At 32.3% G+C, this 144,179-nt stretch overlaps 14 protein-coding genes and 1 long non-coding RNA gene across 23 annotated transcripts; 5 read left to right on the forward strand and 10 right to left on the reverse strand.

Moving 5' to 3' along the window:
* Nucleotides 1-14,612: 14,612 nt before the first annotated feature.
* On the reverse strand, nt 14,613-14,999 carry LOC110636052 (protein PELPK1-like). Its single transcript, XM_021785578.2, has one exon. It carries the CDS (start codon nt 14,997-14,999, stop codon nt 14,613-14,615), a length of 387 nt encoding a protein of 128 aa, XP_021641270.2.
* Nucleotides 15,000-15,479: 480 nt separating this feature from the next.
* On the forward strand, nt 15,480-15,788 carry LOC110636453 (protein PELPK1-like). Its single transcript, XM_021786169.2, has one exon. The coding sequence runs from the start codon at nt 15,480-15,482 to the stop codon at nt 15,786-15,788; it is 309 nt and encodes a 102-aa protein (XP_021641861.2).
* Nucleotides 15,789-23,230: 7,442 nt separating this feature from the next.
* LOC110636444 (agamous-like MADS-box protein AGL62) lies at nt 23,231-24,906 on the reverse strand. The gene is made up of 2 exons (XM_021786157.2): nt 24,576-24,906; nt 23,231-23,613 (listed from the first exon to the last, which is right to left on the reverse strand). Exons 1-2 carry the CDS (start codon nt 24,891-24,893, stop codon nt 23,275-23,277), a joined length of 657 nt encoding a protein of 218 aa, XP_021641849.2. The 5' UTR covers nt 24,894-24,906; the 3' UTR covers nt 23,231-23,274.
* Nucleotides 24,907-41,122: 16,216 nt separating this feature from the next.
* Nucleotides 41,123-41,467, reverse strand: LOC131172805 (uncharacterized). Its single transcript, XM_058134334.1, has one exon. It carries the CDS (start codon nt 41,465-41,467, stop codon nt 41,123-41,125), a length of 345 nt encoding a protein of 114 aa, XP_057990317.1.
* Nucleotides 41,468-42,361: 894 nt separating this feature from the next.
* On the forward strand, nt 42,362-43,008 carry LOC110636436 (protein PELPK1). The gene has a single exon (XM_021786145.2). The coding sequence runs from the start codon at nt 42,427-42,429 to the stop codon at nt 42,778-42,780; it is 354 nt and encodes a 117-aa protein (XP_021641837.1). The 5' UTR covers nt 42,362-42,426; the 3' UTR covers nt 42,781-43,008.
* Nucleotides 43,009-47,681: 4,673 nt separating this feature from the next.
* Nucleotides 47,682-48,035, forward strand: LOC131172806 (protein PELPK1-like). Its single transcript, XM_058134335.1, has one exon. It carries the CDS (start codon nt 47,682-47,684, stop codon nt 48,033-48,035), a length of 354 nt encoding a protein of 117 aa, XP_057990318.1.
* Nucleotides 48,036-54,919: 6,884 nt separating this feature from the next.
* On the reverse strand, nt 54,920-55,261 carry LOC110652577 (protein PELPK1-like). The gene has a single exon (XM_021804446.2). It carries the CDS (start codon nt 55,259-55,261, stop codon nt 54,920-54,922), a length of 342 nt encoding a protein of 113 aa, XP_021660138.2.
* Nucleotides 55,262-59,538: 4,277 nt separating this feature from the next.
* On the reverse strand, nt 59,539-59,916 carry LOC110649742 (protein PELPK1). The gene has a single exon (XM_021804442.2). The coding sequence runs from the start codon at nt 59,914-59,916 to the stop codon at nt 59,539-59,541; it is 378 nt and encodes a 125-aa protein (XP_021660134.2).
* Nucleotides 59,917-62,989: 3,073 nt separating this feature from the next.
* LOC110649741 (protein PELPK1) lies at nt 62,990-63,636 on the reverse strand. Its single transcript, XM_021804441.2, has one exon. The coding sequence runs from the start codon at nt 63,551-63,553 to the stop codon at nt 63,176-63,178; it is 378 nt and encodes a 125-aa protein (XP_021660133.2). The 5' UTR covers nt 63,554-63,636; the 3' UTR covers nt 62,990-63,175.
* Nucleotides 63,637-65,775: 2,139 nt separating this feature from the next.
* Nucleotides 65,776-66,453, reverse strand: LOC110649743 (protein PELPK1-like). Its single transcript, XM_021804444.2, has one exon. The coding sequence runs from the start codon at nt 66,364-66,366 to the stop codon at nt 65,989-65,991; it is 378 nt and encodes a 125-aa protein (XP_021660136.2). The 5' UTR covers nt 66,367-66,453; the 3' UTR covers nt 65,776-65,988.
* Nucleotides 66,454-79,872: 13,419 nt separating this feature from the next.
* On the reverse strand, nt 79,873-87,135 carry LOC110649744 (beta carbonic anhydrase 5, chloroplastic). Of its 5 annotated transcripts, none has more exons than XR_009143369.1 (11): nt 86,786-87,129; nt 86,626-86,693; nt 85,562-85,741; nt 85,425-85,473; nt 85,157-85,270; nt 84,979-85,032; nt 84,410-84,492; nt 84,207-84,312; nt 83,196-83,392; nt 81,222-81,278; nt 79,873-81,058 (listed from the first exon to the last, which is right to left on the reverse strand). XR_009143369.1 is itself a non-coding variant. In XM_058134897.1 (11 exons), exons 1-10 carry the CDS (start codon nt 86,888-86,890, stop codon nt 81,256-81,258), a joined length of 975 nt encoding a protein of 324 aa, XP_057990880.1. In that variant the 5' UTR covers nt 86,891-87,130; the 3' UTR covers nt 79,873-81,058; nt 81,222-81,255. The 5 variants fall into 5 exon arrangements, 3 of the variants coding, with proteins under 3 accessions (XP_057990880.1, XP_057990879.1, XP_021660137.2); XR_009143368.1 differs by having other exon boundaries at nt 81,217-81,278; XM_058134897.1 differs by having other exon boundaries at nt 81,222-81,274; nt 86,786-87,130.
* Nucleotides 80,121-80,447, reverse strand: LOC110649746 (protein PELPK2-like). The gene has a single exon (XM_021804447.2). It carries the CDS (start codon nt 80,445-80,447, stop codon nt 80,121-80,123), a length of 327 nt encoding a protein of 108 aa, XP_021660139.2.
* A 2,440-nt stretch (nt 87,136-89,575) lies between the features above and the next one.
* Nucleotides 89,576-90,751, reverse strand: LOC131173167 (uncharacterized). The gene is made up of 2 exons (XR_009143394.1): nt 90,418-90,751; nt 89,576-89,841 (listed from the first exon to the last, which is right to left on the reverse strand). It is a non-coding gene; the product is annotated as an uncharacterized LOC131173167 (long non-coding RNA).
* An 18,626-nt stretch (nt 90,752-109,377) lies between these two features.
* On the forward strand, nt 109,378-115,850 carry LOC110672307 (uncharacterized). Its single transcript, XM_021835043.2, has 2 exons — nt 109,378-111,491; nt 115,389-115,850. Exon 1 carries the CDS (start codon nt 109,700-109,702, stop codon nt 111,485-111,487), a length of 1,788 nt encoding a protein of 595 aa, XP_021690735.2. The 5' UTR covers nt 109,378-109,699; the 3' UTR covers nt 111,488-111,491; nt 115,389-115,850.
* An 8,452-nt stretch (nt 115,851-124,302) lies between these two features.
* On the forward strand, nt 124,303-142,351 carry LOC110666123 (MADS-box protein JOINTLESS). 5 transcript variants are annotated; one of them, XM_021826507.2, is made up of 10 exons: nt 124,325-124,557; nt 124,715-124,891; nt 125,293-125,510; nt 134,062-134,143; nt 140,509-140,570; nt 140,669-140,768; nt 140,858-140,899; nt 141,304-141,345; nt 141,416-141,549; nt 141,919-142,351. In XM_021826507.2, the coding sequence occupies exons 3-10, from the start codon at nt 125,329-125,331 to the stop codon at nt 141,935-141,937; spliced, it is 663 nt and encodes a 220-aa protein (XP_021682199.2). In that variant the 5' UTR covers nt 124,325-124,557; nt 124,715-124,891; nt 125,293-125,328; the 3' UTR covers nt 141,938-142,351. The 5 variants fall into 5 exon arrangements, with proteins under 5 accessions (XP_021682197.2, XP_021682201.1, XP_021682199.2 ...); XM_021826506.2 differs by having other exon boundaries at nt 124,715-124,780; XM_021826505.2 differs by lacking the exon at nt 124,715-124,891 and having other exon boundaries at nt 124,303-124,557.
* Nucleotides 142,352-144,179: the final 1,828 nt, after the last annotated feature.

Consider the following 144,179-nt stretch of genomic DNA (forward strand, 5'->3'; position numbering starts at 1 on the left):
ATGTCATCCACATATAAGACAAGGAAAGTGATAGCACTGTCACTAACCTTCTTATATACACATGGCTCATCCTCATTTTTGATAAAACCAAAGGATTTAATGGCTTCATCAAAACGGATGTTCCAACTCCTCGAAGCTTGTTTCAACCCATAAATGGATCGCTTTGGCTTGCATACCTTGGAACCATCTTGGGATTCAAATCCCCTAGGTTGTTCCATGAAAATGTTTTCTTCAATGTATCCATTGAGAAAAGCTGTTTTGACATCCATCTGCCAAATCTCATAATCATAGTATGCAGCTATTGCTAATAAAATCCTAATTGATTTAAGCATGGCAACAGGCGAGAAAGTCTCCTCATAGTCTATTCCTTGCCTTTGGCGAAACCCTTTTGCTACTAGCCTTGCCTTATAGGTCTCTACCTTTCCATCAGAACCAATTTTCTTCTTGAAAACCCATTTGTTCCCTATAGGTATAATACCTTCAGGTGGGTCAACAAGATCCCAAACTTGATTCTTATACATGGAATCAATTTCGGATTTCATAGCATCAATCCATTTTGAAGATTCTATATCTGATATAGCTTCTTCATAGGTAAGTGGATCATCTCCATGATCTACTTCTTCATGAGTAGACAACTCTTGTTCTTCTTCATGAAGAAAACCATATCTCACTGGTGAGTGAGATACTCTGGTTGTTCTACGAGGAACAGCTGTAGATGTTTCATCAATGGGTATAGGTTGACTAGATGGATCTATATCCATCTGATCTATTGGTTGGTCAGAATTCTCTAATTCTAACTCTATTTGCCTTCCTTTGCCTCCTTCTTGAACAAACTGTTGTTCAAGAAATGTGGCATCTCTACTTATCACAACCTTATGTGAAGTAGGCAAATAAAAATAATATCCAAAACTATCTTTTGGATATCCAACAAATCGACCTTTTCTCGATCCGGTCTCCAATTTATCAGTGTTCAGCTTTTTGATATAAGCTGGACAACCCCAAATCTTAACATGCTTAAGACTTGGTTTTCTTCCATGCCATATCTCATAAGGTGTGGAAGAAACTGATTTTGATGGAATCCTATTCAGAATATACAAAGCTGATTCTAATGCAAATCCCCAAAAGGAGATTGGCATATCAGTATAACTCATCATACTACGTACCATATCCAATAGGGTGCGATTTCTCCTTCAGATACACCATTCACCGTATGGCGTTCTGGAGGAGTCAATCGAGAAACAATGCCATGCTCTCTCAAGTATTCATCAAATTCAAGATTTCAAATATTCACCTCCACGATCCGATCGAAGAGCTTTAATACTTTTTCTGTTTGATTTTCTACTTGATTTAAATTCCTTAAACTTTTCAAAGGATTCATGTTTGTATTTCATCAAATACAAATACCCAAACCTTGATTTATCATCAAGAAGGTAATAAAATAATGAAAGCCCCCTCTAGCCATTTCTTTAAACGGACCACATACATCACTATGTATTAGTTCCAAAATATTTTCAGCTCTTAGCCCTTGTCCAACAAAGGGTGATCTAGTCATTTTGCCTTGAAGGCAAGATTCACAAGTTGGAGTAGGCTCAGAGCCCAATGAGGATAGAATCCCCATTTTCTCCAATTTTGCAATCCTATCTTCTGCAACATGACATAACCTTAAGTGCCAAATATATTTTGAACTTGAATTGGTTTTCATCATGGCATTGTATTCTTTTAGATCACTTGCATTCAATTTGTGTTTGTCATTATTATCCAAATGATAAAGACCATCATTCATATAACCCGAACCAACATATTTATTTCCAAAATAAATATTGCAAACATCATCTTTGAACTGAAATTCATAGCCATTTCTAGTCAAACTAGATATAGAAATGATGTTCTTAAAAGCATCAGGTACATATAAAATATTATCCAAACACAAAACATGTCCAAACATGTAAAAAGATTTAGATCCTATGGCTAAAGCTTCAACAGTTGAGCCATTGCCAATTCGGACTCTAATATCTTGAGAACGCAAGTCGCTTTGTTTGCTAGTTCCCATATCATTAGAAATGTGAAGCGGCACGATATCTAAAACCCAAGTGTAGATGAACTATGAGTATCATCGAATCTAAATAACAAGATATGGACATACCTTAGAAGGTGTATCCTTCTTGTCCTTCAGAGAAGCAAGATACTCGCGCCTTTTCCGGTGCCCATCCTTTTGGCGGTGGAAACACTTTCCTTTGCCTCCATCGACTTTAGTCTTCCTTTTCTGCTTAGCTATTTTCTTGGAAGGACCAGAATCGAGGTTTCTTTTTCTTATTGCTCTTCTTCTTGTTGGACTTTCCAGCAGAAGAAGATGCAACAAAGCTACCTCTTTTCCTTTATTGCTGGCATATTCTTTTGGGCAATAACCAGCATGTTGAGTAATTCGGCTAAGGTGCATTCTGTTTAGTCATATGGAAATTTGTCACAAAATTCCCAAAGACTCAGGAATGGATCAAGGATCAAATCCATTTGTAGTTGGAAATCCATGTTGAAGTCAAGATGTTCCAACCGCTCAATCACCGAATCATCTTGTGGACATGATCCCCAACATTCTGTCCCTCAGACATCCTCATACGGAATAGTTGTCTAGATATCTCATACCTAGCATTCCTGCTGTGCTCACCATACAACTCTTATAGGTGAAGGAGGATCTCACTCGCACTCTGCATGTTCTCATGTTGCTTCTGTAACTCATTACTCATGGAAGCAAGCATGTAACACTTAGCTCTCATATCATGCTCCTTCCACTTGTCCAAAGTTTCATGTTCCTTTTGTGTGGCCTCTGGCGGTAAGGGACCAGGAACATTTGAATCTAGAACATATCCTATATGTTCAAGGTTCAGGACAAGTTTCAAATTTCTCAGCCAATCAGTCAGATTAGGTCCTGTCAACCTGTTGTAATCAAGTATGCTTGCTAGGATATTGGATGGTGGTGGTTGTTTTGTGCTCATTTTTATCAGAAAATTAACTGCAGAAAATAACCAGATTAATTAGTAAATGTATCATGTAATTAACCAAAATGATTATGGTCTTTTAATCAAATTGGTCCTCCCACTAACTTAGCGAATCCTACACTTCCAAAGTAGAAAACGGAAATCCTAGTTGGATGGATTTCTAGTGGGTGATTGAATTCTTATAATTCTATTGATCATCCTCAGGTACATCTATTATTGGAATTACAATAAACTATAAGTGAGCAACTCCTTGCCCATCACATCTCATGTGAGGTTCAATCCTTTACCTAGCCCCTAATGCTCAAAATCTCAGGTACATCCATTATTGACTTATCTTGCATTAGTTAAGTTGATCCCATTGAGCCAGTAATTATGCAAATAATTTTAATGTCCTCAGGTACATCCAATATTGGCCACCAAACCATTTACATATTTACAACATCTCATGCTTAACAATTATTCTTAAGAAAATCTCTTAAATTAATTGCATCTCATGCAACTATTTAAAATTTCTTAAAATAATTGCCCCAATGGAGGGCTTATGTTATAATTACTTTAATTATACCATTTCCAACTTAATCATTTGTTTGGAAGATTTTATAGCCATCCTAATTACTATTAAGGTCTCACTTTGCACATTATCCATTTAGCATGCATATATCATATAATTGCATACATTCCCATACATCTCATGCATTCATGGATAAGCAGTAAATATGGTATGATCATGGACTTTCTAAGGGATTCAATTCTGAGCCACCAAGAATTGAATCAGGGCATTCCTAGGTGCATTTCATTCATTCATTTTACAAGAGTTGCTGAAGGAGTACATAATCAACACTTGATATTGAATTCCTCCCACTGGTACCACCAATGCTCTTGACCTCCTTGAACTTCTTGCAATCCAATATTACATAGTAATCCTTGGCATACCAAGGCGAATTTACAAGAACTTAAATAAATGAAATTACAACTCAAAAAATATTACAAACTTAATAATACATGCTCAAAATAAATTAAAATAAATTAATTAATTTACAATCCCAAAGAAACATAAAAGAAATAAATCCAATCACATTGGTCTTTTATAGTCCATGATCATCCATCATGCATATCACTATTTAACAATTAAATAAAACATACATACTTATATTAAATTGAATATCTCATATTCAACTTAAAAATCCAGATTTGAATATGATTCAAATAAATTTAAAAATTCATATTTGAATCTCATTCAAACAAATTTAAAAATTCAGATTTGAATCACATTCAAACAACTTCAAAAATTCAGATTTGAATCACATTCAAATATTTTTTTAAAAAATCAGATTTGAATCACATTCAAATATTTTTTAAAAAATCAGATCTGAATTTTATTGAATCAATTTTAAAAAATCAGATTTAAATATGATTCAAACAACTTTAAAAATTCAGATTTGAATCACATTCAAACAACTTTTAAAATTCAGATTTGAATCACATTCAAACAATTTTTTAAAATTCTGATTTGAATCATAATTTAATTGTGTGATTAAAACAACTAATTAAACACTTTAATTAGTCAAAGAATAGGCCTTAGATCATACAACAATTGCAGAATTAAAAGCCAAACCTTGAACCACCCATGGAACCATTGTTGCCGCCACCAATGGTGGCTTCACCATGTGTGCCGCCACACCTCTCTTGATCCAACCAGCAATGAATCAATCATCTTATGATCAAATCACACAATTAAATCATATAATCAACAATCTAAATGGCAAATATAGTGGCTCTGATACCAATTGAAGGAACGGAAGCGTGAAAAACACAAGTTTATACCATTGAATTTAAAAATTTTCACCTAGGGTCACATGCACCATGCAAGATTTATTTTTATCTATTTGATTTCAATGATAAACAACATATTAAAACTCTTTTAATATGTTTTGGATCTGTATTTGCCATTTAAGATTTTAAAATTAATCAGATTAATTTTAGAGCCATAGATTAAATCAAGAACGATTACACTAACCTCTTGATATGCTGCAGCGTGTCTGCGCCTTTGAGATTCGTCTTCAGGACGCCAAATGTTGTCCCTCTAGCTTGTCCACACCAAGAACACCTATGGCAGCCCTTGAACAGCCTCTTAAAGCTTTTTCTATTAATTAGAAATTCAAGTTCTGCCTTTTAAGAGATTAGAGATGTAAACAGGACACTAGAAACAATTTCTAGTGTTCTTAATTCAAGAGATTGATGGCTAATCTCTTTGAATTGATGAGAGATGAAGAGAAATAGCTGGAGAGGCTCAAAGTGGCGTGACAAATGAGAGGAGAGGCTGCTGGTTATTTTTTTCTTTTCATAACCACACTTAAATAGCTAGGTTAACACATTAAACCCTAGCCACATGTCACCTTTTGATTAGCTCTAGGTTTAAGTGACCCAATCACATTGTGCCAAGTGTCAAACCTATATTTAATCTTGATTTTAATCATCTTACATGATTAAAAAACATTTGGCAAGCTTATGTGTAATCCCATATGTCACCATCTCATGGTGCCACGTGTCACACTGTGAAATGACCAAAATGCCTCTGTGTTTTAATTTTGAGTTCTTAACCCAAAATAATTATTTTCTTCTTCTAATTAATTTATATCATATATAAATTAATTAATTAATCTCTATTAATTAATTTCTCATCAATTAAATTCATATTTAAACACTTTAAATATAAATTTAATTTATACTACACATCTAATAATCTAGATTTGGTTTCAAGTCATGCTAGGGACTTTGCAATTTAATTGCAAACCAAATCTATTTAATTAATCAATTAAACTCTTTAATTAATTAATTAAATCATATTTAAATAGGTGATAACTTGTGTATGTGTGTGACTTACTAGGCTCATCACTAATTGGCAATGAGACATGATATCAACTCTTAATATCATCAGAACTCTTTCTTACCATAAATGATTTCTCTAAATCATTTTATGAACCTCATAGACCATGGTTAACACCTAGCATAGCATGCCATAGCCACCCAATTAGTAATAAGATTTACCTTAAATGAACCTATAATCATATGTTACCATGCACTAGAATCTCTCTGTTACAAAATCCCAACTCAAAGCCGAGTCATGGTTTATGTCAAACTCCATTTGCTATGAATATTATGTTCTCTTTTAATTCCAGTTCTTGATTAAAAGATTTTTCTCATCGAAACTCTTTTACGAATAAATCTATCTGTCTGGCAGGAACTTGAAACATCAAGAATAATTAAATGAACATAGGATTTTATCTCTATTTACTTAGAGGAACAGATTCCATCTTGATCAACACCTACCTCCATATATAACTAGCAGGAGCCAACACATGCCCATATACCCATACATAGTACAAGTATGAAAGCAGTATCAAACTCAAACTACCTCTATACAAGATAACTGTGCTATCTCGTGTCTAAAGATTATATGCAAGATATGATTTATAACAAAACATTGACAAGAGTAAACTCCATGTGCTTGTCATAAGTGTCACTGGTTCGGCCTACTTATCATTTATAAGTGCCTATCATGTTTGTTATATGGCATGAGACTCACCATTCCATCTTATTTATATCTCATATAAATAACTTGGGAACAAACATGAATACAATCTTTCTGGATAAGTCATGTCCTTATTATGAAGTATCCTCGATTGTGAACTTATTTATGATACTTTGTGCTAGAAATATTGTCACTCATATTCTTAACAACTTAAGAATAATATTTCTAACAAAATATCAATGGACCTTTTCTATTACACATAAATATATTATCTAAACGGAAAAGTGGAAATGCCTTTTATTAATAAAATTATGTACAAGATACATACTAAATGATATGCTCTAGGGCATACTACTAACAAGGATAGGCATGATCCTTCACAGAGCGGTTGTTATTGTTGTTGTTGGCCATTTATTCTTGTAATTCCTCTTGCTCTTGTGCTCTTTCTTGTTATTGTTGAGCTTTAATTTCAGCTTTTCTCCTCTTAGATTCTACTCTTAAAGCTTTTGCTATCTTTTCTATTTCTGGGTCAAAGAATATATTGATTTCTTCACTTTTTGTCCTCCTCATAAAATAAAGCACCTGAAAAACAAAATAAACAAATTCTCAAAGTAAAATGGTAAAAAGAAAATAAAATAAAATGCCCAAATTAACCAAACAAACAATTGTTCAATATCAAACAAAAATCAAATCCCCGGCAACGGCACCAAAAACTTGATGTGGCTTGTCTGCAAGTATACGGGTCATCTCAAGTAATAAAGTGATGAATCAAGTATCGTTCCCACGAGGATTTGCTGTTTGATTACCAAAACTATGAATGAAGTGATTATTTGGGCTAATGATTAATGAATAAATGGTAAATGTAAATGAGCAAGGTAAATTGATTAATCTAATTGAAATGGGTAAGGAGCAAACAAATAAATTCTAATTCTAGTTCGCAATTAAACTAAATTAACAATGGGTAATTTAAATGAAAGTCTAATTATGGTAAAAGTGATTCCAGAGTTGGGGGTTTATGCATAAATTAATTGGGATTTGTCTTGGGCATTCCAATTTTTAGGGAAAAATAGAGTTTGAAGGAAATTGATTCTAAATTCATTTGATATCTTTTTCAAGCAAACCAAAGTGTGTTCTAAAATAACCAAACCTACTTTCGTATGTTATTTGATCACTTTAAAACCCATTAAGTTTTGTAATCAATAATTAATTCCTCTTAAAATCCTAGTTTATTTCTAAATCTAGGTTATTTTAAGTTCCAATCCTTGATTATCTATCAATGACTTTCACCTTTCGGTCCTTCAATCAAAGATTAACACAATACCCAATGGGTACCAACATTAGGCAAGTAAATCAAGCACACAAGGAAGGAATCAAAACTCATATTTATGTAAAATAAGGAAATACTCAGTCCAAATCCACAAATTAATCTAAAACATATTTCCCAACTCTGAAATCTAAAGAGTTTACTCACTTATGATGGTATTTACAAGAAATATTGATGAAAGAGTAAAGAAAAACATGATAAAAGGACTGAAATAGAAAAACCCAGGTAGAAGAACCAAAATCTCTGGTTTCTGGAGCTCCAAAACTGATGCAAAGCCTCCTCCAAGAGAAAATGGCGTCTCCTCTCTCTCTCTATTAAATTTTCTTTCCTTTTTTTTCTTTCCTCCCTTTCCTTTTGTGGCAAAAATAAGGAAATGATGAATTTATATCGTCCCAAAAAGTTGCCCTAAAAGTAAATAGGAGCCAAGGAGTGGGTAGGAAATGAGGTGTAAAATTATCCAAGTCAGCAACATCTTTCACGTTAGGCGATGCTTAGGGTTCACTTAACCTAAGCGACTTCTTAGCAAATTTCACAGTGCGCCTTTATGCTTAAGGTTAAGCAAACCTTGAGAAATCTTGCGAACTTAGAGTAAAATGGACTTTTCTGCTCATGCTTGACTTGTGCTGCACCTTTAGCAATACCGCTTTACCCTAAGCATGATCTTAAACAGAGTCTCAAGCAAATTTCCGCTGGTTTGCTCTTTCAAGACTTGATTCCTTTCAACTTTCCTCCATGCTTAGGGAACTCCAAATATCTTCAAATCACTTCCTATTGCACTCATTGATCTTCTATTTGCCACAAAATCCTATCAAAAACAACAAAATTACAAAAATCAAATATAAAGTATTTAAATTTAACAAATAAGCTAAAATAAAGCTAAAAACATAAAATATACTAAAATATAAGGGCAAAATGGATGCAAAACTATCCTAAAATGCCTATATGAAATGAGTGTAACACACACTCTTCACAAAAACACACAAACATGATATGCTTATTATTTAAATTTATGTTGATGACATTATTTTTGGTGCTACTAATGCCTCTCTATACAAAAGCTTCTCTAAGATGATGCAAAATGAATTTGAGATGACATGATGGGTAAACTTACCTTTTTCCTTGGATTATAAATTAAGCAACTCAATAGTGGCATCTTCATTAATCAATCCAAGTTCATCAAAGATATGCTAAAGAAATTCAAGATGGATGATTTGAAGAGTATTGGAACTCCTATGAGCTCCACCATCAAGTTGGAAAAGGATGAAAAAGGTAAAGATGTTAATCAAAAGCTATTTAGAGGCATGATTGACTCACTTTATATTTAACTGCATCTAGACCTGACATTCATTTTAGTGTGTGTTTGTGTGCTCGGTTTCAATCATGTCCTAAGGAATCTCGTCTAATTGCTGTTAAAAGGATTTTCAAATACCTCATTGGCACACACTCAATTGGTTTATGGTATCCTAAATGCGACACATTTGATCAAGTTGGATATAGTGATTCTGACTTTGCTGGAAGTAGATTGGATAGAAAGAGTACTTTCGGTACTTGCCAATTTCTAGGTCATGCCTTAGTGTCTTAGCATAGTAAGAAACAAACTTCTGTAGCCCTTTCCACTGCTGAAGCAGAATACATTGCTGCAGGAAGTTGTTTTACTCAATTTCTATGGATGAAGCAACAATTAGAAGATTTTGGTATAAAGGTTGATCATGTTCCTATAAAGTGTGATAACATTAGTACCATCAATCTAACTAAAAATCCAATCCAACACTCTAGATCAAAGCGCATAGAAATTAGATATCACTTTATTAGAGATCATGTTCAAAATTGTGATATTGAGTTAGAGTTTGTTCCTACAGAACAATAACTTGCAGACATTTTTATAAAATCCCTAAATGAGGAAAATTTTTATAGGATTAGAAGGGAACTTGGCATGAGTGAAGCTATTGAATGATATTTGCTACATTTGATATGAATTTGCTGCCAAATTTGGTTAAATATGTTGCTAGTGCTATATTCTGCGTATATGTGTTTTTAGTTAACTACTTTCTCACTGCAGTTGTCTAGTTTTATACCTGTATAATATTTAGCCAACTGGGTTTCAAAATTAGTTAACTAATTTTGCTTCTGTGTACATTTGAGAAAACGCGCCTGTTTTAAAATTACTTTCTTTCTAACGGGTATTTTCGCTCTCTTTACAATTTATTTTAATAAATATACCCCTAAGCACAATTAAGCTCTTTTTATGTCTTTAAAGGGTAAAATTAGGTTTTGGCAAAAAGGAATTCTCGATTCTCCATGAAAAACTGTACATAGTTTCAAAATTTGAAATTTTTTTTGGTAACTGCTACATATCACTTGAATCAATCTCTCAAAAACTCCCTCATTTCCTGCTGCAAATTGATTCTCCACTCTCTTAGAAACCTAAATTTCTCTCAAAACCAAAACCCTCAATTCTCCTTCTCAAAATCCCTAAACGATAAAATCCCATTCTTCCGTAAGCTGCTTCTCTCTCTCACTGAAGTTCTCCAAGAATCGATGGCAAGGGTAAAACAAGTGGCTACCAAATCTCGAAAATTCATGGGTGATGCTATGAAAGCCGCCGGTAGATCCGAAAAGGAAAGAGAAGAAGAAACTGAAGTTGAGAACAATGATGAAGAAACAGAGACAGTGGTAAAACAAGCAAGAAAAAGAAAAGGAAAGGGTATTGCTGGGTTAGAGCCTTCCAAGAAAAAGAAGAAAATGGAGAAGGCCCCTGCTTTGAAACCCTTTGTGCAATAGAATATTTTTTAGCCAAGGTACATTAAATGGGATTCATTTTCTGATTTGCCTTATGAATTTGAAAATTTATTTACTTTTCAAGGCTGGATGGAATTTTCTGAGTTGAATGAATATTATTATCTTTATTTAATTCAAGAATTTTATGGGAGTATGAAAGAAGGTGTTAAAGGAGAAAGTTTTAGTGTGAAAGTTAAGAAGAAAAGTTAGATTATTGTTGTAGATTTCTTAGCCTTTGTTTTGAACCTACCGAATGATGGAAATAGGATTAGAACCTTCAAAGATACTAGGAAGCTTGAAGGATATGATGAGAAGCCATTTCAATTGTCAATTTTTTCGGAGGGTACACCCGAAAATGAAATGACCAATATTAGTTTAGTGCCTCAAAATTTTAGGATTCTGCAATCCTTCATTCGATACTTGCTCAATCCTAGAAGTGGTAGTCACTCATATGCAAATAGCCTTGATTTATGCATTATGTGGCACTTGGTTAACAAAATCATATTTAATTTGCCATTTTTTATTTTTAAAGTGATTGCTAAGTCTAGTAAGCATAGAAGGTTGCCATATGCTATGCCTTTGACTCTTGTATTTCAAGCTATGGGAGTTGATCTGAGCAAAGAAAAGAAGTTTAGCAATCCTATCCCCATTAAAGAGATATTCAAGGCTGATGATGGTAGGAAAAGGAGTAAGAAAGAAGAGAAAAAGGAAGAAGAAGAGACTGAGATTCAAATTGAATCTAAATCAGAATCAAATTCTGAAACAGAATCAGACATCCCTATAAGCAAGTTGAAAGAGAAAAGTTCTAAGATAGATGAAGGGGAAAGCTCTAAGAAGAAAGAGAAAATGAAGCTGAAAATGTCAGATTTTGTGAAAATAAGTAAAGCAAATCTGGACATGATGAAGGAAATCAAAGAAATGAGTGGACTGAGCTTGAGTATTTTAGAAAAATCTCATGAATTGCATAAGGGAATTATGGCTGAGCAAAATGCAAAGATGGATATGTTGATTAATAGATTGGATAGACAAGAATGGTTCATGAAGAAGATGGCTCAAATGCTGTTTGGTGAATCTTTTGGGAAGTTTGGGGATTTTGGAAGCTACCCACAGAGTACTGCTGGTCCTAGCAATTTAAAGGCTGTTGGACTAAGTGGAGTAAAAATTTCTGAAGTGGAAGAAGAAGAAGAGCAGCATGTAGAAGCTGTTAAAAAGGAAAAAGAAGAAAGTAAGCTAGCTGAGGTTGAAGAAATAGAGAAAATTTATGAAAAGAAAGAATCTGCAAAAGAGGAATCAAAAATAGAATAAGAACCCGACAAGGAAAAATCAAGAGAATCCTCCTCATCTCATACTAAAAGCAACAACAACAGTGAAAATGGAAAAAGTGAAGGCAGAAATGGTTCAAGACAAGAAAAGGAGAAGGAAGATGCTGATAAAAAGAAAGAAGAGCAGTCACAAGGCTCATCCTCTGATCAGCCAAACCCTATTCCTACTACCTCTCAACCAGTACCTGAATCAACCATCTCTTTACCCATGTAATATGGCCCTAGAAGAACCAAAGCACAAGCCAAAAAATCAGTACTACCCATTCCTCCGAAAATCCAAGTAACCATACCTAAAAAAGACCCCCCAAAGAAGAAGAAACAAGCCAAACCTATTGATCCTACTCACCTTAGGAGAAGTGGCAGAATCCTTGGTAGCAAAGATAAACATTGAGATTTCAAAATTGTGTCTTTTTGTCTATTTTTCAAAAAGGGGAGAAAATAGGATAGAATAGGAGAATGTCTATCTTTTTGTTAATGTCAAAAAGGGGGAGAAATTAGGAAAAAATAGGAAAATGTTTTGGTATCAGAAATTAGGAGAAGATAAGAAAATATTTGAACTGACAGAATGTTTTAGTTAACTAATTTTGTTCAGTGGGTGTATGGTTCATATTCTGATATAGATATTTTGGACTTATTTTGGATAGTTATTGAAGATATGATGATGATTTATGATTGACTTATGGTTGATATATCCTATATATGATGATTGAATTGATCTTGGATGAATTGATCTTGAGAAAATTGTTTAACATGTTACTTATATTGTTATCTTCAAAATACTTTGAATATCAGCTCTAGGGGAAGCTATTTTGTAGCTTCTCAACTTTATTGCATTTTGAATGATTGTGTGCATACATATAGGGGGAGCTTATCTCAAAGCAAGTTCTTGCATACATGATATATGTAGATAGTTATACAATTGAATTTTTATGATCTTCATAGATTCATTAAATTTTGACATCATCAAAAAGGGAGAGATTGTAGGCCCCGTAAGCTATAATAAGCTTGGTTTTGATGATAACAAAACTTAATAAAATATACATTAACTCTTTGTGCATAAGTATTTGAAGTGATTTTATGGGTCATGATATGCAAAGACATTGATGGAAGGACTATTCTATTGACATGGCTGATATAAAAGGAGATTATCATCTTGTATAACACAAGACGAATCAAAGTCCATGAAGAAATAGGATAGAAATTAAGCTCTTAGGTCCTTGTACAAGATTGGAGAGATTATGCCATTTAAGACCTAAAATCAATTTTTTTTTTAGATTCAAGAGTTTAAAAAGTGTTTTTACATCATTTTTAAGGTTTTTGAATGATCAAAATAATTTTTACAACCTTCCTTCAAAAACTCAAAATTTCAAAATTTAAGTCAGACAGTAGCGAAATTAGTTAACCCGTTGTGAAAATTAGTTAACTAGTTTTATTGTCTAAAATTCTCTGTCTTACGAAACTAGTTAACCGGTGAAAATTTTAGTTAACTATTTTCATGATTTGACCTGACACAACTCTGCTGCTTGACTTTCAAAGAAATAATGGCTAGTTTTTTGAAAATTAAAGAGCCGTTAGACGCACTCTGCAGCAGACGTTTTTAGCAATGGAAAGCACCTATAAAAGGCATCATTTACTACAATTCTAACTAATGAAAGTGCTCTAATTCATTGTGAATTTATTGTGGTATTTTTAAAGCTTTCATTCAAATACTCTTGAGCTTGAGTGGCAAATCTTCTCTCTCAATCTTTTAGCATTAAATTCTGTATCTGAGAGTTATTGAGAGTGATTTCATCTACTCCAAAACCTATTTAAGGTTGTGTAAGTGTGAGGACACACTTGTGGAAGGTTTTCAAGCACCTTGTGAAGCTTGTGAGAGGTTTTCAAGCACCTTGTGAAGCTTATGGTTTTTTATGGGAAGCAAAGACATTGTAAAGGTTCTCAAGTACCTGGGAAGCTTGCTAAGATTGTAAAGGCTTTGAATCTTGCCTATTGAAAAGATCAAATAGTGGAGAGACTCTCAAAGTGGAATTTTGGGAAGAGTGGATGTAGGCTAAGAGAGCCGAACTAATATAAACATTGCGTTTGATTCTCTTCTTTCCTTAACTCTTTAATTTTCAGCACTTTATTTCTCTAATTATATATATTGAATGTGTTGAGAATTTGTTTTATTAAGTTAATCCTGAGCTTGAACAATTAAACTTGCAATTTCTGATTTTTATGTGAAGATACACTTGATATTAAGTAATTATTTTGTGTATAAGCTGCTATTTGTGCATAATTTGTTTGATCACTTGAACTACATCTTAGAAACAGAGTTATACACATACATAGAAATGTAAAGCCACAATTTTTCATTAAGTCTTGAGCAAGGACTGAAAAATTGCCTAAAGTGTCCAATTCACCCACCTCTTGGTCACTTTCTTTGGGACAACATTTATCAAGAGACTAATGATCATGAAGGCATAGGAAATCTGTATCATACACTGATCACAAACAAATAAAATAAGTATACAATGCTTAAAGTAGAAAATCAGAACAAGCAATGATCTATGCGACATGGTTCCAGTGGAGTTGAAGTAAAGAGATGGGAGCTTCTACAATATGGCCGAGCGAAGCACGATATATTAGTCATCTCTTTACACTTGGGAACATAAATCCTGCGCCTAGTTTCCAGGTGGTGGGGAGAGGAATGGGATAGAGGGAATTGTGGTAGGGATTGTGGGGATGGATGGCATGCTTGGCAGCGGAGGCAAGGGGACCTGGGGGACAGTGGGCATGGTTGGCAGGCTGGGAAGTGGAGGTAGTGTGGGTTTAGGCAATGATGGTTGAGTGGTTGGCAAAGTTGGTAGAGTGGGTTGTGGCAATGTTGGCAAGGAAGGCAATGGTGGTAAAGTTGGTTTAGGCAAAGAAGGCACCATGGGGTTCGGCAAATTTGGCACTGAAGGCAGAGGTGACAGCTGTAGAAGATGGCGAGCGGCTACAGCAACATTGATGCTTGAAAATGACAAAGCAATGAAAAATGCTAGGATGAAGCAGTTGAAAGAGGCCATTTTGAAGTGAATATTGCGTCTCCTACAAAGTTTATTGATATCTTGAGCAATGGAGCTCTATGAGGCTTTGGGGGGATAACAAGGCTTACCGATGGGCTTATATAGGATTAGTTGACAACCTTCTGATATCTTGTTTGCTTAACTTAGGTTGTTCGGATTACACTGCCCAATAATTAGGAAGTTTTGATTACCATACCCTTTGACTTCCTCGCATCGCTATGAAATGGCAAGTATTTAGCCAACCAGAACCATATTTGTCAATTTTCTGGATGGAAATTTGATGAGAAGGTGAACTCACAATCACCCAAAAGCATATGACTAAGGAGTTTTCCCCAACTGAACATGGTGTTCAAGTCACCTACCATGAGACCAAGTCAGGTAATCAAGGCTGCAGCTCAATATATATCTACTGCTAGAACCATAACTTGTTTTCTCATCTAAACTAAAATTCCCTTTTGTTAAAGATTTACAAATATAACAATGGCCTCCTTCAACTGCTTCATTCTTGCTTTCTTTGTTGCCTTGTCATTTTCAAGCATGGATGCTGGCTTAGCGGCTCGTCATCTCCTGCAATTTCCCCCATTGCCTTCGGTGCCGAACTTGCCAAAGCCTGCACTGCCACCAATGCCAGCCATTCCAACTCTCCCACAGCCTACTCTGCCTCCAATTCCTAGCCTGCCCACCATCCCTACTGTACCAAAAGTCAATTTGCCTCCCTTGCCAAGCATTCCCTCCATTCCCACTACAATTCCCTCCATCCCATTCCTTTCTCCTCCACCTGGAAACTGAGTCCTTCTCTGGGGAGTTTGCTTCTAGTTTAGTTAATTTGTTTGAGCATTTTTAATTATTATTTGATAATATGATTCGGCTACATTTATTTGTATGGTTTGATGATGTTGTGATTGTCATTTTTCATTGGATATACTCTTATGGATTTATGTATTGACCTTCGCTTCAACTATGGATTTAAAAAATATAAATTTCATGTTTCTCAACTATGAAGTCTATATTCTAAAGTTAATTGGTCTAAAGTAACTTAAAGACCTCGAGAATTTATTTGGGCCATTTAAACCCTTAATAACTAAAAAATCATACAAAGAAACCTAAAATTAACAGTGTTTAATGTTCATTAACGGGGCAAGTAAATTCCAGCAAAATAACAAATAATTCCTAGTTTAAGCATTCAAACATCGTCTCAGACTTAATTAATTAGAAAAGTGTTATAGCGGGCACTCAAATTTAAGATACACACAATTGCATAATCACATAATATAAAAAAAGAGAATAAGAATAACATAGGCTTTACATGTTTCAACTATAAGGTTTACGTCCATGAGCAAGATAAGATAAAAAGTTCAACTATGATAAAAAAAAGTAAGATATAATTATCCAGTCCTGTCAAATCCTAACCTCAATATGTTTCCCGAATATATCACAATTCTACCACAAAAGTAAAATATTACAATATTTATACTGGTTCATACCTCAGGCTAACTCCGCTGCTATCATAGACCTCACTTTTTATTTCAACGAATCACAACAAAGCTTTTGAATCAAATAACAATTCGGATTAATAAAAACATATCTAAAATTTAAGTCACATGAAAAATAACATAGTTTAATTTACAAGTCAACATAACCGCGTGATATACATAAATTAAAACTTAAAATTTTAGACTAAAAAAAAAAAAACTCTGCAAGTGTGCTATCCGGAAGGGAAACCCTGCAAAGAGGGCAAGCGGCCCAAGAGTGAAGCCACGTCCATGGAAATAATGGTGGCACTGGGGCAATACCTTTAGTTTATCACCATTTTCATATGCAACAAGACATATAATGCACTCATTTTCCACTATAACACCACCAGTACCAGTAGTGCTTGTGCCAGGATGAATCATAAAACATGGTTGGTAAAGCTTGGATCCCCGTGGGGTGGAGGCATTGAAGCTAAGGAGGAGATGTACTTGTGGGCAGTGTGTTGGAGGGTAAGTGGCAGAGTAGGAACCTTGTTCTACACCTTCTTCTTCACCAACCATTCATTACAAAATTCACCAAGCATTCATCCAGCAATTACAGCAGCAATTTCGTTCACACCATACCTGCCCAATTCACTACATTCCCCCAACCAATAAAATTCACCCATCTCTGCTTCACCTACTGTGCAATAAGAGCCAAATAAAAAACCAACAACTATGGTAGAAACAGTGCCTGCCATTCTCTTTCTTCTTTCTTTTTCTCCCATTCAGCTTATTCAGCTCCTCCTTTCCTGTGTTCAGTTCATTAAAAATTGCTCGCCTTCAATGATTCTTTACAGAGAGAGAGATGTGAAGCTCAATTAACTGAAAGGAATGAGCCATTAATGTTGTTCAATCATTTGAAATCAGGTGACTAGTTTTAGCTTTATTGGTCCGTTTTACATATAATTTGGGCTTTGTTACTGTTTTCTCTAACGTTTAGGAGTTTAAATGGCCTAAATGAGTTGACCAGTACTTAAAGTGATTCTTGTGATTTTTAGGCTAATTTACAAGATTTAAAAAGGCACCTTTGCCTATTAATTATTAATAAATTAATCTAAAAGGTAAAGTTAAATATTTTATTCCCTTATATGCATTTTTATATATGATGATGAAGAATAATTATTAGATGTACATGATGTACACGTTTTAAAAAATAATATATATAAAAATGCGATTGGGAGAGAAATATTTAAACGAAATAATTATATAACTAAATTTAATATTTATTTTTTAATTTTAAAGTTATTTATATTTTTGTAAAAGCATTAAGAAATTTTGAAATAAGAATTCTGATGTTTATTGCCCCATAAATCAAAGATATATATAAAAAATTACAGCTAATAAATAGGTTCCTAATCAAGCTAAACTATCAAAATTGTATCAGAATCATACAGCAAAAGGAAAGAACAGATATGCACACAAAAATTCTTAAACAAATGCCCTAAATAAATGCAAAATAAGTGGCAGCTAACAGCTGCCTTTCCAATACCCCCCCCCCTCAAGTTGGAGCATGGAGATCTCGAATGCCCAACTTGCGAAGAAGAAAGTCAAACTGATTCTTTCCCAACGCCTTTGTGAAGATATCTGCAGGTTGCATTGAACTACGTACATAATCTGTTCGAATGTTACCATTCAATATCTCATCACGGATAAAATGACAGTCCACTTCAATATGCTTGGTACGTTCATGATAGACAGGATTAGCAGCTATATGCAGAGCTGCTTGACTATCACAATACAAATTCATAGGTTCAATATGCGCCACACCAAGAGAATTCAATAATCCTTTCAACCATTTAAGTTCACAAGTTGTAGTACTCATAGACCAATATTCAGCTTCAGCAGATGAGCGAGACACTGTCTGTTGCTTTTAAGTCTTCCACGAGATAGGGGATTCACCCAAAAGAACAAAATAACCAGTCAAAGACCGTCTCGTCAAAGGACAGCTAGCCCAATCAGAATCACAGTAAGCAGACAATTTGAGATCACAATTGGCATGCAGTAGTATACCCTGACCTGGATTTCCTTTCAAATAATGCACAACTCTAACAGCTGCCTCCTAATGAGCTTTCTTCAGTTGTTGCATGAACTGAGCAAGAATATGCACACAATAAAACAACTCGGGCCGAGTTATTGTTAGATAAATAAGCCGTCCCACCAAATGCCTATACTGAGCAGGGTCATCCACATCATCACTCTCGGTAAGGGCCAGCTTGTGATTTTGTTCAAGAGGAGTTTTAGCAGGCTTGTAACCCAGTAATCCAACTTCTGAAATTACATCCAACGCATACTTACGTTGACACAAGAAAATACCATTCAAGTTTCTGGCTACTTCAATCCCTAAGAAAAATTTCAGCTTCCCCAAGTCTTTCATATGAAAGCAACGACTCAAATAGTTCTTGAATTTTTGTACAGCGGAAACATCATTGCTGGAGATAATAAGGTCATCCACATAAATAAGCACATTCAATTGAACAGTCCCAGCTAGAAAAGTGAACAAAGAGTAATCTAAATATGATTGCTGAAATCCATAAGCTTTTAGAGATGCAGCCAATTTCGCAAACCAACATCTAGGTGCTTGCCGCAAACCGTATAGAGATTTCCGGAGTTTACAAACCTTCCCTAGTGATTGAGAAGCAAATCCAGGCAGCATCTTCATGTAAACCTCTTCCTCCAAATCACCGTGTCAGAAAGCATTTTGGACATCCATCTGATGGAGTTCCCAATTCTTTGCAGCCGCAATGGCAAGAAAGGTGCGCACAGTAACCATTTTTGCTGTAGGAGCAAAAGTCTCCTGATAATCTATGCCTTCAACTTGATTATTTCACAATATCACTAACCGCGCCTTGTATCGTTCAACACTTCCATCAGAATTGTATTTAATTTTGTATACCCACTTGCTTCCTATTGCTTTCTTCCCAAATGGCAGATTTTCAACTGTCCATGTATCATTATTCTCCAAAGCCTGTATTTCTTTTCTCATAGCCGCTCTCCACCGTTCATCCTTAACTGCTTCTGCATAAGAGCTTGATTCATGTCCTGTAGTAATGGCTGCCAAAAAACATCAGTGTTGTGCAGAGAATTTATCATAACCCACATAATGTGCTATAGAGTAAGGCATACCTAAGGAATCAGATTGGGAAGGTGAGCATACCGAGGGGCTTATTTTGATGGCGTTTGTCACATAATCCTTCAAACGAACACTAGGTTGCTTGGCCCTTTGTCCCCTACCTAGTTGCTCTTCAACAACTTCACCTCTATCCACTCCCTCACTGTTTTCATGGATCAATTCTTCCGTTTTAGGATTCACCTCACTTTCTCTACCCACACTTTCATCGTGCTCCTTTCCCAAGGTGTTCTCTAAACCATCAACTTCATCACTCAACTCCTCAACTCCATTTTTAATGAGTTCATCACCCATTGTTTTCTCATTTGCATATGGAAATTCTGTTTCAGTGAATACACGTCTCTTGATACAAAGTATTCTTTAATTTCCACATCATACAATCTCCATCCCTTCTTTTCAAATGGATGCCCAACAAAAACACACCTACAACTTATACTACCAAATTTATCTTTATCCCGATTCAGATTATGCACATAGCACAAACAACCGAAAACCCGAACGTGTTTGTAAGAAGGTACTTTCCCAAGGAGCATCTCATATGGGGTTTTACCATTTAATAACATAGATGGAGTCCTATTAATCAAATACCCGGCTGCAAGTACACATTCTCCCCAAAATTCTATGGGTAAATTTGCTTGGAAACGCAAGGCTCTTGCCACATTAAGAATATGGCGATGTTTTCTTTCCACTCGGCCATTTGGTTGAGGTGTTCCTACATAGGAAGTTTGATGCAACATCCCTTTTTCATCAAAATATTCTTTCAAGCACATAAATTCACTTCCGTTATCACTTCTGACAATTTTCACATTTTTTTCAAATTGGCGTTTAACCATCACAACAAATTTCTTAAGAACACAAGCTACTTCTTGTTTTCCATTCAGCAAATATATCCAAATAGCACGAGAGTAATCATCAATAATTGTTAAGAAGTAAATTGCTCCACAAGAAGTTGGGACTCTATAAGGTCCCCACAAATCACAATGTATCAATTCAAAACAACCATCAGCTTTATTGTCACTAGAAAAGAAAATCTCTCTTGTTTGCTTTGCTCTAAAACAAACTTCACAAGTTTTATTAGTTTTCCTAACTATGCTACTAGCTTCTGGAATTAACTCTACCACCTTATAAGAAGGATGACCCATTCTCTTATGCCAAAGCTCAAAAGACCCCACATCAGTTACCTTACAAGCATGTACCGATGTCACTCTCTTGAGAAAGTACAGCCCCTCGCGTTGCTCACCTACTCCAATCAGGTTCCTCGAATTTAGGTCCTGTATAGCACAAATTTTGTTAGTGAGTTGAATAACCAAATTTGAATCATTAAGTAGTTGTGATACAGAGATCAGATTGCAATTCAAATTTGGCACATAAAGGACTTGTTGCAATTTCAAGTCTCCTCCAAGCAACACAGTTCCTTCTTTCACCGCCAAGGTCTTTTCTCCATTAGGTAACCCGATTGAGCATGGCACAATGTCACGTAATTCACTCAAAAATGCCAACGTTTCTGTCATATGATGGGAAGCTCCTGTGTCAATAATCCAAGGAAATATCCTCTGCGTACCTGTCAGCCTCTCATTGCCACCATTCTGACAAGAATTCAACATGCCCAGCAAAGCAGCCCACTGCCCTTCATTTAATCCACTAACACCCTTTCGATCTGAATCTGTCACAATTCCATGCCCACCATCAACTCTAGTTGCTTGTGTGGCGTTGGCATGAGCAACTCCTCCCTTGCTACGTCCTGCTCCATTGCCACGCTTTTTACCACCTCCTCGTCCAGCAGAAGTTCCACGTGGTCTATTACCCCACCATTCTGGATAACCTATCAGCTGAAAACAACTTTCAGCATCATGTCCCTCTCGGTTACAATTAGAACAAATTGAGGATTTGTCTTAATCCCCCCCTGAATTTCGACTACCTGCTCGAATTGCAAAACTCATAGGATTGCCTCTTTCTTCCTTGGTTCGTGTCATAGTTCGCACCCGCTCTTGCTGAACAACCATAGCATAGGCACGATTCAAATTAGGCAAGGGTTCAGTGCTTAAAATATTAGAGCGCACTGTTCTGTATCCTTCTTTATCCAAGCCCATCAAAAACTGATGAACTCTCTCTTCTTCACGCTTTCTTTCCAATTCAATGGTAAGATTGCATCTGCAGCCTGCACAGATACACACTAGTATCTGATCATAGTTGTTTATTTCATCCCATAATGTTTTGAGTCTTCCGAAATAGGACACGATCGGTTGACCTTCCTGCCTACAATTCGCCAGATCCGATCTCAATTGCTGCATTCGTGGACCATTCCCAATCGAGAACCTCTGTTTAATATCCTCCCACAGATCCTTTACGTTCTCCATGTGAGAGATGGTCGAGCGAAGCGTCGGTTCAATGATGTTAAACAATCAAGAAACCAGCATAGAGTTACCCATCCACCAATCTTCGAGTTCCAGTGAGTCATCTGCTGGTTGCATGACAGATCCATCAATAAAACCATATTTCTTTTTGGCCCGCAATGCAGTCCGCATAGCTCACGCCCATTCTTCGTAATTCTCGCCCTTCAACTGAACTTGGGTTATCAAGTTACCTAGGTTGTCATTCGAATTCAGTGTGTAAGAATTAGAAGTTTTCTTCCCTGATCCAGAACTCTCATCTTTCTTTTCATCAGCCATGGTTCTGATACCATGTAAAAGAACTAAGAAATTTTGGAATAAGAATTCTGATGTTTATTGCCCCATAAATCAAAGATATATATAAAAAATTATAGCTAATAAATAGGTTCCTAATCAAGCTAAACTACCAAAATTGTATCAGAATCATACAACAAAAGGTAAGAACAGATATGCACACAAAAATTCCTAAATAAATGCCCTAAATAAATGCAAAATAAGTGGCAGCTAATAGCTGCCTCTCCAATAATTTTTTTATGTTAAAGATTAATGTGAAAATTTAAAAGTTAATTGATATTAGTCATTTAATAAATTACGTTATTATTTTTTCTTAAAAGAAAACGTGTAATGATAAAATTATGATAGTTTATTATAATTAGTATACTATATATAAGAAATTGCGATTATCTACTGATTTATAGTTTAACACAGCCTAATTTTGTTTACGATTAACAAACTAAAAGTATAAAAAAAATTAAAAAAAATACAAACTAACTTTAATTAGAATTAAAATGCAGTCATGGTGATTTAGTATTATGCCAATGAGGGATTAAATTAAAATGGCTATTAAAAATTAAAATATTATGATAATGTTATATTATATATGAAAATTAATAGAAAATTATATATGAAAGGGTTAAATCACAATTACATACGAATATAAACAATGTACAATGCACATTAAAAAAAAAATTAATTGTACATGATCATAAAGGAAATAACCATATATACACTGTGGTCTGGGTAATTAAGGCTTCCAATTTCAAGAAATTCTATTTTAAGTGAATTGATTGTTAAGTTGTTTCTTTTATAAAGATCACAAAAAAAAAAAAAAAAATCAATTCACTCAAAATAGAAAAAAAAAAGAAGTTACCTAGACCTAGATTTAAGATACACTGTCTTACTTATTTTAAGTATAGATCCTATCATACATGTTGTATCTTGAATCTCTAGGCAAGAATTTTTAGTTAAAATAATTCATTTCCATTGTGAAATCCAAGATTGAAGTTGTAAGCAGGCATCATGTTTGTGTTGAACCCTTCACTCTTTGGATCAAAAGGAAGAGGCCCAGTGCCAGGTTTTGGAGTATAAAATTGAAGAGGATGATTTGTGGTGTGCATCAAAACCTGCTCAGCTCGCTTTGTGACATTCTGCCTAAGCACCTCTAGAGATGCCTTAAGCTGCTCAAGCCTTGGCAAGTCTAGTTCCTCTATTGGGGACTCCCACCAGCGCTGATCCTCGCTAACATTCCCCATTTGCTCTAGCTCTTCACCTCGCTTCTTCTCCATTTCCAACTGGGTGACAATCTAAAGCATCATTATATATATAGTTTGGATTAGTAGCTAATACTAGCAGTGGCTGTACTCTAATGTAGAATATTATATCTTAAATCTTGGTGGTATTTCGTTTTATTTAAACATTTCAAAACATTTTAGTTTTTTTTCCTTTTTTTTAACAACTTAAAATAAAAACTGCCAGAAAAAAACTTATCATGTGTCCAATGAGATTATGCCTCTGTTGATAGACTTTTCTTTTACATCCAAACTATAAACCGAGACATGCTAAGTGAAAAAAATCGAAATATCATAGTTTAAATTTCAATGGTATTTTAAGTATTTTAACAAGAGAAAAAAAATATTTATCTATAATGCAAAAATACATAATGGAATCCGCTATCATATATATTTAAATTGTAATCATAAATCAATGGCAATGTTTGAAAATTGCTATATCCACCTTTGTTGCTGTACGTTTTTACAACAGAGAAATCATTGTTTTGAATAGGTATAAATCATTGTTATTTTAATATTTAATTTGATTACATTTTTCATTAATTTAAATTGTTACAAAACCGTTGCCTTACATATAATATATAGTAAGAGATCCAAAATTTAAACCATTTTAAATATATCCAAAGAAAATTTCTCTTCGTTTGTTTCATAGAATATAACTTGTAAATAGAAAATATTTTTCTAAACAAATATTCTCTATGAAAATATATTTCATTATTTGATTGCAATGTTAAATTAATGATATATGTCTATGTCAGAGATATAAAAATATTTTCACATTTTAATAAGACTATCAAAATTTTAAAAATAATTTTTTTTTTAAAAGAAGAATTCATTTTTAAGGTAAATAACTTAATTTTCTATTTGATAAAAAAATATTAAAAATACAAAAAATATTTTAAAAAATAAATATATTTAAAAAAAATAAAAATATTTTTCCTAAAACAAATAGACCATACAAGTATTGGGATTAGTACCTGATTGAGCTCCATATTGAGCTCACAGACCCTGGCATGGCGGTAAGCTTCAACAAGTTGCATAGCACCTGAGGTTGGGGGAGGGTTTCCGCTAAGAAAACGATCAATAACTGTTTCAACAGAAGGGTGACCAAAAGAGAAGATTTTCCTGCCAGGTGAGAAGACTATAATAGTGATTTCAGCACCACAAAGAGTGGCAAGTTCACTAGCTTTCTTGAAAACGCCATACTTACGTTTGGAGAAGGTAACCAAAAGATTGCTTTCCTTTGGTATTTTTACCATCTCCAACTTTTGGCGACCCTTGCTCTTTCTTGACATGGCTAAATAAAGTGAAAAGGGAGACTAAACTGCTTTCTTGGAATGGCACGGATAGAGTGGAAATGAACCAGCATTTATAAGATCATCTTCTTTTGGATTTGACATGCAGCGCTGTTCATTTTTTCTGTGTTTGTGGTGAAATTCTTGGTACCATTTATGACCTTACTATTTTGGCTATTCTAGAATCTATTGAGGAATGACATATTGGGTATAAAATTCATTAGTAATAAATGAAAAAAGCTAATTCATCATTGGTGACGACATTCGCCAATTCATCTACAATAACGAGAAACGATGAATTAAGATTGGCTGGAGAAACGCTTACCATGGTGTTGACACTTGTTTCATTGGGTGAACATCTAGTGATAACCAGCAGAGCAGGTTTCCTATTATATTTGGTATAGCGATAATGATTTATTAGGACAATCTAATCCTACTCTCATGTTGGTTATAGTAAAATACTAATTGCCTCTTCATCTTGACCAGATACAATGGTAGGCAACTCTGGTATTAGTTATACCAATTACCTCTTAGCGTCTGTCTCTTTTCGATGAGTGGGTATTCAGTATACGTAATTGACCATTGAAAAGTGTAATTAACCATTCATAGACTCCTAAAAAGATCAATTAATTATGAGATAAGCCTATCTTTTTATGTTTTCTTCTCCTGTAAAAGTTATGCCAATTGCTTTTTGGTAATTGGCATCTTAATTTCCAATTTAAAAGAATTTGTTCTTATCCATTAAGCCCACTTTCAGGAAAAAAAACTATGTAATAATATGTGCTGCAACACTATTGCAATGGAAGTTCTGTTAGATTTATGATTCAAGATATTAGTTAATTTGAAAGATTCTTTCTTAATTTGAGTAAGAAAAATATTTCTCAATATGATGGAGAATATTTTCTATATAGAGTAGAACTCCTATTTTAGTGTTATTCTTAAATTGAGTGGGATTCTTAATTAGATAACGACTAAGGGACTAACACTATAAATAGAAGTATTATAGGGAGATTAATTTGGCTTTGACCATGGAGAATGACTTTTAGCCCATGGACTGCGCCTGTTATCCATTGTAGAGAGAAGTTTTGCCGATTGCTGAGGATTTTGCTTTGTCCATAAATGAGGGGCTCTTGCGAGGGAAAGAGACTTCAACCTAAGGTGCAAAAAAGATAAAATCCAAGAGAAAGAGATTATTATCCATTGCAGTTGAAGACACCCTTTGTGGTGTAATAGTTATAGTAATAAATATATTGGGTTATATTCAGAGGAGATTGAGAGGACTAACTAATGTATTTACTATGAAAAATTTTTTTTGAGTGTTCGCTTGGGTGTAATTGGAATGATAGATAGTATAGCTTAGATTTTAATGGATGATTTATTATTATTATTAGTGGAAGATAGCTTACCCGTAGATATAGCCCTATGTGAAAAGGGTGAATCATGTAAATATTGATATTTTATATATTTACTTTATTTCTTTGTAGTTTATATACTTTCGTAGTGCACAACAAATTCATATTCATTTCACTGCATTGATCACTCAAAAAGGTTAAAATCTGGCTTAAGGAATTGAAATCTTTACAAATATAAGTGTAAATCATCAATATATTATATATAATATAAATATATGGAACAATATGAATTGTACAACTCAATGATACATTTCAAAGTAACAATAAAAGGATGCACACTAAAAAATTGAAACAAATTTTTGAAAGACTAGCTTATTTTAGACAATAGACACAAAGAGCAACAAGCTATTCTAGTACAAACTCTCAATAGAATAAGAAATTAAACTAAAGGGCTAGATGGAGCAGGAGGTGGAGAAAGGAATGGGATAGAAGGAATTGTAGTTGGGATTGTGGGCATAGAAGGCATGCTTGGCAATGGAAGTAAGGCCACCTTGGGGACAATAGGGATGTTGGGCAAGCTTGGAAGTGGAGGCAGTGTTGGTTTAGGAAGATAAGGTTTTGTGGTTGGCAAGGGTTGGCACTGTGGATTGTGAGAGATTTCGAATAGTGGGCAATGGAGGCAATGCAGGTTTTGGCAAATTAGGCACTAAAGGCGAAGGTGGGATTTGCAGAAGATAGCAGCTAGTCCAACATCCATGCCTGAAAATGACAAAGCAATGAGAAGGGCTAAAATGAAAAAATTGGAATTAGCATCTTGAATAAAGTTTAAGGTTTCAGGAGACAAAAAGTTGAGCCGATTAGTGTTGGTTTATATAGTTGTGCAAATGCGGGGAATTGGTTAGTGTAGGTAGGAAAACAGAAGAAGTCACTGATTGTTAGTTCAACTTCTTATACATATTCCATTGAGATTAATGTCATATATTTTGTTGTTGGCCAATAATCATGTTGAATATATAATAACAATAATTGCTGTTAATATGACATTATCCTTAATCTCATGATATCATGCAAGGATGTTCTATTTGAGCTTGATTATCTGAAATAAATTAAAAATGCATACATGGTAGTGTTTTTCCTTTTCAATTTGTCTCTTGGTTATTTGGGTAAGAAATTTTTATAAATTTTAATTGATAAATAATAATTTTCTTAAATTAATAGATTTTCTATGATATCTAGTTTTGATTAAGATTTTAGATGTGTAATAATTTTATTGCATATAACATATATTTTACATAAATTTTTGTACGTACAAAGTTTACATATATAATGTTAGTGAATTATTATTAATTATTTCATGCCAATAATAGCTTTTATGTATAATAGCTTTCTTGGCCAGGTTTTTTCACTTAATATGTATTGCTCTAGACTGGGGTTTTGGGGAGACCTAATGATTGGAATGTAACTAATGGTTCATGTTAAGTTTTTCCTAATATATCATTACTAATAAAATTCATTTTACATATAAAAAAATAGCTATTATATATGTATGTTCTTATTTTATTCTATTCCATGAATCAAATTAATGGGAAAATAGTTTCTCTCTCTCAATAGTAATGATTATTTATTTCATACTAGCTAATAACTATGAACAAAAGCCAGATAACCAAACAGATAAATCAAAAAGCTTGATTGTTTTCATGAGATTAAGTATATTATTATACTTGATTAGCCAACAACAAAAAAACAACAGTCAACATATGACAATACTTTCAATGGAATATATTGATAAGGTGAACTAACGAGATAGTTTAAATCCACACAACTCTCTGTTTACTTATTGTAGCACATACATATATAAAATCTCCTCTAAGCCCAAAGCATAATATATAAGGCTAAATATTCCAACTTTTTAGGCCAATTAGATAAAAAGGCCAATAATTAATAGCAAAAAAAAAAAGCAAAAAAAAAAAGTTATAGTTGATACATTTTGTTGTGGTTAACAAAATAAATCCTAAAATTGTGAAGATTGGATGACCGCCCCCAATCTTAAAGGTTAGGATTTGTGCTCCAAAATTATAACATTTTGATATAATTATCAATTAGCGAAAACGTTTGACTTTTTCTATCTAATTAGCCAACCTTTTAATATTAATTAGCTCTTTCTTTAATTTGTCATTTTTAGGCATGGACGTTGCATCTGCTGCTCACAGTCTTCTACAAATTCCACATTTGCCTTTGGTGCCAAATTTGCCAAAACCTGCATTGTCTCCATAACCCACATTACCAGCCGTATAAAAACCACCCAACCTTCTCTGCCTAACCCTACAATGCTTTAAATTTCAAGCTTGCCCACCATGCCTAGGTGGAAGATGCAATGCAGCTTCAATCACCTTTTTCTCATGAGGAAATTAGAAATGCAATCTCATTAATTTTGCTAGTTGCCTTCTTTTGGGATCTTAGTTGTTTTCTCTTGATTGCTTTCTCTTCTGTGTTTTTTTTCTTCATAGCTTTTGGATGTTTCTTCTTCTTTTAGCTTTATCACTTAACATGCCACATTTTAGGATTGGTTGTATTTGAGAAGGTCTGCTGACTAAGGCATTAATGTGGGGTTTCCGCAAGTATATGGGCCGTATCAAGTAATAAGGTGATAAGTCAAGTATTGTTCCCATGAGGATTTGCGTTTAATTACCAAACTATGAATGAAGCGATTATTTGGACCAATGATTAATGAAAGTAAAATGTAAATGCAAATAAACTTGATAAAATTGATAATTGTAGACAAAATAAGAAAAGAGCAAAGCAAATAATTTCTTAATCTAGATGCGATTAAACTAAATTAATAACGAGTAATTAAATTCAAAAACTAATTACTGGTAAAAATGATTCCAAAATTGGGATTTATGCATAAATTAATTGAAATTTGCTTTAGTTCATCCAATTTTAAAAGAAAATAGAGTTTGAAAGTGATTGATTCTAAAATCATTTGATTTCTTTTTCAAGCAAACCAAAGAGTATTTTAAGAAAACTAAACCTACTTTCGTACGATATTTGATTCACTTAAAACCCATTAAGTTTTATAACCAATCAATGAATCCTCTTATATCCCAAGTTTATTTCTAAATTTAAGTGATTTTAAGTTTTAATCATTGATTATTTATCAATGATTTTCACCTTTTGATCCATCAATCAAATATTAAGACAACATCCAATGGATACCAACATTAGACAAGTAAAATAGGCACACAAGGGAAGAATTAAAACTCATATTTATGTAAAATCTAGAATAAATCGGTCTAAATCCATAAATTAATCTAAAACATGTTTCCTAACTTTGAAATCTAATGATTCTACTCAATCATGTTGATATTTATCAATGATTTTCACCTTTCGATCCTTCAATCAAAGATGAAGACAACATCCAATGGGTACCAACGTTAGACAAGTAAAATAGGCACACAAGGGAAGAATTAAAACTCATATTTATATAAAATCTAGAATAAATCAGTCTAAATCCATAAATTAATCTAAAACATGTTTCCTAACTTTGAAATCTAATGATTCTACTCAATGATATTGATATTTACAAGAGGAAATGATGAAAAGTTAAAAAAAAAAAAAAAAAAAAAAAAAAAAAAAAAAACATGATAAGAGACTAATAATAGAAAAACACAGGTAGAAAAACCCAAAATCTTGGAATTCTAAAGCTTCCAAAAATGGCAGCAGCAGTTCCTCTGTCCAGGATTAAAGATGTTTCTCCTCCTTTCTATTTTTGTGATTTTCTTTCCTTCTTATTTCTTAGGGAAAAAACTAAAAAATAATGCTTTTATATGATCCCAAAAGTTGCCCTTAAGTAGGTCTAAAAATGGACAAGAACCAATGAATGAATAAGAGATGAGGTGTAAAAATTTCCTTGTCAGCAAAGCTTTACACGTTCTAGACTGCCTACTGATGATGTTGCATACCCTAAGCAACATCTTAAGTAAATTTTAGGTTTTGCATGGCTTGTTTGCATAGGGTAAGCAGTACTTTTAGTAAATCTCGACAGGCTTGTGTAGCAATGAGTTTTTCGCTTTGCTTGACTTTCACCTTAACCCAAGCTACACCTTAAGCACCAAGCTACACCTTAAGCACCATGACATACCTTAAGTAAGATCTCAAGCAAAACCCCAAGCAAATCTCGGCAGGTTTGGTATTGAAAACTTTGAATATACCGGAATTAAACTGTGCTTGACTTGCGACTTGCCCCAGGTCATAGGCTAAGCAGTGTGACATACTCTAAGCAACATTTCAAGCAAATCTCGACAAACTTAATTTTCCAAAAGTTGATTTCTTCAACTCTTTTTCATACTATGCTTGACTTTCACCTTGACCCAAACTACACCTTAAATACTACGACATACCTTAAGCAAGATCTCAAGCAGGACTCCAAGCAAATCTCGATAGGTTTGGCATTGAAAACTCTGAATATACCGGAATTAAACTGTGCTTGACTTGCGACTTGCCCCAGGTCATAGGCTAAGCAGTGTGACATACTCTAAGCAACATTTCAAGCAAATCTCAACAAACTTAATTTTCCAAAACTTGATTTCTTCAACTCTTTTTTATACTATGCTTGACTTTCACCTTGACCCAAGCTACACCTTAAGCACTACGACATACCTTAAGCAGGATCTCAAGCAGGACCCTAAGCAAATCTTGATAGGTTTGGCATTGAAAACTCTGAAAATACCGGAATTAAACTGTGCTTGACTTGCAACTTGCCCCAGGTCATAGGCTAAGCAGTGTGACATACTCTAAGCAACATTTCAAACAAATCTCAACAAACTTAATTTTCCAAAACCTGATTTCTTCAACTCTTTTTCATACTTAAAAGCTCCAAATTTCTTCAAATGATCTTTTAATACATCATTGACCTTCACTGTACTACAAAACCTATTAAAAACATCAAAATTACAAAAATCAAATATAAAGTAACCAAAATTAATAAATAAACTAAAATAAAGCTAAAAACATAAAAAGTATTTAATTATAAGGGCAAAATGAATGCAAAATTATTATAAATTGCTTATATAAAATGAGTGCAACAGGCGTAGGTAATGTATTCATGTTAAGTTATTCTTGATCTTCTATTAAATAATTTTTTTTTTTTGCTGATTAAAAAAAAAAAGCCAGTGAGAGAGCAAACTAAGAATGTTGCGAGAAATTCACAAGTGAGTGGTTTAAAAACTTGAGCTTGTGAGGTTGGTGTGAGTTAAATTTGGATGTAGTGAGGTAATTGGATTGAGAGTAATTTAATTGTCTTTGTAAATCTTCTATTTTTTTACTAATTTTTTTTTATTGTCTTCTCCCGTGAATTTAGGTATTATTGCCGAACCATGTTAAATTCCTTGTGTTAATTATTTTCTATCAAATTATTTTTCCACTGAACCAATTGATAAAGTTCTGCGGTATCATTTCCTCAATAGTTATATATAGAACTAGGTAAATGCTCATGCGCTATGTAATATATATGTAGGCAACCAATCGTTAATTATGGAGGGTTTGAGATAGGGATGGCAACAAGTCAGGTTTTTGCGAGTATCCGATCTGATCGAATTTTAATATGATGAGTTTGGGTATTATATGATCGGGTTTGGGAAGGATTCAGATTTGAAAAATAATACCCGTTGTGAGTTCGGGTCGGGTTCGGATTTTATATATTGGGTATCCGTTACCTGAACTCGCTTACATAAATACTTAATTAAATATAAAATATATATTTTTATAATAATATTTATAAATTTTTATATATTTTATTTTATATAAAATAGAATTTAAATATTTTATGAAATTATTAAATTTTTAAAATGTAAATTATTAATTAAAATAATTTTTTATACAAAATATTAATTAAAACATATAAAATTAAAATTAAATAAAATATATAAAATTAAACGGGTTCGAGTTTTTTTGAGATAATAATAATCGGGTTTGGAACGGATTCGGGTTGTTAAGAATAAATTTTAAGCAAGTTTGAGACGGATTCGAATTTTAATAATATTAATCGAGTTCGGGTGCGGGTAGGGTGATTTTCTCGGGTACTCTACCCGTTTCCATTTCTAGTTTGAGATTTGAGAATTAATTGTTAAATAAAATAATCATTTAATCATGAAAATTGAGATAACAATAACAATAATAAAAATACTTAAAAAAGAAAATAAAAAGAGAATTAAATATTTAATATAAAATACAATAATTACTATAACAGCTTGACAATTTCTATATAGTGAGTGCTATATGATCAAGGAAAAATCTATCCATATGACAACAATAAGGCAAAAATTATCTACTTTATATATATAGCATAACAATCTCTATACAGTAAGCACCACATGACAACACTAATCTATATAGTAACACCAGAGAAAAAATTGTAAAGGTGATAAATTTTGACTGATTCAAATTCATTAGAACCATAATTGTTTTGATGCAAACAAAATTTGAAATGAATTTGTGTAGCTCGATTTAAGTCACCTATTTATTTGATTGAATAAAAAATTAAATGAATAAAATTATTTTTATAAAAAAATTAATATCATAAATCAAAATAATTTATGGCTTGGCAAATCAACTCAAATTTAATCGAAAATCCTTTATTTATAACTACCCAGGACTCAGTTTACAATTCAAACTCATCCAATTCGACCTTTTTTAAACTCAGTTTACAATTCGACCTTTTTCCAATTCGACCTTTACATATGACCATAACAATCTGCTCATTTTCATAATTTTCCCCATAATGAGGAAAAAATTTTACACCATATCAATGAATGCGTACTCGTTAGCTATTAATGGATAATTTAAAAAAAAAAAAGTCCTACTTTATTTGTTATTTTAAAAAATTTAAAAAATAATTATTATTTTTTTTTCTAATTTTACCTTTATTTATTATTATTTTCAATGCATTTATCTTTTTTCAATATCTTTCTATATTTAATAATACTGTAAGAATAATCAATTATTAATTTTTTTTTAATAAAAATGATGTTATTTAATCATTTATAAAAAGTCCTCAATACCCTTCATCATTTATTTGTGCACATTCTCCTATAAAACTAATTAAAGAACAATAATGTAAAATACTATTTTTTTAAGATAAAATTACATAATTATCTCTATTAATCACAATAAATGTGGATTAGTAGCATGACTCAGGCCACATAAACCTGATCTCTCTCACACTTTCACACTACGGTCATCTATATCCATATCTATATAAAATATGTAGGTTTTCCCAAGGTGCTGACACATGCCATTATTTTTTATGGTATTTTTACCTAGCATTCTCCATAAAAGAATTTGTCTTACTTTGCTTTGTAATTAGTAATTATTAATTTTCAAATTATGTATGTGTAAATGATAAATTATTTAATGATTACTCTCTTAATATTATGATAAGTAACCACCACCATCATTATTATTATTATTATTATTATTATTATTATTATTATTATTATATACTTTCATTTTATCGAATATTTCAAATTTAAATAATTATATATTGTCAATTTTTTATTAACCATTTTTTAGTTTTTAGCTTTTATATAAATATATTAGATAAAAGATATTTACAGAAATTGAGTACTTAAAATTCCATATATGTCACCTATTTGATGAAAAACTAAGCACTATGAGAAATGAAATTTGATGAAAAGAAGCACCATGAGAAATGAAATTTAACTTTTTGGCCTGGAAACTAAACAACAGACCTCGCTGTTTATTCAGTGAGAGTCCGCTGAGTATGCTTGTTTTAAGGTAAACTTAGTTGCTCTAAATGTCAAATATGATATTTTTTTCTCCAGATGAATTGAAAGTTCTTATTTTCAGAATCAGTTTCTAGATTTCATTTTTGTAGAATTCTTCGTTTGTTAAGGAATGTGAACATATGATTTATAGATTTGTATGTTGGAAACTGTTACTGTTTCTTTAAAGAAAGATGAGTTGCCTAAGAGTACATGGCTTGTAAGTAAGTTCGGAAGGCTGACTGTTGGAGTGCAGAATGAGCCACAAAGTAACTATGCATATGTTAGACTCATTTGACACATTCTCCACCTAATTAAATAGAGTTTGTTCTTCTTATTAGAAAGACTGTGCCAAAATACTTTGAGAGGGAGCATAAGAAGAGTTATCAGGGGCCATATAACATCTAAAGAGCTAGTGTTGTTCAGAAGATATTCACCCTGAACCTCTGAGAATTTCAGACATTCCAGTAATTGTCTGCTAGGTTTTACTATTGAGAAAGAATTTTTCTTTAAATATGTTAGTTAGAGTCCTACCTGCAATTTGTGACTATAATTAGCGAATTATATTATAATTGAAACGTGAGATGCTTGTTGATTGGAGCTCATCTATATGTTATAAAGATTTATATATATTCATATGACACTGAATTAACAAAAAAAGAAAAAGAAAATAAGAAAATAAAAAGCTTAATAAACAGAAATAATATGGTGTGAGATGTCACACCCATTCTCCTAATTAAAATGTGTGAAACCTGAAACTAAACTATAGGTTTCTATAAACAATTGATCAACTAACTATAAATACCTACTATAAACATAATTTTTTTTTCCAAGTGGCTAATTAAATATATTAATAAATAAATTTATATATTAAGACATCATATTTAGAAATATTATTTCAAATCCAAATATTTAGGAAACTAGAAAAAGGGACATTGAAAGTAAAGAGAATAAAATTTTACCAATTTTGGACCGTGCCCAAACGCTGCCTATGTACCTTTATTTTAACATGGAAGATCAAGTCCACGTAGTTCTTAATTTTCTACTAATGTGCATCGTTAGCGACTTTAAAATGTAATGCTACTGGAGCTTGAGCTCAATTCTAATCCATTTAGCACGTGAATTGTCGAACAATTCATCACTTTTCTATCAGCACCCATGTTCAGGCACCAAGTAACAAGTTCTACGTCCTGTCCCATTCTCCAAATTCACGGTCAAACCAAATTAAGATCTTTCCGAAGGTAAATATGTCTTCTTGTGGCTGCAAGTTACACAGCCCTTGAGTTAGCCGCACAACTACCCATAATTATCAAATGAGATGCTCTAAAACCCACACAATATTATTTTTATTGGCACATATTTGTAATTAATATTTTTTTTTCTAACCTTATAAACCATATAAATAAATTAAATTGATTTAACCTGTCAATATTATACCCAATTTAAGGCTATTAGGATCTCTAAAATATCACTTATATACAGAGTATTTTAAAGATACCCCAACTTTTACCTTTCTAAAATATCACATATTTGTACCATTTACAGCATGTATTCAATCTACTTCCAAACCTCAATGTAGCTAATTTAATCAAGGCTTTTGCTGTTAAAACCAATTATATGATATTGGTTATCTATCCTTCTTCCCTGAACCGAAATGTAATTGCTCTCCATAACTTGATCAACAACAAGATTCTTAACATGGAACATGAGAAAGCAGAAGGTTCAAGGCCAGTTGCTGTCCCAGCTACTGCTGGTTGCTAGAGATGGAGATGATATTGGCAAGTGGCGTCAATTTTCCCTATGGTTACATACTCTCTACAGTTCTGACTATGTTTCTCTCTCTTTTCAGTCCTTCCAGCCTTGGAAACTCTTGTATTCTCTTAAAAATACAAGCGGAAGGAGTTGTAGGATGAGGATTTAGTTTTAAACATTTCTCCAAATGCAATTTGTGTCTGTTGTGATTAATTAAAGTGTAAAAATATTCTCATTTCAGCTTTATTATGTGTATCAAAACCTAACTATGCCAAGTTAATATCCCCGATGCTATAGTTGCCCCAATTTTCCAATAAACATACCCATCATCTCTCTAGAGGTATTGAGAAATATAATACAATCTATGACAACTGACAAGTTTAAGAAAATTAAAATACTGAGTGTTAGAAGAAAGAATACAAGTAATGAAGGAAAATATTATATATTTGTCTGTGTATTATTTACAGAGGTATTACATCTATTTATACGTGAGAATATGAGCTAATTTAGACAAGAATAATAATTGTTATAATTATGCTATAAATCTCCTATAATCATGCTAATTGCTGTAATTATGCTATATAAATCTCCTATAATCATGCTAATTGCTGTAATTATGATAACACCCCCCCCCCCTCTCAAACTCAAGGTGGTAGTACATGTGCCAACTTGAGTTTGCTTAAGAGATCCTGAAAGCGAGCGGGAGGATGCGTTTTGGTGAATATATCAGCAGTTTGGCTGACAAAGGAGACAGGAATCAAACATATGGTGTCATGAGCAACATGATGACGTACAAAATGACAATCAATTTCGATGAGTTTGGTATGCTCATGAAATACATCATTATGAGAAATCAGTATGGCACTTCTATTATCACAATGAAGCATTGTGGCAGAAGAATGAGTGACACCCAAATCAGTTAATAACCACCGTAACCAAAGTAATTCAGATATAGCATCAGCAAGAGCACTATATTCAGATTCTGTGCTAGAACGTGCAACAACAGTTTGCTTTTTGCTACGCCAAGAGATAAGAGAATTACCCAAGAAGAAACAATAACCAGTTGTTGAGCGACAATCTGTCAGATCACCAGCCCAATTAGCATCAGAGTAGCCAGATAATACTAGAGAGGAGGTAGCGAAAAAGTGCAAACCATGAAAAAGAGTGCCTTTGATATAACGAATGGTTCGAAGTACTGCAGAGAAATGACTTGAGTGAGGAGCATACATAAACTGGCTGACCAGATGAACAGCATATGAAATATCAGGTCGAGTAACTGTGAGATAAACAAGACTCTGACAAGCTATCGATATAAAGTAGGATCATCAAGAGGAGTGCCATCAAGAGGTGTAAGTTTGCAATTGAGCTCCAATCGGGTTGATACTGTTTTGCTATCAATGATGCCTGCTCGAGAAAGTAAGTCGGACGCATACTTGGCTTGAGATAGATAATAGCCATCAGAATTTTGAGAAACTTCAAGACCCAAAAAATAGCTGAGAGAACCCAGGTCTTTCATTTCAAAATGTTGATTGAGATAATGTTGTAACTCTAAAATACCAGATGAATCATCTCCTGTTATTATCTTATCATCAACATAAAGCAACAGAAGAATAATACCACTGTCAGTTTGGCGAGTGAATAATGCAAAATCATGTGGACTAGAGAGAAAACCAAGTTGAGCAAGAGTGGAAATAAATTTGGCAAACCAGGCCCTGGGAGCTTGTTTTAATCCATATAAGGCTCGCCGAAGTTTGCAAACCTTATGAGGAGAATGATAACCAGGAGGAGGATGCATATAAACCTCTTCTGTTAAATCACCATGAAGAAAAGCATTTTTGACATCCATCTGGAAAAGTTTCCATTTACGAACTACAGCAATAGCTAAGAGACTGCGAATAGATGTTAATCGGGCCACTAGAGCAAAAGTTTCTTCATAGTCGATACCATACTCTTGAGTGCACCCTTTGGCTACTAAGCGAGCTTTGTAGCGTTCAATAGTTCCATCAGAATGGGTCTTGATTTTGTAAATCCATTTGCAACTAATAAGATCAACTAAATTCCAAGTATGAGTTTTCTCTAAAGCCTGAAGTTCGTCAGTCATAGCTTGCTGCCAAAGAGGGTCAGTACTTGCCTCACGATAAGAACAAGGCTCATGAAGGGTTGCAATAGTAGAGTAACAATAAAAATCAGAAAGATAATGAGGAGTTTCTCTTACACGGGTAGAACAACGAAGAGTAGTGCTAGAAGGAGATGCAGGCGCAGGTACTGGATCAACAACTGGTGCAGATTCAACAGGGGCAGGTGTAGTTGGGCTAATATTGAGCACATCATAATCACCTAGATCAGGACTTGGAAACAGCTCTTTGGAGGAGTCAATGAAAAATAGAGAGTCAGTATTGACAGAGTGATGAAATTTGGAAAGAGAAGAGAACATAGTATTGTCCCAAAAGGTAACATGACGAGAGATGCGTAAATTATTAGAAACAGGATCCCAACAACGATACCCTTTGTGTTCAATGCCATAACCAAGAAAACAACATAGACGAGCACGGGGTTCTAATTTGGTATGTTCATGAGGATGTAAAAGAACAAAAGAAATACATCCAAAAGGTTTAAGTATGGAATAGTCAAGAGGTTGTCCAAACAACTTTTCAAAAGGAGATAAATTATGAAGAACCAAGGTAGGAAGATGGTTAATAATATAAACAGCATGAAGAGCTGCTTCTCCCCAAAATTTTTCTGGACATGAGGCAGAAAGAAGAAGAGTACGTACAGAATCAAGAATATGGCGATGCTTGCATTCGGCTCGCCCATTCTGTTGAGAGGTGTGAGGACAAGAACGTTGAACAACGATGCTTTATTGACTAAGAAACTGAAGTAAAGAAGAATCACGATATTCCATGGCATTGTCTGTTTAGAGAATTTTAATATCACAAGAGAACTGAGTTTTAATCATTTTTGCATATGTGATGTAAATTTGTGATAACTCAGATCGATGTTTCAAAAAATATATCCAAGTAAACTGAGAATAATCATCAATAAATATCACAAAATAACGAAAACTATTCATTAAAGAAATAGAAGAAGGACCCCAAATGTCAGAATGAATTAAACCAAAAGGAGTGTCTGAAGTAGTATTATTATGAGAAAAAGATAATGCGAGTTATTTTGCAAGCTGACAATTTAAACAATTAAATGACTCAAACTTAGTAGATCCTAATAATCCACGAGAAATTAAAGGTTGAATTTTACTGGCAGAAGCATGACCAAGACGAAGATGCCATTGGTGAATGGAGAAATTAGGGATTGTAGCTGCAGACACAAATCTCTGAGGAAGATGTAAAGATGCAAGCTCAAATAATCGACCCACTCTATGACCCTCCCCAAGAATCTGTCCCGTTTGTGGATCCTGTACCTGGACACCATGGGGAGAAAAAATAACATTTAGTCCTTTTTCACATAACTGACCAATAGAAATAAGATTGAGTGCCAAATTAGGGATATAATAGGTGTCAGAGAGATGAAGATTTGTGGTAGACACATGACCAGTATGTGTGATGTTCATTTTAGTACCATTTACAATATGGATTGGTGGTAAGGAAGATATAGGTTTTGCAGAAGACAAGAATTTAAGATTAGTGGTCATATGATTACAACATGAAGAGTCAAAAAGCCAAAAAGAATTACCTGGAGTGGCAGACATGACAGCAGGAGATTTAGAAGAGATAACCTGTTTGAATAGTGGCTCAAGATCACTCATGGTGATGGTAGTAGAACCCTCAGTAGCAGCAACAGCAGTGACAGAGGAAGATCCAGGCTTTAAGACATTCTTGAATTTAGAATGCCCTCCTTTTGGTCTTGGAGGGCGTGTGGGACAATGTGCAAGAATATGACCGTAACCATGATAATATATGCATTCTATAGTAGGACAATATGCAAAAGCATGACTAATTTGATTACAATTCTTACAGAGTTGATTGCCAGATTTCTGATGTGAGGATCGAGTAGTTGCAAGAGCAGTTGCAATAGGTTTTGAAATATCAGATTTCTCCATTGATAACAATATGAGGAGAAAAAAAAATGGTATAATAATAGGAATGAAAGAATGAACCAGAATAGGTTGTAGAGAGAAAAGAGAGACCCCAGAAACTAGAAATAAAAGCTTTACGGCTCTGATACCATGTTAGAAGAAAGAATACAAGTAATGAAGGAAAATATTATGTATTTGTCTGTGTATTATTTACAGAGGTATTACATCTATTTATACATAAGAATATGAGCTAATTTAGACAAGAATAATAATTGTTATAATTATGTTATAAATCTCCTATAATCATGCTAATTGCTGTAATTATGCTACATAAATCTCTTATAATCATGCTAATTACTGTAATTATGCTAACACTAAGAGAGAAAATTAAAGTTTAGGTACTCACCTTTCTTAAGAAAAACCCAATATCTCATGGAGAAGTGCTGAAAAACTTTTTCTCTCATTTGGTTTGCCATATCTTCCATCTACGACAACACAAGTACGGCACCATTCTCCTTAATATATACATATTTTTTTGGTTCTTTAATCTCTTAAAAGTGATGGAGTTAAACTTTAACGTGGATAAAAGAGCTATGGTTCTTTTGATAAGAATAATGGAGATGGAACTCCCTAGAAAAAGAATGGCAGAAAGGATTTTTTTTTTTTAAAGGAAAATAAAATATCTTCCTCCCTCTCCCTTCGGCTTGATCTAGAATTTACTTTTTCTTTTCTTCTAAATAGATTAGTGCCACGTATCCCACTAGTATGGTGGAGGAACACAATTCTAGAAAATCATTTATTATTATTATTATTATTATTTTAAATAATTCCCTCTCGGTCCTTAAGCTTTTGCAAGATTTTCTTTTTCACCCAAATTTTTAAAAATCCACTTTTAAGTCTAAATAAAAAGTAAAATTTTTTCCTCAAATCTTTTATAAATTAGTCTTTATTATTATTGCTAAATTGGGGTGTTACATGAGAACAGATCAACATTGTAATTAGGTAAATCAAGATATGAGAGCTATTTTAGAAATTTCTTTTTTTAGGTTCAGTCTATATGATAATCTCACTTATAAAATACATAAGTCACATTTATTTATGTCTCGATTCTATAATAAATCATATATAGATAAGAAAATCCAATACAATAAAAGAAGAAAGTAATAATACTGAAATAGGTGAACTTAAACAAGAACCAAGACGATCATAATGTCACACACGCACGCACACAACTCCCAAGTGATAATGAAGGGAAGAAATAATATGGCCTTCTAATACGACTCTAATTAAGGTCCACATGAGAATTATAAAGGTCTAGTTTCCAGGTGGTGGGGAAAGGAATGGGATAGAGGGGATTGTAATTGGGATATTGGGCATTGAGGGGATGCTTGAAAGTGGAGGCAAGGTGACCTTGGGGACAGCAGGCAAGGTAGGCAAGCTAGGAAGTGGAGGCAGAGTGGGGTTGGGCAGAGAAGGTTGTGTGGTTGGCAAGGTTGGCAACGTGGGCGGGGGGAGAGTTGGAATAGCAGGGATTGGTGGCACTGCAGGCTCTGGCAAAGGCGGCAATTGCAAAAGATTGCGAGCTGCTAAGCTAACATCCATGCTTAAAGATGACACAGCAACAAATAAACCAAGGATGAAAATGTTGAAAGAGGCCATGATTAAATGACGATTGCTATAATACAAAGGTAATCTTATGGTTTTGGATGGGAAAAATGCAGGGCTGTGAATGGGCTTATACAATGGCAGATGATATGGCATGGCCCATAACTAGTTAGTGCACCATCTCACAAGTCTTCCACTTGAAAGTTAACAAGTATAGGTGTGGGATAGAGAGGTGTCACTGTAACTGTCAAAGTTAGATTTATGTTGGATAAGTAGGAGATATATTGAGTAATAGATAATTCTGTGATCTAATTGTTGGATTTTCTAACATAGTTTTATAACTTTTCTTTATAGAAAATGACATCTTCAACCATCAACCATCCATAACATCTATCAAGTACAAAAAGCATCCTAGTTTATAAACTTTTTCATTAATCTTGATGATAAATGTAGGGAAAATGGAACGGAAGACTAATTTAACTCTAGAAGTTGGCTCCTTGTAATGTAAAGTTTGTAGGACTAAACATCTGCAGGTGGCTAAATATTGGGACAAAAGCAAGTTTTGATACCATGTAGAGGAAAAGTTAGCTAAGGTGAAGGATTGTCCAAATTTTTATACTTAAGACTCGTCTTATACCCTGTTGATGCGTGATAATCAAAAGAAAGATATTTGTAGTTAAACAACCAAACACGCATTACACATATAAGATTTCCAACAGGATGTTTAGATTGCCCTGCAGTGACGAAAAAAACTATTTTGATGCTTTTGTTTGGTGGTATGGTTGATCCATTTCTGTGTCTGCTAATTTTTGCTTATTCTTACCTGCTTGCAATTGAGAATATTATGATTTCCATGTCTAGCCAACTACTTGAAGAGTTTCACAGTCTTTCCCAACTACATCACCTACCTAAGCCTAGCTCAGTTCCTATATAATCCCAAAGCCTGACCTTGCTTTCCCTCATCCCAAACATAACAAAAAGATCTTTAATTCACTTTTAGATCTATCAACACCATGGCTTCTTTCAAGTGCTTTATCTTTGCTGCATTCTGGATCGCTTTGTCATTTTCAAGCATGGACGTTGGGTTAGCTGCTCGTCATCTTCAGCAATTACCAACTATACCTTCAGTGCCAAATTTGCCAAAGCCTTCATTACCACCATTGCCTAGCGGTGTCCCAACTCTGCCACAGCCCACATTGCCCACAAACCCATCTCTACCTCAACCTGCACTACCTTCACTTCCTGGCTTGCCTAGTGTTCCTAGGGTTGCCTTGCCTCCATTGCCAAGCTTCCCTTCAATCCCCACTATCCCAATTACAATTCCCTCAATCCCAATCCCATTCCTTTCTCCACCACCTGGCAACTAAATACTTTGGATTAAATTGTGGAAGGAGATTGGAAACTTGGATCATATATATTACAAGACTGCTGTTACATCCCTTTGCTGTGTTTCTGTGGAGTTATTTGTGACTTTGTTAGCTGTTCATTGTCATTTAATTATGTTATGGGTTTGTGCGATATTATTATAGCAGGTTGTTATGATGAAAGCTTTTATGATTGTACTTATTTCATGCTTCAATGATTATTACTAGCAATAGTATTTTTTTTTTATTTCATCCATATATCATCATTGCACTAATTCTCTTTCGCACATTAAACAATCAATCGATATTAGTTTTCACATAATACTAAAGAAGCTCGAAATTGTCATTAAATTAATAATTTAACGGAAAATTATCATAATTAATTTGTCATTCCGCATGTTAATCTTACTTGAAATGACAGAATATAATATAAATCCTTCATAGGAGCCTGAATTGAGAGATAAAGTCAGTTATTTTCCATAAAGATTAGACGTAAGGTAGTTGTTTTATCCATAACTTCTTGTCTAAATCTTGTGTCTTTTTAGAGACGTTGATTACCAAAATATATAAATCCCTGTTAAACTTCTTAGAGAATATTAAATCATTTTATCTATCCTACCACAACAAACCACTTGAAATTTATCATTTAAAGTCTTTGAGTTTTGCTGTATGCAAGCTTTGAAGGCTTTTATTACATCCTGAAAATATATTACTATTTCATTTTTATCAATAAATACAATAAAATATGAGATAATTAATACCTTAAAAATTTTTTTTTTTTTTTACATACAGTTAAGGGTATTTTTAGGGCTGAGCAGAATTCGGTTCAAACCGAAAAACCGAATCGAACCAAGTCAATTCGGTTCAATCGAATCGGTTTTAAAATTCAATCAGTTCGGTTCGATTTTAATTTATAAAAATTTTGGTTATTTCGGTTCAGTTTGGTTTTAAAGAGAAAAAAATCGGTTAAACAGAACCGAACCGAATGGTAATTTATATAGTCAAATCGAATTAAATCGAATCGAATTGATTTTTGAATTAATTTATTTTTATGGAAAATTTATGAATTATATTTAATTTTATATATATTAATTGTTTAATTTCATTGATTAATGGTTATTAGGTTCAAACAAAGTTAAAATTAGACCAAATAACTTGAAAATCAAGTCTAAATTAAAAAATCAATCAAAAATCAAACAGATCGGTTTAAACCGAACTGAACCGAAATAAAGTGATTCGATTCGATTCGATTTTTCATTAATTTCAGTTCGGTTCGATTTCTAAAATTTACGATTCGATTTTTATAATTTAATTCAGTTCGATTCGATTTGAACCGAATGCTCACCCCTAGGTATTTTTGATCTAATTTTCGAGTACTGAGACTAAGTTTTCTCTTGAGTGAGTTTTCTCTTGAGTGATTTTAAGAGCATACTTCCTTATATTAGTTTGGTGCACATTTAGTATAAATAATTTTAGTGTGCTCCCCATCTGAATCGATCCGTGCCCATATCTATCACTTAGACTAACTCCACTGGATGGCTTAAGATTTTTTTTTTTTTTTATACAATTGATTTTTCTTATGATTTCAATTTGATATTTTATAGTATTAAAAATTACTATAATATCACTAAATTAAAGTTTATTAGTAAGATTTTTTTTTTTAATACAAAGCTTAGAATGGAAACAAATAATATGAAAATTCAAAAACAAAATCTGATAACAAAAGGAATGTATAAGAACAAAAAAAAAAAACAAGATGAAAAAGGTTATAAAACAAAAATAAATAAAAAATTATTGATAGTGTGTGAACCCCTTTTCTCTCCTTCCATTATGGTTATAACGTGTAACGCTCTACTGCTTTCAGATAATTTCGCCACATACACCTCCTTTTTAACGTCTTCATCCAATGCACACGCGTAGCCTCTCCTGAAACTTAATAAAGTCTAATTTTTTCTGTGCATTTATTGAGTGATTCAATTTAGTTTAATTTTAATTTTTAATTTATATTTAATTTAATTTAAATTTGTGAGGGGGTAACCCATTCATCATTTATGAATTATTTTTTTAATTTTTTAAATATTTTTAAAATTAATTATTTTCTAATATTAATGACTTAATTAATTATTTTTAGTCTTAATTAATTAACTATAATTAGTTATTTTTATATTTTATTTTTTTAATATTAATTAATAATATAAAAAAAATAATATTTTTATATTTTTAGTTTTATTTAATATAATTTTCTAATTTTAAATTAAAAGTATAAAATACAAAATCATATTTTTTTTATTTAAATCATTAAAATTAATTATAGTAATAATTTTTAATTTTAATTAATTATATGAAAATATAAATATATTTTTTTATATTTTCAGTTTAATTAATAATATTAATAATAAAAATAATATTTTTATTTTTTATTTAAATAATTATATAATATAAAAATAATATTTTATTATTAAGAAATAACACATATTAAATAATTTAATTAATTTAAACATAAATCAAAATTTATAAATTAAATTAAATTAAAAATTAAAAATAAATTAAATTAAACTCCAATAAATAAGCGGCAAATTCATCCTTATTCCAAACTTCAATGTTCTTTGTTTGTATTAAACAAAAACACAACTCTCAATCTCATTGAAGAAAGACAATAAAGAAGAAACAAACAAAACCAGTAACTAAATATTACAAATCCAAAATGATAAAAGCGGATATAGCTTCTTCTTCTTCTCATCATCATCATCGTCATCGTCATCGTCATCATCTCGAGAAACAGAATCAAGAGGAGCATTGAGCCTCTTAAAATTTTAAAAATTTTCAAATATTTAATGGTAATTTTATAATTTTTTTTATTTTTATATTAAATTTTAATGAATATAAAACTTTGAGAGTTTTAAAAATTTTAATTGAGTTTAATAGTAATTTTATGTAAATTTTATTTTATAGTTATGAAATGGTTATCATTATTAATTATTCAATCCTTTTAATCAACACCTAAATAAGTAATTCAATAACAAATAATGTATTTTAATTGAACTCCCTCAAATTAAAATTCTGACTCCGTCACTTATCGAATCTCACCAAGGCTGGACTAATTACTGTCTGGTCCTTTTAAATAACCTAACAATTTTAAGAGACAGGCAGTGAGATGCCGATCCCCAAATCAAATGATACAATATTGAATGTTCTCCAAACTCAAATATGAGATATTGTCATCGTAAGGCCTAATCACAAGCCAATACGTCATTGGCAGATAGAGCTCATCAACAAAAAGAAAGGGGAAGAAAACACGATGAAATTAAGTTGGCAAAAAAAATTACAGAGAGTGAAGGTTGGGGCGGCTAGCTAGGGCAGGCCTGATAACCTATCTGATTTTAATGCATTAAATTGTGTTAACTTTACAGTCTTTGTGTTTGTATTTTCTTTATTTTTGTTTCACTTTTTTGATAATTACATATAATAATTTATGATTTAGGATGCCAAAAAATTTTTATTTCAAACTTTATACATTTTCTCAATGTTTCTGAAACAAAATATTTTCATTATATTTGTTAAAAAAATTTAGTCTTAATTATTTTCTTAACGCAAATATTTTAAAGGATTAAACGTGATTTTTTTTTATAATATTTTTATATAATATTTTTAATTATATATAAATTATTTAATAATTATTATTTTTTTTTTTAGAGAAAGAGAGATATTATTAAATAGCATATTCCTCCTCGAGGAGAATACAAGAACAAGAGTTTGGGAGGCTCCATCCATAAACAGAGACTGTCATGAGCTAAAACATCCCCGGCCAGAACATGGGCTGCTCTATCGACAGACTTGTTAACCCAAGATAAGGTGAAGGACCTACCTTATTAAAAAACTCTTTACAGTCAGCAATAATAGTATTAAACTCAGAAACATCTTCTTTCTCCTAACCAAAAGTTAAATAAACTAGCAGGGAATCAATCAGATATTCTCTTAATACTATAATAATAAATAAATATTATTATATTATATTAATATATATTAATTACATATACTTATATATTTATACTTATTGCAAATATTTATATTTATATTATATATAGATAGATTTTAATTGTTTTTATTATGAAATTTTTATTAAAAAATTTTTGAAAAATAAAAAATTTTAAAAATAAAATATAAAATAATTAATAATATATATATATATATATATATATATATATATATATATATATATATATATATATATATAATAGTCAGTGTAGCAATTCCCAAATTATTTGTAAAGGTAACACAAGTCACCGAGACGTGATTAATGTGGGAATCTTGAAAGGATGTATGGCCCCAAATCTCAAAATATTAACAATTATTTTTATTTAATTAACGGTAAAAATATTTTTTATTTCAATCTTTTTGACAAATATAATTGAAACAAAAATTTTAAATTTTAATAAAATTATCAAAATTAAAAAAAAAAATTGAATATAATTAAAATTATCTCACAAACATAAACATCTTAACCACAAGACTAAACATCTCAAGGGTATCTTAGCACTTTTACTTTAAAGGTGGGACACAGAGATATTTATAGTTAAACAACCAAACACGCACTACGTATATAAGAATTCCAGCAGGATGTTTAGATTGCCCTGCAGTGACAAAACTATTTTGATAATTTTGTTTGGTGGTTTGGTTGGTCTATTTCTGTATCTGCTAATTTGCTTACTTTGACCTGCTTGCAATTGAGAATATCCTAATTTCAATATCTAGCCAACTACTTGAAGAGTTTCATATTTTTCCCCAGCTAAATCACCTACCTAAGCCTAGCTCAGTTCCTATATAATCCCAAGACCTGACCTTGCTTTCCCTCATTCCAAACATAACAAGAAGATCTTTAATTCACTTAAAGATCTAGTGACACCATGGCTTCTTTCAAGTGCATGATCTTTGCTGCATTCTTGATCGCTTTGTTATTTTCAAGCATGGATGTTGGGTTAGCTGCTCGTCATCTTCAGCAATTACCAACTGTACCTTTAGTGCCAAATTTGCCAATGCCTTCATTACCACCATTGCCTGGCGGTCTCCCAACTCTGCCGCAGCCCACATTGCCTACAAATCCATCTCTACCTCAGCCTACACTACCTCCACTTCCTAGCTTGCCTAGTGTTCCTAAGGTTGCTTTGCCTCCATTGCCAAGCATCCCCTCAATCCCCACTATCCCAACTACAATTCCCTCAATCCCAATCCCATTCCTCTCTCCACCACCTGGCAACTAAATATTTTGCATTAAATTGTGGGAGGGGATTGGAAACATTGACCATATATTACAAGACTGTTGCTACATTCCTTTGTTGTGTTTCTGTGGAGTTATTTGTAACTTTGCGAGTTGCTTGTCATTTATTTTATGGTTTTGAGTGATATTATTATAGCTGGTTTGTTATGATATATTGGTTTTATGATTGTAATTTTTCATATTTTAATGATTATTACTAGCAATTAGTGTTGTGTTTTCATTCAAATATCATCATCGCACTATTCTCCTATTCATGTATTTTCTTTCCTTTTTCTTGACATCTAGTTAAAAACTTTGTCCAATGATCTAAGTATCCATCTCTCACTAAACAGTTAACAAAACATGTCTTAAATTGTGAATGGTGAATTAACTTCTTTAGTGTTTACCATTTGCGTGCATTTGGTACGGGGTGAATGAAATGGGATTAACAACTATTAAAATAACTGCTAACGGTGTAATAGTTACAATTGCAACAATTAATACTATTAATCATATTTGATATTGCGCGTAAAAAAGAGTAACAATTAAGCTTGTATGGTTAAATGCGTTTGATATATGTATATGAATGAATTATATGTATAAATTAAATTTATAATGTTGATTGAAGCATATATTAATAAAAATATTTTTTTATTAAAATAATTATTATAATAATATGTTTATTAAAATAATAATATTTATCTATTTATCGATAATAGTTACAAGAGTAACACTTTCTTAAGGAACTTCATGATGCAGGCCATTATCCCACCCTCCTTAGGTTAACAAATTTGAGTGTAGTCTCCAAAAGTTGCCGTGCCTCGATATGAACTGTGTTGCAGTTCGTCAATAAGAAAATTATCAGCAAATTATACAGCTAAATATTGTGGTTTTGGGATTAAATAAAGAGGAAACATGAGGGATGAGGTAGCAAGATTGGCCATAATTAATTTAGAGTTTGCAGCAATTGCTTCTTGCAATATGTGCAATTTTTCCTTGTCACTTTGTATGCAGTTTTCAAGGCTTTTATAGACATAGGAAATAGAAAATAGGGAAGTTTCAATTTTGAGTTGGTAGGAAAGCTTGTATGCAGATAGTTCAACTTCTCAAATATAGAAACTTCCGCGGGCTTATATTCTTATGTTAATTGAGTAATTTGTGTCTCTTTATGAGGGGATTAGCAGGAGGGGTAATAAGTTTGTTGGGTTGCAGACTAATGATCCATTAATATAGCTCTTTAATTAATCAGATAACGTGGGTCACTTACAAACAGCTCACTGCTCACCTATCTGACAGGCACATTTTTTTATGGTATTTTCTGCAATCTCAATTCTATGGTGTTCGTGCAAACTATGTAATGAAAAATAATTTGTTGAAAGAATGATTCAAAATGTTGATGGCTTATTTTTCGGAGCATGTGTTTTTTGATATTTTTTTTGTTAGGGGGTCTTAGAATGATTTCTATCTGTTAGTCAACATGTTAGGGGTCAGTTATATTTGACACTAAATCAGGTCATGTATTTATGTTCCTATTTTTTAGCTTTTTCTGTTGCTCTTTTGAGATTATTTAAAGTCTTGTACTGTATTTTTTAAAAACAGAAAAAATTAACAAAAATCCAACACTTCAAGTCTTTTGCTTATCTCTCAATATTTTATTTTATTTCTTTCTTTACCAACAGGTGTGGTATCTAAGCAAAACAAAGACATAAAGCCCCAAAAGTGACCATGTTTCGGTCCTCTCTTTTCCTCAAGCATGGAAAAGAGTAAAGTAAAAAAAAAAAAAAAAAAAAAAAGGGAGGCAGGGGGGGGGGGATTTGAGTGGTTAGAGACATGAACCAGCAGAGCAGTGAAGAAAACCCAAAATTGAGAGGAAGCCATGGCAAGCAACTGAACCAGCTCAGCAGCACAGCCCATAATTCCAATCTTCAAAGGTGAAAAATATCATCTTTGGAGTCTCAAAATGAAGACACTGTTCAAGTCTCAAGAGCTATGGGACTTGGTGGAGAACAGGTATGAAGAACCGAATCCAGCACCTATTGAACCTAACCAGCGATTGTGAGAAAATCACAAGAAGGATGCAAAGGCCTTACTGCTCATCCAATCAGCATTGGAGGATGAAATATTTCCTCGAATTTCAGCAGCTTCTACCTCCAAACAAGCATGGGAGATTTTGAAGCAAGAATATTTGGGTGACAAGAAGGTAATTACTGTAAAATTACAAACTCTTCGTCGTGATTTTGAGACTCTAATTACGAAATAAAAAGAATTTGTGCAAGAATTCTTATCTAGGGTGTCTGGGATTGTCAATCAAATGAAGTCTTATAGTGAAAATTTAAGTAATGAAATTGTTATGAGTAAGGTGTTAAGGAGTCTGAGCTCAAAATTTGATTATATTAGTGCTGCAATTGAAGAGACTAAGGACTTGTCCACTTATACTTTTGATGAAATGATGAGTTTTTTGTTAGCAGATGAAGCTAGACTTGGCAGGTCCCATGAAAAGTCTGAGGAAAAGGCCTTTCAGGTGAAGGGGGAGTCTTCTAAGGGAAAAATAGAAAACTCAGCAATTCGTGGCAGAGGCAGAAATGGATTTCGTGGATGAGGTCGTGGTGGCGGCAGAGGTAGAGGCCAATTTGGAGAACCATGGCAATACAAGAGCTCAATTCAATGCAGATATTGCAACAAACCGGGCCACAAAGAAGCTAATTGTTGGACCAAACAGAGAGAAGAACAAAAGCAAGCAAATTTTACAAAGAAGATTGAAGAGGAGAGTAGGTTGTTCATGGCTCATTCACCAATTCAGAATGATGCCAACAGTAAAGATGTATGGTTTTCAGACAGTGGATGCTCCAACCACATGACTGGAACCAAATCATTGTTCAAAGAACTTGATGAGTCACAAAAAGGTGAGGTTCGACTTGGAGACGACAAGCAGATGAAAGTTGAAGAGAAAGGTACAATTGCCATTAAATCTGTGCAAGGTGATGTTAAACTCCTCTATGATGTACAATTTGCGCCTAGTTTAGCTCATAACTTATTGAGTGTTGGACAGTTGATGACTAGTGAATATTCTATTGTATTTGATGGTGATTCATGTGTTATTCATGAGAAAAAATCTAGTTAGACCATAGCAACTGTCCATATGACACAAAATAGGATGTTTCCTCTTGATGTTTCAAATGTAGTGGGTAATGCCTTAGTTGTTAAGAGAGATAATGAGGCTAATTTGTGGCATTTATGTTATGGGCATTTGCATTTAAATGGTTTGAAACTTCTGAGTTAGAAAGAAATGGTTGTTAGCTTGCCGAAAATTGGTGAACTTATTTTTTGTAAAGGATGTGTTTATGGAAAGCAGAATAAGAGGTCATTTCCTATTGGAAAATCATGGAGGGCTTCTAATTGTCTTGAACTTGTGCATGCTGATTTGTGTGGGCCTATGAAAGCAGAGTCACTTGGTGGAAGTCGCTATTTTCTGTTGTTTACAGATGATTACAGCCGTATGAGCTGGGTTTATTTCTTGAAATTCAAATCTGGAATTTTTGAGAATTTCAGAAGATTTAAGGCATTGGTGGAAAAGCAAAGTGGGAGAAGCATAAAAGCACTTCGAACTGATCATGGCGGTGAATTCTTATCTAATGATTTCACTATTTTTGTGATGAAAATGGCATTCGCAGGGAACTAACAGCACCATGCACACCAGAATAGAATGGTGTCATGGAGCGAAAAAATTGAACGGTGGTAGAAATGGCTAGAAGCTTGTTGAAAGCAAAAGAACTTCCAGACCATTTTTGGGGAGAAGCAGTTGCAACAGCAGTATATCTCCTGAACATCTCACCAACAAAGGCAGTTCTGAATCAAACACCTTATGAAGCTTGGATGGGTAAGAAGCCTCGTGTAAGCCACTTAAAAGTCTTAGGTTGTGTAGCATATTCTTTAGTTAATTTTCGTTCTAAGCTTGATGAAAAATCTGAGAAATGCATTTTCATTGGCTATAGTCCTCATTCCAAAGCATATCGTCTATATAATCCTATAAGTGGCAAAGTGATAATTAGCAGGGATGTAGTGTTCAATGAAGAAGCAGTTTTGAAGTGGAATTCTGACAAGGAAGGCATAAAAAATCAAGTGCTAGGAGATTTTGAAGTAGAACAACCAGCAAGTTTAGCCCCTTCATCACCTACAAGTTCAACTCCTTCCTCACCCGGTGATAACAACGCTACAAATTCTACTAGTTCAGATTCTCAAGCATCCAGTCCCTCCACCGATAGCAGTGAAACATCACCAAGAAAATTCAGATCTCTTAGAGAAATTTATAAGTCATGTCACTTTGCCTTTTTAATCACTGACCCAACTTCTTTTGAAGAAGCTACAGAACAACCTACCTGGCAGATTGCTATGACAGAGGAGATGCAAGCCATTGAAAAAAATTCAACATGGGAGCTGGTTGATATTCCAGAAGGAAAGAATGTTGTAGGGCTCAAGTGGGTATTCCGAACAAAGTATAATGCTGACGAAAGCATCCAAAAGCACAAAGCTTGGCTTGTGGCCAAAGGATACTCACAACAACAAGGTATAGATTTTGAAGAAATTTTTTCTCCTGTTGCTCGTTTTGAAACTGTGAGAATTATTTTGGCATTGGCTGCTTAGCTGCAATTACCAGAGTATCAATTTGATGTGAAGTCCACTTTTTTGAATGGTGAGTTAGAAGAGGAAGTGTATGTTTCACAACCTCCGGGCTTTGTTACCAATGGTAATGAAAACAAAGTCTACAGGTTAAGAAAAGCTCTCTACGGGCTAAAACAAGCTCCTCGAGCCTGGTATAGCAAGATTAATTCATTTTTCCAAGATAAGGGATTCATTAGAAGTGAAAATGAACCCTCTTTTTACTTGAAGAAGCAAGGTAATGGAGATTTTTTTGTGGTTTTCCATTATGTGGATGATATGATTTATATGGGTTCCTCAAAGTCCTTAATTGATGATTTTAAGTGTTGTATGTTGAGAAATTTTGAGATGACAAATTTGGGTTTGTTGTAGTATTTTTTGGGACTAGAGGTCATGCAAAGTGATGATGGATTTTTTGTATGCCAAAAGAAATATGCTGCAGATCTTTTGAAGAAATTTAATATGGCAAATTGTGAAGTGGCAACCACACCAATGAACATCAAGGAAAAACTATAGCGTGAAGATGGGACCGAGAAAGCCAATCAAATGCTGTTCAGAAGCTTAGTTGGTGGTTTAAACTACTTGACACACACTAGACCTGACATTGCTTTCTCTCTGAGTGTTGTGTCCAGATTTATGCATAGCCCTACGAAACAACACTTTGAAGCAGCAAAAAGATTTCTTCATTATGTTACAGGAACTCTGAATTATGACATTTGGTATTGTAAAGTGCCAAATTTTATATTAATTGGTTTCATTGACAGCAACTGTGCAGGATGTTTAGATGATCGGAAAAGCACTTCCAGCAACATTTTCAACTTTGGTTCTGGAGCAGTAACATGGAGTTCAAAGAAGCAAGAAATAATAGCCCTGTCATCATTTGAAGCAGAGTATGCAGCAGCAACTTCAGCAGCACAACAAGCTTTATGGCTCATAAAACTTATTGAAGATTTCAGTCTTGAGCAAAAGGAAGCTATCGAAATATTCTGTGAGAATCAGTCCACTATTGCAATGGCAAAGAATCCTGCTTTTCATGGTAGAACTAAGCATATTGATGTGCATCATCACTTCATTCGAAAGCTGGTAACTGATGGTAAAATAGTGCTGAAATTTCGCAGTACTAATGAGCAAACAGCTGATGTTTTTACAAAATCACTTTCCCAGGCCAAGCATTAGTTCTTCAGATCACAGTTGGGAGTATGTGATTTTGAATCAAGGGGGAGCGTTGAAAGAATGATTCAAAATGTTGATGGCTAATTTTTTTGGAGCATGTGTTTTTTGATGTCTTTTTGGTTAGGGGTTCTTAGAATGATTTTTATCTGTTAGTTAACATGTTAGTGGTCAATTATATTTGATACTAAATCAGGTCATGGGTTTATGTTCCTATTTTTTAGCTTTTTCTGTTGCTCTTTTAAGATTATTTAAAGTCTTGTACTGTGTTTTTTAACAACAGAAAAAATAAACAAAAATCCAGCACTACAAATCTTTTGCTCATCTCCTAATATTTTATTTTATTTCTTTCTTTACCAACATAATTGTCCTGAAAACATAAAAATATAATTATTGACTAGAAGCGTTAACCAAACTTGGATTCTTTGATTCAATGATTGCCATTATCTTTACTCTTAAGAGACGCATGTGAGAAGTTCTTACCCTCAATAGGGGAATTGCTATATAATGGTAACACAATTTGCAATTTATCTTTCTGATAACCTCACATGGTGACTGTAACCTTAAGTTGCACTGAAAATACGTTGCTTAAACCCCAAGGCTAGATTCTGTTGACAAGTGAGTTAGTTCGTTCCTCGCATTGTGGAAACAGAAGCACACGGTAGCAACCTAAAGTACAAACTTCAGGGAACATAGCTAATGGCTAACAAAGAAAGTCCAATACCGATTTTAGTGAAATTAGGCATCCCACAGAAGCAGCAAACGAGATATTCATGGTGATTTAGTTTTAGATAAGAAGGCATGATTCAATATATAGTATTAGCAATTCAATGATTAGTTCAGAATAAAATAGTAGATAATATAAGTGGTCCTCTACTATGTGTTGAACCACTCTCAGAAACAACACTCCAACTGGCAGAAAATACAGTCTTCAACAGAACCAACACTCAAGAAATTGAAACAACATTGCATATAATACATGAATCAGGCCCTCAAGAAGCAAAACTCTGAAGTCTGATATAGAGAATCAAATATTGAAACAGAAATATTGTCGCTATTAATTTAAGGACTAGCAGTTGACTGAGGTGGTGTGATGTCCTTGGGAAGAGTTGGTATGGTAGGTAATGTGGGCTTGGGAAGCTCATCAGGCAGATGAGGAAAAGGTGGCAATTCAGGCAATACAGGTTTTGGCAAAGTGGGAATTTCAGGCTTTGGCAAGGTTGGGAATTCAGGTAATGGAGGAAGCTCAACCTTAGGCAGTGGTGGCAGTTCAGGCTTAGGAAGCTCAGGTACCTCAGGCAATGTTGTCTCCAGGAGATGACGCGCCTCTACCCGGAAAATGTGGTAGTTTATCAGGGAAATCACCAAAAGTGGAAATACGAATGAGGCGTGAATTTTAGCCATAACTTGGAGCAGAGACAAGGACTAATTTGAAAGGTATACAGAGCTTGTAGAAACTGCTAAATGTTAAAATTTGTCTCGTGTCTTGTATGTGTTAATTTTCACTTGTGCAGGGCTTTTATAGATTTGGGAAGTGGAAAATAGGCAAGTTTTTGAAGTTTGAGTAGGTGGGAAAGCTTGTATGCAGGTAGTTCAACTTCTCACCTGTAAAACTTCCATTCTTAATATAGAAAGTTATCTATTTGACTTATTCTTGTTTTCATTCTCTTTAAGTAGAATTATTTGTTGGCTATTTTCCTGTTTGCTGCAACCAAATAAAGTGTTAGACATATATATATTAGTTTAACTAAACAAAACAAGGAGCAAGATTATATTCCAAGCTAAAATATTACTAATGGAAGCTAGCTATTGCTTCTTGTTCTATAATAAATCAAAAGGCACAAGTCAATTATAGACGTGCAACTTACCTATCCTGCAAGTACATGTACATCTCTTTGTTAATTAATTTCTTTTTGCTTCTTCTAGCTTCACAGAAGATGTTGGTTTTTGGAAGGAAGGATATAGAAGTATATAATGAGACTAAATGATCTAGTGGATTTATTGATTTAAGGTATCAGCTGAGACATATTTTCAACAAAAGAGATTCTTATTAGCGACCTCTCATAAGCTTATTGAAAATGGAGTTATTAATTCTTCATTTCTTGCCTCCATGCTACTCTGTATATGCCATAATTAAGTAGTTGTAAATTTCACTAGCTTGAGAAATTTAATCGATAGGAACTGGATTGAGAGGGGCTCAAAATTTTAACGTAATCTTTTTATGACCCAATAATAGGCTTTAGTATCACTTAAATCGGAGCTAAATTGAAAAAATACAAAAATTCAAAGAAAATAGAGAAAAAAAAAACTCGAAATTGGAGCTCAGTAACTTCATAATTCCGTATATAAAGAATACATGAAATGACAAGCCACTAAAAATTAAATATATAGATCAACACAATTATCAGGAAAAAAAAAAAAACTGTTTGATAATTTTATTTTTATCCATTTTCATATTTGTAGGACTTTTTTTTATATATTCAATTTTTATTAGCTTACCATTTAATTTAGGACTGCCTATTGTATTATAAAATTTCTCATGATTCTAAAGGTGCCGCTGAGCTAGTTTTTGCATGGAAAATTTTCTGATTTCGTTCCTTTAGAAAAATACTAGAACTTGGAATTTTTATGCCCTTGGCTCTTCATTATAAATAAAATGTTTATGTACTTTAAAATGCATAAAACTCCTTTATTTTTATACTTTAGAACCAAAAAAGAAAACATAGCCAAAATAAGAACTGGTTATGCTTTTTTTATTGTAATTATTTTGTTCGGGGAATATATAAGTATAAAATTTTCACATCAGAAAAAGATAAGATGAGTGAAAGACATATAAATGAAAATGACCCATAAACTTATTACCTTAGGGTTTTGGATTAAATGTGATATCAACCACATGAGTGTATTCTTTTATAAGGTCATCAAAAAATATTCTTTCATTAGTCTAAACAAAAATTTTCCCTCACTTCTTTTTTATGCTTGTCATACGAGATCTTGATTTCCTATTCCACAACAATATAGGCGATGCTAGATTAAATCTTGTATTATTAAAAGATTTAATTTTTGTATTTTAAATAAAAATATTTTTAAAATCCTTCTGTCAATTGTTCTGTTATTATGCCATAATATATTTTGTTTCAAGTATGTATTACTTTGTTTCTGGCTATCTAGAATCCCAAATTTGTGTAATCATTTTTTTGATTTTGTATTTCATACTAGGCTTTTTCTGTGCGTTGCGCCAGTATAATCATTATCAACATATTATATAACTAATAAAGATGTTTCTTATATTTATATTTAATTTATTTGATATGTTCTAAAAAATATTTATAAAAACAACCGTGAAATTATTAAGAAAATAAATACAAAGAATTAATACAAATTGAAAATAAAAATAAAGTATAAAGATAAGATGCCAATGACATGTATGTAAATAAATTCTTATAAAACTAAGATTACATTAGTAATATTTGTGTAAACTGTTTTTAATTTTCTTCTAGTGCCTTGGTATTAATAAAATATCATTTGATAGGTCTTAGAGAAAATATTGGTTGGACATTATATTTTCTATTTGCATTAAGAGATGGCTAATTCGATTTTTTATATGTGATATTGCTTTATATAATTTTTATCTATCATTATTAATTTTTCAAGTATTAATTAAATTGTAACTATCTATCGTCATAATTTTTTTATTATAATCAAATAAATACATTATTTTATTTGTAGTAGACAATGAAAAAGTAACTTTGATTTATATAATTTAAAACTAAAAACTCTTAGTTTTCTTATTATTAATTAAATTATAACTATTATCACAAATTTTTTAAATGAACGAGGGAGATAAAAAGCCTTAGAAAGTAAAAGAATGATAGACTGTTGTTATTAAACTTTGATGTGGCTCTCCTATTATGCCAAGTGGTATTAATATAGAAAGCCATATAGCAGTTTAGCATCAAACTATTTTAGAGCTCAGCTTTACTATATTTATTATATAGATTTGATGATTTACTGCATGTTTTATCTTATGGTGTTGTTTTTACGAAAATAAAAACTACTAAAATATATCCATATTTTTAAAGAAAAGTAATTTGAGATGGGTGGCTAATACCTAATTCCACCTTTTTGCCTAGTGCTCGAACTTAACTTATGTTATGAAAGATCAATGCTTATTCTTTTGCGTTAAAATAGAAGTAATGTAATTCTATATTTTTGGTTTTTCTTTGTTTTTCGATTGAAATATAAGAAGTGGGGATTTTAAAATCTTTTTCACTCAAAAGCATAATGTTTTGGAATGTTATCATAAGAAGGCTTATTGAATAAAAAAAATTCAAATGTTTGCGTTAATTTATGATTTTATCTAAACGTTTCAACTTTGGATTAATTATTCAATTTTTTTTAATTTTGAAGAAATTTTGCATAAATTAAAATTCAATTTAGAAAGAATTTTAATTTTGCTCATGAAAATTTTGTGAAATTATATTCAAGAGTGTTCTATTAAATATTTATAAACATATGGCTAAATGTAATATTGTTTTTCAATTTTACTTAAAATTTATTCAAAATTGAATAGTTTGAATAATTGGTCGAAAATTAAAATGTTTAGACAAAATCACAAATTGACACAAAGTTTAAGATTTTGCAATCCAATTTCCTTATGAGAACGTCAACCCCATTTGCGACAATGATTTCATATATTTAAATAGGATTATTTTGGATTACTCATTAAGCCGCTGTATATAAAAGATTTTGAGTCAAATTTAAAAAATTTATATCATTTTGAATCAAAATGTTACATTTTTTTAAAGAAATAATTTTATTCATTTTAGTTGTGTCAAATTTTGATTGATTGAGTGAATCCAAATAAATTAATTTTAGATAGAATCTCACCAATCATTGAGTTGATGCTTTTCTGAGTCATTTAAGTTCAAAAAGTAAACTCAGTTCCTTATTTGCTAAGCCAATTTAGGTAGAATTAAAGGAACCTATCAATGAACTTTAATTTAATAGCAAGCTTAGTAAGGGAGGTCCTTTGGATCTCATAGTGATTGTGGACATGCGTGTATACTTATGAGGATTAGTGCACACCTTGATAAAATTATCATGACTTTATTAAGAAGCCTATCCTACTTGAGTTTCTACCTTCAATTGAAAAAAAAAAAAAAGCGGCAAAATATTGAGAGGTGAACCGGTGTGCGTGAGTCCATGGTGAAAAAAAATCCAGTGGATCTATTTTTCAGTAGGTTGATTCTTGGAAATCTCACATCAGTTTTGTATATTGAAAAAAAAAGGGAAAAAAAAGAAAAGAACTGTGCGAGTCTGGCGACTGCCTTATGTACCAAATTCTGTGTCATATTCACACCCAAAATCAACTAAATAAGCTAGATCAACATTGTCTATGGAAGATAAACTCGGAACACAATATATCTTGTATAGCCGAAACAACAAGCACAGAAAATACAAGCCTAGAACAGAACCAACGCTCGCTACAATTTAGGCATATACACACAGACACACATACACACACATATATATCTCACTACAATTTAGGCATATAAACACACACATATATACATATATACCAGACACTCATAAAGAAATAAATGATGCTGGGAAATGCCAACAACTAGATGAAGTCATCATCGTGAAATCAAACATTGAAAGATGCATGGGATAATTGTTTAAGGACTAGTAGCTGACTGAAGAGGTTTGGTGTCCTTGGGTATTGTGGGAATAGCAGGGAATGTGGGCTTTGGCAACTCAGGCAAGTGGGGAAAAGTTGGCAGTTCAGGTTTTGGTAATTCAGGCAATTTGGGCACTTCAGGCTTGGGCAACTCAGGCAATTCAGGTTTTGGAAGAGTGGGAATTTCAGGTTTAGGCAAGGTTGGAAGTTCAGGTAATGATGGAAGCTCAAACTTAGGAAGTGGTGGCAGCTCAGGTAATTCAGGCTTGGGAAGCTCAGGCAATATTACCTCTAGAAGATGTCGTGCATCTACATTGATTGACAGAGTGACGAGTGAGAGCAGAAAGATGAAACGTGGGGAAGGAAGATTTTCCATAATTTGGAGACAAGATCAGCCGGCTGCAAAATGAGTAGTAATTAAGTTTTTCCTTTCACTTCTATTGCGTGTGTTGATTTTCACTTGTGTTGAGCTTTTATAGAAGTGGGAAGTGAAGAATAGAGAAGCTTCATGGGTGATTTGGTGGGAAAAGTTGTGTCTTGGTGGTTCAACTTCCCACCTGTGATACTTCTTCCTTATAAAGCCTTTCTATATTTATTTCTTTCAATATGCAGTATAGGGGTTAGTTGCAGGGGATCACAGCCAAAAGACTAATTATTAGCTAAAGTAATGTTCTTACAATCAATCAGTCTCAGAAGTCAAAACATATGTCAGGTGTAAGCAGTTATACCTGTATTATAATTCACCCTTTGCTTGTTCTAGCATCAAAGGATGAGACTCTGAGGAACGATTTTTCTTTAAGTGAATTAAAATATTCAATGAAGAAAGCCTCATGTATGCTTATTCTCACCAACATCTGCATAGTGGGCCCACTAATTGTAAATAATTCTTGTATTCAAGAATATTATAACAGTCACGCAAATTTAAATCACACACGCAATCGTATAATCACACAGTATAAAAAACGTAATTCAATCATAATGTTTACGTTAACAAGCAAAATATAATCACTCAGAACTCTAAAAAAAAGTGGAGAGGAATACTCAAAGGAAAGACATTAGCAATATCATTTTGATAATCGTTCCAGCATTATTGTGTCCTACCATCTTTCTGTTCAAAATTTTCATGTTAAGACATTTGCTGAAAAGGGAAAGCATCAACCGATGTTCAGTTGTTAAAATTTCTAAAATTGTTATCCAACTTTTTCCTTCGTTAAGAAACATCTATACATACAGTGAAACATAAGCCAAAAAGTCAAGATGGTTGAATAATCTATTGCAAAATCATTGTAACATTAATTTTCAAAACATTTAACATTTAAAATATGTTGGTGGACTCCAGTGCTAGGTCCAATACTAACATGTGTAGTTAATGTTGGAGATGCCTCATCCAAGAAGTCGAAAAAAGATAAAAATTATCTCCAATAAAGTTGAGAAGATGTTGCCAACAACTTCTATATGTTTTTTGGATTTTCTTTTATGTTTTTTACTTTTAAATTTATAATTCTCAGTAGATTATTGGAAGAAAGTATAGACCATTCAGTCTCATTATATGCCTCTATATTTTTCTCTCTGAAACAGCCAACAATTAATAATATTGCTCAAGAAAGAAGAATTCTACAAAAATAGAATCAAGAAAAAGATTTTGAACATAAAATTTTTAATAAATTAATCAAGAAACAAATCACACTTTACATCCTCTTATCCATTCCCCTCCTTGATAATTCTGCTAAAATCTCCGCATAATTTCACAATTTCAAGCCATTCACAATTTCTTTGCTGAAGACTTAACAGAAGTAATAGTTTGTTGCCGAGAAAGAAGTAGTCTCTCTAATACTCTTTATGGTACAAACTCTTCCATCCCATGTCTATTGTAGGTGAGTCGTTCTGAAAATTGAAATTTTACGAAGAAGAAGAAGAAGAAGAAGAAGAGTCAGACCATGAGGCTAAACAATTGGAGAACCCATTTGATACATTCTTGTCCGCTTATCTTATAGGAACCACTGTCTAAAGTTGCCTTCTTTTGTCATGGTTTTGAGCTTTTCATCAAAAAAATATTTGTAACATATGAAAGCTGAAGGGCTGGGAGAGTTTATACTTTATACCTAATAAAGGACTATTAAGGGAGAGAAGACAAACAGTTAAAACTGAAACAGAAGAATGAGTAAAACAAAGAGCAAAAGAGAGCCACAATTGAAACCAAAGCATAGGAATGATGGAGATAAGGATCCACTTTATAATATTTATATAGGTATAATTATGCCTATATATCTTGAACTCTAGTTTAAAATATTATAATTTAAAGCTAGTTTCATGTATAAATATATATTTTTAAAATAAAAAATATATAGTTCATTCTAATTAATATGTGCATTTTATTTTACATTTGCTTTGTAAATTGAAATAAATTTATGTTTATATTTTATTTTATTTTTGAATACACAGATTTATTTGACTTGATTCAAAAAATAATTAAGTTAATTTCAATCAATAAAAATAATTTTTAGTGTAAAATATCTATTAAAAATAAATATAAGATATATTTTACATAATAAATATATTTTATATAATAAATAAAAAATATTTAAATATAAAATTTAAATTAATCTACTATTTTATCAATCAAATAAAATTTCATAAACTATATTATAATTTACTAATAATTTTTTTAAATTGAATTTAACCATTTAATTATGATTACAACAAATTATAAAGGTTAGACTATAATACAAAAGAATTTATTATAATCGTGAATTCGCACAAATATTTAGAAATTTTTCATCCATTAAACCTTTTATATTTCATCCAAACTTATGAAAGATCAATGCTTATTCTTTTGGGTTAAAATAGAAGTAATGTAATTCTAAATTTTTGGTTTTTCTTTATTTTTCTATTAAAATAAAAGTGGCGATTTTAATATCTTTTGTGTACTCAAAAGCATAATTTTTTGGAATTTTATTATGAGAACTACAATCCTCTTTGCGACGATTAATTTCACAAATATATTCAGATCAAATCATTTCGGATTAATCATTAAATCGCTTTACATGAAAATTTTCAAATCAAATTTAAATAAATTTATGAATTATGCATCATTATTAATTTTCTAAAAAAAAAATAATTTTATTTATTTTAATTTTATGCCAAAATTCAGAGTATTTGGATAAATCCAAATAAATCAATTCCAGAGAGAATCATAGGAGTCAAGTCATTAATTTGAAGCTTAATTTTGCAAGTCAATTGGGTTCAAATGAAAGGGTTGAATGCAAATTTAAGAGAGTTCGCTTTTTTTTAACAGAAAAAGAAAAAAACAGTGCGAGTATGGCTATTGCCTTCTGCACCAAATTCTGTGTGTATGTGAGTATTAAGTGCTTCAATCATGAAATGTTTAGTTAGATAGATCATATTCATGCCCAAAATCAAATAAATAAGCTAGATCAACATTGTATATATATATAGAAGATAAACTCGGAATATATATCATGTATAGCTGAAACAAGTACAGAAAATACAAGCCTGGAACAGAACCAACACTCACTACAATTTAAGTATATATGAATCAGACACTGATAAAGAAATAAATGATGCTGAGAAATACGAACAACTAGATGAAGTCATCATATCTGTGGGACAATTGTTTACGGACTAGTAGTTGACTGAAGAGGTTTGGTGTCCTTGTGAATTGTGGGAATAGCAGGGAATGTGGGCTTTGGCAACTCAGGCAAGCGGGGAAAAGTTGGCAGTTCAGGTTTTGGTAATTCAGGCAATTTGGGCACTTCAGGCTTGGGCAACTCAGGCAATTCGGGTTTTGGAAGAGTGGGAATTTCAGGTTTAGGCAAGGTTGGAACTTCAGGTAATGGTGGAAGCTCAACCTTAGGAAGTGATGGCAGCTCAGGTAATTCAGGTTTAGGAAGCTCAGGCAATGTTGCCTCTAGAAGATGTCGTGCATCTACGTTGATTGACAGAGTGATGAGTGAGAGCAGAAAGATGAAACATGGGGAAGGAAGATTTGCCATAATATGGAGACAAGATCAGCCAGCTGCAAAATGAGTAGCAATTAAGTTTCTATTGTCACTTCTGTTGTGTGTTGATTTTCACTTGTGTTGAGCATTTATAGAAGTGGGAAGTGGAGAATATAGAAAGCTTCATGGGTAATTTGGTGGGAGAACTTTTGTCTTGGTAGTTCAACTTCCCACCTATGATGCTTCTTCCTCATAAAGCTATTCTATATTTCTTTATGCAGCATAGGGATTAGTTACAGGGAATCACAGCTAAAAGACTAATTATTAGCTAAAATAAGGTTCTTACTTGTAATCAGTTTCAGAAGTTAGAACACATGTCAAGTGTAAGCAGTTTTACCTATTTTATAATTCACCTCTTGCTTGTTATAGCTTCAAAAGATGAGATTCTGAAGAATGATTTTTCTTTAGGTAAATTAAAATATTCAAAGAAGAAAGCCTCAAGTATGCTTATCCTCACCAGCATCTGCATAGTTGGCCAACCTCAATGAAGAAAGCCTCAATTAATAATAAAATATAGCAAAAACAGAGAAATAAGATGCATTAAAATTAAATATAGATATATATTAATTTTATTTAAATTTTTATATTAAGTATTAATAAACTAAAAAGTCATATATTAATTAATAGTATTAATAAAATAAATAAACTTTATTTAATATGCACATATTAATTATTATTAATGATAAAAATTTACATTTTTTATCATTGTAATTCATAAATATCGATGTATATTAACTTTATTTAAATTTTTATATTAAATATTAAAAAAATTAAAAAATCACATATTAATTAGTGATAATAATTAGACTAATAAATTTTATCGAGTATACATATACATGAAAGCCATTAAAATGAGAATAAAATTTATTCTCCTAAAAAGCCATATATTAACATAGAGCAATTTTATTCTAGATTGAGACCAAGAATCAAAAAATTACAATTATAAGCAACTCTCTCCGACCAATCTCAGATAGGAACAATGCAACACTCCTAAACCAGATTCACACTGAAAATTCCAATAAAAAGATGAATATATGCAGTTCTAATCATTAAGGACTAGGAGTTGAATGGAAGGTGTTGAAGTCCTTAGGAATAGTTAGTATATATGACCTTAGGTAGGTCAGGCAAATGAGGAAGGGATGGAATTGAGGCAGTTCTAGCACTTTAGGTTCTGGCAATTCAGGTTTGGCAAAGTTGGGATTTCAGGAAAAGGTGGCAACTCAGGCAGCTCAGGCTTTGGATGCACAGGTATCTCACGCAATGTAATTTCTAGAAGTTGGCGAGCCTCCACCAGAATTGTCTGGCTGTTCATCAATGACATATAGAAAAACAAAAATGGTAATATAGAGGATTGGAAGTGTTGATAAGCCATAGTTGATCGAGATAGCAATGTGTTGGGGAGAAATGAAGGTTCCAGCAACTTCAGAATATTGATTTTGTCTTCTGCTTAGGTTTTCAACTATTCATTTGAGGTGGAAAATAGAAGACTTCACCTATGGTGCTATCAGAAACATTTGGTATCCCAAATCTTTCCTTCAATCTTCTCTCGATCATCTGAATGATTCCAATTAGATACTTCCACAATCGTGATTTTGTTCAACTAGGTGATTAATTGTTCCTGAAATTGGGGATATCAGTAATGGCAAAAATTAAGCTTTGCTGTGTTCATCTTCAGTCAGATAATAGCTGCGCCAGATGCACACTGAAATTCTCTTTGCTATGAGAATCTCACAAATATATTCAGATCAGATCATTTACGAGTTACGCATCATTTTGGATCAAAATGTTAATTTTTTTTCGGAAAAATTAATTTTAATCAAGTAAATTTTATGTCAGAATTCAGATTGCATGGGTCAATTCAAATAAATCAATTTTAGATAGAATCATACGAGTCATTGATTTTGAAGCTTAATTTTGCGAGTCATTCGAGTTCAAATTAGATTTTGGGTTGAATGTGAATTTAAGCATGAAAGGAGATTGATAAGAGAACTCAGTTCATGTAAGTGAACTGAAGGTAGAACTAAAGGATTGAAACTATGACCGTTGAGTTTTAATTAAATGGTATTGGAGTCGTTTTCATAATCGCAAGTGCTTGAATTCAAGTAACAGTGCGAGTCTGGCTATTGCCTTCTGAACCAAGTTCTGTGTGTCTGTGTGAGTGTTAGGTGCTTCAATCATGAAATGTTTAGTTTGATAGATCATATACATACCCAAAATCAAATAAATAAGCTAGATTAACATTGTATATAGAAGATAAACTCGGAACATATATAGTGTGTAGCTGAAACAAGAAGTACAGAAAATACAGGCCTGGAACAGAACCAACACTCGCTACAATTTAAGCATATATGAATCAGACTCTGATAAAGAACAACTAGATGAAGTCATCACCGTGAAATCAAACATTGAAACATATATGGGATAATTGTTTAAGGACTAGTACTTGACTGAAGAGGTTTTGTGTCCTTCGGAATTGTGGGTATAGCAGGGAATGTGGGCTTTGGCAACTCAGGCAAGTGGGGAAAAGTTGGCAGTTCAGGCTTTGGTAATTCAGGCAATTTGGGCACTTCAGGCTTGGGCAACTCAGGCAATTCAGGTTTTGGAAGTGTGGGAATTTCAGGTTTAGGCAAGATTGGGACTCCAGGAAATTGTGGAAGCTCAACCTTAGGAAGTGGTGGCAGCTCAGGTAATTCAGGCTTAGGAAGCTCAGGCAATGTTGCCTCTAGAAGATGCCGCGCATCCACATTGATTGACAGAGAGATAAGTGAAAACAGAATGATAAAGCATTGAGAGGGAAGATTAGCCATAATTTGGAGACAAGATCAACCAGCTGCAAAATGAGTAGCAATTAAGTTTCTCTTTTCACTTCTGTTTTGTGTGTTGATTTTCACTTGTGTTGAGCACTTATAGAAGTGGAAAGTGGAGAACAGAGAAGCTTCATGGATGATTTGGTGGGAAAACTTGTGCCTTGGTAGTTCAACTTCCCACCTATGATGCTTCTTCCTTACAAAGCTTTTCTTTCTATATGCAGTATAGGGACTAGTTGCAGGGGATCATAGCTAAAAGACTAATTATCAGCTAAAATAAGGTTCTTACTTGTGATCAGTCACAGAAGTCAGAACACATGTCAAGTGTAAGCAGTTTTACGTATTTTATAATTCACCTCTTGCTAGTTCCAGCTTCAGAAGATGAGATTCGGAAGAATGATTCTTCTTTAGGTACATTAAAATATTCAAAGAAGAAAGCCTCAGGTATGCTTATTCTCACCAATATCTGCATAGTTGGGCCAACCTACCCTCAAATTTGACATATTTTTCATTTCTTGCATACTCAGTATTTTCAATATCCACACCACACAATGAATATGAGTTGAAATTTTAGCAGTTCAGAAAAATTAAATTCATTTTAGCAGGTCCAACACAAGCTGAAAGTTACTGATCTTTAGAATTGAATCTGCCTCAATGTATGCTCTTTCTGATGTCTTACAACATAACCTTTATGGAATAAGGAGCTAAACCTGAAACAATCTCAAATTTCTCTCCCCATTTGGAAAAATTTCACTGTTTCTTTTTGCAATCTAATTTCTTACAGCCTCCATTCCTACATCATAATCATATTAATGGGAAGTCGAAAATTCGTAATATATGATTAAGCACTAAGAACCGAGGAGTTTACTTTATCTTTGATGTAAGATAAACGAATATGGTGTGAATGTGAAATTCTGTGTTCAAAAAATGGAAAGCAGTTTAGAACCAAGGCAACTCCACTGCATTACGGCAGGATTATACAACAATTAGCAGGATCTGACAGTGAAACTACTTGGAGATAAATACCAGCAGTTCTCTGACCACTCTCAGAATAGCAACAATGTAAACAACAATGCAACACTCCTACACCAGATGCACACTGAAATTTCCAATAAAAAGATAAATATATTAAGGTATAATCGTTTTAAGGACCAGTAGTTGAATGCAAGGGGTTGAAATCCTTAGAAATAGTCGGTATGGCAGGTAATGTGGTCTTAGGCAGGTCCGGCAAATAAGGGATGGCAATTCAGACAGTTCTAGCATTTAGGCTCTAGCAAATCTGGCAATTCAGGTTTTGGCAAAGTTGGGATTTCAGGAAAAGGCGGAAACTCGGGCAGTTCAGGCTTTGGAAGCTCAGGTATCTCAGGCAATGTAATTTCTAGAAGTTGGCGAGCCTCTACCAGAATTTTCTAGCTGCTCATCAAGACATACAACTCAACTCAACTAAACCTTTATCCCAAACATTTGGGATCGGCTCTCCACTCTAAATGATTTTGAGTTAAATCATCAGAAATGTGTAATGCTTCTAGGTCATGTTGTACTAGTCTCCTCCAAGTCAATTTTGGTCTACCCCTTTTCCTCTTTCTATCCTCTAACCTAACGTGCTTTACTTGTCTAACTGGAGCCTCCGTACGTCTACGCTTCACATGACCAAACCACCTTAATCTCCCTTCTCTCAACTTATCATCAATTGGCACCACTCCTACCTTTTTTCTAATACTCTCATTACGGACTTTATCTAGTCTAGTATGGCCACTCATCTACCTTAACATTCTCATCTCCACAACTCTTATCTTAGACGCATACGACTCCTTCAGTGCCCAACACTCACTACCGTATAACATAGCCGGTCGTATGGCTGTACGGTAAAATTTTCCTTTCAAATTATTGGGAATCTTGCGATCACATAAAACTCCCATGGCACGTCTCCACTTCAACCATCTAGCTTTAATCCTATGACTAATATCCTCCTCACATCCCCCATCTACTTGAAGGATTGAGCCGAGATATTTAAAGTGATTACTTTGGGACAGTATCACTCCATCCAAACTAACTCCTTCCCTATCACCAGTTTGGCCTTCACTGAACTTGCAATACATGTATTCTATCTTCGTTCTACTTAACTTAAAGCCCTTTAACTCTAGAGTACTTCTCCAAAGCTCTAGTTTTCTATTGACTCCTTCTCGCGTCTCATCTATCAGAACAATATCATCCGCAAACATCATGCATCAAGGAATACTCTCTTATATATGTTTCGTCAATTCATCTAAAACTAATATAAAAAGGTAAGGGCTTATAGCTGATCCTTGGTGTAATTTAATTGAGATCGAAAAATCTCTTGTGTCCCCTCCCACTGTGTGCACAATAGTAGTTGCTCCTTCATACATATCTTTCAACACTTGTATGTACCTAATAGACACCATCTTTTGTTCTAACACACTCCATAAGACATCTCTTGGAACACTATCATAAGCCTTCTCCAAATCAATAAAAATCATATGTAGATCTTTCTTCACATCTCTATATTTTTCCATCAAGCTTCTAATGAGAAAGATCGCTTCCATAGTTGAACGACCGGGCATGAAGCCAAATTGATTGAGAGAGATAGAAGTATCATAACGTAGTCGATGCCCCACAACTCTCTCTCACAATTTCATAATTCCCCTATAGTTTGAGCAACTCTGTATGTCTCCCTTATTTTTAAAAATAGGTACTAAAATATTCTTCCTCCATTCATCAGGCATTTTCTTTGAGTTTAGAATCTTATTAAATAATTTAGTTAACTATGTCACTCCCATATCTCCCAAACACTTCAATTGGTGTTCCATAGGGTCCACAGGCTTTACCCACTTTCATTCTCTTAAGTGCTTCCTTTACTTCTAAAGATCTAATCCTTCTAGTATAATTCACATTCTTTTCTATTGTTCTATAGTTTATATTCACGCTATTATCATTTTGACTATTATTAAAGAGATCATTAAAATAATTTCTCCATCTTTCTTTAATGTCCTCATCTTTCATCAACACTTTTCCTTCTTTATTCTTAATGCACCTAACTTGATTGAGATCTTGACATTTCCTTTCTCTCCTCCTTGCTAATCTATAAATATCTTTCTCCCCTTCTTTATGTTATGGAAAGTCTATCACTATATTATTTCTCTGTATATTTTGTATTTTATATTCCTATTTAGGATTTCTTATTTAGGATTTCTTACTAATTAGTAGAACACAATTATAGGAATCAATTGTATATATATACCCATGTATAGATTAATTGAAATTAAGGAGAATCATCTCTTTCTACATGATATCAGAGCAAGTCATCTATTTAAGGCGACTATTTGTTCTCACCACCCAGCTTAGGAGAGACCTTGGCCGCCGACCGGCCATTTCGACTACAATCAACATCTTCGGCGTCGCCTCAACCCCCTCATTCCACCACTATGTGTTGTTGTCTGATCCAGTACACCATTAAAGGACTTCTGAGTTTTGGCTCTCAGATCCTATTTCGGTATTTGCTTGATTTGTGATTTTGGGTTATTTTGCTGCAGTAAGTACTTTGGATTAGCGTTTTGGTTAGTTTTCTTTGTCTTAACAAATGGCAAACAATAAGAATGTTATTTCTAATATGATTCCGGTGATGACTAAGATCACGAAACACAAACTTAATTGTTCGAATTACCTAAAGTGGAGTAAGATTGTTAGGGTTTATTTGCATAACATTGATAAGGATGATCACCTTACTAAAGATCCACATACGGATGATACACGATAAACTTGGCTAAGGGAGGATGCTCGGTTATTTTTGTAGCTTCGGAACTCGATTTACAGTGAGGTAATTAGTTTAATTAATCACTGTGAATTTGTTAAGGAATTGATGGATTACTTAGATTTTCTGTATTCTAGTAAAGAAAATATCTCCCGTATTTATGATATTTGTAAGGCATTCTATCGTGTTGAGAAAGAGGATAAGTCGCTCACGGCTTATTTTATGGATTTTAAATGGGTATATGAGGAACTTAATGTATTATTGCCTTTTAGTTCTGATGTGAAAGTTCAGCAGACCCAACGAGAGCAACTGGCTGTTGTGAGTTTTCTTACAGGCCTTCCTTCAGAGTATGAGACTGCTAAATCTCATATTCTCTCCAGTTCTGAGATTTTCTCTTTGCATGAAACGTTCACACGGGTCCTTTGTACAAAGCGTGCCCAATCTTCACAGCCTGCCATTAGTGCTCTTATTAGCCATAATCCAAATGGACAACAGGGTAATAGAAGAGGAAGTAGAGGAGGAATTACAGACAACAGAAGTAATCAGTGTAATTGAGAGGCTAGTTCTAATCAAGACTCAAGAGGAGTCATTTGTTATTGTTACCATGAACCTGGCCATACAAAATATAATTTTTCGCAACTTCAGAGGAAAAATCAGCAATCACAGATGGCAAATATGGCAGCAAAGGATTCTACAGTATCTTCCTCTGAGAAAACTATTTTGGTATTTGCAGAGGATTTTGTACAGTTTTCCCAGTATCAGGCATCTCTAAAGCCTACCAGTTCCCCTGTCACTGTGATCGCTGAGTCAGGTAACTCCACTACATGCCTTGTCTCTTCCTCATCCAAATGGGTTATTGATTCTGGTGTGACAGATTACATGATAAGTAATTCTAATCTTCTATCTGCTTTTCAGTCTAATCTCAATTCCTTTACTGTTACTTTAGTTGATGGTTCTACTTCTTGTGTCATGGGTTCTGGAACTGCGAACCCGACTTCGTCAATTTCTTTATCATCTATTTTGTGTCTGCCAAAATTCTTTTTTAATCTACTTTCTGTTGGTAAACTTACTCGTACCTTAAATTGTTCTATTTCCTTTTTTCTTGACCAATGTTTGTTTCAGGATCTTATGACAAAGCAGACTATTGGTAGAGGATTTGAGTCAGGTGGTCTCTACATTCTGGAAAATTATGTACCATGGTTTCTTGTTTGCTCCAGTACCTTAATATCTCTTGAAGCTCATTGTAGATTGGGCCATCCTTCTTTGTCTAGCATGAAGAAGCTATGTCCTCAGTTTCAGTCTTTATCAGTACTAGAATGTGAGTCATGTCAGTTTGCAAAACATCATCGTTTGCCTTCTGTGTCTAGAGTTAATAAAGGGGCTTCATCCCCTTTTGAGTTAGTTCATTCTGATGTTTGGGGTCCTTTTTCTGTTACTTCTAAAACTGGATTTCGCTATTTTGTTACTTTTGTTGATGATTACTCTCGTATTACCTGGTTATATTTAATGAAGAATCGTTCTGAGTTATTTTCTATCTTTTGTGCCTTTTGTAATGAAATCAAAACTCAATTTAATATTTCTGTGCACATATTAAGAAGTGACAATGTCAAAGAATACTTTTCAGCATAATTTCAGTCTTATATGATACAAAATGGCATTCATCATCAGTCTTCCTGTGTAGATACCCCATCCCAAAATGGTGTGGCCGAAAGAAAAAATTGGCATCTTCTTGAGGTAACTCGTGCTCTTCTTTTTCGAATGAAAGTTCCTAAACACTTTTGGGTGGATGCAGTTTCTACGGCATGTTTTTTTATCAATCGTATGCTGTCTTCTGTCCTTAATGGAGATATTCCTTATATTGCTTTGTTTCCTACAAAATCTTTGTTCCTTGTTGAACCCCGTATTTTTTGTTGTACCTGTTTTGTGCGTGATGTTCGTCCACAGGTTACTAAATTGGATCCAAAGTCTCTTAAATGTGTCTTCCTTGGGTACTCCTGGCTGCAAAAAAGGTATTGCTGTTTCTCTCCTACTCTTAATCGTTATCTTGTTTCTACAGATGTCACATTTTTTTAGTCCACTCCATTTTTTCCTCAATCATCTGTGTATGAGAGTCAGGGGAAGAAGGATAATCTCTTAATATATACTGTCCAACCAATGTCTAGTCCTCTTCCACAGCCTGTTCCTTCTATCTCTAGACCTACTTGACTTCCTGTTGTTCATGTTTATTCCAGGAGATTGGAGATTCCTGACTCAGATCCTCCACCAGCTACTTCGTTGGGAGATCCTGTACCTCATACTGATCATGATTCTGATCTAGACTTACTCATTGCTTTTCGTAAAGGTAAACGTTCATGTACTTACCCTATCTCTTCTTTTGTTTCTTATAATCAATTGTCTTTTTGTTCTTAGTGTTTTGTTACTTCTTTAGACTCTGTTCCTATCCCTAATACTGTTGGTGAGGCACTGTCTCATCCTGGCTGGTGTGCTACTATGAAAGAGGAAATGGAGGCTTTAGATGCTAATGGTACATGGGAACTGTTGCCTTTGCCCACTGGTAAGAAAGCTATTAGTTGCAAATGGGTATTTACAGTAAAGGTAAATCCTGATGGTTATGTGGTTAGGTTAAAAGTATGCCTTATAGCAAAAGGATATGCTAAGACATATGGGGTTGATTACTCTGACACTTTTTCTCCTGTAGCTAAACTTACTTCTGTTCGCTTGTTTATTTCTTTAGCAGCTACATATGATTGGTCCCTGCACCAATTGGATATCAAGAATGCTTTCCTTCATGGTGATCTTCAGGAGGAGGTATATATGGAGCAACCACCTGGGTTTGTTGCTCAGGGGGAGTTGGGTAAAGTTTGTAGGCTTCGAAAGTCTCTTTAAGGCTTGAAACAAAGTCCTAGGGCCTGGTTTGGGAGATTCAGTGAAGCAGTACAGGAATGTGGTATGCAAAAGAGTAGGTGTGATCACTCAGTATTTTATAGGTAATTTGAGGCTGGTCTAATTCTCCTGGTAGTCTATGTGGATAACATTGTCATCACTGAGAGTGACTCTACAGGTATTTCATCTCTTAAAACCTTCCTCCAAACCCAGTTTCAGACCAAAGACTTGGAATTGTTAAAGTATTTTTTGGGTATTGAAGTTATGAGAAGTAAGAAGGGTATTTTCTTGTCTCAAAGAAAATATATCCTCAATTTATTGACAGAGACAGGAAAATTAGGTGCTAAGCCTTGTAGTGCACCAATGACTCTAAATTTACAACTGTTAGCAGGGGATAGTGAGTTGTCTGAAGATCCAAAGAGATACAGGAGATTGGTAGGAAAATTGAACTACCTTACAGTCACTCGTCCTGACATTGCTTATGCCGTTAGTGTGGTAAGTTAGTTTATGTCTTCCCCAACTGTTGCTCATTGGGAAGTCTTGGGACTGTTATGGAAAGTTAATCACTATATTATTTCTCTGTATATTCTGTATTCTGTATTTCTATTTAGGATTTCTTATTTAGGATTTCTTCCTAATTAGTAAAACATAATTATAGGAATCAATTGTATATATATACCCATATACAGATTAATTAAAATTAAGGAGAATCATCTCTTTCTACATGGTATCAGAGCAGGTCATCTATCTAGGGTGGCTATTTGTTCTCACCACCCAGCTCCAGAGAGACCTTGGCCGCTGACTAGCCGTTTCGACTCCGATCAACATCGCAGGAGTCGCCTCAACCCCCTCATTCCACCACTGTGTGCTGTTGCTTGATCCAATACACTATTAAAGGACTTATGAGGTTTGGCTCTCAGATCCTATTTTCGTATTTGCTTGATTTGTAATTTTGGGTTATTTTGCTGCTGTAAGCACTTTGAATTAGCGTTTCGGTCAGTTTTCTTTGTCTCAACAAATGGCAGACAATAAGAATATTATTTCTGATATGATTCCGGTGATGACTAAGATCACAGAACACAAACTTAATGGTTTGAATTACCTGGAGTGGAGTAAGACTGTTAGGGTCTATTTGCATAGCATTGATAAGGATGATCACCTTACTAAAGATCCACCTACGGATGATAAACGACAAACTTGGCTAAGGGAGGATACTCGGTTGTTTTTGCAGCTTCGGAACTCGATTCACAGTGAGGTAATTAGTTTAATTAATCACTGTGAATTTGTTAAGGAAATGATGGATTACTTAGATTTTCTGTATTCTGATAAAGGGAATATCTCCCGTATTTATGATGTTTGTAAGGCATTCCACCGTGCTAAAAAAGAGGATAAGTCTCTCACGGCTTATTTTATAGATTTTAAATGGGTATATGAGGAACTTAATGTATTGTTGCCTTTTAGTCCTGATGTGAAAGTTCAGCAAGCCCAACGGGAGCAACTGGCTATTATGAGTTTTCTTGCAGGCCTTCCTTCAGAGTATGAGACTGCTAAATCTCAGATTCTCTCCAGTTCTGAGATTTTCTCTTTGCATTAAACGTTCACACTGGTCCTTCGTACAGAGAGTATCCAATCTTCACAGTCTACCAGTAGTGCTCTTATTAGCCGTAATCCAAATGGACAACAGGGTAATAGAAGAGGGAGTAGAGGAGGAATTATAGGCAACAGAAGTAATCAGCGTAATAGAGAGGCCATTTCTAATCAGGACTCAAAAGGAGTCATTTATTATTATTGCTATGAGCCTGGCCATATAAAATATAATTGTCCGCAACTTCAGAGGAAAAATCAGCAATCACAGATGGCAAATATGGCATCAGAGGATTCTACAATATCTTTCTCTGATAAAACTATTTTTGTATCTGCAGAGAATTTTGCACAGTTTTCCCAGTATCAGGCATCTCTAAACTTACTTCTGTAGCTAAACTTAGTTTTGTTTGCTTGTTTATCTCTTTAGCAGCTACATATGATTGGCCCCTGCACCAATTGGATATCAAAAATACTTTCCTTCATGGAGATCTTCAGGAGGAGGTGTATATGGAGCAACCACCTGGGTTATTGCTCAGGGGGAGTTGGGTAAAGTTTGAAGACTTCGGAAGTCTCTTTACGGCTTAAAACAAAGTCCTAGGGCTTGGTTCGGGAGATTCAGTGAAGCAGTATAGGAATTTGGTATGCAAAAGAGTAAGTGTGATCACTCAGTATTTTATAGGCAATCTGAGGCTGGTCTAATTCTCCTGGTAGTCTATGTGGATGACATTGTCATCACTGGGAGTGACTCTGCAGGTATTTCATCTCTTAAAACCTTCCTCCAAACCCAGTTTCAGACCAAAGATTTTGAATTGTTAAAGTATTTCTTGGGTATTGAAGTTATGAGAAGTAAGAAGAGTATTTTCTTGTTTCAAAGAAAATATGTCCTCGATTTATTGACAGAGACAGGAAAATTAGGTGCTAAGCCTTGTAGTGTACCAATGACTCCAAATTTACAACTGTTAGCAGGTGATAGTGAGTTGTTTTAAGATCCAGAGAGATAGAGGAGATTGATAAGAAAATTGAACTACCTTACAGTCACTCGTCCTGATATTGCGTATGCCATTAGTGTGGTAAATCAGTTTATGTCTTCTCCAACTGTTGCTCATTGGGAAGCCTTGGGACAAATCTTGTCTTATCTAAAAGGCGCTCCAGGAAGAGGTTTGTTATATGATAATCATGGGCATTTGAATGTTGAATGTTTTTCAGATGCTGACTGGGCTGGATCTAAGGTTAACAAGAGGTCAACTACTAGACATTGCGTTTTTGTCGGAGGAAATTTGGTGTCTTGGAGAAGCAAGAAGTAGAGTGTAGTTTCTCGATCTAGTGCTGAATCCGAATACAGAGCCATGGCACAATCAGTATGTGAGGTAATGTGGATACTTCAATTACTAGATGAGACAGGTTTTAAGACCTCCCTGCCTGCGAAATTGTGGTGTGATAATCAAGCTACTCTCCATTTTGCTTCTAATCCGGTGTTTCATGAGCGGACTAAACATATTGAGATTGATTGTCACTTTATTCGTGAAAAGATTCAACAGATCATCTCAACAGGACACATCAAAACTGGAGAACAGTTAGGAGATATTTTCACAAAAGCTCTGAATGGAGCTAGGATTGACTACATTTGTAACAAGTTGGGCATGATTAACATCTATGCTCCAACTTGAGGGAGAGTGTTGTGGAAAGTCAATCACTATATTATTTCTCTGTATATTCTGTATTCTGTATTCCTATTTAGGATTTCTTATTTAGGATTTCTTCCTAATTAATAGAACACAATTATAGGAATCAATTGTATATTTATACGAATGTACAGATTAATTGAAATTAAGGAGAATCATCTCTTTCTACAACTACATTTGTAACAAGTTAGGCATGATTAACATCTATGCTCCAACTTGAGGGGGAGTGTTATGGAAAGTCAATCACTATATTATTTCTCTGTATATTCTATATTCTGTATTCCTATTTAAGATTTCTTATTTAGGACTTCTTCCTAATTAGTAAAATACAATTATAGGAATCAATTGTATAAATATACCCATGTACAGATTAATTGAAATTAAGGAGAATCATCTCTTTCTACACTTTAGTTCCAAGTTTCTTATATAACTTTTCAAAGACTTGTGCTCTTGCTTGACTAACTATCTTTTTTGCCTCTTTCTTTGCTATCTTGTACTCTTTATATGCCTCATTATTATCACATTTAAGTAATTTCTTATACCATTCCCTTTTTCTCTTTACTGCCTTTTGTACTTCCTCATTCCACCACCATCTCTCTTTTGAGGGTGGTCTATGTCCTTTAGACTCTCCGAGTACTTTTTTAGCTACTTCTCTAATCTTTGATGCCATCTGTATCCACATATCATTGGCCTCCATATCCAGCTTCCATGCTTCGGACTCGAGAAACTCATTTTTGAACTTCACTTGCTTTACTCTTTTGAACTCCCACCACTTTGCTCGAGCTACACTATTTCTTCTGACCTTACTTGAATTGTTCCTAAACTTGACATTGAAGACCACTAACCGATGTTAACTTGTTAAAGCCTCTCCTGGAATGACCTTGCAATCCTTGCATAGAACTATATTTGTCTTCCTGGTTAAGAGGAAGTCGATTTGACTTCTATGTTGCCCACTTTTGAAAGTCATTAAATGTGACTCTCTTTTTATAAAGTAGGTATTTGCTAGTATTAGATCGTATGCCATAGCAAAATCTAGGATACTTTTTCCCTCCTCATTTCGACTGCCAAAATCAAAACCTCTATGAACATTCTCATAACCTTGCCTATCACTTCATACATGTCCATTCAAATCTCCACCAATAAAAACATTCTCTTAATTCGGTATGCTTTACATTAAATCATCCATATCTTCCTAAAACCTTTGTTTACTCTCACTATCTAGTCCTATTTGTGGGGCATAAGCACTAACTACATTTATTATTTCTCCTTCTAGTACTATTTTTACTAGTATAATTCTATCTCTTACTCTTTTCACAGCTATTACAGCGTCTTTCAATGTCCTGTCTATGATTATGCCCACTCCATTCTTGTTTCTCTCCTTTCCAGTAAACCACAGTTTGTACCCTGAATTTCCCACTTCCTTGTTTTTCTCTCCTACCCATTTAGTCTCCTGAATGCAAGCAATATTCACCCTTCTCCTTTTCAAGGTATCCACAAGCTCCATTAATTTTCCTATAAGTGATCCAACATTCCAACCCTGATCCTCCTCCTATCCTGTTCCTTCCTAATTTGTCTCCTTCTATGATATCTTCTCTTGTTTTCTATGTTTATTTTGTGTTATGTTCCACTATCTGTTCTAATATTTGTCCTATGGACTAACTTCTTTACCCACACCCGTCCATGATGTGAGAACCCTTGCTTACTTAACACAACACCCGGGCGCCGGCATGGGGTGTCGCTTTCGGTGAATGTCCTACACCCTTGCATATTTCTCACTACACCCGGGTTCCGATGTAGCGCATCGTGTAGAGGACGCCCCAACGTTTATATCATTTGAATCCATATCATAAAGTGTGACAAAATTTTTACGCAGGTTATCACCTACCGCAACCCTCCTCCTTTATCCAGGCTTGGGACCGGCTAAGCGCAAACTACTTAGGCGGAGTTTCATCAAGACATTCAGATCAACAAAAATGTTAGCACAAAGGATGGGATGTAAAGATAAGCCATAGTTGATCCAGATAGCAATGGCTTAGGGAGAAATGAAGGTTCTAGTTCTAGCACCTTCAGAGTATTGATTTTGTTTTCTACATAGGTTTTCATGTGAGGTGGAGAATAGGAGACTTCACCTATGATGCTATCAGAAACATTTGGTATCCCAACTCTTTCCTTCAATCTTCTCTCAATCAGCTGATTGATACCCATTAGATAACACAATTGTGGCTTTGTGGAACAAGGTGACTAACTGTCCCTGAAATTGGGGATACTAGTAATAGTAAAAATTAAGCTTTGTTGGGTTCATCTTAGTAAGATCATAACTGCACAAGTTTTGTGTTCAAACTCTTGCTTCCTTCTTCTCGATCCAACCCGAAAAAGTAATGGTGCAAACAATGAAAAGCTCAGATGACTAGCTAAAAGGTAGTGCTAAGCCAGCGACTCAAAACAAAATCCCACAGAAATTAATCCAAGACTGTTGATAGAGCAGTGTAATTGCCATTACAACTGGATTAGTCCTCTTGCTCTAACCTAATTTAGAGCACAAATCCTTGTGAGTGGCGACACAATTCCACCCCTTCTGGAATTTTAAATCCTACTTTAATATGATTTCCCTCGACCGAATCCTACTTTTATCGGATTTTCTTAAAGATAGCAATTCTCTGAAATCTCAACAAGATTCTATCTAATGGTTATATAAGAAGCTTAAACCATCAAATGTGTTTGATCCATAGTCAAATGTGTCTGATTCATAGTCAGATGTGTCATTCCTCCTCATCAATCTTACACACTTTTTTCATACTAGCTTTAAAATGAGAAGGGTCTTTACCGGGAACATCCCCAATGGACCGCAACAAGTGGCATTTTTAAGATTAGGAAAACCTATAACTCTGCATCACATAGGTCCTTTACAATCCATTTGCATATTTTGTCAGCATCAAGAACCAAGCATTGCTGGATGCGTTTGATCTTAAGCTTTTCATTGATTATAAATGAAAGCATTCCAGGCTAAGTTTTGGAAGTTTTCCCCCAATCTTGTTCCTTCACTTCTCTAGTACAGATCAACAGCAAAGAGTCCCTTTTATCTTCTTTGGTTTAGAAGGGTAGGGGTTCAATATAAAGAAAAAACAAATCTCGATTCTTTAGTCTGCTGCCAACTTCTCTGAGGAAATTTCATGTCCCATAAAATGATAAATTGATAGTAATAGTTATTTAATGAAATACTGAAAATCAGGGAAGTTTACCAGGCCCAAGTGATATTTTCCATGCAAAACAATGAAAATAACTTTTCGTAGCTGCAAGATCCTACAGCAATACCAGGCTCTGACAAATAACTTATTTATGGTGCAACTATATGATCTAGTCACGATTCAGCTCTCAATATCACAATTTTCCAATTTGAATAACTTAGCTTATCCCACTTGTCAAAATGACTTGAAAGGAACAAATCCCCAGAATTTTCTGTTACTCTCTTTAGTACTCATATTTCCTTGCACTATAAACTCTTCTTATTGTGAAAAAACCAAATACTGACTGCAGAAACATTATGGCACGTTTGGATATAATGTGACGAGAAATTCTGCTATTAATTCATCATAAAATCAAGAACCAAGAGAGTATGAATATATCACACGTAACTGAAAAATTGTAGAAAACACAAGTATCTCTCCAACGGAAACACATATAGATTGCAACAAGTAAAGACAATAAAAATTACATAAATCATCAGCTCAAGAAACATGGTGCAGAACTCCGACACCAGACAGCACATCACAAAAACATCAAGCATTGGATGAAGTTCATCATGAAACCACTGCAGAAATATGAGAAGGTATAATCGTTTAAGGACTATTAGTTGAATGAAAGGGGTTGATGTCCTTGGGAATAGTTGATTTGGCAGGTAACGTGAGCGTAGGGAGGTCAGGCAAATCAGGGATATCAGGCAAATCAGGCAGTTGTGGCACTTCAAGCTCTGGGAGATCTGGCAATTCTGGTAATGGTGGCAATTCAACCTGAGGAAAAGAAGGCAGCTCTGGCAATTCAGGTATCTCCAGTAAAGTTATTTCCATAAGCTGTTGAGCATCTACCAGACTTGTCTGGCTGTTCAGGCATGAAACACTAATCAACAAAAGTGGTAATATCACAGCTGAGAATTGACGATAGGCCATATCTGGTGCAACTAGCAACAATTTCGGAGAAAATCAGAGTTCTAGCAATTGAAGGTTGTCAAGCTTGTTTTCTGCATTGGTTCTCATGTGCAAGGGGCTTTTATAGATGTGGGAGGTTGAAAGTAAGGAGACTTCAAGGGAGAGTTGAAAGGAAAGATTATATACGGCAGTTCAACTTCTCACCTGTGGTGCTAATAGACAATCATTCAGAATCCCATGTCTTCTCCCAATTTCTTTCCAAACTTCTCTATTCTCAAGATGCTTCCTAGAGAAAATTTGGGATTCTTTTAATTTCCTATCTGCTGTAGCTAGATGAATCATCAGACATGCGTGTCAATTGGTCCTAAGAAATGGAGAATATCTCTAGCCAAAATACCAATGGGAATATCAACCATTGGATGGATTGTTAAATTACCTATTTAATATGTACATCTTCTCTCCAGAAACTCTCTCTCATTCCATCTTCAAAGATAAGATTCTCAATAATTATTTTCTTTTGGTACATTGTCTAAGATTTGCTTATTCTCACCAATTTTGCAAAACTTGGGCCACTCCACCCTCAAAATTCAGCATATTCTTCTTTTCTTCTTGCCTGCTCACTGTTCTCCCTTCTGCAAGTCATAATGTATTTATCCAAACTCATATAGCCTTTCAACGTTTGAAGTTTGCATTATAGAAAATTACCATCTACTGAGAACATTATAAATTACATAATCGCATGAGAAATCCACAAGAATGAAAAGGAAGCAACAGAAAACAGAGGCAATACTTCACACGGTGGATCACTCAGCATGGCTGAAGCCCAATATCAAGGGAAATCCCAAGGCCTACCTGTCATCAAAAGCAAGAGCATGTGATAAATAACACATACCTGCAGCAACATATATGATATATCAGATGAAGCAGTTTTTTACTAGTTAAAATTTGAAGTCAATATGTGTGACTCCATCACACATCCCAGCCTGAAACCTATATATATCACCACATCAACATTTATGTTAGCTAATCTTCATGCCTTGGGCTTGATTGTAATTCAGTATTAAACCAACCTAAAACCATGTAAACCCCTCATGGTTTTAATGTGTATATACACTGTGAACATGTCTATATACCTCAGCCTACTATGCATTCTTATTAAACAAACCAAAAACACTTTCCTCTCTTCTCCAGGGTATTGTACCATTTTAAGTTTAAAAGAGGATCATCCATCAGGGAGATATTCCTAATAGTTTATCATGCATGACAAACTTGGAAGTTTAGGATTTGTCTCAGAATGAAACATAAGGAGATATACTTCATTCATTGAAAAAGTTCAGTTTTTGTGCAAATTCAGTGTTGCATAAGGTATGGCAGGATTTCCGCATTCTGGTTTCAGCAAAACAAAAATCTGTGAGGTGGAAACCTTAACCTTGATGATTGACAGAATAACAATAGACCGAACATACAGCTGAAGAAGCAAAATGACAAACATCTGTTGTGCTGCCTGAAGTGCACAATAAGCAACAGCTACCGCATGGGCATGGTGAACTCTCTACAATAGACAGAGTAACAGAGCCAATCTGAAACAATACGTTTGGCTATTTTTGAGGCAATACCAACACGAATTATCATTATTGTATTTTACTAGAAAATTGATGAATAAACCGAACATGAAAACTAGCAGTATTTGTTGATATGGTGTGCGTGAAGGTATAAAGAAAAAAGATTATGGCTTTGCGAACCACCACTAAACAGAAACAAGTGATAAATAGTTGCTCTCCTCGATTACAGCAATTTGATATCACTTTCTTAGGATCTTTCTTGTTTTAGGTGGAAACAAAAAATAAATAGAAAAGGCTTTTAGCAAATGAATTGGTAAGCTAACAGGTAAATAATCCAATGGTAGAGCTAGCAATCTTGGTTCAAAGTTCAAATAACCCATATTTACCATATATTGAAGTCACCGACTTGCGCTAATAAGCCAGCAAGTTTGGTTAATCATAACTCACTGCATGCAAATGAACTGTAAGCTTTTATTGCAGAAGATCAACCACCTGAATATATCAATAAGTGGACTCTGACCACCAAAATTATCAGCTTCTGCAACAGACCATAAAGGCTGTAACCAAGTTTAGTCATCTTACTTGCTAGCGTCATACCTCATTTTGCTAGTGATTTTTAACGTGCATTTGCCTATAATCTACTTGCAGTTATACAGCTCTTCAGCATAGTTCATTAGGCAATAGGCATCCCACTTTAACATCCTCAAGTCCCATCTCGTATTACAATTTCCATTCAGCAACCCATATATCAAGGTCCAGTAGCACCATGTTCCCTTATTCAGATCAAAGCCATGCAGAAATGAAGACACTTAAGAAAAAATCATTAAGTTTAACACAGCTCAGAGAGCCCCTTTTAGATCAAACAAACTTTCAGAACCCAATGAGTTAAAAAGTTTCTAAAGATAAGTTGCACTAATTAGCCTCATCTTATACTTATTCACATAGGTACAAAGAAGGGTCGAAATACAACATCTACTGGAATCTGTAACAGCAAATTATTTCTGCCATATAAGCAATGATGCACGAAGGTGGTACTTATCCTAGAGCATAGACAACATCAAAAAGGAAAAATAATTACAACACACATATAACAAGGTAGTTATTCTCTTGATTCAAGGGAATAACATTATTCTTCAAAAGGCACAAACCAGAAGAAGATTAATAACATATTATAGTACAACATAGAAAGCAAAGGTAAATTTAGCACCATAATGTTTTGTTTTTCATTGCAACTTTGCCACTTTTCTCCTTCGAATTGCTTGCATTGTAATCCACAGTCCATTTCTCAAATGTACAGTCAACAAAGTCATAGTAGCCACCATGAATAGAAACTTCACCATTCCTCACTTTTTCTTCTATCCATGGGTAAGTAAGGAGATTTCCCAATGAACAGTTGACTGATTCCTGTTGAAAATATTTCAGGTAACAAATCGTTAAGAAAGTTTTATGAAAAAAGTTTATTCATCATTCTACAAGACTACTACTTTAGACCACCTCTCATCAATTAAATTTGTCTCTGCCCATTACTTTGCAATCTAACCTCAGACTTTTATTACCTAGATATTCAAAATCTCAGTTTTACAAAGGAAGAAATGAGATGAAAGACAACCCATTTGTGACCCATTCCATACAAGGATGGGCCAAAGCAGAATGGCAGAAAAAGGATTAGACTAAGAGTCCGTGGCATTGCTGTTGTAATTACTGTTGAAAAAGATACTATCTTGAATGTGTTGATTAAAAGCGACTACAATTGGTTTTTAAGGTAAATTAAATATGTTTTGGTCATAAAAGTTCAAAATCTCTAAAAAAGACAGCATTTAAAAGGGTCCATTTCAAAAACCAATTTAAATCTTAATGCCAAACAGGTACTAAAACTAGTACTAACGTGTACTCATTCTAATTTTTCCATTCCGTTTATAAAACAACACAGCTGTACTTGTTTGCAATACTTGATTGGCCACCACCAAATCTTTTACAAAAAAATTATTATAAAAGCAGAAACTGTGAACAAAAGCAAAGAGGAGAAAATTTTCAGCATTGCATTAAACAGAAGCAACAAGTAACTCTTATAATCTTAGAGGGAACAGAGAATCAAGATAAATCCTTATAAGAGAATAACAACATATCTATTAAGAAAATGTGGATATGCATGATGGAAAAAGTAAGCAGAAATTGAATGTTCTGAACTCTTAGAGAAGGGTTAAGAAGGATCTATCACCTTCTCACAGTGCCTGCACTGCCAGTCAAAATTAAGATTGGAGGCAGCAGCCTTTGTTCTTAACCTTGCATTCATCCCAACTACCACCCAACTTCCAATGAAGCTACTGAAAACACGGGGAAAATAAAAGAAAAAAATTTCAGTAGAATAAAGGGAGAGGGGGGCGAGGGGCGTGGGGGAAAGAAGAGTAGTCTAACAGAAACCTTGTTTCAACATCATCATGCATGCTCATTAGCGCACGAATGCCTCCACAGCAACTGTGACCAACAACTAAAATGTTTTCAACCTGAAAGAATTATTTATGATTTCTCAAAAAAGAATGATGAGATAAAATCTCAACAGCTTAATGCCTAACACATTTGATTTCATAATTCAAAGCAAAACATATAACATATCTAATCTCCCATCTACTTGACTCCTTTTTTTTTTTGAAAAGAAAACCCACTTACTCTTCAACATCATACAACAAGCCTGTCCCGCTGTTACTAGTCATGATTCAAAAGTAAATCATATTTCATGAATCAATTCCAAGTTTGAAATGAGAAAATATCCTTCTATTTATTTTCTGCTTGATTTGCTTCACTACCCTCTAATTAATTTCTTACTCAAAAGTGTACCATAAGAACCATTTCTGAATTAATCTGAATCCATGCGGCAACCTTTGTTGCTTTAATTCAACTTACCCTATATATTCAGGGAATTCATAATCAATATTATGGCTCCAAAGACACGTGATGCATGACAAAAAAACTAGATTTGTAGCATAACTTGCCTTAAGAGAATTCACAGCAAATTCTAGTGCAGCATTTGTTTCCGATGGCCCACTCTGCATATACAAAAAGGACAAACACCAACAAATAAACATTTTCAGATTACACTTTCGTAACAGTTCAATTCATAGCATCAATGATTAACAATTTTGGAAAAATCAAATCCAATGTATAAAATACCTCATATGAGGGGACCATATTTGCAACATTGCGTACCACAAATGCTTCTCCCGGTTGGAATCCCAGGATGTTTGAGGGGCAAACCCTGGAGTCTGCACAAGCAATCACCATAAACTGTTCTTCAAATTGTTAGTCAAATTATATTTGCCAACACTTCAGCAGCCAATTGCAATAAAAATTTAAAAAAAAAAAAATTACAATGCAATTAAAATACATATAAGACAAACGAATATATTGCTCATTAATTAACTAGAAAAGCAATTATTACCTTGGGTGCTTGACCCTTGGCAAGATTTTCAAAGTGCTCCAGGTTTTTCCTGTTCATAAACGAATGTCATCTTAAAATGCCCAAACTATTTAATGAAAGACAAACATCATTCCACAATTCTTCACTCTTTATCTTACATGTATTTATGCTTTTTGAAACTCAAAAACCGTTGTTTCATCTCATCAAATAAGTCACTATCACTTTTAGTTACTGCAGGATTCTCCAGCTTGTCACTTTTAAGTTCCCTGGTCAGCCCTGGAGGTTCCCTGGTCAGCCCTGGAGGCTCCCTTGAAGCCTTCAATTTCAGACCTGAAATGCTGAAAGGTTGAAGAAGACATTTGTAACAGCATAAAACGAAGTCCCAGTAATGTTAAGTTCAATGAAACACAGTTTTTAAAGTTATAAATTATGTCAAATGACAGGCACACCTATACAATTCCAAAGGTGGTATTGTAGTCTGTGTCATATGATTCCCAGCTTTTTTCTATAAATATATCATTAAGAGAATAAGCTCAGAAAACTACCACGCATTAAATTCTCAAATATCTATTCAAATAATTTCATTGGAAGAAGTGTAATCTGTAGATTTTCAGGCGAGGTGTCAGGTGCTCCTCAAATTAACAATTGATCCACACATGTATAAGTTCTTCATGCTAGCATTACATCATAACAGGATTTCAAATTTCAAATTTCAACATGAACTACATCATAAAACTTAGAAAAATATTTAATTAAGACAATTCAAGATCTTAATAAAATTTTATAACTCCAACAATTAATGGATGATCCAAATTAACATAAGTTAAATAACAATATGCATCACTAGAAATCTGCTAAAACATAATGTTAAGAGTTAATTTTTAAGAGTTACCAAGCCATGTTCCAGAATAAGTTCTAATTACAGAATGAAGCATACAACATATCAAGAAGCTAAGAAGCCAACATTTTAAGTAACTTGAGACATTCAGCTCGGTCAATTAAGATCATCTCTTGGAGTAAACAATTCAGCACCAAAGCAACTTAAAGCACCAGCAGTTGAACTAAATCAAGGAATTAGGAACATAAATAAAACTATTATTGGAGAAAAAACATGGGCAAAGCTGAAAACACCAAATAAAGAATATCCCTTCTTTTCAATCCACATGTGAATGGAATAATACATTAATAGACCAAAAAAAAAAGGATGTCGACGTTAACTTACTTTGAATCAGTGCATAATTTCAAGTGGGTCTGTTCAAATGCACCTAATTTCCCTTTAGAACCAAAGAACTGCACCAATACAAATAAGCATACACATTAAGAAGCAGAACCAAATGATACACAGATACATAAATGTATATGAAGCAAGATAGAGAGAATACCGTCTGTTCCCTTAATGATAAAGATTTAGAATTGTTGGCTTGAATCAATGGTAGGGAGGACAAGGGTTTATTTGAAACGGAAGAAGATGGAGAAACAATAGCCATTGGAGGGCCCTAGAAAGGTAGAGAGCTGCTTTCGAGGCGTGAAATGCTGAAAGAAATGTGGATTTGAGGGTGGCATTTATGAGTATAGTTTTGAAAAAGAAGGCGGGTATGTGTGGGTTGGATCAAGAAACACGTTCGTCTCCAAGAACGACGGAGAATTCAAAGTTTTTGGTTTAGTGGCGAGGCCAACTAAGCCGCCGTGATCCACACGTTGAAAGTTCCCCAACTTCCCTTGCATTGTGTTTGGATTGGAAAATAATTGAGAGGAAAATAATAATAATAATAATAATAAAGGCAAAAAAAAAAAATTGATGTTAGAAAAGAGAAAGGAAAATTTAAGAGGAAATTTTATTTATAAATAGTAAAATTATAATTTTATCTCTAACTTAATAAATAAAAATTTATATAATTAAGGGATATATTTGTAATTTTTTATATTTTTCTTTTACTTTTTTTCTATTTTGGAGAGAAAGTAAAAGTAGTTATTGAAGCAGTAGATGTATAATAGGTTTTGAGGTGTGATAAATTATTATCTTTAAGGTATTAATTACCTCCACTAGATTGTTGTAAAGTTATGACAATATACCTCTAGGATATAACAAAATCTGAAATCTGCAGACAGTAACTCCTGAAGATTTCCTTTAAGAACTTTTTATACGAATCAAATTTGGAGAGATTATAAAAAAAGAATAAGAATCAGAAGTAGAAGTAGTATATATTTGAATTGAAAAACTCATTCATATTTATAAAGAACGAAAAGTTATAGCACCTTTTTTGGATATACACATCTATCTATCTTCAATAGATACAACTGTTTGTATAAAAGATATGTCTATTTATTAAAAGACACATATACAAATAGCTGTGACTGTTTATATAGAATAAATATGTCTGTTTATTAACATATTAATAGATATTTATACAAACAGTTGTGACTGTTTGTATAGAATAGACATGTATGTTTATTAATAGACATATCTACTTGTTAATAAATACATCTATTTGTAATTTATTTATAAAAATTACAATAAAATAATTATTTTATTTTACACATATACATGCCAAGTGTCATAATAGAGTAATATATATTTATTTATATATATAATTTTATATACATTTCACTTTTATCATTCCTTCACTTTCTTATATTTTAACAATATGAAAATTATTTCTCTCTATACTATCTAACAAAAAAACTATTTATAACAATCTCCTACTTAGCTTGTATTGTTAGATCCCATTGTTTCATGCATAATGAAAATTATCTTTTGATTTAAACTTTTCTTTAGTGTAAGTATTTCAAAGTTCTAAAGAAATCATGATGGCCTTATTTTAAACCTAGATTCCTATTAAATAGAATTGAAAATACTACACACACGAATTAATTGGTTAGACTGAAAAAGTTCACCAAAATTTTAGCATGAATATAACCTTGTGCTACCTCCTGTTTTCATGAACATTTACAAAAGTTATTTTCGCTTTGTTGAAGCGGCACCACTTCCTATGTTCATATAGGTGAAGTTTCTTTTGTAATAATATTAAACTTCATTAAGAGTATAAATACTCATCCTCATTCCATTAACTTAATACACTAAGTACTTAATTGTAACATTTACTAATGACTTATTTTTACTCTTTAAACTTTATTTAGTAATAATACTATAAAATAGGGTTCTCATTGCTAGTAAATTTAATGGAATATTTTTAATCATAATCCAGCACACGTATTTTTTATCATATCTCTCGAGAGTCATTTTGTAAACGGATCTACCAGATTATTACAAGACTTGATATAAGTAATAGTAATAATTCCATCAGAGATTAATTGTCTCACATACTCATGTCTTAAGCTAATATGTCTAGACTTTTCATTATAAATTTTATTATGAGCTCTAGATATTGTTGCTTGACTATCACAATGTAAGGAAATAGCAGGCATCGGTTGTGGCCACAACTTGATATCTAGTAAAAAATTTCTCAGCCATTCTGCCTCCTTACCAACTGCTGCTAGAGCTATAAATTATAATTCCATTGTAGAATAGGTTATACAAGTTTGTTTATTTGATGCCTAAGAAATAGCACATCCTCCTAAGGTAAAAACACAACCGGAAGTTGATTGATTATCATTAATACTAGTTATCCAGCTAGCATCTGTATAATCTTCTAACACAATTGAAAATTTATTATAAAACAAACCAAAGTTTATAGTTCCTTTTAAATAACCAAGAACTTTTGAAATTGCTTTCCAATGTTCAATGCTAGGCTTACTAGTGTATCTTAAAAATTTATATACTGCAAAAGCAATATCAGGTGTAAAGCAATGTATAGCATACATTAAGCTACCAATTGCACTAACATACTCAATTTGAGCAATTGCCCTGCCAGAATTTTCAATTAATTTGGAAGAAACATCATATGGAGTTTTTACTTTTTTTACTTTTAAATGATTAAATTTATTTAATATTTCTCAATATAATTGTCACGACCCAACCTATGGGCCGGACCGGCACTAGGACCTGGGCCAGCCTAAAGCCCCCGAGGCCCGTAGTAAGCCTAACTGTTCATTAACCCAACTCTAAGGCCCATTTGGGCCCAATTTCAAGAAACCAATCGGACAGAGTCCGGCCATAAAATGGACTTTCCAACGGGGAGTTTTCTACTCACCCGACCTGTAAACATAATAAATACTCAATTGGGGAGCTCAGCTCACCCTCCACATACTCATATCCTCATAAAAATAAATGGGAGCTCAGCTCCCTCATCCAATCCATCAAACATACATATCATTATACGTTTACAGGTCCAACATGATAATAATATTACAGACCATAATCAAATAAATACTTCTAACACATGCGGAAATTCTAGGAGTAAATAAAATTACACAAATATTGATAAACAACCTGCGAAGGAGAAAAGCAGGTTAACCAAAAATAAAATCCTCCTGTAGCCTGAAAAAAATATTGAACAGGAGTGAGCGTTCGACTCAGAGAGTAAAATATCAATTTTAACCATAATCTCTATAACTATCTAAAACTAATGCACCCTGTAGAGTGAAATGCAACATCAACATCATTTTCACATCATAACATCAAAAAGGTAATTTGGAGCACTCACGCACCCTGTAGCATCAATCATAACATATGGGAGCTGATCCCCTATACAGCTCTCTTAAATCCAACCTGGTGCCAGCGAAGAACTCAAGCCGGACTTTCGCTTAATAAACCAAATCGAGGGTCCCAGCGAAGAACTCAAGCCGTGACTACCCCTCGAAGGATCGGGTCCCAGCGAAGAACTCAAGCCGTGACTACCCGTCCTATCCATAGTCCACACCACATCACACGCACGCCAACGCACGCACACTGCTCCAAATTACCACAACAACATCATGGCACTTTAACAGTTATCAATGCATCATAAATCGTGCCTAGAGTTTAACTACATAAATATATGCATATAAGTGATGCATGGGCATGCTGAACATATAATAATATCGAAATTACAATTAAAATTAATATTTTACTCACAGACTTGACGGTGGTCACTGAGGCGGCTGGGCGGAGGAAGAAGGCTGTCCCGGCTCACCTGACAATTTTATTACAATCATTTAATACAAATGACTCAATACAAATCAAGAAAAGACCCAATACGTCCTAAGTCATGCCGAAAATCCGGCAGAGTCTCCCCTATACCTAGGACCTACCCAACCTGTAAAAGGGCTCAAAACACACTTCTATATCCACAATCCATATATCCACAACTCAATCACATCACACAGCCCCTCCTGGGCCCATCAAATCAATCATCCATCACAATATGTAAAATTTCAATTTAGTCCTTATAATTGATCATTTTTGCAAAAACTGCTCAAATAAGCTCTAAAAATTATAAAACTTTGCTTGCGGTCCTTAGAAATATTACTAAGCTATTGCAAAAAGAATCGTAATTTTCTAAGCTACCACGAATATTTTATGGATTTTTAATCCTATTTAAGCACTAGAAAATTACGAAAAAGCAAGGTTCGGGTTTACCTTTGCCGATTCCGACTTCGGGAACGTGCTCGGGATACCTAACAATGGTGGGGTAGCCAAAATCTCGATCCAATTCGGAAACTTTTCCAGTAGTGGTCCATCGCGGAAATTCACGAATCCGGACAACCGCCGAATTTCCGCGAATTGAGGATACCTACACGAAGCCCAATAATAATATATAAAAATCGGGGTGTTACATTCTTCCCTTACAGAAAATTCGTCCTCGAATTTTACACAAGGCAGAATAAAGTACATGATTACGCATTGAACAGATAAGGGTACTTGCTACGCATGTCCCGTTCTGACTCCCAGGTGCACTCTTCCACTGACTGGCTCCTCCACAAAACCTTAACCATAGGGATCTGTTTTGATCTTAGCTGTCTCGCTTGGTAGTCCACTATGGCTACAGGTTGCTCCTCAAATATCAAGTTCTCTTTTAGCTCTATTACATCTGGTTGTAGTACATGAGAAGGATCTGGAATGTATTTCCTGAGCATGGAGATATGAAACACGGGATGAACGTGAGAAAGGTTGGGTGGTAGCTCCAACCGGTAGGCAACTGCTCCAACTCTATCCGTAACCTCAAAAGGTCCAATATACCGAGGTGCCAACTTGCCCTTCTTTCCAAATCTCATGACTCCCTTCATTAGAGAAACCTTCAGGAATACATAGTCGCCCACTGCAAACTCCAAATCCCTCCGTCTGGGTGCATAACTCTTACGCCTCTTGAAAAGTTTGTTTGATCGTTCACGATTAAAGGAACTACCTCTGAAGTGTACTGCACTAGGTCTACATCATGCACCTTTGCTTCCCCCATTTCTGTCCAACACAGAGGAGACCTACACTTTCTTCCATATAGTGCCTCATAGGGTGCCATCCCTATGCTGGAGTGATAACTGTTGTTGTAGGCAAACTCCACCAAAGCTAGCTGCTCATCCCATTGACCTCCAAAATCCAAAACACTCATGCGAAGCATGTCTTCCAGTGTTTGGATTGTCCTTCAATTTGTCCGTGCATGCGAGGGTGGAAAGCCGCACTAAAGTTCAACTGTGTGCCAAGTGCCTCCTGCAACTTTCTTCAAAACCGAGAAGTGAACTGGGGCCCTCTGTCAGATATTATGGAAGTCGGAACTCCATGCAATCTGACTATTTCTCGAATGTAGAGCCGGGCATACTGTGCCACAGAGTATGTAATCTTTACAGGTAAGAAGTGAGCTGATTTGGTCAAGCGGTCTACAATTACCCATATCGAGTCATATCCTCGCGTGGTACGAGGCAACCTAGTCACAAAATCCATAGAAATCATTTCCCACTTCCATTCTGGGATAGGGAGCTCTTGCAACTTCCCTGACGGTCTCTGGTGTTCAAACTTCACCTTCTGACAAGTCAAGCACTTGGACACAAAGTCTGCTATGTCTCTCTTTATGCCATTCCACCAATAGCTATCTTTCACATCATGGTACATCTTGGTGGAACCTGGGTGGACATTGTACAGTGTATAGTGTGCCTCTCGCATGATTTCATCTCTGAGATTGTCCACATCAGGCACACATATCCTAGAACCTTGCACTAGAGCACCATCATTGGCAAATCCAAACTCACCACCTTCACCTTGCTGTACTCTTTCTATGATCTTCATTAATTGTTGGTCTCTGTACTGGGAAACTCTAACTCTGTCCCGCAAGTCTGGCCTCACTGAAGAATGAGCCAACAATACCCCCTCATCTGAAAGATCTAGGATTAAACCTTGATCCATCAACTCATGTACTTCCTGAATCAACGGTCTCTTCTCTGCTGACATGTGCGCCAAGCGCGGAAGATTTTTACGCTTAAAGCATCTGCTACTACATTGGCCTTCCCAGGGTGGTACTGGATGGTGCAATCATAGTCTTCCAGAAGCTCCATCCATCTCCTCTGTCTCAAGTTTAAATCCCTCTGTTGGAAGATGTACTTCAAACTCTTATGGTCAGTGTATATCTTGCACACTTCACCATACAGGTAGTGTCTCCAGATTTTTAGTGCAAAGACTACAACCGCCATTTCCAAATCATGGGTGGGATAGTTCTGCTCATGCCTCTTCAGCTGCCTTGAAGCATAAGCCACTACTTTTCCATTCCGCATCAAAACACACCCTAGGCCAACTCTGGAGGCGTTACAGTACACGGTGTATCCTTCACCGCTCATAAGTAGTGTTAACACAGGGGCAGTGGTTAGACACTCCTTATCCTTGTCATTATAACTGACTCTATCGAGATTTCTTCCTGTCCTTTGCATCTTATCCACTTCCCTTTTCCTATTTTTGGTATTGTTGGTATCTTTTCAACCTGCTGTACTTATTCCTTAATTTTAGTCATATCTCATCCTTACACCTTTTCCTTCAAAGACGTCTATCCCATCATCAACTTTAACTTTCTTTTTATTTCTTAGTCTTATCTTGATTACTAGTTCCATTACTTCGAAAATTCTAACCTTACGACACTCCTCACAAAGACATTCTTCACCTTTTGTAACACTTATAATTAACCATGGAAAATTCGTTTTTGTAACCCCTTTCCCAACTTAACTATCAGAACATTATCATTCCCTACCAGCCTTAGTAGGAAATTGCTCATCCTGGATGGATAGGAGCTCCAGAAACTATAAGTTCCATCTGAACTAACACGGCTGTGGGAAATGTATGTCATGCCTTAATTCTAAATAAGATACTTCACGTGTTTATTCTCTTTAATATAATCACATATACTGCCCACAACTTTCCAAACTTCAACCTCAAATTACCCATTAGCAATAATTTCATCTATTGAAACTCATCCACAATTAGTATTTCCTCTAGCTCATAGTTTAAAACAGTTGCAAGCCTTAGTAGCTAACTCAATTTAACTCCTGTCATTACTCTGTTTGTCCTTTCATACTTAATACTAGGTATGCACTTACTGTCATTCTCATATCAGAAAATTATGTATGAATTTGTGCCTACCAAACTCTCAATAACTAGGTCTCCTTGACTCAGTTTCTGTTCCTTATATAACCTTCTAGAACCAAAAGCACAAGCTAAACTTGAAAAGAAAGAAAATATCCTCTTATATTCAACTACACCCGATTGTCATATTATAACGTTTCACCTAAGTTTCTTGGTCTTTCTCTCCAAATTTCATCATCTCCTAGCACAATTATGCTCTACCTATAAGGTATCATCTGCATGAACCCTTTACCGTACCATTTTCCTTCTTGACATAATATTTTATAATTTATTAACTTTACTTATACTCGACCTATGATTCATATCTATCATCAATTTTATTACGCCCTTAACTTTTGTTGATTCCTGAAAGATTTCTCTCACTAATAAATTCTTCCAACACTAATTCCACCCTTATCTAGGGTCATTAATTTGATCCTTGAACTTTCTAGTGATTTATAACCATCCAGACTTGTCACTTTTCATTCTACCCCTACTATTGTCCTGTCGTTATTGCTTCACTACAAAGTGATTCTGTTGATCACACTAAAAATGTTTGCCTGACATTCATAACGAACCTCTAACTACCTTCTCACTATCTCAAAAGTCTAACCTAAAACCTATGTATCATTATCTATCATTCTTTTCCTCTCATCATACCTATTTGATCCCTTAGACTGACTTTTATTCAACTTACTGCTTACTAACTTCTCTTTCTCTACCTATTTAGGTAGTCCGCAATACCATCGCACACCTTCTAACATTTACTCATTATTATTGTATTCCATACCTCCATCACTTTTCTCACTAATGTGGTCCCATTTTGGGTTTTCCATCCTTGTCATTCTCCTTGCCAAGAATAACACTTAGCCTATCCTATATCTTAACTTTGTTCCTTTTATTATGCGCTCTTTAGGTTGTCCTTTCATTTATTTCCTTTGTCTTACCCAAAATAGAACTTGACTATTCTATCCCTGGTTCCATTCTTTTTCCTAACATAATAGCTGTACTTGCTAACTATATCTTTCAGAGTCTCTATCGCGTTATCATATGTCTGTGCTACTCAGATTTGGTCCTTTGACCACTCTAGCTAGTACTTCCACTAGCATTTAGATTATATTGCATCTGCAATCAATTGTCCAAACTTTCATTCTGCACTTTCTTTATCCATTGGCCTTCTGTGATTTATCTTCGCTAATTTATTACTCTTAACACTATTATAATTAGATTATACTATTGTTTTGAATAATTTGAAATTAGAAAGGAACTTCGACAAATTACTGATCATACTTTTATTGTATGATCTCTATTCTTATCCTTTAGCTTACATAATACCCTTACTACCTCGAGAACTAATTTTGCAGTAATTTTATTATTATTATTATTATTATTTTCCATGTTTACTCAAGTAGCCAAAACTTAAGATTCCAGGCACCCAAACCTGTCACCCAATTCAAAGGATTTACATCCATCATGATCTGATTATATATGATTCCTATAATGGAACTTGTATCCTCTCCAAGATACCCAAGCCAACTACTCTCTACCACACTCTACAGTCCCATCTGGGACACTATTCCATAAGTCATCATTATCAGTAATAACCTTCGATCCATTCTGAAAAGATAGGACTATATCCTAACTTGCTGCAACAAAGGTACTACATCTACCACCTTGCCAGAACCATGTCAAGTTAATGACTCTTTTATCATATCATAGCTCTATAAATCATCAATTCATAGTTTCGACCTTCTCTAGGTAGTAGAGTTGTACTTTATTCCATACACACAAGGTATACTATTCTCACTCTATAAGTGTCACCTTTACTTTGCAACTCTTGATGTAACTCTAGCTCATGCTGGGGTAACTGAGTCACTGACTCTAGTTATCACCCAACTGTGACCTTTCAATATTCTAACTCTAGACTCTTAACCAAGAGTTCCCAACTCCTCTGCAAATACGTAACTCTGCTACGCATAATCTATACCAAAGCAAGCCATTTCAAACACCCTAATTATGGAGCACCATGGGGATGCACGCAGCTCTACACAATAATCTCATGTCGGTACTGTAATCTGCAGCTTACAGAGCAGACATCAAGAACATTGTATAGTTACTACGATACGTCCTGACAGACTAGGTCTCCTAATTTCTTATCTCTCATGAATCTTCTATTATCACAAACTTATTCTGACTGGGTCATCTATTGATGACTGCCAGTAGTGGTATCCTCATCCTTATCTAGGGCAACTGTACTTTTAAGACTCACTTTTATGTACTCGTGCCTTACACGAAATGGGCACACCATTTAAACCCATACTGACAAAAATATAACATTTCTTGGAGTACGTATCCTCATGATAGACCTCACATGTCTACTAACTCTATTTTACATTTCTATGTACTCCACGAAAATCAAGACACTAACTGAGGTAATCTTATATTTCCCGAGGTATAACGTAGAATCTAGAAACAAAGAATTACAGAAAAGACGAAATGAATCCTATACTCGCATGTGACTCTAGTAGACTCTTCCCAACACTTAGATGATTTTTCCTATGAATCGGAGCCTAAGCTCGATACCACATTTGTCACGACCCAAACTATGTGCCGGACCGGCACTAGGACCTGGGCCAGCCTAAAGCCCCCGAGGCCCGTAGTAAGCCTAACTGTTCATTAACCCAACTCTAAGGCCCATTTGGGCCCAATTTCAAGAAACCAATCGGACAGAGTCCGGCCATAAAATGGACTTTCCAACGGGGAGTTTTCTACTCACCCGACTGTAAACATAATAAATACTCAATTGGGAGCTCGGCTCACCCTCCACATACTCATATCCTCATAAAATAAATGGGAGCTCGGCTCCCTCATCCAATCTATCAAACATACATATCATTATACGTTTACAGGTCCAACATGATAATAATATTACAGACCATAATCAAATAAATACTTCTAACACATGCGGAAATTCTAGGAGTAAATAAAATTACACAAATATTGATAAACAACCTGCGAAGGAGAAAATCAGGTTAACCAAAATAAAATCCTCCTGTGCTTTGAAAAAATATTGAGCAGAGTGAGCGTTCGACTCGAGAGAGTAAAATATCAATTTTAACCATAATCTCTATAACTATCTAAAACTAATGCACCCTGTAGAGTGAAATACAACATCAACATCATTTTCACATCATAACATCAAAAAGGTAATTTGGAGCACTCACGCACCCTGTAGCATCAATCATAACATATGGGAGCTGATCCCCTATCTGACTCTCTTAAATCCAACTGGTGCCCGGAAGAACTCAAGCGGACTTTCGCTTAATAAACCAAATCGAGGGTCCCAGCAAAGAACTCAAGCCTTGACTACCCCTCGAAGGATCGGGTCCCAGCGAAGAACTCAAGCCGTGACTACCCGTCCTATCCATAGTCCACACCACATCACACGCGCCAACGCATACGCTGCGCTCCAAATTACCACAACAACATCATGGCACTTTAACAGTTATCAATGCATCATAAATCGTGCCTAGAGTTTAACTACATAAATATATGCATATAAATGATGCATGGGCATGCTGAACATATAATAATATCGAAATTACAATTAAAATTAATATTTTACTCACAGACTTGTGGTGGTCACCGGCGGTAGAGCGGAGGAAGAAGGCATCGGCTCACTGACAATTTTATTACAATCATTTAATACAAATGACTCAATACAAATCAAGAAAAGACCCAATACGTCCTAAGTCATGCCGAAAATCCGTGAGTCTCCCTATACCTAGGACCTACCCAACTGTAAAGGGCTCAAAACACACTTCTATATCCACAATCCATATATCCACAACTCAATCACATCACACAGCCCCTCCTGGGCCCATCAAATCAATCATCCATCACAATATGTAAAATTTCAATTTAGTCCTTATAATTGATCATTTTTGCAAAAACTGCTCAAATAAGCTCTAAAAATTAAAAAAATATGAAACGCGGTCCTTAGAAATATTACTAAGCTATTGCAAAAAGAATCGTAATTTTCTAAGCTACCACGAATATTTTATGGATTTTTAATCCTATTTAAGCACTAGAAAATTACGAAAAAGCAAGGTTCGGGTTTACCTTTGCCGATTCCGACTTCGGGAACGTGCTCGGGATACCTAACAATGGTGGGGTAGCCAAAATCTCGATCCAATTCGGAAACTTTTCCGGTAGCTGGTCTGTCTGGCCGGAAATTCACAGATCCGGACAACTGTCGAATTTCCGCGAATTGAGGATACCTACACGAAGCCCAATAATAATATATAAAAAAATCAGGGGTGTTACAATAATGAGATTGATAAATAGCAAAACCCCCCACTATGTTTCTTTACTTTGATACCTAGGATTGTATCTACCTCTTTTAAATCTTTCATTTTAAATTTTGAGGTTAGATACTTCTTTATATCATCCACACCTTCCATATTTATTCCAGTTATAAGCATATCATCAACATGAAGACAAACTATCACACCAAAATCATCTGTAAACTTGGAATAAATACATTTATCAGCACTATTATGTTTAAAGCCATATTCCAAAATTGCAGAATCAAATTTCTCATGCCATTACTTCGGTGCTTGTTTTAAATCATATAAAGATTTAATTAATTTACAAACTTTTCTTTCATTCCCTGGTAGAACAAATCCTTTAGGTTATTCCATATATACTTCTTCTTCTAAGTCACCATTCAGAAAGGTTGTCTTAACATCCATTTGATGTACATATAAATTATATATCGATGTTAAAGATAAAAGTACTCTAATAGATGTTATTCTAGCCATTGGTGCATATGTATCAAAGTAGTCAATTTCCTCTTTTTGTTTAAAACCCTTTGCAACCAATCTAGCTTTAAAAGTTTGAATCGATCCATCTGTGTTATATTTTCTTCTGAAAATCCATTTACATCCTATTTGTTTGGAACCAGGTGGCAAATCAACTAGAATCCATGTATTATTAAATAATAATGAATCCATTTCATCAATGATTGCCTCTTTCCAAAAAGCCACATCCCTTGTAGTCATTACCTCTTGAAATGTTTTCGGATCATCTTCTACATAAAATTGGTATTTTGTTAAGTACAACTGACCTATTGCCTTCTACTAGAAAAACAATAGCCTGAGAAGATATAAAATCTGGATGTAAATTCTTTTCTTTTCTAATACGTTGACTTCTTCTAATTTCATTAGAAGAAACTAACTTTCTTTTGTTGCTAGAAGTCGATTCAAAATTAATATAAATACTAGAGCCATTGCTTTGACTTGAACTATTCATGGGCTCATGTATAGAGTCATTATGAAATTTATTTTCAATAAATTCAACATCTCTAGATTCTACAATTACATTAGAGTATAAATTTAAAATTCTATAAGCTTTGAAATTTTCGACATAACCAACAAAAACTCCTTTCAAAGCTCTAGGACCTAATTTAGTCCTTTTAGGATCTAAAACTCTATAATATGCTAAACAGCCCCATACTCTTTGATAGTTCAAGTTAGGTTTTCTATTTTTGCATAATTCATATGGATAAATCTTAAATTTTCTAGAGGGAATTCTATTATGTAAGTGATTAGCAATAAGTAAAGCTTCTCCCCACAAGTTTGTTGGCAAATTAGAATTCACAAGCATAGAATTAAACATATCCACTAAGATTCTATTCTTTCTTTCTGTCAACCCATTTTGTTGTGGTGTATAGGGTGCACTAATTTGATGTACAATTCCATTTTATTCACAAATTGAAGAAAATTCAATGGAAAAGTACTCACCACCTCTGTCACTTCTCAAAATTTTGATTTTTTTTTCCTTTTTGATTCTCAACTTCAGATTTATAAATCTGAAATATTTGGAATGCTTGATATTTATTTTTCATTAAATAAACATAAGTATATTTGAAGAAATCATCTATGAAAGTTATAAAATATCTATTTCCTTCTTTAGTCAATATTCAATTTAATTCACAAATATCAGAATGCACAAATTCTAATAACTTAAAAGATCTTTTAACTTTTGGAAAAGATTTCTTAATCATTTTTGCTTGTATATAGATTTCACAAGATTTTTTATTGTCATCTATATATGAAATTAAACCATATTTAGCCACAAATTTTAAAGATCTAAAACTAATACGTGTTAAACTATCATGCCATAAAGATAAAGATGACTCAACAATATAAACATAGATATTCATATTATTATTAATACTGAGTTTAAACATTCCATCACATGAGTAACTTTTTCTCACAAATAGTCAATTTATGGACACAATTATTTTATTAGACACTATAACAGCCTTATAACCTTTCTTACATAATAGACTAGCATACACAAGATTTTTTCTTATTTCTGGCACATACAACACATTTACTAATAATAGCTTCTTTCCATAAGTGAAGTTTAATTTAACACTTCCTTTTCCCACCATTTTATCGGAATTATGATTGCCCATTAGAACTTTTTGCCCATCTACAACTTCTTCATAATTTTTAAATTGAGTATTGTCATTGCAAATATGAACAGTAGCCCCAGAATCATACCACCAATCATTGGATTTGGTTGTTGTAGCCATATTGAGTTCTATTACCATTCCAATATGCAAATCTGATATTATTGCAATCAATTCAATAGTTTGTTCAACTATATTTGCTTTATTGGAATTCTGAGCACTATTATTCGTATCTTCTTTCTTATGTTTCTTTAGAAACCTGCATTCATATTTATAATGCCCTTTCTTGCCACAATTGTAACAAGTTTTTTATTTCTTTGATTTGTTATTGCTGCCATAACTAGTATTGTTGCCTGCTGCTTCAAAAAACTTTCTCTTACTTCCATAAATTTTCTTTTGAAAATTCTGACTTCTTTGCACAAAATTAACTTTTGTAGTAGATTCAGAAATAGATTTCTCATCACGATTTCTTGTCTCTTCTTCAATGCGCAAGTGTTTTTGAATCTGTTCAAGAGAAAAATCTTCTGTGGTATGCAGTAATTTTGTCACACCTTACCCCTCTGTAAGGCATAACATGATCCCGTAGAATACCTAATGAACTACCGAACTTCACCTACCGATAACTCATTAAGTACCCTACAAGGGATTTTAAAACAATTTTCTTATCTTTGACAAGTGGTGAGCATTTCTAATAAGTATTTAAAACATTTAGTTGAAATTAAAACTAATTAATATTTTTGGCCATTTTAGTTTTCCGCAAATCTTATAAAAATTTTGACAGAGTTTCCTCTGTATTTTGAGAAAACCGTTCTTCAAATACCTGAAATAAAAGCACTTCCAATAATTATCTAACCACTGCTTCAAATTCATACTCAATCTCAACCAATTTCTCAAAATTCACAAGTTCAAAAATTCTCAAAATACTGTCCATCAATATCATTTATTCATATTCCATTCAAGATAAACAATTTATATATTCATCATACTAAAATTTACATTCAAAAAGTCCAAATTAAAATTTATTACAACTTTTATACAAACTTTGTACAAGCTGCTCAAGACCCATGTACATGTCCATACATTTATGTGCAATATATACATCAAAAGAAATATTTGATTAGGGTATAAATTATACCCGAAAACTTTAGGCTGGTAGCTTCTCACACCTCAGCAGCTCAGTCTGCTGCTCCTCTAGTCTCTGTATCTGCGACAGCAATAAAAGCTATCGCTGAGTACTAGGACTCAGTGGTGCACAATATACTAAAATAATCTTTATGCAAAACTTAAAGCACATTCATTCAAAAATTTGGCTAAACATGAAAATTAAATACAATCATGCATTGTGAGATTTTACATGTAAACCAAGTTCATTTCAAAGTATCAAAATACATTTCATAAAACCCACAGTTAGATCACGCCATTCGAAACAAATAGAATCTCAATAGCCAGAGGCTAAGAGAAATCACATGAATCTCGATAGCCAGAGGCTAAAGAGAAATCATATCACAAGGCTAGCTAGCTCAAATATATGGATATCCATTCACATCCTCTTCTACTGGCACACCTCAACACTTCTCCAGAGAAGGAATCAAAATTCGAAACTAATTACCCCCACTAGTCGTGCTAGTGAGGTGTTCAAATATATGGTCATGACACTGTGGTTTCAAAACTTATCTTAACAATTTGCTAAACATTGTCATTTCAAATATACACAATAACTTTCACAATTTAAATCAAACATCATAAAAATGCTATAATCCAATATTTCACATTATTCAAAACATTATGCAAAAGATGATTATAAAAGTATATGTTGTGCACAAACCTCAAACGAGTCGCCTGTTGGCCTTGACTCGACTCCTCGGGTTCTGTCCCGGTATTCTTTTCCACTGAAACATGAAATTTTCTAATGTTTCAGTACTAAAACTTAAAATAAATCCAAAATAAACTTAACTTCACATTTACCTAGCTCTAACGTGTTAAATTCGACGTTCTCGAAATTTTGTGTTTCGGGTTACTATTCACTGCACTATTCAAGTCAAATTATTGACTTTCTAAGGCTTAATAGGTATGGGAACTCCAACTTCACCCACATACCACATTTTGGTCACCAAACTTGTTGGTTTTGGTCATTTGTTTAAAGCTTTGGTCATTTTGGCAAAATTGCCAATTTTCGGTTTTGGTTCTCCGAAGTTGCACTGTTTCATTGGTCGGTCTACTGTTGAAATTTGACAAAACTTCCTTCATAGAAAATGTTCCTTATTGTCTTAAGTATATTCTCATTTTTGGATCACCTCAATCGGAGTTTTGTAGCTCAAGTTATGGCTAAAATAAGTTTACTGTTCACATGTACTGTTCATACTAAGATTTTAGTGCTGGCAGATTTTTGGTCCAACTTTGGTTAATAATTTGACCAAGTTAAGTTCATAATTTGGTCTCACTTTCTTCATATGAAATGTTGTACTATGTCTTAGGTTTCCATCGGTTCAAGAATCGCCTAAATCCGAGTTTTCTAGATAGAGTTATAGCCATCCAAACATTGCTGCTCAATGAAAATTCTGCAGAATCTCAGTACAGTAAATTTAATTTTGCTCAATGATTTGAATGAGTTAATGGCCTAATTTGGGTTGGTGTTCTTCATGAAAGTTTTAGGTCTATATCATATCTAATTTCTGGTAAAATTTCAGGTCAATTTGACCTACCTAGCTCGAGTTATGACCAAATGAACAGTTACTGTTCATTTGGTCAGTTTGGTGCAGTGGCAGCCTGCTATCAACTCACTTTGGTCAATTGTTTCACCAAGTTTTGGTCAGTTTTTGGCTATGGTTCCTTAATGAAAATTGTGCTCTTTTATGTCTATTTTCATCTCCAATTGGTGGCATATCAATTGGACTTGTAAAATTTGAGTTTTGGTCCTTCAAAGTGGGTTTGGTCATGCTGCCAGCAGCATGACCATTTACCTCCGAATTTAGTTTTCATTCCTATCATTCACACACAAGTTATTTGGTCATAATTGACCATTATTTCACTTCACAATAGGTCCAACATGTCATTTATGCATTTCTCCAAATTTTGGTTCATAAACCCTAGCATTGAAACCCTAATCTCACTAACTCTTGCATTTAACTACTTCTAATGATTTTAATGTTAATCATTTAACTAAGTAAGGTTTCTAAACTCATTCAATTGCATCATATTCATGCAAACCATACTCCTCTCAAGCTGCCCCAAAATTCAGTTTGTTCTTCCCCACATTTTTTTTTCATTTTAAGGTTATTTACAAGCTCTTAATGCCATATAAACACTAATTAAACAAAGAAAAATTAAGGCTTGTATTACCAATCTTGAGCAGAATTTTCTTCCTCCTTTTCTTCAAAATTTCCTTCTTTCTTTCTTGCTCAATCCTCTTCTCAAGTTGGCTAGATAAGCTTTAACTATGGTGGCTAATTTTTCTATGGTGGAATTAGGGATTTGATCAAGCTCAAAATGAGCTTTAATGGAGGTTTTGGGTGAGGGAGAGGGTGAGGGAGAGAGAATCACGTTTTTTATGAAGAAGATGACTTTATTATATTTTTTTTTTCTTTTCTTTTCTTTTCTTTTATGTCTTAGGAAGACCAAAATTCCCAAATTAATAAAATAAATCAATTAAGCCTTTATGACATCATGCATGATGTCATCACTTTGACTTTTCCATCTTCTTTCTTTTTTTTTTATTTATTTTTCTATTAGTTCTTTAATTTAATTCTCAATTTCGAAATTTTCTTTTCTCCAATTTTATTTGACAATTAGGTCAGGAGTCAGCTCTCGGGGTCAATTGACCAAATCGCCCCTCGCCGGTTCATCCCGGTTTGTAAATAATCCAATATTTCTTCCGGCTCCCTGACCTAATTATTTGACTGACTTAACAGTTCTTTTTCATGATTTTCTCTTTTCCACTGTGTCCATAAGGGTCCTAAGGACCGCAGCGTCACTTTTTACGGTTCAAAATTTGAGTTTAAAATGACTTCGCAGTCGTTCCCGAGGAGGTCACTCATCGCTGTGACTCTCGGCTCGTTTAACCTCTTATGTTCTGTTTTTCTTATTTATAGTTAACTAATTAAACATTACTAATTATTTGTGTTTATGGCTTCTCATGTTGTCTTAAGTGTGGCCCTAATCCCATTAATTGTCCGGACCGACACCGGTCACCGGAACAGTGAAATATACCAGGCTATACAACGGGGGTGTTACAAATTTCTTCCTATAATCATTCCAACTAGGAGGAAGTTTTGCTATTATTCCTCCTATTTGCAATGATTCAGGAACTTTCACTTTTAAATCTTTAAGTTTTGAAACAAGGACATGCAACTCATGGACTTGATCCATAACAGATATATTATCAACCATTTGGAATTCAAAATATTTTATAATGAGAAATTTATCCATACTTTATTTTTCTGAGTCGTATTTGAACTTCAGTGATTTTCAGATTTCCATTGGAGACTTGAAAGAAGTAAATAGATCGTATAGCCTATCTGACAAGTTGTTAAGAATATGACCTCTGCATAGCAATTCATCTTCTTCACATTTGTCCCAATCTGTTTTCACTTGTTCAGAATCTTCTGGAGTTGAAGGTGAAATGGCAGGTAGACTTGGATCAAGTATATAAGAAATCTTCAATGTGGTGAGTAAGAATAGCATATTGTCTTTCCAGCGAACATAGTTTGTCCCATCAAAACAATTAAGTTTCACGAACTCTTGATTCATCACGGAAACAGCCTTGGACTCCATTGCGATTAATACCTTAAAATTGTTGAGGCAGTAGGCGTAGAATAGGCTTTGAGGCGTGATAAATCACTATCTTTAAGGTATTAACTGCTCCCACTAGATTGCTACAAGATTATGGTAATATACTTTCAAGATACAACAAAGCCTGAAATCTGCAGACACCAACTCCTGAAGATTTCCCTTAAAAATTCTTTATAAGAACCGAATTTAAAGAGACTATAAGAAAAGAAGAATAAGTAGAAGCAGTATATATCTAGATTGAAAAACTCATCCATATTTATAAAGAATGAAAAGTTATAGCACATTTTCTAGATAGACACGTCATCTATCTTCAATAGACACAACTGTTTATTTAAAAGACATGTCTGTTTATTAACAGATACTTATACAAATAGTTGTGACTGTTTGTATAAAATAGACATGTTTGTTTATTAACAGACACTTATACAAACAGTTGTGACTGTTTGTATAGAATAGGCATGTCTGCTTATTAACAGATACCTATACAAACAGTTGTGACTGTTTGTACAGAATAGACATGTCTGTTTATTAACAGACATATCTACTCATTAATAAATACATCTGTTTGTAATTTATTTGCGAAAATTACAATAAGATAATTATTTTATTTTACACATACGTGCCAAGTACCATAATAGAATAATATATATTTATTTATATATATAATTCTACACATATTTCACTATTGTCATTGCTTCACTTTCTTATATTTTAACAATATGAGAATTCTTTCTCTCTATACTATCTAACATATAAGCTATTTATAACAGTAGATAAAATTTTTTATTTTCCTTTGAAATTTTTCTTTTCTCATTATTTTCTATCAGTTCAAAAATAAAATGATGGAAAATAAAATTATTTTACTCTCAAATTTTCTTTACTCTCTTATTTTCTCTCTATCCAAACATAGTGTTACAATTTCCCTTTTTGAATAATTTTTTCTAATTAATTTAAAAAAAAACTTATGTATTTATCTTCATTACATATATATATATATATATATATATATATATATATATATATATATCAAAAATTCTTTTTTATTAACATAAATAAATTTATTATTATAAAATTTTTATTTTAAATATTTTTTATTATTAAATATTATTACTTGAATCTAAAATTTTAAATTATTTTAATAAATTATGTTTTAAAATATAATTAACTTTATTTCAATAATTATCTAATGATTATAACAATGCATTATTGTTGTTTTTAAGAGATTAATAATTTTTTAATATATAATTAACATTTATTTAATAGCACACCAGTTAAATCCCATTTGACCCGATCTTCTCCAATTTAATGATCGAACCGATTTCAAAAACCTTGCTAAATATAGTAAATTAAATATAATTAATTAATATTCCTTTTCCTTGATAGAGTTTGGAAGATTATAATTAAAAAATATTTTAAATTGTCTTATTTTGTGTTTAATTTGATTTTTCATTTTAGTAGTTTGATTTAGTTAATATTTCTAAAAATTTAATTTTTATTCAAATACTTTCATTAAAAAAATTAAAAAAATAAAATAAGTTTTTTTTATAATTAAATGGCCTTTTTATTATGACAAACAAAATAATGTATAAGAATAATAATGAGTAGGATACTTATGAAAATCACGTTGCTTAAATTTAAAACTAATTTTTATTTTTATTATATAAATTCTTACTAAATTTGATAAAATTTTATCTTAAATTATTTAATTTCGTCCTAAATATAATTTTTAATATTTAATAACATTCAATTCTATTTAATATTTAATATTTTAATTAATGATATACTTAAAATATATTTTAATAATATTTTATATTTTAAATTTTAATAATTTTATAAATATTTAAATTATATTTATTTAATATATATATATAATTTATTTAATTATATAAACGAATTTAAATAATAACTGCTTAACATATAAAATATAAACTCAATTTGAGTGTTATTTTATAAATTTAAATTTATTTCAAATTCAATTATATTATTCGAATTCAACTAAAATTAAATCAAATGGATTACTCAAATATATCTACTATGGCCATCCATAATTTTGAAGCTTTCAACCCATGTATATGATTGTCTTACTTAAGCTCAATTCTCAATAAACATGAAGAAAATGAAAATCTTTCCTATTATTATAATTGTGAATGATATAAAATTAATAAAAACATTATGGGTCAATTTTCTCCCAAACTTTATGTAGATAAAAAGTTTTATATATTTATTTAATGTCATTAATCTTTAATAATTAAATATTTTTATTAACGTTAAATGCTTGTTTGACATTAAAATTTTTTTCAAGAAAAAAATATTATTTTAAATATTATTGCAAAAAATATTTTTAAAAAATTTATTTTATTATTTTAATAATATTATGATTAAAATTTATATTAAAATTTATTAAATTTGATTTTAAATTATTTTTTAATATTTTTTAACTAGTATATTTAAAAAATATTTTTCTTAATAGCATTTCTAGCAAAAATAGCAACAGATCCTAAATTCGTATTTAATAGTGGTTAAACATGTATAATGACACTTAAAAGCACATGAAACTATTAACCCTAAATTTTATAATTTAGTATTTATATTTTTAAAATTAAGTAATTTAATCACTATAATTTAGCAAAATCTATAATTTATTCAATCATCTAATTTTTTGTCTAATTAATTATTAATTATTGTTAAAAATAATCAAAATATTTTCAATTCTATATATTTTTTAATTGAACGACGTAATTAAAATATTTTATTGATTTAAATTTTATAAATAAATTTATTTTTTAATTTAAATTATTTTATTTATAATATAAAATTTCAAAGAATATAGTATTTAAATTATAAAATATAAGGGCATTTTACTCTCAAGATTTCTACCAATGTTAACCATCAGCTTCAACACTCACTTTGCCTCCTCTTCCTCCTCGATCGAGGAATTTATTTCCCTCGACACTGTCAATGAGGCAAAGAGAGCGTTTTAGAGGTCGAGTGACACCTTGGCAACTCAGCGAGGTGCTATCGATAGCAAAGAAAGGAGGGATGGCAGTGGAGCAGGGTGCATTCGGTTCAAATCGAATTAAATTAAATTAAATTAAATTAAATTATAAAAATTAAATTATATATTTTAGAAATTGAATCGAAATGGATAAAAAATCGAATCGAACTAAATTACACTATTTTGATTCCGCTCAAATAGATCGATTTTGATTTTTCATTATTTTTAATTTAAATTTGATTTTCAAGTTATTTGATCTGATTTTGATATTAGTTTGAACCTAATAACTATTAATCAATGAAATTAAACAATATATATATATATATATATAATTACATATAATTCACAAATTCTCCATAAAAATAAATCAATTCAAAAATCAATAAAACTATTTGATTCAGTTCGGTTTAATCTATTTTTCCTTTTTAAAATAAAACTAAATCAAAATAACTGAAATTTTTATAATATAAAACATAATCGAATATAATTATTTTAAAAATTAAATTAAATTATCAAATTAAAATAGTTTAATTTAATTTATTCGATTTGAATCGAATAATGCTTACTCTTAGATAAAAACTTCGAGCCTTTCTTCCTTTATTGTTTTTCCATATATATATATATATATATATATAGTGGCTAAGAGGAATTTCTCTCTAAAAACCTTTTTCAAATATCTCACTTATTTTTTTAGTACTTTTAGTCTTTATTTTTTTTAAATGGATTACCCTAATTAAACAACAACTTAATTGGAGCTAGAAGTGCAACATGTCTTGAAGGAAGGAAATCTAACACTAGATTGGCTTGACAATGGCAAAGCTTTCACAGGAGGGGTTAACATATTCATGTTGAGAGACGAGATGAGTTAGTGAAGGTTCTTGATGAGAGTCTTAAATGCTCGTGCCATTAGGATTGAGTCAAGTTATTTGTGAATTATTTTAAACTTCCCCTTGCATTGATCATTACCTCACCTCCAACTCTACTTTCCATCACCACCCATGCTTGCATCTCTTTAATCCAATTCTACATTTATTTAAGCTATCTCTTATTATTTTACTATTTTACCCCTCCCTTGTCCAATAACAACAATCACCTTCACCTAAATTTCATGTCCTTCTTTTCTGCCCTTCTCTCTCTCTCTCTCTCTCTCTCTTCCAACCAGGCAAAAAACCCACGTGAGGAAAACATTACAGATAATTTATTATTCCTTAAATGACCATTTTACCCTCCTATGATCTCTCTCTCTTCCTCACCCATGATCTGCTTCCATGTTCCTTGTCATCTTTCGTCCACCCAAAACACGAGGGAAATGACATCTCCGATTACCAGAACTGGGTTTACCAAATGACCAAAACACCCTCGCTCATAATGCCTCTGGACACCCTAGTCAAGGGAATGAAATTGTTGTAATTTCTTGAGAAGTACAGTCTTTTTTCGTCCACTTAAAAAAGCTCATCGTCCTTTTGCCCTCTTCCTCTCCTTCCTTGACCGCAAAAATAAATAAATAAATAAATATTGGAGAAAAAGTGTAGAGAGAGAAAGTTAGAGAAAGGGCAATGGACGGTGGCAGCTACAGGATAGAAGCGGAGCGGTGGCTTACCATAGCGGAGAAGCTTCTCACCGCACGTGATTTCCAGGGCGCCAAGAGCTTTGCGATCAGAGCACGAGAGTCCGACCCCAGGCTCCTGGAGTTTTCGGATCAAATTATCGCCATCGCTGACACGCTCCTCGCCGGAGAGTTGAGAATCATTAATTACAACGGCGGTGGTAGCCATGACTATTATGCGATCCTTCAACTCCCGAGATTGTCTCAGTCTATGGAACTCGTCGCGACTCAGTACCGTAAGCTTGCTTTGTTGTTGAATCCTACCAGGAATAGGCTTTCTTTTGCAGATCATGCTTTTAGGCTCGTTTCTGAGGCTTGGATGGTGTTCTCCAACCCCTCGAAGAAGGCAATGTACGATCACGAGTTGCAGGTGAGTCAGCTCGGGCAACTTGGCCAACTCGGTCAACTCGGGCAACTTGTCATTCCTGGTCAAGAGTTTCCACAGGGGCAATCCTCACAAGGAAATGTGAGGAGAAGCCCTAAAATCAGCAGGGATGGAAGAGTAGTAGTGGACGAGGATGGCATGGCTCAGCCAGAGTCAACTCGCTTAGAAACTCAGCCGAGAATGACTGAACCAATTCGGCCGATACCTCAGCATAAAATCACTGAGCTGAATCGTCCTGTGCCTCAGGCTGCGCCTCAAGCAAAAGCAACCGAGCCTATTCGTCCTTCACCGCAGCCTGTAGCAGCTGAACCGATTAGACCTGCAGCCCAGCCAAAAGCAGCGGAGCCGAGTCGTCCAGTACCCCAGCCAAAAGCAGCGGAGCCGAGTCGTCCAGTACCCCAGCCAAAAGCAGCGGAGCCGAGTCGTCCAGTACCCCAGCCAAAAGCAGCGGAGCCGAGTCGTCCGGTACCCCAGCCGAAAGTATCCGAGCCGAGTCGACCAGCTGCCCAGCCTATTAGTGTTGAGTCATCACGTGCAATTCGGTCGACGACCCAGACAAGTGTGACTGAGTCAGAGGTACCAAGTTTCTGGACCGCATGTCCTTACTGTTACATTCTCTATGAGTATCCAAAGGGTTATGAAGACTGTGCAATTAGGTGTCAGAAATGTAAACGAGCGTTTCATGCGGTAATGATACCATCACCGCCGGTGACAGGTAAAGACACGTACTTTTGTTGTTGGGGTTATTTCCCGTTGGGTTTTTCCGGTCATGGTAAAGGTGGAGGTGGTTTTGGTACTAATTGGTCACCGGTATCGGCAATGTTTACCACCCCTTTGCCTGGCGGTGGAAAATCAAGACAGGGTAATCCATCAAATAGATCTGAGCCGAAAGTGATTTACAAAGATGATGTCTACATAGATCTTTCTGACCCGAGTGATGATGAGTCTGATTCGGATGATGATGATTGGGATGGTAGAAGAAAGAAAGCGAAAAATGCCAAAGGAAAAGCAACACCTAGTAAAAATGTGAAGAAATCACAAAATGAGAGGGCAAAGAAGGCGAGTGCTCAAAATGCGGATGGTGTGAGTAATGTGGAAGGAGAGGTGGTGGGAAAGGGGGAGGGAAGTAGTGGGAAGAAGAAGGGAGCAAAGGACTTGGGGAAGTTGGATTTGAATGTAATGTTTAGCAATGAGGTGGAAGAGGCAGTGCCAGGAGTGAGCGAACAACATGGAGCTGGAAATGGGGAGGAGGATAATATTGAAGGGATTGCGTTTTTTGAGGGTCTTGATGAATTTTTGAGCAGCTTGCCAATACTCTCTGTTGTTGGGGATGACAAAGTCAAGGCTAGTTAGTGAAGTAAGATCCTACCATTTTGTTGTTAATTTTATGTTTTTTTCCCCTTCTTTTCTTTTCCTTTTTTGGTTAGTCCTTTGTTGTATGGCTGTAGTATTTATCATGGAGAGGCACCAGCATTTCGTTTGCAATTTTGCCTTGCTGTTGAATTCAGTGTATATTTTGCAGGCATTTGCTTTCATGATCACTTAATTATCTGAAATGATTACTTTTTCTCTGTGGATCATGCTGTTGTAGAAGGATATATTGGTAGTTTAAACTTTTATTTAGGTCCAGTGGACTGTGGACAACTAGGAAAGTCAATTTCAACTGAAGCCTGAATAAAATCTTTGTGGCAAAAACTTTAATGTGTCAGAAAACTTTCTGCCGATGTGCTTGATACCCTTTTTTAATAAATATAATCTTTTCAACTTTTCTTTAAAAATACTTCCCGATTGTTATTACCTTTCCAAATAAGTTGGCTTCAAAAATGTGTGCTGTCATTGTCTGGATTCTAAGTGTGTGGGTGTTGTTTTTCTTTTGAAACCAGATTCTGAGTGTTTAATTTGTAGATGTGCTAGAACTAGAATTGTGGGAGATGGTATCAGTTTTTAAGCAGATTTTCTCCCCTTTTTCTCATAGTTTCACCATAGGTTTGGTATTGGAACATAAATACCAAGTACAAATCTAAATAAGGCAATAAATAGATATTTTATATGAATAAAATACAACGGAAAATTTGTCTCTCTTCAGTATGTCTGCTAAGTGGATGCATGCTGGATAAAATAATATAATGATGTTCTCATTTTGAGGTTTGTGAGATTAGTATGCTTTAGGACTTGTGAGTTGTGAGTCAACTTAGTGTCTCTAGACATAAAACCATCACCTTGTATCTGAATATAAATTCTAAATAGCACAAAACAAGACTGAGTTTTATCTCCAGTTGGATGTCATTGCAAGCAATAAAGTGAGCCTATTTTTTGTTCTTAGAAATTGAATAAAATTCCATCATGGAAATTGCTTATCATATTAGGGAGAATTATTCTAGTTGCTGAATGCAAGTCTTCTGAATTGGATCACTGGCAAGATAGTGGCTTGGTATTTGAAGGCTTTCTTTGCCTCCCTTCCTCTATCTCTCTCTTTATCGTGGCAGATGTGTATTCATATAAACCTAATCAACTCAACTAAGCCTTTATCCCAAAAATTTAGGGTCGGCTATATGGATTCTCTTTTTCCACTCTAAACGATTTTGGGTTAAATTCTCGGAAATGTGTAATGCTGATCAAATACTGAAAATAAAAACCTAACTCCAAAATGCAATGGCTTTTCTAAACCAGAAAGTTATGAAATAAAATAGAGCAAACGCTCTCATTTCAGTATAGTTTCTTGAAGGTCTGAGTCTCTAAAATGAGGTTGATATTGTTGAAAAGTGTAGGTGGAAATGCTTTTGTGCCTGAATTTTCCATGTTTGATGCTGCTTCTGCGTTATTTCATTCTAGGCTACTGACCTAGCATGACCTAGATATTGGGCTTATTCCACACTTTGCTTTGGATATGTCAAGCTTTGATGGATGTGGATTTGTGTTCTTGGTAAAGTATGCTTCTTGCTTTGCTGTTCTGCTGCTCTTTCTTATGATATTTGGTACTATTGCATTTAAATCCTGGAAGCTTGCAGTCTTCAAGTTTAAAAGTGTGTATTAATTACCTTTTCTAGTATGTAACTCAAGGATACTTTATGATTTGTAGATTAGTCACTTTGACTTTGACATGCTCATGATCTAGGAGCTCTTTTTGCTAGTTATTGTTTCTTTATTGAAGTTGGATCCTTATCAGGAAAGTTTTTAGAAGGGGTTTCACAAGTTATTCAGGTATCATCTCTTGTTTTTTAACATGAGATTTTCCTCTGAAGGAAGCATATACAGTTTAACCTTGAGGCAACAGCCAACAACAATCTGGGCCATTATGTATGTTAATTTTTTTTGAAAAAATTTCTCATGTATTATGTCTGACCTATTATTCCACGGTCCACACGGTTTGCCAGAGAGATGTACTCCAAGTCTCCTTCCTGTTGTGGTTTTTCAAATCCGTTTACTTATACTTTGGGATTGAGAGTTCACATTGTGAGTTCTTAATTCCCTGTTGACTATTACTTTGTTGATTTGATTCTGATGATCAATGTGTGCCTTTTACTGTTTATCGGCAAAGGGGTGATAGCAACTTCTTTCTCCTCTTGTCGTTGGCATGTCCAATGTGCAGTGCAGTAGTCATGTTTGAGCCTTTTGTCTCCCTTGTTATATTGTAACGGCAATTGTATTCTTTGGTCTATATGATTTTTTTTATTGTGTTATCACAAGTTGCATTTGACTGAAAATTACATGCTGGCTTCCTTGCTTCATTCTCCTCATTCAATGATTTGTTGTTATGAGGTTTCTACTCCATGATTTAGCATCTACATAATAAGGGGTTATGATACATCATGTACTGAAGGTCCATCTACTAAAATGCTCAAATCAAGGGGTGTGACATTACCTTTACAGTGTGTGTGTGTATATATATATATATATATAACTCAACTCAATTAAGCCTTTATCCCAAAAATTTGGAGTCGGCTATATGGATTCGCTTTCTTCACTCTAAACGATTTTGGGTTAAATTCTCAGAAATGTGTAATGTAGTATATATAATTGAAGTAGGAGAAAGAAGATAACTATTCAACAAAAATACAACATATAATACATGAGCAAAGTGTTCCTCAACATATATATATATATATATATATATATATATATATATATATGTTGAGGAACACTTTGCTCATGTATTATATGTTGTATTTTTGTTGAATAGTTATCTTCTTTCTCCTACTTCAATGTCTCTGTCTTTTCGTGCTTCACAAAGTGTCCAACAACAACATTGCAATATATATATATATGTTGAGGAACACTTTGCTCGTGTATTATATGTTGTATTTTTGTTGAATAGTTATCTTCTTTCTCCTACTTCAATGTCTCTGTCTCTTCGTGCTTCACAAAGTGTCCAACAACAACATTGCAAATGCATAGAAGTGAAATATCTCCAATTTTTTTTCTTGATTATTTCATGTTTGGTCAAGATTGTGCTGCGGTTTTTAGGGACACTGTGTGTACTTTTGGGGCTGAGAATGTGTGTGTTTTAAATTGGTTATTATAAGTGATAATTCCTTGGATTTAGTCTTCTTCACAAAATGAAACACTTTGGCATTGCTGCTTTATAAAAATTCAACACTTTGGTCCTGGTTTGACTACAGTATGTCTCAAACGAACATAATTGAATCTTGTCATTTTGGTCTTTTTATAAGTGCTGATTTTTATGGAATTCAGCTGCCAAAATGTTTGATTTTGAACAGAGAGAGACTCATATTTGTACTAGGGTAAACCTTGGAGATCCTTTTTCGTTTTTCTCTGTTCCCTTGACTTGGTGGACGATTATTCTCAATTTTTATTTGTTGTGAATGTATTTATTTTCTAGAAGACGCTGCTTTCTCACCCATTTTTTTTTTATTGTAATGTACATGTTTCTCCCCTTGATTTCCTAGTTTAGTAAGAATTCTGTGCATGGATGCACAGCTGAAACAAGTGGGTTACTTGAAAATTATATCACCATTATTTGTATATTGTCAAATTGATACAGCAAAGTGTAAAGCTGTCACCTGCTTCAAAAATCTAATTATGTACCTTTTCCTTGTACAACTGATTTGTTATTTATTGTGATTACTTCTTATGATGGCTTGGTGTCTAAATGTCTTATATAGAGATATTGCATGATGGATTTGTGCATAGCTGATGATGGTTTGCCCCTTTTTTTCATTTCTCTTGGTGAAATCTGGATTCTTTTTGTTTCCTTCCCAACCCCTACCCCTGCCAATTTATGGGCTTTGGATAGTCCAATTAGGTTGCTTCAAGGTACTTTGTATGGTATGGACAATTCATGCTACTGTTCACTCCTGTCAAATATGGATAGTGTACGGCGATCAGACAAGAATTGATGCAGCTTGTTGGACAGCATTCTTTTGAGATCTGAAGCGTGACCACAGATCCTGTTGATATTCTCTACATGAGAAAGGTATGCTTATTAGTTATATGGCTTATGTCTGTTTTCAGAAGAAACATGAAGTATTATAATGGTGAGTGAAATTCTTCTCTACATTTTGGTAAGTTGGCTAGAGTGGAGCTCCTAAATACTTTGCCATGAGCCCAGTTCCCTATTTCAATGTCTGGGAACATGAGCTGTGGTCCAATTAGTAAAAGGTCTATTTGGCATCAATGTATCAGTTGTTGATAGAAACGCTATCTTATATTTGTTGACTGAAAGTAATTAAAAGTTGTATATACTCCATTTTCGAAGTGTTATTTTATTGGTACATGTATAAATCGGTTAATTTTTTCACTTTATTATTTTTAATTTTTATATCAAGCTCTACATTATTTCTGAAACAGTATTGGGCCATGGGGTTTACATTGGTGCTTTGTAAGGAGCATCCCTTTTTTTTTTTTTTTTTTTAAATTATCGGTACATAGATGGGCATTTCATTGACTAAAAAAGTTCTGAGGTCCAATTACAAAATAAGGGCACACTTATTCAAATAATATCATTTAATTAGCTCATGCAAGATAGGCCCAAGAACTTCAAAACCCTAATCTGCAATGTGTATTCGACTCATAAACCTTGACCCTAGTTTGAAGAGATAGCAGCAACTCAGAGCGTTTTAGCCAAGTTAGCCCATCGTTGGTCCTCGAGACAATATTCAGAGCCAACAACGACTAATAGAAATAAAGGTCTCCTACTGTTATTGACATGCACGGCTTGCTTTTCAACCGAGGATCAAAGGAAACCCTTCTAGCCATTATCATCTTTCAAACCTTCAAGGCGGTCGAAATTAAAATCCCAAGCTAAGGAAAAATAGAATATCGTCAATGTAGCGGAGGAAGTAGAGAGCAGGGTTCTCGGCAACCCATTTGCGACTTGTGATAACTTTGAACCTAACGAGATGTCATCATCTCCCAAGGGGAACATTCTTATGCCATTAAATCTAGAAAAAAGCATTGATGTTCGATTTGTCCATAACCCACTAAAACTGAACCCAACAAACAGAATTACAGCCATAGTAGGACACTGTTGCACTGAAGAATCATTGTGTTAGAGACCTGCATGCAACAAAACAAACCCAAAAAACATATACAATCCATCTGGAGGAGGGGAAAGAAACTTACATCCGGATAGGGTGAAGAGAGCCATCCCTCGTAAAGGCATTGTCTCTAGTGAAACCCAACAAAGATGAGACCTTGTGTCTCAGAAGAAGATCCCATATAGGGGAGGGTCAACCGATGAACCCTGACAAAAATGAGATCCCATGTCTCATAAGAAAGGAAACTCGAAAAAACTTCTCTCTTTGTTACATAGAATTGCTTGCAAGTCTTTATTTGTAAATTTCCATGGCGGTGTATGTTTATTGAGATTTTCATCTGTTCAAAATAATTTAAGATTCCTTTAATTAATAAGTAAATTTGGATTCCTTTGTTTTCTAACATTTTCAAATTAAATTTTTAGTCTTGCATTTATAAATTTTCTTACACAATAGGTTTGTCCACAAAATAAACACAGCTCGGTCTTTAAAGTTTCTAAATGAAATAACCATTTATTTAATGAACTTCTTCGTATTATTTTTAAAGGTTGAAATATTGTTTAATTCAAAATTTCAGAAATTAAAATATTATTATTGTATTATGTAGTAATGGAAAGAGTCATGCGTAAATCAATTTATAAAATCTCTAACTCGATAGCTATAATTTTATTTTATTTTTTTTTTAAAATAACAATTTGACTCTATATTATATAATAATTTGAGTATATTTATTTATTTTTATTTGATGCTCATGATCGTAAGTGGGTGCTTTATATTCTTTTCTTTCACGATATAAAAGTAAACAACTAGGAAAAGAGGGAAGAAAAAATTATTAGTCTCTGTCTTTCCCTTTTCTCTCTTTATCTTTTTGGATTTTTTTTGCTTTTTGGGTTCAATTGATACAGATGATATTGGTAGAACTGATGATGAAATTGAAATTAGATGAGAGAATGAGAGAGACAAGAAATAGTAGAGAGGGAGAGGTAAGAGTATTATAAAAAAAAAAAAAAAAAGAAATCTCTCTTATTTAATTATAAAATAAGCTGGGATATGTTTAAAAAAAATTAGATGAGAGAATATTTAGTTGATAGAGTAATATTTCATGTAAATTTTTTAAAATATAGAAATTAAATAATAAATGATCAGAATAATCAGAGACTAAATAGTAAATAACAACAATTCATTGTTAATTTAAATTTCTAATGTTAAGTGTATACTTATTCGTCTAATTGCTTAATCATTTGCTAAATTATTAAATTATGACCATTAGTTTGATCACTTATTGAATAGTCTAATTACTTCTAAGATTTGATTTGATTTAATTTAATTGATGTTGACTTTTGAAGTGAAGAATGAACGCATGAATTATAAATAGAGAGAGTGGGAGATGATACACTTAAAAATATTGGACTCTTAGATCGAGGATACATGGAAATTCACAGGTAAAGTGATTGCATGCATGCAAATAGTTATACTTATATATGAAGATGGTGAGAACAAGTGAATGGTCAAAGCTCACATGGTTTACTTGATCAGAAAATCAAACCTGAGTATTCTAAACGGGCTACCAACCTGTATCTGATCTTAATTTCTTAGAATTATGCTCAAGAATAAAAATATTTCTCTCATTAATATAACAAAGAGTCATTTATTGATACGAGGATAATCACAAATATCTGTACCTAATAAGTGTGGGAGGTTAATTTTTTCTCTGACATAATAACTGTCATAATCAAAGATGATATAGACATTGAATTACTCGTATATCAATTGTATTCGTGTCATTTGTCCTATACCTCTAGACACTCCTCCATGTGTTATTGTATTAAATTCAGAGATAATACTATATAAATTACATATTAATTTATTTTATTGTGAACTTATATAGATGATTGACTGATTTTATATATCAGAATTACTAATCAACTTAATGTTATAATTTAATCACTTATATATATATATATATATATATATATATATATATATATATATATATATATTATCCTTTTTAATCCCAATGTGGTGCCTAGATTCCTAACACATTGATGAGATAATTTATTTCTAACCAAACTATACCCTTTGTGCTGCTTTCATTTGACCAGAACAACAATTGATGAGAGAAATGCTCTATTTCTAATTTCTATTATTTCTACTTTTATAGTCACCTCTATTTTTTTCTTAAAAAAAAAAAAAAAGAATAATATAAGCACAATAATTTAATAATAATTGGTGAGATGCATAATGGATAGATAATTATTTCCTTTTTTTTCACAGGTGAATAATCTCAAAGTAAATATTCGTGTGTATTACAAAATAATCACTTAATAATGCAAGTATATTAATCTAATGAAATGCTTGAATGCTTTATATTTAGAGAAATTGTTTTCCCTCATAAATAATTCTCCATGTATGAAAAACAAAATAAATAGCATTTTCCTTATAATTATTTTTTCATATACCCTTCAATTAAATGATGTATAATATTTTTCATTTACATTCTATGAATATAATTGATCATTTTAATATTAAAAAACATTTTCATCACAAATAAGAAAATAAAAATAAAATTCATGCAATTATACGTACAAACTATTGCTTTTATAGTTATTGTTTCATGCATTATTTTTTTTTTCAATTTTTTAAAAATTAAATTACATATATATATATGTAATTTAATTTTTAAAAAATCGAAAAAAAATAATATTTTTCATTTACATTCTATGAATATAATTGATCATTTTAATATTAAAAAACATTTTCATCACAAATAAGAAAATAAAAATAAAATTCATGCAAAACTTTTATAGTTATTGTTTCATGTATTATTTTTTTTTCAATTTTGCATGAATTTTATTTTTTTTTCAATTTTGCATGAATTTTATTTTTATTTTCTTATTTGTGATGAAAATGTTTTTTAATATTAAAATGATCAATTATATTCATAGAATGTAAATGAAAAATATTATTTTTTTTCAATTTTTTAAAAATTAAATTATATATATATATATGTGTGTGTGTGTGTATGTATAAGTTATATACACTTTAATCCTTCAAAATTTAGGTAAATTAATCAACTTTTTTTTTTTATTTCTTAAGGCTTTGTTTAGAATAAATTATTAAAAAAACTCAATTAAATGTTCATATAATCATACTTATTTCTATTTTTTTGAAAATAATAAAAATTTTAATTTTTTTTATTTCAAATACGAGAATTGAGAAAAAAAATCAATTGGATTAAATCTTTGTAAAATTTTAGATACCAAATAGAAGTAATTGAAACTTTCATACAAAAAGCAAAAATATTTAATAATATACAAAAAATGATAATCTAACATTTAATATTTGTATAGTTGTATGCAATTCACCCATAATCTAGATATTGAATTTCAAATAAATACAAGAGATTAATATGTTGTTCTATATATGGACATGAACTGAAAAGAAATAAAAAAGGAAAAATAAAAGAAATTTCAACATTACAATAATCCAAATAAGGTATTTGATTTTTTTTTTCTTTTAAGTAAAATTGATTTCAATCGAGACTTAAGCTCAATACCTTACAGCTCTAGAGATAGCTTCAATATTATTGAAATAAAGTTCATTAATTATGATATGATTTATATGATTCAAATATTTTTTTCATTTTTTTGAGAAATAAATTTTACCCTTTAAAAAAAATTTGTATATGAGTGATTTGTTCATCAAATAAATCCATAATTTATTTTCAATATAACTCCTTCTAAAATTAATCCATTAATAATGTAGATAATTATAAACCATTAAAAAAATCCATTATAAATTGATATATTTAAATCTTTCTCAATTTTTAGACTTTGTTAAAAGAGCACACTAGTTAGTGCCAAATTGCTTTAATTTTATTAAAAATGTGTCACTTTTTAGAATTTATAAAAAATGGGTACACTAGTTACTCCTCTTCAAATTTTAATTAGGATGAAAGCTCAAAATTTATTCCTGAATTTTTAATTAATATTTAAATAAATTTACTTTTAAGGGTTTGATTTAGCTGTTTGATATAGTTGATAGCTAATGCGCATCTAAATAACTGAACCTATGTGTTTAACAAATATTAAAAAAAAAAGAAAATAATTGATTGGTAGCTGATGATATATCAACAACGATTTTTATCGGTTCTAAAGTAGGAGTTAATTGAAAATCACTATATAATTATTTTTTTTAACAAAAAAAATCTTACTTTAATGTTATGTTTTGCCCTATTTTTATTTTTATCTTGTTGCTTCTCTTTCAATGGAAGCATTGATTTATTCTATCTTTATCTTTGTTATTTTATTTCCTTTAATTATAACTCTCATTTCTTATCAAGCATAATTAGATATTATATTACTTTAAAATATTTAATTTTTATTTATATTTTTTAATTATAAAATAAATTATTAAAATAATAAATTAAATAATTATATATTTATTTTAATAATAAAAGAATTAATAATATATAATAAATAATAATTATATATTTATTTTGATAATTTATTCGATAACAATAACTAATATAATTTTATTAAATATTTAATATGAATTAATTATCAGATACTAATTATCAAATAATAATAATAATAATTATTAGCTATTAATTATCAATTACACTAAAAAATTAAATCAAATGGGGCCTAAATTTGGTATTGATTAACTTAGACTTTTTAATTTAACTCCAAATCAGGCTTACATATATATATATATATATTAATAATAAAATATTAATATATATATATATTTTTTAAAATATTTAAAAATTATCTACAAATTAATTCTGTTATTAATTTCAATTTACTTTTCAACCGTCTGAATTTGGTAACCCGTGAGAGTGATATGCTGATATGAAAGCATGGATGGACACTTCTCCACTGTTAACTGTTACAGTCTGACACTGCCTACAGATTAAATTGAATAATAATGGGTAAATTACATGTATAGTACCCTAACTTTGAAATATATAACATTAAGCACCTTAATTTTATTTTATAATATAAAACCCTCTAAAATTTAATATAAAACTGTTTGATAATCTTCAGTAGCCTGTTTGTAGTTTATTTATGTTGATGACATTTATTAAATTAAAAAAAATTATATTTTTCTGAATTGATAGATTTAAGTAAACAGATTTTGAGATATTAAAATTTTGATAAATATAATTTGGACCAGAATAGAGAATAAAGAAATTAGAGAAAATTTAATTATAAAATATTATTTTTATTTAATTATTATTTTTATAATTAATTTTAAATTAACATAAAAAATATAATTTTTAATTTGACAAATATAACCTCAATAAAAATAATTTACAAATCAATTGCTTAAGATTGCAGGCATAGGCGGATTTACATAGTTAAAAGTGAATCAATTGACTTATTGACTTTATAAATTTAACAAAAATAATATATATAAATTATGAACAATTTTATTAAATATTACTATTGACCTCATTTAGAAATTAATTATAAAAATACTAATTCATTCAAAATTTTCTTTTATAAAAAATAATTTTATAAAGTTGGAATGCCATCAAATAAAAAAAAATAAATTAAAAAGATTTTTCCATATAATTATGTGAAATTTTAAGTTTATCTTTCCATCTTATTATCAGTTTTATATAGTCATATTCATAAGGACCACAACTTTTTTCCCTCTCAACTCTCTTTTCTTTTTTCTTTTTCATTTCTTATTAATTGATTTTATTTTTTTTTATTTTTGTGAGAAATGTAGTATAATTATTTTTAATATGATGGATATGTTTCAAATAAAAAAAATATCCTGATGAAAAAATATCATAATTATTTTTAATGTGAGCCGTGTATTTTAAATAAAGAAAATATCATGATAAAAATACGTCAAGACATCAATTTGTTTCGTTATAAAGATAAATTATTTTATATGGTCATTGATTTACAACTTATAGAGTTTAAATATTAATTTTAATGATATGAATACTTAATTGCTTTTTTGTGCAACATATATTAAATCCAAATGTTTGTTTTAATTTGTTATTTTATAAAATTATTTTTCTTATAATTCTTAGATAATATTTAATTTTCTTATAAATTAGTCAAATCTACCTATGAGTAAAAAATTATAAATAAATTACTATTTAATTGAGCTTATAGATTAAAAAAATTACTTAAAATAAGTCAGAAGTTATAACTTATCTATTAAATAATTATATTATCCTAATAATTTTTAGAAATATCAATATTATCCTTATTTTAAAGCATATTTTCGTTTTAGTCATTTTTAATAAATTAATTTTTTTTAAAATAATTTTTAATTAAATACTTAAATTATTTAAAAATTAATTTTAAGAAATTTTATTAAATAATTAATTATTTATTTTTAAATTAAGTTATAAATTAAAAAAATATTTTAAGTAAAAAAATTAAAAGTAAGATTCTTGTTAAATTAAAAAAATTAATGTGTATTATTATTATTACTAAAGGTTGTGTTTTGTCTTAATTAAATTAAATATTTAAAATTTAATGTAACCGTTTACATTTGCAGATACTTGTCTATATAATTTATTCAAATAATAATAAAAAAATGTGTTAAAATATTTAATTAATAATAATAATAATAACAAGAAGAAGAAAGTGGTGTGGGGACATGATTGGTACGAGGGTACAAAGGTGTCAGAATTCTGACAACCCAGAAGCATGGCCATATCTGTACGGAAAGCAAATCTCCACCATATAATAATAATAATATATCGATTCTTTCCACGTTTAATAATTATATTACTACCAAATTATTTTATTTTTATTTTATTTTATTTTATTTTATTATCATAATTTTTTATACATTTCATTTCCCACTTATTTTCAATATTTTTTTTGAGAACGATATTTTCAATATTTTCCACTGGTCCGATTTATTTTCTTGGGAAAGCTTCTAAATATAAATAATGTCATAAAATAATAAAATATATGGAGTTTAATAATTGAATTTATAAAATATAATTAAAATTAATTAAAATATAGAGCTGTTAATTTGATTAAAATAATAAACATTTAAAGTAATAAACATTTTACATTGATGTATAAATATTTACATTTTTTTATCATTTCATGTCATATTTTCATAAAATTTATTTTTTTTTCAAAATGATTAAAATTTTATTTATTTATTTTTAGATATAATTTACTTCGACGAAATTTTACACTTTAAAAATATTTCTATAGTGAAATATTTACAAATATTTTATAAAAAAATATAAAAATAAATTATACATATATAAAATCTTTATTTATAAAAAAAGTACTTGTCGTGAAAAATATTTTTTTATAAATTTTATATTTTTTTATAAAAATTATTTTTAAAAAAATATTTTTAATTAATTGATTATCATGTTAAATTAATAATATATATTTATAAATATTTTTATATTTTAATAAAATTATTAAATTTTAAATATATATATATAATTTTAGTAATAATGTAACAGTAAATACTATTTGTCGACAAAATTATATTGAAAATTTGAACAATAAATATTTATTTATTCATTTTTGCCAAAAAAGGCTTTCCTTTGATAAATTTTTTTTCCCTTTTTTACCTACTAGCCAATGCGAGGAGACTTTTACACATCCAGTTCTTGCCTGTTGCCTTGTTTGGCCATAAAAAGAATCTTTCTTTCTCATTCTTCAACTAGGTTAATCTCTCTCTCTCTCTCTCTCTCTCTCTCTCTCTCTCTCTCTCTCTCCTCCCTTTATACCATTGGTGGACTTAATCTCAAGTGTCAGTAGCACCATAAACGACAACAGCAAAAGCAAAGCAAAGCAATAGCTGAGACTTGACATATCTGCCCAATCCTTGTGCCTCCTATTCTTTCTAGATGAGCTTGGATTGGTAGCAGGTTCTTTCATCAACACTTCTTTCCTTCATCACCTGGGTTTCCTTTGCAAGGTCTTTTTCTGTTACTATTAGGGTTGGCTTCAGATTCTTGTTTGATTTTTTTATCATTTTAGGCCATATATTCAGATTCTTGGCTTGATTTGGCATAACAGCTCTTTATGCTCCTTTCAGTGTTTCTTTAATCCAATACCCATTTATTCTTTTTCAGGATTTCCCCTTTCACTGAGATTTTTCTCTACATTTTCCATTTACAGAAACATTCTCCATCTTGAGTGTACTTTTTCTCCTCTTTAACTTCAATTTTTTATGTTTTCTTTCTTGTACCTTAAAATCGAGGACTAGAGGAAAAACATTTCTTTTACACTTCTGCATTTTCTATTTATAGGTAAAATTTTTTTTAGTTTCTTTGGTTGATCTTCTTGAATAGCTATAGATGTTTCCCCCTTTCTTTGGTGGGTTAGGTAGCTGATTGTTTCCTGTAAAGCAAGATCTGTGATTGATTTCTTGCAATTAATATTCACTAACTGTTCTCAGTTTATCTTCCTTCTCAACCAAAGCTCTAATTGATATTCAATGAAGGATTTATGTCTTGGTTGCTGCTTGTAATTTTTTTTTTTTTTGTTTTTTATACTTTTAGTTAAGGAATTAGTGCAGTTAGATCTCTTTATTGATAAAAAAATTCATTACTGTTTCTTTTGTTTTCTCTACCTCACAAAACTTCCCTCTCTTTTGACTTATGCATTCTATAGCATGTAAAAATTGATAATTTGGGTGATTTTGCTGAAGGTAATCGTCAGTTGGAAGTTTTCTCTTGTGTGGAAAATGACAAGGCAGAAAATCCAGATCAAGAAGATTGACAACAACACAGCAAGGCAAGTAACTTTCTCAAAGAGAAGAAGAGGGCTCTTCAAGAAAGCTTATGAGCTCTCTACTCTTTGTGATGCTGAGATTGCTCTCATAGTCTTTTCTGCAACTGGGAAGCTTTTTGAGTATGCAAGCTCAAGGTTCATCACTCTCTCTATTTCTATCTCTTTCTCTATTCCCATATATTTACTTTTTTAATTTTCTTTTCTTTTGGGCTATCTACTACTTATGTCATTGGTGATCTTGGAAGAATGATGCTGTTTCTCTTAAACCAAACAAAACTGAAAAAAGAAGAGAATGGCTGAAATATATGTGCATTAGAATCTTTTGGTTTCTGTGACCAAAATATTAATTATATTTTCATTTCATAGAGAGAAAAGGATCACAAGTGGGAGAGTGTACTCGGAATCATGGGGAAATGCTATTATCACCATTTTTCCCTCAAGAATTAGACTTTTCAATTAATGTCTTCTGTTAGATAGTTATATCAGCAAGATTGGTAGTTTACGTCTCTATCATTTTTTCCAAGGATTTTATAGTACAACTTCTCTTGGATATGAAAGTTACTCACTTGGATTTGCTTTGCTATCCTCTATTCAAACACAAACCACAACCCAGTATACAAAGATGTCCTCATAAAATATTGGGTACACACAATTCAATATTGTGATATAAACTAACAATAAATTCAAGAACAAAATAATTTCTTTTAGACCAAAGAATGCTAATGTTAATGATTGAAAAGAAATTAACAGACATCATAGTTTGAAGAACTTCCTATTAGACATAAAATATTTTGATTTCTATATGTGAAGAAATCTACTTCAATACATATATCATGATTGTATCAATACTGATCATCATTGGTTAGATACAATCACTGAATCGCATATAGATTAGATTAACAATTGTGATGAATTAAGAATCCTAGATGAATTATCTGAGTTATCCTTAACATCTCATATGGATTAGATTAGCAATAACAATTAGTGGATCCTGATAACATACATTAGCAACAAAGGCAAAAAGTAATTATGATAATTATGAAGATCTTGTTGTCTTGATTTCCTAGTTTGAAACATAGAATTTTCTTCCAAGTTCAGATACTAATTCCAACTGATAAATATGTTCTTTTACTCCACTCACAATTTAATTTGGAATACATTAATTACCAATAGATATGAGATGTGAAGCATAAGAAATTTAGAAACAACATAAATTACCCAACTAGTAGAATATAGCTGCAGCTTTACATCAGTAGTTTAAGTTCCTTTGTAGCTTCAATGCTTTTGCCCTTTAGAGTGAATTTCTACATTCTTGGTGACTGGTGAATCTCTGGGGTAAGCCACTTAGGTTCTTTTCCTTGGTTCCACACCCAGTTTAGGCCTTCTTGTATTGCATATGATTATTCAAAATAAAATTGTTGTAATTCCTATAACAAAACAAATTGAACTGAATTCACTGACTACTAAAATTTCACATGTAGTGGGGCGGATATTCAATTCAAGCTTAACTATTTAAACTTGAAAATGATGGTAGTTTTTTTAGTAAAAGATATATATCAGTTTGACTCACAGATAAATTATTTGGTTATGTTTTTGGAATTAGCTGCTTTAGATGTTGGGAGATGAGTATGCAGTTGGTTATTTTAACTAATTAGCTTTGCTAAAATTTATTGATGAGACAAAATTTTATGATTACTTGCAGCTTTATAAAGGGAAGATGAGTTTACTAAAATATTTTAAACAATATATAGTTGAATTAATTGTAAATTTTGGGTAAAAGAATATCTAGGGTTAATAACACAAAAACTCTACTGCTTGAGTAACTAACTTTCAATTTGAACCCTTAGGATTTATGTCCAAACACTTTTAGGTTTATGATTAATATATCCCAAAATTTGGTTTTGGATTCACTTTATTTATTAGAACTTGTGGATGTAGGCTCCGTTTTTTTTGTGAAAAATAACTTATACGTGGAAAATGTTTTTCATGCAAATTATTTTTTAAAAAATATTTTTCATAAAAATATATTTTATTATTTGATTGAAATGTTAAATTATTAGTATTTGTTTATATTATACATATATAAGTATTTTCACATTTTAATAAGACTGTTAAAGTCAGGTAAATGATTTTTTTAAAAGGAGGAAGTCATTTTCCTTAAAAATGACTTAATTTTTCCTTTAATTGGGGAAATATTTTTCGTTAACTCATTTTTTGAGTGACCAAAATAGTAAAAAATGCAAAATATATTTTCCTGGAGCCTTAAACTTCAAAACATTTAGATATATATTAATCATAAGAAAAAAAAAATTGTTTAGATTCAAATTCAAAATTACTAAATTTATTATTTTTTTAATTGCCCAAATATTTATAATAATTCATAAATATCCAAGAAAACTGATTATAATTTTATTTATTGTATTATTTTTATTTATTTTTTTTATACAATTAGGTACTATTGAGACTCAAATTCGAGACCTTACAGCCCTGAAGACTATTCTAGTACTACTAAGTTAAGACTATTGGTTTTTTTTATTTTTATTTCTATCTCATTAAAAGAGAAAAGAAATTATATGATAATACACTGCTCTTGAAAAATAAATAACATTTTTGATGGTCATATAATTTTTTTTTAACTAATCAGCAACTATTTTATTAAATAATTAATATTTAATATCATTCTAACAATTATTAATGAATGTTAAATCAGATGGTTATTAATGATTATTAAATTTTAAATCAATTGTATTAAAATCTTACACAGTTACACAACTCTCTTCTTGTTTTTGAGTTAACATAAGTGAATTTACTTTTTGTAATTTGTAATCCTATTTAATTAAGGATTTTTTTTGCCTAAACTTGATCCATCATAAATCCAAGATACAAGATGTATGATGAAACCCACCTATTAGGAATTTTATAAAAAAAGATGACAATTTCTTTACCTCTGATGTTATTTAAAATTTTATATTAGACGTTTGCAAATGTATCATTTGAAAAAAAAATTAAAAGTCATAAAGGCATATATTTATTATATCTAAAGAAAAAATAGAAATATGACAAAGAAAGAGAGGGAGGGTACCAGTTGATTAGGATTTCTTCAGAACAACAATTAAGCTTTAATTTCAAATTAGTTATCTAAAGAATTCATATCATAACAACAGAATGAGTTTTATGCTAACCGTCAATCTACTATAACCCTCCTCTTTTTTGGGACTTGGAATCCGCTATACTTTATTAAGTTCACATAAGCAGAGTTTGATTAAGGCTTCTTCAACTGAAAAAAAGAGGGAGGGAGGGGGGGGGGGGGGGGAGGGTTTGTGTTCATTTCTCATTGATTAGGGTTGTTGAAGAAGACAATACAATGTAATTTATTAAAATTTAGTAGTGGAATTTTGAATTTTTCCTTGCTTCATTTTGCTTCTAACAGAGAGGAAATGAAAATATTAAAGCCTGTTTATTTATGGAATATAGTTTTTTATTTTTTAAGAAAATTATAGTTTTAATTTTTATGAAAAATAAAAAAAAAAAGAAAAAAAGCACTCCCTGATCAATTTTAATTCAAAAAATTAAAAAAATTATTCATATCTTTCATAATAAAAAAATAAATTATTATAAATATATTTAAAAACTTATTTTATTTTTAAAATTTTTTTATATGTGTTATTCAATTGTGATTAATTTTTCATCATTTTAAGCAAATATTTTCCTAAATAACTATTTAATTTTAGTTATGAAAAGTCATAGTGTAATTTTAATTATAAGAAATCATTTTAAAATATATAACTTCTATTATAAAGAAAAATAGTGAAAAAAAACTTAAAACTATTTTTTAAATCTTATTTATTTATTTATTTTCATAAACAAGAAGCTTTTATTAAGAATTGATGAAAGATAAAAGATAATGCAAGAAAAAACTTAACAAAACACAGGGAAGAACCCTGATCAATAAGCTACTCCATTATACCCGATTTTAAAAGTAGAATGTTAAGTAAAAAAAACCTAGCCATAGATATAAATAAAGAAAAACACAAAAGAAAAAAAAAAAAAAATCCAAGAACCAAGAGTTGGTATATAAGCTGATATTTGAGCTGACAAAATAGATATTGCCTAAAAGAACCCATTGCAACAAAATCACCAAGGAACATAGAAAATAAATTAAAAAAAAAAAAATTTCAGTTCTTCATTTAGAAAATTGATATATGTAAATATAAAATTCTATTTTTAATTTTTTTTAAAATTTTTTCAGAAAATTATATCAATTTTTACAAGTGAATAATCCCTTAATATTTAGCTAATTTTATTTATTTATTGATTGATTAATTTAATTTATAGAGAAAAACCTAATTAAAAACAATCATTTGTATTTGTATCATCATTTTCATCACACAATTAGGCTAACTTCACAAAATTTTAACTGTTAATAGGAAGTTCATGACTGATAATATTATGAAAAATAGACTCATAAAATATATTTGCTAATATTCAATCTTAGTGCACATTTATATATTTATATAATGCAAATATTCAACCTGCTTTTATATATCTAAATCCATCTTGTCTTTAAATAATACAAAATAGATATAACCATATGAATACTCATATTTCATCCAAAGAAGTCTTTGCAAATCTTTGCATACATGCCATGCATAAAACTGCAAACCTAATGATCAAATTATTCTTCTAAAAATTATACTTAGACTCTGTTTGATTCAATTCTATAGTAAAATTTATTTGATTTGTAAATGAATTCTATGATAGAATTTATTTATAAATAAATTTCTTTATTTGGTATATCTTAAATATGGAATTCATTTTAAATGAAATAAATTTTGTGTTTGGAATAAATAAAATAAAATAATATATAATAAGAATGATTTTGTCACTTGAAATATATATGATTTTAAGTGTGGAATTCATTTGCAAATTCTATCAATTTTGATGGAATTTGGTTTAGTTATAATAAATTATGTGGAATTGATTATTAAAAATTTCAAATGAATTTTCATTTAAACCAAACTTTAAAATTTTAGATTTATAAATGAATTCCATAAGTATGCTTTAGTTTTTCTTAATAATCTCATTAATAAATAAAAAAATGTAAGATAAAATATGTCATATATATTGAAACAAATAAATAATTGATGTTTAAAACATTATTTAAGCTTTTTTTTATTCAATAAATGAAATGGAATAAGATGAGGATAGAATATTTGTTCCATGTTAATTAGCTGTTCATAACTTTAATTCAAATTTAAATGTGGAATAATATTTCATGGATAATAATTTTAATTTTTAATAAATTTTAAAATATGTAATAATGAGTATATATATATATATATATATAGGATAAAAATATTTAAATTAGTATGATATAAATTCAATATATAAGTGGAGAATAATTATTAATGTTGTTCTCTAAAACAAATAAGTTCTTAATGTTATTTTGGATATTAAAAAAGTCATTTTTTTTACATGGGTGATTTCCATCAAAGAGCCTTCAAGAGCACAATGCAAGAGATGAAATTAATTCTAAAAGCATAAAAACATTTAATGCTACCTAAATATTGAGTAATTTCAAAACATTAAATAGTTGTTCTCATCTATATTCGAGTGTATATATTCACTCAATCAGATTAACTATACAGTTACAGCAGATTTTATATTGAGAAATGGTCGAAATTCAAAGTTGCAAAGTTAACTCTAATTAAATTTTGATGGTATTAATTATATACTAGGATAAAATATATTAAAACCTTCTCGACTCACCAAAAGTTGAAAAGTGAAGTTTTTTGAGATTTTGAAACCTCTAAAAATCTTATATTCTTTAAAAATCTTCCTTCTAAATAAATTCACTATTTTCAAAAATCTATACCTTATCTCTGAAAACTCTCTCAAGCATACTGTAAATTTCAGGGCCAAATGAACCATTAAAAAAAGAAAAGATTTTGTCTGGAGGTGGAGAAAAATCCACAGTTATCTGATTTAACAGATGCGACAACAAACTTACAAACTACCATTAATGCTAGATTGAATTTTCAAATCTATACATCAGCTCCACCATCAACTGAAGAACTTTAGTTAGAAACCCTTGTCCTACCTCACCATCAAGCAATTGCAAAGAGTCCTTGGCAACCACAGCACAACCAAGGAAAAGGCAAATAGAAACCTATTGACCCTCTATAAAATGCAAAATAGAAAAAGAAAAAGAAAATGAAAGAGGAGATGCGAGGGTGCATGCTGCCAGTCTCAATGGCTGGTGATACCCAGGAGAGAGCCAACCAAACTGTTATAGTGAGAGATGGGACAGGAGTTTTTTTTTTTTTTACTTTTTTTTTTTAAATTTAAGTTAATATGTTATTCAATTGCACCAAAATAAAAGTCCTTGCAATATCAACATATTCAAAACTAATAATAATTCCATTGAAGGGTGTTTGATTCAATTGTTAGATGAAGTTAATAGCCGATAGACGTCTAAATAGTTAAATTAATTTATTTAGTAAACTTATCAAAACCATAGCTGATAATTGAAGATAAATTATTTATCAATTGCATTTTGTATCATTTTAATTTTAAGAGCTTTTCTCACTAGTTGGTAGCACTGTTATCAAAGGCGCGCCTTAGGCACAAGGAGCACCGGGCGCAGCCCTAGGCACCTCAGGACAGCCAAGGCGCACCACCTCACCAAGGAGCACCGAGGCGCAGCAAGGCATGAGGCGCATCGAGGCGCGCCCCAATGAGGCAAGGCGCTAGGCTGCTAGGATTTTTTTTTTTTTTTAAGTTTGTCCAGCAGCCAGCAAAAAGAAAAAAAAAGAAGAGGAAAAGAAGAAGAAGAAGAGGAGTGAAACGAGAGATCAAACAAACCTGACATGTATTTTTTCTTATTATTTTCTTATTCTTCTTCTTCTTCTCCTCTCGCTCTCCTCTGCTCTCTTCCCCTGTGCTGCATTTTTTTCTTTCTGTTTCAGTGTTTCCTTTTTTTTTTTTTTTTTGCTGCCAATGCCATGCTTTCTCTCTCTCTCTCTCTCTCTCTCTCTCTCTCCCTTTCCTGTGCTGGGTATTCTTTTTCTGCTTCTCTTTTTTTTTTTTTTTTGGACTGCCATGCTCTATCTCTCTCTCGCTCTTTCCTGCAGTGTTCCTGCACTGTTTCTGCACTACACTTTCTTTTTCTGCATTTTTTTTCGGTTGCCATGCTCTGTTCCTGCATTGTTTCTGCACTGTTCCTGCACTGTTTCTGCACTACACTTTTTTCTTCTGCATCTTTTTTTTTTTGGCTGCCAATGCCTTGCTCTCTCTGTTCTGGTTTCTGCACTGTTACAGCAGCTGCAATTTTTCATTTTTTTCTTTTCATGCTCTCTCCTTCTTCACTTCTTCACTTCTTGAAGACGAGGAAGAAAATGATGATGATGAAGATGTTGATTTGGAAGATGAGTATGAGGAGGATAATGAAGATGATGAAGAAGATGAAGAAAATGAAGAGGATTATGATATTTCTATTGATGTGGATTGAACATTTAGTAGTTTACTAGTTTATTAAACTTTAATTTTTAGTAGTTTATTAGTGTTTTTAACTTTTAGTAGTTTATTTTTATCTCTTTTGGATTATAAACTAATTATTACTTGCATATTTGTTAGTTATTATTATATAGTTTTATGTTATTTGAGGTGTGATAGCATAATTATAATTTTTTTTTTAATTTTTAATATATATTTTTTATTTTTGCGCTTTGGCTCTCTCGGGCGTGCGCCTGCGCCTTGCGCCTAGGCTCCAAGACACCTTGGCGCCTTGGTGCACCTTGAGCCTTTGATAACTATGGTTGGTAGCTAATTTGATTTTATTTTTTATTTAAATTATATTATCCTTTTAAAATTTATTGATTACAAAATTTTTATGTCTTCAAATTAATTTTTTATATTAATAAATTATTTTAAATTATAAGAAATGATAATTAAATATAAAAATATTATAAATAATAGTTAAACTTTTTATAATGTTGATTCTTATATTAATAAAAATTTGTATATACACAAAAAATGGTTATATTTTTCACAAATTATATTTTTAATTCTTATATATGTTGTATAATAAATCAACAATTATATATTTATTTCAATAATAAAATAAATAATGTGATATATACCCTTATAAGTAAATTTACATATCAACACCAATAATTAGATAGTTTTACAAAACTTAAGATATATAACAATTAACTACTGACTATCAGCAACAACTATCAATTATTAGCGATATCTAATAGCACTTTACACGCTCATTCAGTAGTTATCTAGCTACTATTTTTGAGAATCATTAGAACATATTATGTTAAGCCTTCACTTATAAATTAAAGATTTTAATTTAAGTCAAACTCTTGTTAACCAAAAGTTTAAAATTCAAATCTTAGATGCTTTCTATTGTATATTAACAATATTTTGGCACAAGATGGCTAGAAATTAACTGTAATTTTTTTTATATAGACATTTAAGTTTCTTATCTATTACTTTATAAGTTATTTTGACATTTAAATATATTACTTTGATGTTATTTATTATTTTAATATTATGTATAAAATAATGTTGAAAAAGTGTTGTTATAACCTCAATTTATTGTAGTGTAAAAATTTGTTTAAATTTCATTCAATGAAGTTCTAAAGAACTGACCTTGCCAAACCTTTGGCTTTTAAAGTGTGAATCAGGTGATTGAAAGGCACAAACTGCATCCAAAGAACGTTGGCAATAAGTTGGATCAACCTTCTCTAGACCAGCAGGTATGATTTTATACCATTTATTATATATATATATATATATATATATATATATATATATTTAAATACTTTTTCAAGTTATTGTCCATATAATTGTGCTTTTCATGAGAAAAACAAAATATGAATAAAAGGTAAATGGGAATTCACTCAAAATAAGCAGCAAATATCATGCATGTAGCTGTTGGTTTATTATTGTCTTTTAGAGCCAAAAATTGCTTTTGTTTATAAACAAATTTTATAATTTATTTGTAAATTAACAATTGTTTTGTTTGGCATCTTCTAATAATGAATAAAGTTCATTTTAAATGAAATGAAACTATTTACATGGTTCATCCTTTAATATATGACTATTTTCATAGATATGTTATTTTTTACGATCAATAATCCAAACAAAATACATCATTAAGCTCAAAACTTTACTCAATTTTCATAAATCTCATTATATTCAACATATATCACACTACTAACTTCTTATAATAAGTATATTGGTTTATACCTATTATTCTCTTCTATACATAACTAATAGATGTATTACTTTAACCTTATAACCACAATTCCTCCATGGGATGCAATAACAAGAGTTTCTTCCTCTTAAACTTTGTCATTTTGCTACACGCGGGTCAAAGCTAAATAATATTTTCCACAATACTCATATTTATAGTGTTAGTACCTTTAATCTTTATATTAGTAGGAATCTTATTCAAATAAGAATAGCACTAAAATAAAAGTTATAAACTAAAATGAAAATAATTCTCTATCTAATTGAGGAATATTTCTCTCACTTAAATTAGAAAAAATATTCTTTTTAAAGTCACTAAGATGTTAAGTCATACCCTAATATAATAGAAATGGCCAATTAGGCTTAAATATAATCAGTTTATTTTCATGTAATTAATGGTAATTTTTTTTAGATTTTTATACGAATTTATTAAAAATCAAAAAATTCATTTATTTCAGAAAAATCTCTATAATTATTCTCTTTTAATTTCTTTCACCCTTCTCACATAATCTTTTATATATATTGATCCTCAATGTGCCTCCTTCTCATTTGTAAGATAAATAAAATACACTCTAGTAGAGAGAGAACCATGATCTTTTATTTTTTTATTGAAGAATTTTTACCCTTAATGAGTTTAAAAGATGCACATTGTTGTCATTGTATTCTTATAATTTTTTAATTTATTTTTAATTCAAACTAACTTTTTACTAAAAATTGAAAATCTCACCAATTATATTTTAAAATATAAATTATGATTAATAAAAGACATGTATGTATTATTAAATTTCAAAATAATTAAAAGTACATATATTAATAATAAATACACTATTTATTTATATTTTAAAAATTTTAAAATATATATGTAAAATGGGATGATCCCATTTTCATGAATTTACTCTTGTCTGAAGTTTTATCACTATACATTAGAATATAATCACATTAAAATAATGAATTATATTTGCTATTTCACAATTTAAAGTATACAAAGAGTGCAAATTGAGAGAAAGAGTTGGACCTTTCACCATGCAAAATATATGTTCTTCATGCAAACATACTGTTAAGGCACACAGTAAAACCAAAATGGCAGTGCACTGCTTCTTTCCTTTCTATATTGTTCTGTTCTGTGACCTTGGAGAATTAAATGGCTTAAGCTGTCAAAACTTTTTGGTTTCAGTGGCTCGTCTAACTTCACAAAGGGCAAAACTCCCTTCAATTTTTTGTGCTATAACTTCCCTAAGAAAAATTAATCCTAATTGGGTGACTATCTTGGAAGTGTGGGATGTTTCGTATATTAAGAACCCGTTTGACATTGCTGTTGAAACTACTGTTAAGAAAAACATTAAATATGTTAGTTAGAGGGTATTAGACAAATAGAGCACATTAGGTTAGAGGATAGAAAGAAAAAAAGGGGTAGACCTAAATTGACTTGGAGGAGAGTAGTACAACATGACCTAGAAGCATTACACATTTCTGAGGATTTAACCCAAAATCGTTTAGAGTGGAGAAAGCGAATCCATATAGCCGACTCCAAATTTTTTGGATAAAGGCTTAGTTGAGTTGAGTTGTATGTTCAACTCATAAGAACTCCAAAATAACAAAACAGTTTTTTCAAACTACTTTTTAAAATGATAATTTTTCTAAAAAGCGCTTTTCAAATTCAAAACCTCAAATGCTAAATAGATCAAAGTCACTCTTATTAGTATAAAATAATATTTATTATGAGTGATTCTGATTTATACTCATTTCCAACATATATTTATATGATGAAAAATATACTAACTCATTAAAATTATAAAAATAATTAATTAAATATAAGAACATTAAATGCAATTTTATATTTATATATATATATTTCATTATTACATAATAATAAATTAGAAATGAATTGATTTAAATTAAAAAATAAAAAAAAATTAATTCCTACTAAAAAATTAATTAAAAAAAATCATTTATACATAATGAAAAAAAATTTCATATAATAAAAATAAAAATAAAAATAATTTTTGTTAATGCCCTGATTTACAAATATTTTTCTTATACCTTCTTACTAATGTATTCATTCCTTATCATTTTTTTTTTATTGCAAAGCGCATGCTATCATAAATCATACCTAGTAAATTATATTGGTCTTGTAAAACTTTTCTTTTGACAAGTATTTTGCGATCACATAATATTTCTATTATATTTTTTTATTGAAAAGTTTTCTGCCCCATTTTAATGTAAATACATAATTAGTAAGAATAAAATTATTAAATATCTCATATTAAAGTTATAAGTGAGAAGACACGTATAGTATGAAGTGTCTTAAGTAATTTTGTTAAGAATTTAAGAACCAGAAGAAGAAAAAAGATGGATGAAAACTCAAAGGGCTACATTTTTATTATATTTTTTTCTATCTTTTCACATATATATATATATATATATATATATATATATATATATAAAGTCATTCTAATAAATGTCTAAAATTATACTCTATTAAAAGTGAGGAAAGAGAGAGAGATGTCAGCATGTAAGGAATATAAATTTTTACCCATTTAGGAATATATATAAAATATATTGATTTTTCATAACACTCTCTCTTAAGTTGGAATATGAAATCTCATTAATTTTAACATTCCCCCTTGATGAGATTTATTGAAACCAGTAACTCCCTCACAATAGCTTGTAATAGCACAACCATCAATAATTACAAGGCACATTTAGAAACACTTAAACAAAGGCACCAACACAAAGTACCAAAACATAAAGCAACACTCAGGGTTGCGTTTCCTCCTGAAAGGCGACATTGGTAAAGAAACATCAACACAAAGCAAGTCATAGGGTTGCACTTCCCTCTCCAATGATGTCGGTGAGAAATAACGGAGACAAAACAATAGGTTGATCTTTACCATAACAGCTCACATAACTACAGTGTAATGGCTGTCCAAATTTCAGCAAACATTCAAGGGAGTTTCAAAATAGGGCAGCAGCTAGGAATGGCTTAAAAGGGACATAGTAATAAATACAAAAAGTGAATATTACTTGAAATAGGAACTGAAATTAATACAAAATAACCCAAATTTTCCATAGAAAAGTGACAACACAACCCAAAATCTCCTTAAAATTATTCCTGTGAATAGTGCCATGACAATATCCGTAAACAGTGCCATGAGTAATACATGTAAACAATACCATGAACAGTATTAAACTCCTAATGAATAGAAAGCTCTAATACCATTATAAAAATTTAAGAACCAGAACAAGAAAAAAGAAAGGAAGTGAAGAGATAGGAAAAAACTCAAAGGGGCTACATCTTTATTATCTTTTCTTTTATCTTTTATACGATAAAAGGTCACATATGCATGAAATCTCATCATTTCCAACAAATTTCATTCTTGTCAACCGTATATGTGCATAAAAAAAGTATGGTTAAATTGTACCAACCGTCCCTGAACTTAGAATGTTATTTTATTTCTGTCTTTAAATTTTAATTTGTCACAATAAAATCCCTTAACTTTAATTTATTTTTCTTAAAAGTCCTTGTAACCGACAATAGCAGATTTGCTGGTAAAAAATAATGAAATTATTTTTTAAACCTTTCATTGTCACTTATCTTTTCTCCAGTAATCCCAACCTACACGCTTGCCTTCTCAATTATCAAATCTACTCAAGCCCTTTTCTTTCTTTCTCAGCTTCTCTTCTGAAATGGCTTCTATTCTGAAATTGCTTCTTTTTTCTCCTTAAGTCATTGAAAATGATTCCTTCTACTCTACAAGTCTCTTGCATCTTCAGCCTCTATCCTCAAACACATCTCTATTTGCGTCTCTCATTTCATGTCTTCAAGCTTGAGATTCAACACATCCACATATTCGATGCTTCTGAGCAGATTTGACGTTTCCACAGCTAGTTTGTCTCCAGTCAACAATCACCTTTACTCTTCTATCAATGGATTAAGATTTTCTATTGTCTCCATCAAAGCCTCGTTGGCCATTGCTTTTGGGCAGAGGTAGGTCAACTCATTGAGTTTTGCTTGGTTGTTCGAGAACTGGTTTTGTTGGATTACAAGAGTTGTAGGATTTTATGATGTCTAACTATTAAAATTGATAGGTTTTATACATTTATATGCTTATTGTTGAAATTGTTAAGTTTTATATTTTTGGATTGTTAGAATTGTTGGGTTTATTGTTTGGTTGTTGAAATTTCATGCATTCTGGTTGAAATCTATGCATTTTGGTTGAAATTGATGGCATGGGAGCTATTGGATGTTTGATTTGAAATTCTTGAATTTGGTTAAAATTGGATGTTTGATCTGAATTCTAAAATTGGGAGCTGTAGGAAGTTCGAAATTAGTTGATAATTCTAAATTAACTAAATTTTGATTAATAATAATTAATAATTTTATTAAATATAGAAATATATATAATTAATAATTTTATTAATAAGTTTAATAAATAAAATAAAATAATTTTATTGATGCATAATTATCAATTAATTTAATTATAAAGATGAGATAGAAATATAAAAGAAAGGGAGGGATAAAATGGTGATTTTATTTTTGAGAGAGAGGGGTAAAATGTAATATCTTTTAAACTTGTATACTTGCAATAGCAGGTTACAAGTACTTTTTATGAAAATAAATTAAAGTTAAGGAATTTTATTTTAACAAATTAAAGTTTAAGGATGGAATTGAAAATATTCACTGAGTTCAAGGATGGTTAATGCAATTAAGCCAAAAAAGATAGATATTGTATACATATAGCATTACACTTTTCTATTTCATTTTTTTTAAGTATTTACAAGCCAAAGGTAGAGCCAACTTAGGTGCACCAAAACTAAATTTTGTTTTTAAGTGATATTAAGGGTGCATTTTCTACTATCAACATAGTGCACTCAGAATTATTACTTTTAAAATATATTCTAGCAAAATTGAATTCTAATTGATAAGAAAAGATAAATCTCATTCTTATTACTAGATTGAACCATTAGGTTTACCCATTTAATTCCTGGTTGGCATTCTCTTCACTTTCACCATTATTCTTTTACATAATTAAATTTTAAGGGCTAGTTTATTTATAGAAAATAATTTTTTGTTTTCTATTTTTCATTTTCTGGGAATATTTTAGTTTTCATTTTTCATGAAAAAAAGAAAAATATGAAAAACATGTTCATTGTCAATGGTAAAAAATAATTTTTTAATTCAAAAAATATAAAAATTATCCATATCTTTTATAATTAAACAAATAAATCATTATAAAATATATTTAAAAACTTATTTAATTTTAAAGATTTTAATATTTGTTACTTATTTATTATCAATATGATTAATTCTTTATCATTGTAAATAGATATTTTCCTAAATAATTATTCAATTTTACTTACTAAAAAGTTCCAAGAATAATTTTGGTGATAGAAAAGTCATTGTTTTTCTTTTGGAAAACAGTTAGAAAACAGAACATTTTTAATAAAGGAAAATAGTAAAAAAGACAACTTAAAGATACTTTTTAAAACTTAATTAAATTTTATAAAACTAGAAAAGTAGTTTCCAGTTCTTCATTTGGAAAACTAGAAAACCAGCACATTGAAGCTCTATTTTCTTGTCTTAAAAAAATTTTCCAAAAAACTATTCCAGATTTTCACCAGTGAACATGTCCTAAGTATCCTTAGGGTATGCTTTGTGGGATTTTTTTTTTTTTTTTTGGCTTTCCATGATAATCCTACTTCGTTCACTTCCTCTTTCACTAGAAAACTGTAGTAGAAATAGTTCCTCTAATTTATTGGATACAAGAAGAGAATAATGATGATCTTGATTCGATAATGTGAATTTTATAAATGTTCCAAGACAGCATATGTAGCTATGTATTGAAAGCAATTCTTTGTCTACTTTTAGCTTGAAGATGGTACTTTTGCCGCATTGAGCAAGGAAGTAGAAGAGAGGACCCTTGAATTGAGGTAAAATTTGCAGTGCTATGGATCTGTTTGCCATGAAAAAGATGCATATCTCAATTTATAAGGTTGAGAACTTGAGATACATGATCGGTGGATGACAGGCAGATGAGGGGGGAAGAGCTCCAAGGATTGAGCATAGAAGAGCTTCAACAATTAGAAAGGTTACTTGAAAGAGGCTTGAAACGAGTCGTGGAAACAAAGGTTCATGCCTGTAGTTGTATCTTTTGAATTTATTTGCAATTTGGTTTACTTCTCTGCATGTTGAAAACTCTTTGTATATTGTTTTTCAGGGTGATGTATTTGCAAAAGAAATCAATGCCCTCAAAAGCAAGGTCACAGTCTTATCTTTAAACTGTTGTATGCCATTCATCATTTATTTTTTCATGTGAAAGAGACTTTAGATTTGGAACTGTTCTAATATGTTAGTGTTATTAAGGGTAATGATGATGATTCAAAACCTACTTGGTTTCATTTGTTGAAGACAAATCCAAAATGTAGCAGTATATTAATAAGCTAGAAAGGGAGAGAGAGAAATATATTAATAAGCTAACTTTTTTAGCTGAAAGAACAGATTTTGGCTTCATTTGTTGGCAAAACCCTAGCTAGATCAACATGAACAGAATAATATGGTCCATCATCTATCAGTATGATTCTTACAAGAAAAGTAAAACCAATGACTATTTCTCTCTTGCTCTATTTTTCACACCTGATCATTTTCTTTCTCATTCGTTTCCAGGGAGCTCAATTGATGGAAGAAAATGAGCGACTAAAGAAGCAAGTATGTGAACTTTTTTTGAGTCCCTCAGTTGAATCTTATTCTCATTTCTGAGTTTGTTTCCATATGGTAGATGATGGATATACCAGTAGCCAGAATGCAATTGTTTGAAGCAGGACAACCATCGGATTCTGTGATGACCAACACCAGCAGCTCAGCAGATCCTGCTCAAGATTTTGAAGGCTCCTACACTTTCCTTAGATTGGGGTTGGTTTTTGCATTCCTTTCCCTACAGAGTTTCTGGATTTATTTTTTCATTTCATTTTCAAGAATCCATTTGAGGGTGGTTTGGTGTAACGATAACCTAGAAGTCATAGTTTGAGTTATGGAAACAGCCTCTCTGCAAAGCAGGGGTAAGGCTACGTCCATAAACCCTCCTTAAAGCTCACAAGTGTGGAATACTTCTTGCATTGCATTCAAGAATCCATTTTGCTGCAGGACTTCCGTTAACTAATTAAATATATACTGCAGTGCCTCAAAAAACCTATTTGATCTCAACTTTGATAACTGGAACTGAAATAGCAAAGTTCAATGATTATGGATATATACTTTTAATAATATTGAAACATCTTGCAGGTTACCCTTCCCAGATTGAATCTGAAGGATTGAAGTGATCATTGAGGATCAACGAAATCAACCAAACCCATCAACCCTAGTTATATTTAAGATTCTTCTCTTCTTGCTTCCTGTCTGCTTCTCATCAATTATGGGAAGCTAGCTACTGCCTACTTGCACCAGCATATGGAAGTTTGATCATGTAAGTGTGTATGCTTATAGATCAAGACAAAAACAGCCTTTGTACCACTAGGCAACAGGCTGCTTTTACTACCATTCAAGGTTTATGTATTGTGGCAAATATATATAGGTGTTGTGAAGCAGATGATGAAGCCGTCTATAATGTGTATTATAAGGATTAATGGACTTTATTAAAGCCCATCTCCCTCATATGTACATACAGATTCTCTATCTTTTGGTCCAATAATTAATGTAGACCATTATTTTCGGTTTAGGTCTGTTTTGGGTTAATTATATAAATGGTTTCTGAAATCATTACTTAATTTAACTTTGATCTCATAATTTTAATTTATCGTGATTGAATTATATGGTTTTTTTTTTTGATATTTTCATCTAATTCTGGATAAAATTGCACTTTTGTCATTAATTTTCTTATTTTGATTTGATATTGTAGGCATTTACTATAATGAATTTTTTTTAATTATTTGGATTAAAAAATTCACTTCAATAATATTGGAGAGAGATTCTGCCCAAAATTAGATGAAAATATCAAAATTAAAAAAAAAAAAATTTTTTGCTGGAAATTTGGTGAGATTATTGAAATTGACATGAAAATAAAATACATGACATAATTGGGACAAATTGAAATTGAGATTATACAATCAAAAGGAAATCATTCATTAACTTAACTAAGCCTTTATCTCAAAAATTTGAAGTCGGTTATGTGGATTCTTTTTCTTCACTCTAAACGATTTTGGATTAAATTCTTTGAAATGTGTAATGCTTCTAGGTTATGTTGTACTACTATCCTTCAGATCAATTTAGGTCTACCATTTCTTTTCTTTTTATCATCTAACCTAATGTGCTATACTTGTCTAACTGGAGTCTTCGTATGTCTACGCTTCACATAACCAAACCACCTCAATCTCCCTTCTCTCAACTTATCCTTAATTGGCACTACTCCTACCTTTTCTTTAATACTCTCGTTACGAACTTTATCTAGTCTAGTACGACTACTCATTTACCTTAACATTCTCATCTTCGCAACTCTTATCTTAGATACATACGACTCCTTCAGTACCCAATACTCACTACCATATAACATGGTCGGTCGTATGGCTGTACGTTAAAATTTTCCTTTCAACGTATTGGGAATCTTGCAATCACATAAAACTCCCATTGCACGTCTCCACTTCAACCATCCGGCTTTAATCTTATGACTAACATCCTCCTCACATCCCTCATCTACTTGAAGGACTGAGTTGAGATATTTAAAGTGATTACTTTGGGATAGTATCACTCCATCCAAACTAACTCCTTCCCCATTACCAGTTCGGCCTTCACTGAACTTGCAATGTATGTATTATGTCTTCGTTCTAGTACTTAACTTAAAGCCCTTTGACTTAGAGTACTTCTCTAAAGCTCTAGCTTTCTATTGACTCCTTCTTGCGTCTCATCTATCAGAACTATATCATCCGCAAACATCATGCACAATGGGATACTCTCTTGTATATGTTTCGTCAATTCATCTAAAACTAATGTAAAACGGTAAGGGCTTACAGCTAAAATTTGGTATAATCCAACTGAGATAGGAAAATCTCTTGTGTCCCCTTTCACTGTGTGCACAATACTAGTTGCTCCTTCATATATATCTTTCAACACTTGTATGTACTTAATAGATATTCTCTTTTTTTTAACACTTTCCATAAGACATCTCTTGGAATACTATTATAAGCCTTCTCCAAATCGATAAAAACCATATGTAGATCTTTCTTCACATCTCTATATTTCTCCATCAAGCTTCTAATGAGAAAGATCGCTTCCATAGTTGAACGATCGGGCGTGAAGCTAAATTGATTGGGAGAGATAGAAGTGTCATGACGTAGTCAATATTCCACAACTCTCTCCCATAGCTTCATAGTATGGCTCATGAGTTTAATTTTCCTATAGTTTGAATAACTCTGTATGTTTCTCTTATTTTTAAAAATGGGTACTAAAATACTCCTCCTCTATTCATCAGGCATTTTCTTTGAGTTTAGAATCTTATTAAACAATTTAGTTAACCATGCTACTCCCATATTTTCCAAACACTTTCACACTTT

The sequence above is a fragment of the Hevea brasiliensis genome, chromosome 14 (assembly GCF_030052815.1).
Source record: "Hevea brasiliensis isolate MT/VB/25A 57/8 chromosome 14, ASM3005281v1, whole genome shotgun sequence".
In the NCBI taxonomy this organism is placed as follows: Eukaryota; Viridiplantae; Streptophyta; class Magnoliopsida; order Malpighiales; family Euphorbiaceae; genus Hevea; species Hevea brasiliensis.

Bases quoted from the DNA above. Each gene is read 5' to 3' on its own strand.
- LOC110636052 (XM_021785578.2), bottom strand. From the start codon at position 14,999: ATGGCCTCTTTCAACTGCTTCATCCTAGCATTTTTCATTGCTTTGTCA.
- LOC110636453 (XM_021786169.2), top strand. From the start codon at position 15,480: ATGGCCTCCTTCAACTGCTTCATTCTTGCTTTCTTTGTTGCCTTGTCA.
- LOC110636444 (XM_021786157.2), bottom strand. From the start codon at position 24,893: ATGTCAAGAAAGAGCAAGGGTCGCCAAAAGTTGGAGATGGTAAAAATA. The intron at 23,614-24,575 runs GTACTAATCCCA...ATGATGCTTTAG, and splicing joins TCAATATGGAGCTCAATCAG to ATTGTCACCCAGTTGGAAAT.
- LOC131172805 (XM_058134334.1), bottom strand. From the start codon at position 41,467: ATGGCCTCTTTCAACATTTTCATCCTTGGTTTATTTGTTGCTGTGTCA.
- LOC110636436 (XM_021786145.2), top strand. From the start codon at position 42,427: ATGGCTTCTTTCAAGTGCTTTATCTTTGCTGCATTCTGGATCGCTTTG.
- LOC131172806 (XM_058134335.1), top strand. From the start codon at position 47,682: ATGGCTTCTTTCAAGTGCATGATCTTTGCTGCATTCTTGATCGCTTTG.
- LOC110652577 (XM_021804446.2), bottom strand. From the start codon at position 55,261: ATGGCTAAAATTCACGCCTCATTCGTATTTCCACTTTTGGTGATTTCC.
- LOC110649742 (XM_021804442.2), bottom strand. From the start codon at position 59,916: ATGGAAAATCTTCCTTCCCCACGTTTCATCTTTCTGCTCTCACTCGTC.
- LOC110649741 (XM_021804441.2), bottom strand. From the start codon at position 63,553: ATGGCAAATCTTCCTTCCCCATGTTTCATCTTTCTGCTCTCACTCATC.
- LOC110649743 (XM_021804444.2), bottom strand. From the start codon at position 66,366: ATGGCTAATCTTCCCTCTCAATGCTTTATCATTCTGTTTTCACTTATC.
- LOC110649746 (XM_021804447.2), bottom strand. From the start codon at position 80,447: ATGGCCTATCGTCAATTCTCAGCTGTGATATTACCACTTTTGTTGATT.
- LOC110649744 (XM_058134897.1), bottom strand. From the start codon at position 86,890: ATGGCTATTGTTTCTCCATCTTCTTCCGTTTCAAATAAACCCTTGTCC. The intron at 85,271-85,424 runs GTAATAATTGCT...TTTGAAGAACAG, and splicing joins CCAAGGGTCAAGCACCCAAG to TTTATGGTGATTGCTTGTGC. The intron at 83,393-84,206 runs GTGATAGATCCT...TATTTTCAACAG, and splicing joins AGTGCAGGCACTGTGAGAAG to GAATCAGTCAACTGTTCATT.
- LOC110672307 (XM_021835043.2), top strand. From the start codon at position 109,700: ATGGACGGTGGCAGCTACAGGATAGAAGCGGAGCGGTGGCTTACCATA.
- LOC110666123 (XM_021826505.2), top strand. From the start codon at position 125,329: ATGACAAGGCAGAAAATCCAGATCAAGAAGATTGACAACAACACAGCA. The intron at 140,571-140,668 runs GTAAAATTTGCA...GGTGGATGACAG, and splicing joins GAGAGGACCCTTGAATTGAG to GCAGATGAGGGGGGAAGAGC. The intron at 140,900-141,303 runs GTCACAGTCTTA...ATTCGTTTCCAG, and splicing joins TCAATGCCCTCAAAAGCAAG to GGAGCTCAATTGATGGAAGA.